The 144,179-nt window shown below is 45.6% G+C and overlaps 1 protein-coding gene across 1 annotated transcript; it reads left to right on the top strand.

Annotated features, from left to right (window-relative positions):
- The first annotated feature begins 76,051 nt into the window (after positions 1 to 76,051).
- Positions 76,052 to 129,820, top strand: LOC138300116 (fish-egg lectin-like). The gene is made up of 4 exons (XM_069239034.1): positions 76,052 to 76,205; positions 86,820 to 87,059; positions 119,950 to 120,289; positions 128,337 to 129,820. Exons 1-4 carry the CDS (start codon positions 76,154 to 76,156, stop codon positions 128,479 to 128,481), a joined length of 777 nt encoding a protein of 258 aa, XP_069095135.1. The 5' UTR covers positions 76,052 to 76,153; the 3' UTR covers positions 128,482 to 129,820.
- The last annotated feature ends 14,359 nt before the right edge of the window (positions 129,821 to 144,179 follow it).

Raw genomic sequence — 144,179 nt, 5'->3', positions numbered from 1 at the left:
TTTGCAACAAAAGCTAAGTTTGAACAAGTAAATCAGTACCTAGACAATTTCTTGCTTGTGGGAGGCGGACAAACAGATCACTGCAGCTGAGTCCTCCACCAATTTCATGAGTTTTCACTTGAGCTTGGGTACCGTTAGCACTAGAAAAAACTAGAGGTCCCAACAGTCGTTGAGAAGACCACCAACAGTCGGACCACCCAGAATGCCACAAACCTCTGGATGACTCGCAACCATCCTTGACCATGGACAGACCGCCGCCCTCATCTTCCTCAATATCTCCACCATTGTACATATCACTTCCGACCACACACTCATCACCAGACTACACAAAGCGGGAATTCAAGGACTCCGCTGGCAAACATCATCAGATCCATGGAGTCAACATCATCTGCTATGTTGATGACACCCTCTAATTTTTTCCTTCTCAGACAATGCCATCACCACCAAGCCAACTTCATGCATGACTAGCGTGGCCAATTGGATAAAACCAAACTGCCTCAAGCACAGCACCAATGAAACTGAAGTGCTGATCTTCAAGAATAAGAGATCACCATGGGAATCCACTTAGATGCCTGCAGATCTTGGACCCACCCCACACAACAACTCCAGGAACTCATCCTGGACAACAACCTCACCCTGAAGTCCCAGGTCAACACCATCACCTCATGCTTCCACATCCTCTGTATGTTACGTAAAATCTTCAAGTGGCTTCCACTGGACACCAGATGTACCATTGCACAGGCCCTAAACACAAGCAGATTAGACTACAGCAGTGCACTATAAACTGGCATCCCAACCCATCTCCTTTACAGACTTCAAACCCTCCAAAACGCCACTGCCAGACTTGTCCTTGACCTCCAGGCACTGAACTTACACCACACTACTCCTCAGAGAGCTCCACTGGCTCCCCATCCAGAAGGACTGCCATTTCAAACTTCTCACACACTCACAAAACGGGACCTGCATACTTCAATCACTGGCTTCGCTTCCATCAACCCACCAGACAACTTTGCTCTGCATCACACTCACTATCACAAACCCCTCATCCACAGAAGCAGCATAAGAGGTTGATCATTCCCCTACCAAGCTACCAAATCCTGAAACAACCTCCCCAACACATCAGGGCCTCCTCCTCACTTCTTGATTTCCACAAGAAGACTCAGCTATTCAATTCGACTTCTTGCGGGTCCATTGAGACTGCCTGTATTCAGATCCAGCCTCATCACATGCCTACACTCACCTACTCAGCACCTGGATACCCTCAGGGGTGATAAGCAGTGCTCTACCAAAACACCATATATTACATTACTGTAGGAGGCCGGCTCTATATGTAATGTGCAAAACCAGGCACACCGTGTAGGGGGTCCGGGCAACCACACATTGGTTTACAGAGGTAAAAACTAGACCACTTAATACTCTAATTTTCATGGTAGCTTGGTTGAGTAGTTAGGCTAATTTTGGAGAAGAGCAAAGCATTTGTTGGACTCACAGTATTGATAAATGAGACCACACACACAAAAGAATAACTCAAGACCAATTTACAAAAATAATTCAGATTTTTATAAAACGTTTAAGACTAAGATCATCAAAATCGGATAAGTACTTTTTAAGTTATGAATTTCTAAAGTTTAGCTAAAAGTAGTCTTTTGTGCGTATTTACGCACCCTGGGAATCAATGGAGAAATACTTTAAATATGCATATAAAATCAGGTAATGCATTTCCAAATATCTCCTTTTGTAGGGATGTTAAGGTAAGTGGTGGGCACTATGGACCATCTGGAGAGGTTTGGGTGGTTCCCGCTTTCGGTGGGAGCAGCTGCAGAAAGTCACTGGAGCTGGTGCCAGGCCACTGCAGAAGACCACTTGGAAAACCACTGCACAGGTGGACTTAAAAGTAAGTCTGTTGGGCCCCCTTAGAGTGTTGAGGTCAGAAGGCCTGGGGGACCCTTAGGGCACAGCTTGATCTTTGGAGCAGGTCACAGGGTGGCTGGGTGAGCCAGGAGCTGTAAGCAAAGGTGCCTCTGGAAGCAGGATGTAGGTTACTTTGAGGGTCATTTACAGGTCAGCAGGGGAACTCTTGAGGGAGCTTCGGGTGGTTTCTGAAGTCCCTCAGCTGGGGCTTGCTCCAGTTCCTTTTACAGGCCAGAATGGACTGTCTTTCTGGGTATCTGATGTTAGGTGACCACTACCTGCGGCAATGGTGTGGTTCGACCGCTAGAGGGAGCAGTGCCACCAAACTTGGCACAGTTGCAGGGGTTGTCCTCACAGTCTGTTGGGTGGAGTTTGGTTTGGCTGAGCCATCTGGTTCCTTGGTCAGCAGCTGGTCAGTGAAGTGGACTTCACTGGGTCTTTGTTGCAGGAAAGTGATGCCTTCACTCTGGAGGGAGATCTTTGCTGATTTTCAAAGTGTGGGGGTCCTCTGGCGGTTTGTAGAGTCCGTCCAATGTCCGAGCAACCCCTCAGCGGTGATTGTCGAGTCCTGTGTGCAGCAGACAGGGTTTGGCACCTTTCTCTTGGTCTTCTTGGAATCCGATTCTGTGGTCTAAGGGTGCCTACTAAATACTGTATTTAGTGGGCATTTAGTGGAGTACCTAGTAGTGACCAGTGGGTCATCTACCTTAGGGTGGCTACAACCACTAAGTGACCACTTCCTCTGGGCAGAGTTCACTTTCCCACATTTGATTGGCTATTTTCTTTCCATGCAAGATGGAGGAAAACGAAATGGAGGGGTCACCTTGCATGCAACACCTATGGGGTGGTGCAAGCTGGGGCTGACCACTCCTCCTGTCCTTTGTTTGTTTTGCTGCCGTTGCTCCCTCCAAAAGTGGGGGTTTGTAACAGGGGTGGCCATCTGCTGCTAACTGCAGGCTTGGGAGTCGAGTTTCAAGGGTGTATGCCCTTTGAAGCTTGTTAGCAGGACTGTGCATATTCCTGGGGGGAGGTGGGATAGCACCTCTGCCCAGGAAGGGATTTGTTCTTGGACCCAGGGAGCAGGACCTCCCACCCCAGGGTTCCAGAATCTTGTCTGGTGGTGGCAGGCTGGTTGTGACCTGCCAGCAACCATGCCAGGGTAGCACCTCTAAGATGACCCAGGGGGCATCTCTTAGGTGACCCCTGGGTACATGTTGTAATAAATCCAATACTGATGCCCATTTGGGTTTATCATTCTGATTTGTTTGTTATTAAAGTAGCCATCATGTAGCTGTGAAAATAGTACTGATCATTGTCCAGCACATGCATTTAAAATGGCTGCTCTGTTCACCTGCTATGTCCCAAGTTTGGCAAGGGCACAGTAGGTGCATATTGCTCATGTATCTATGCCCACACATACAAGAGAGTGCACTCTGCCTTAGGGTTAGAAGGCCTGCCATATGGATGACCTACCTCTATTGCATGCAGTGTGTAGTGGGCAGGACACGCAGGCTGTGTGCCATGTTGATTTTGCATTTTAGGAGTGCATTAGAACACTCAGCCTGCAATGGCAGTGCTGGGTGCATCTGGATGCTTGGCCCTAGAGAGTGGCACAATCTGTGCTGCTGCCATCAGGGGCCTACCCTTAGTACCCCATGCCCTGAGGTACCTAAGTACCGTTTATATAGTGGCAGCTAAAGGCGCTGCCAATTGTGCAAATGCATCACAACAGTTTTGGGAAAGTGCTCTGGCCCAGGGAACCTGATTAACAAGACCCTGGTCACTAACAACTTTGAGACCACATCAAATACCAGGCACAAAGTGGGGGCTAACTATGACAAAAGAGGCCCTTTCTCACAAATACAGAGGAACAAACTGAATCCACCCCCTTCTGTGTGTAATTAACACCCACCCTCGCAACCCACGTTATTCAGCGACTGACAATGGTGGCCATGTGATTCCAGTCCAGAAGAAACTGCATTTGCCCCCTGCAGAGAGGCTGCAAGTTTGCATTCTCTAGTAAAAGGTGTGTTCAGTCCTGTTGGACTTGGCCCTTGTGGCAGGTTCATCCCCTGACTTTTTGCCTCCTTCCTCCTATGTTTTAATACCTCTCGCTGTTGGCTCTAGGACTCTGAGCATGTTATCACTGCTGATCAGTGCTAAAGTGCAGGTGCTCTCCCATCTAAAGTTGGTAGAATTGGCTTATACCTTATTGGCATAATTAATTTACCTATAAGTCCCTTGTACAGTGGTATCTCTATATCCAGGGCCTGTAAATGAAATGCTACTAGTGGGCCTGCAGCGCTGCTTGCGCCACCCACTCAAGTAGCCTTTCAAACTTGTCTCAGGCCTGTTAGCGCAATGCCTGCGTGTGCGGTTTTCTGACATAGGGACCTGGCATAAAAATTTACTTGCCAGGCCCAGAACTCCCCTTTTACTACATGTAAGTTACCCCTAAGGTAGGCCATAGCTAGCCCTATGGGCAGGGAGCTATGTATGTAGAAGGCAGGGCATGTGCCAAGTAGCCTAACTTGGTGTCTCACTGCTGTGAGTGCTGCCTTCTCCTACGATTGCATTAGAAATGCCCTGCCTTATATGTAGGGGGTATTGTCTGATTTATGAGGGTAGCGTAGGCATGTTTGGTATGGTTGTAATAGTAGTGAGAAATGCTGCTTACTGATGTAAGTGGATTTTTTATTACTATTAGAGAAATGCCACTTCTAGAAAGTGAGCATTTCGCTGTGCTTATGATTGGTGTTCTGCAGCTTGACTCCAACCCACGTCTGGACAGAGTGACAGTTGGGCTTTTTGCATACTTTTCAGACAGCCTGTATACAGGGAGGGTGGAGGAGTAACAGAGGTGCATCTGCATGCTGAATAGTCTTCCTGGGCTGAGAGACGGGAGAGGTGGGCCACACCTGCATTTGTAAAGGCTGTGCCCTGGCATCACACATTAGGGTCGTTTACCCCCAACTGATGTTTGGAGCCTGTGCTGGAGGAAAAAGGGGACACTCTCAGAACCAGTTGTAACTGGTTGTAACCTCCTCTCCCCTTCCTTTGTAAACACACTGTAAAACAGAGTATAAGTACAGTGGAGTTTCCCCCACAATTTGGGAACTCTTGGAACTTACCTGGAATTGGACACAGACTGCTGGAGGGACTCCCCAGGAACTGAAATGGACCGCTGCTGCTGTGCTGACCTGTGACGTGCTTGGGCACTGTAAGGAACTGCCACCTGCCTGCATCCACTTTGTGCTGGCCTGCTGCTGGGCTCTGCTGACCTGTGCTGCATTATCATTTGTCCCCCAGGGGCAGGGTGCTGTAGCCCCTGACCCCTGCCACTGCCTGAAAGCAAGAAGTGCATCAGTTCTTGGATTTAGCGCCTGGAGGGCACCCTGCGCATTCGTAAAGAGTCAGCGCTTTGGAAAGTGCTTTATCTTTTGTCCCCCAGCGCTGGAGATCGCTTTTTGCCACCAAGAAACACCGTCGCGACCCGGGCTTATCGGAGTGTTCTAGCGCTCGTAAGAGCGTTATTGCCAAAATCACTGCAGCTGCCCGGGCGGGCTGTTTACATTAAGCGGAAGGGTGCGCTGCTTCCCTGTGCCCCCGGGACACCATAGTCTGAAGAAAATGAGCAAGCGCACTCCTAATGTGCCCCCGGGGTGAAGTGCGCTCTGAGGAGCACCCCCGGGGCACAGGCAGGCACCCATCCTGGTGCCTGTCCCCTGTTACAGCCCAGGCAGGCAGGAGGGGGGAAGGAAGCCTTATCGGAGGTTCCCCCGCCCCACCGGGCCCCACTTGTCGCATTGGGGGTATTGTTTGCCCCCCCTTTTTTTCATAGGGCCGGTTGAGGCCCATGGGAAGGCTCCCAACAACCACGGGCCCCTGAAGAGGCCCGACCCGGATATCTTCGTGAAGAGCGGGCGGGGTGGAAGCCTCATCAGAGGATCCCTGCGCCGCCAGGCCCCCATATTGTTCTTTTGGGGCATTACTGCCCCCCTCTTGTTGGACGGCCAGTGGAGGCCCGGGAGGCCCCCCAGAGATCGCAGGCCCCAGGAGGGGGCCATTATAAATCAGAGGGGTGATTGGCTCCTTCCTTTCATATAACTTGGTGTTGTGTTTCCTTTGTGGTGGGGATAGTGCGTCACGTATGTTGTGCTTCACAGATTGCCTCTGGGATAGGCCTGACTGCTCGTGCCAAGCAGGAGTTATCTTGGACGTGTAACTCCCTTTCCCTGACTAGAGTGGGTGGGTTCTGCCTGGCTTAGGTACATACTGTAGCCATCCAGAAAAACGATTTCTAACAAGTCCCCATAACTGTGATCCTTTGTCTTAATCAAGTGTGGGACATAGATTTATGTGTATGTGGAATGCATGGTTTCCTTAATGCCGATTCAATGATGGCATCCATTTTGGACCCAGTGTCTTAGTGTTACACAAAACTGTAGTGTGCTTTGTGCTAAGGTAGTGATACTTCCTTCATCCCACCATGAAACGTGGGTACCTGGTGGGTGGTAAAGAAACCCAGCCCACCTCTTTTGTTTCAATGTAGATTTCTCCTGCCTGGCAGAAACTTACCCTTCCACCCATTTCTCTGTAGCAGCCATTACGCAGGGCAATGGGAGCAGATACAGGTCTTAGTCTGACATAATGCCTTGACCAGTTCGAACTGGTCTGAGGGTGAACTGTGTGACAGAAGATGACCAAACAGAGATAAAAAGCACAGGGTGTTTGCTGTTTGATTCGAGGGGAGCCCAGAACCCTAAAAAATAAAAGATCATTTAGTTGACTCCCACAACCAGCCTTTGTCACCAAAGGGTAGTATGTAATAGAACTCTTCTGCATTCAGCATCGTCAGACAGTGCAAGACTTTTTCCCTCAGTGAAAATGAAACAGACACAGAAGTAGATCTGTGTAGTAGCCATTCTCCCTTCACACCAGGTCTAATTCTGGGAAGGCCCAATAAGTAGCCTTAATGATGTGGCCTAGGGACACGTGGATGACTTACATGCATAGTGCAGACGCACAGGTTCAATCCATCCCACAATATAGAGGCTGGCTCTGTTGAATGACAGAGGTTGCCCTGATCTCAGAGCTGTTTGAACCATATGCCTCATGAATAAAGAACTGGTCAAACCCAGCACAGATTAACCAGCTCCCAGTTGCCTTGAGTGGTGACCTTAGTCTCTATTGTGCACCCAACACAGGAAAATCTTGATGATGACTGGTACACAATTCCCAATCAGCAATCAGCTCGGCCTATAAGTAGTTTTCGGCACTCATACTACAGAGAGGTTCAGTATGAATTACTATCCTTTCCTTGACCTAGTCTTTTGACTACCTGATCTTGCTAATGTATGCTCTCTCTCAAGTGCCAAAATCTGCCTAATACTTACATAACAAAACAAACTAGAAACATAAATAATACAACAATGAGAGATTTATAATAATCTTGGGAACCTTATTAAACAAAAGCTGAGCATGAAAACACACATATTGTTCACGGTCAGTGATCAGAGTAAATAGTTAGATGAGAAATTACTTTTTTCTTAGAAGTTTCAAAAGCATGTAGCTTACTCTCAGGTCCCCAAAAGCCATGCCCCATTTAGCAAGTCACCCACAGTCAAATAAATGGCAGGTCTGTTTTCCATCAAATTGTTTACCTAGCCTACCCCTTGGCACTGTTTCAGGAACTATTTTCTTACTTTGGATGCTGCCAGAGGCATCAGCTCACGAACATTACAGGGATTCTGAAACAATCCTGTTATTACAGAACGAGCAATTGCAGTGACGAACAAATGTCTTCAAGTCGAGAATGTGTTTGTGGGAGGAGAGGAGATGGATGAGATGGTATACAAAGACATTATTTTTGCAAAAATGTGGTTCTATGGTGCATTTTAATCCAATGGTCTTAAACACAGATGTTGGACGCCCGCCTTTTGCTCTCTCTTAAAGCATGGTTGAATTGAATACTCTTAACTGGCATATTTAACTTGCCTATAAATCCCTAGTATATGGTACAAAAGGTACCCATGGCATGGAAGTTAAATGGCACTAGTGGACTGTAACACTTGTTATGCCATCTTCTAAAGTGCAATGCAAACACGGCGTCAGGCGTTCATCCACAGCCTGACTGTAGTACTGTAAAAACTGCTATTTTACCAGTCAAAATAAACCCTTTACACAGGTGAAAACCTCCTTTCTCGACAAGCTGGTAGGCCCTTAGAGAAACACTGGTAAGAGATATTAAATACCAATCTTAGGAATGGGGCCAGCTAGAAACATAATGAAACAACTATTTTTAATAAGCATTAAAATTCCAATTTAATGATGAAGTTAGATGGTTTTTAATACTTTTTGGTACAAAACTGCACCAAAGCAGTTTTGCACCAAAACGTTTAGCACCCTCTTGCACCATTTCTGAGCACCTGCTGGGCACCATATTCATGGATTGGTGGAAGCCGGAGCAAAGAGTAGGCTAGCGTTAAAAAACATTATGTTAGCCGGGTGAGGCTGGCAGTATGCAAGAAAGGGGTTTTGCACCAAAAAATGACGTAAGGCAGGTTAGAGTAAAAACAATTACTCTAACCAGCCTAGCGTCATTTTCTGATGCATAACCATCCATACCACATGACTCCTGTATCTTAAAAGACAGGAGTCATGCCCACCGCCCCAATGGCCAGCACAGGGAATCAGGGTCCCCCTGGGCATGGCCATTGCACCCAGTGCCATGTAGGGGGACCCACTAAAAAAATACTTACCTGTACTTACCTATACTTACCTAGGATGGAGTACCCCATCCTCCGCTGTGCCTCTGGTGTGGGTGGGGGTGTACCTGGGGCGTTCCACCATGGAACTAGGCCCACAGGTCCCCTAATGCCTGCCCTGACCCAGGCGTTAAATAATGCAAGCTTTGCACCATTATTTGACTCCTCCTCCTCCTGTGCTAAGGCCATAGAGTCATTTTTTGCACGGGAACGCCTACTTTGCATCTCATTGTCTACCGCCAAAGTATAAATATGGAGTTAGTTTTGCACCGAATTTGCGTAAAAATAAAATTACACAAATTTGGCGCAAAAACCCTTAGCTTTTTTTGTTTGAAGTTCCTTCAGGCTAATTTGCATTGGCCCACATGGGCAGGAGATCCTATAATTGATTCAAAGGACCAGCCTTTGTCACCACAGGTGTATAATTAATGGACCTCTTCTGGGTTCATCATATTTTTTAAGGCACTGCAAGACTGCCCATCAAGGAGAACGAGGCAGACACAGAGGTGGAAGATCTGTGTGGAAGCCATTCTCCCTCTACATTGGGGCTACTTCTGGGAAGGTCTGAAAAGTAGCCTTAATGATGTGGCCTACGAAGAGAAAGGCTATTTACTTGCCTAATGTGGACACAAAGGGTCCTTCCATCCCACAATGTAGAGGCTGGCTCTGTCGAATGACAGAGGTTGCCCTGATCCCAGAACTGTTGAACCATATCCCTAGCTCTCATGACTCAGGAGACAAAACTGAATAAAGCAATGGTCAAAGCCAAATATAAACTAACCAGCTCCCAGTTGCCTTCAATGGGTACCCCTAGTCTCTATCACAGGAACATTTTGATGATGACTAGTACATTTGGAGATACAGGCCCCTAAACAAAGGGCAACCTTGGAACTCTATAACTGGAGTTGGAACCCACCACTCTCAGTCAACAATCAGCTGGGTCTATAGCTGGTCTCCGGCTCTCATACTCTGGAGAGGTTCATTATGGATTACTGTCCTTTCTTTGCCCATTGTTCTGACTCTGCCTGATCTTGCTAATGTTTACCCTCTCTGGAGTGCCTAAATCTGCCCACTGCTTAAATACCAAAGCAAACAAGAAAGGCAAATACGATTATGAGTGCTTTTTCTAGTCAAATAAAAGTCAGTCATAATCATCTTAGGAACCTTTTTGAGCAAATGTTAAGCACAAACACGCACATTTTTCATGGTCACTGATCAGATTTAATGGTTAGCTGACAAATTACTTCTTTCTTAGAAGTTTAAAAATCGTGTAGCTTACTCTCAGGCATCCCCGTGCTATGCCACAGTTAAAAAGTCACCCAAAGACAAATGCAGGTCTGTTTTGCATCCAATTGTTAGTTAACGTGCCCCTTCACACTGTTGCAGTTTTCTGACTTGGGGACTGCCAAAGGGCATCAGCTCACCAACATACAGGGGTTCTAACAAAGTCCTGGTGTTACTGAACGAGCAATTACAGTAAACTAACAAAAATCTTCAAGTCGAGAATGTGCTTGTGGGAGAAAAGGAGATGGATGAAATGGTAGACAAAGACATTTTTTTCCAAAAATGTGGTTAAATGGTGGATTTCAATCCAATATTGTTGAACATAGGTGTAGGAAATGTGCCTTTTCTGCAGGGTGCACTTGGATTTTGGTTGTAATAAAGTGCCCGTGTCCCATCTTTTAGCATGGTTGAATTGCATAATCCTAATTGGCATATTTGACTTGCCTATACGTCCTTGATATATGGTAAAAAAAAGTGCATTGAAGTAAAATGCCACTAGTGAACTGTAGCACCTACAGGGCCTTCTACTACAGTGGCAGTGCAAACACTGCTTCAGGCTTACCCTCGTAGCCTGACTGTAGCACTGCAAAAACTGCAAAGCAACCTCTCAAAATAAACCCTATTTCCAGATGAAAAACACCCTTTTAAATCTTATTAGTGACTAGCATCCACAAGCTATTCTCACTGTAGAAAGACTGGCTGGCCCATAGAGAAACACTGGGAAGAAATATTAAATACCAATGAATCAATCAGTGCCTGTAAGGTGCAATTACTCACCCGTTAGGGTCTCAAGGCGCGTGGGGTAGGAGGGTGCGGGGGGAAGTTTAGAGTTTACCAGTGAGGTTTTTCTTCAAACATACCAATATTGTTTCTTAGGAATGTGGCCAACTAGAAACTTAATTGAATGGTGAAATTAGCTTGTTAATTAATATCAGAGAAAAATAACAGTTAGAAAGGTAGCTTTTCCTGCTTGAAGTTTTTGGAGGCTAATTTGCATTGGCTCTCCAGCTTCTCCCAGCCAGTGATTACCCTTGAATAGGTGTGAAATTCCCCCCCAGGAATACAGAGGCTCACCTCAATGGGCAGAGATGGCTCCTCTGAAATCCACAGAATATGCAGGGCGGCGACTGTTGGCATCCTTTTTTACTTTACCATGTTGAGCCACTCACGCTATCTCTCAAGCTCTGGCAGACCCCATCACTGAAGCAGTTCAAGAAGGACTTCAACACCTGGCTCTTCGACTGAGCAGCACGCCCACAAACAGCGTCTTGAGACGCTAGGTGTAGTTAGCCGTGCTTTACAAATCACTGATTGATTGACTGACACACAACACTTGTGGCACATTTGAAAGGCGCTGAACAGGATGCCAAGACAGTATTTTTGTATCCACTGTCTGGTTGATGGAGGACCCTACTTTTGTCCTACCATTTTGCCCTCTGGAAAATGCCCCAATATGATTAACCCTGTTAACTTTTATTCCATGGCTAGGAACCACCCCACTTCACTAGCTTGTTCCATGCATTAATGGGGTACCTCGAATCATTCATACAGACCACTTTCTCGATCTGTGGAAGATCAGAAGAGGGCTCGACTTGCTGTTTATGATCTTGAGAAGAGCCCTGAAGGATTAGACCTGCTCCCTCTTGCACCAGGAAAAAAAGTGGACTCCAAAGGTCAGTTGGCTGCGGTTTCTTTCTGACATCTTCCTGTACCGTTGGACACAGAGCCTTTGTAATATGATTGTACCACTGTGCATATTTCTGAACTGGAATCTTATTATCACAGACCCAAAAAGTCCATTCCACAAAACAGGGAGGTAATTGGGTCAGTGAGGAATCTGTAGTTAGAAAGAGCATCTACTATAGAGAGCATTGTCAAAAGTAAGTAACTAGTTCTTCTGATGGATACTTCTAACTGCAGATTCCTCACCAAGTGAATATAATAACCAATACCCCCCACACCCTGTGGAGGTGGGTCTGTAGAATGACTCAGGCCACAATATTCTGTTGGATAGAGTGGTTGAAATGCTCTTCCCACTCAGCCTGATTATCCAGGTAGTAGTGCTCTGTGAACAGACAGCAACATAGCGGTCTGGAAAATGTCCAAGACTAGCACACCCTGTGCCACTGCTGTGGGAGCAGTCTTTGGTCTGGGGGCCATTTGTTGGCCAGTTTGTAACAAGTTCTGATGCACAGGGCAATTAATTTGGAGATAGCTCATTACTGCACAGCTTTTCCCTTCTATGCATCAGAGAAGCTTATCGTCCATCCGATGTTCCCTGGCACAATTGATGTAAAAGCTCTGAGTTATTTCTGGGTCTATCCAATGTAGTCTTTTTTCAATCTTGGGAAGCTAAGGCGGGGTGATAGACTGCCCTACGTGGACAACTTTCTGCAGGAATGCAGCTTTAGTACACAGTACTAGTCTGGGTAGAAGATAATGTATGGTTCCTGGGAAGTTACTCATGCGACAATCTGACATTATCGCAATGAGGAACACAGTTTTCAAAATGAGCAGAAGTAGCAGATGTGCATTGGCTCAAATGCAGCACACATGAGGACAGTAAGAACCACACTAAAATCCCTTTTGGGCATCACAAGCTGTGTTTGTCGGAACATGTGGGTCAGCCCTTTGAAGAAACACATCACACCCATGGACGTCATTTTGAAGTCACCAGGAGTCACCAGGTGTCACTGCTGTGACCCCTGGCATGCCGCCTGCAACCCTGGCACTGCCTTTGCAACCCCTGGCTTCAAAGCTGACAAAACACAGGGGCAGCTTAACATTCATAATTTTCTGACCCTTTTTCCTTATACTCATAGTGAATAATATTTTGTTATTCACTATTAGTGTAATAAAAAATGGAGCATGCTTAACTGGAGCAGCTGAGGTAACTGAAAAGCAGTTTTAAATGTATGTTGTGTGGGGCTTGCACGTGAAAGCATGTTTATTTGACAGTGTGTGAGTATGCTTGAGCATGTGTATGAGTGGAAGTTAGCGAGAGTCAGGTAGTAAGTGAGATTGAAGCCCAGATTTACTATTCCTTGATGTAAGGCAACACTGCACTAAAGTTGCTGCACTGACCTTCATTAAAAGGAGAGAGAAAAAATGCACAATATCTACTATGAAATGGTGTTTTTTTTTTTCTCTCCGTGTGTGCTGACACACTTTGAGCAGCCGTGCACCAATGTACACACCCTTGTCACAACAGTCCAAAGGTGTATGTGTGTTGTCTGAAACTTGGTGGTCTCTTGGAGTACAAAATATTTGCTTTAAGTGTGCTGTACAATGCAGCACACATGCAAAGTTGGAAAATCAAATAGAAATTTGCACCAACATCTTACGCCTCCTTGAGGCAGGCATAACAAAGAAAAATGTTTAAATTCTGTCTACCAACGTTTGTAAATTGGGATTTGCGTCAAAACCCATGGAAGGTTGCATGGCAAACCCAGACACCACCCATGGAACTCCCCCTTAATGCAGAGAAATGCAAAGCAGTGCACAGCGCAACTTTGTGTTATTTTGGGATACTATTCAAAGTAGATCCTGAATTGCATTGGACAGGAAATCCCACCTTAACACTTTGTAGTGGGTTTGCATCATATTAGTAAACCTGGGCCTGAATGTCAGTAAGTATGACTGAGTGAGAATGAGGGAAAGTATGAGTGAATGCAAGTGAGTGAGAATGAATAAGAATGACTGTAGGGGATGTAAGAGTGAGTGTGTGAGAGGGAATGAGTGTGACTGAGTGAATGTGAGGCACGATGTGATGCTTGCAAGTTTGTCAATAGAACTTGCACACTGAAGGTAAATATTCTCTTAGAGACACACCCAGGGCATGATACTGATTCTGGCATGCATGCAGCAATTTATATCATGACAGACACCTGTGACAAAATGGTGGCACACTGGGGTTAACTTTTGGCATAAAGAGCACCAATGGTAAAATACTAGTATTGGCATACTAGAGGTAATTCATGGCATATAGGGCACCCGTGGAAAAATACTGGCATATTTGAGGAAACTATTGCCATGTGGACACATGTGGCAGAATGACAGTACTAACACAACGGGGGATACCCTTTGGCATAAAGTTGAATAACCTGGCATACAGGACGGTGGCAACCATGACTAAACGCTGGCCGTGACATACTGATGTAATATTGACACATGGTTAGCCATGTTATATGGGTTGCTTACATTGTAAAATTCTGGTATTGGAATATTTTAGGTCATTTTTCAATATACAGAGGTACCCATGGATTATGAAGGCACTCATGACAAAATGCTGGCCCTGGCACAATAGAGGTATTTTTTTGTCAAATGGGGGCACACATACAATAGTTTGAAAAAATGGGGGCATCTCTTGGAGACTGCCAGGTTTCATTGGCTTGGCACAGCATAAAATCATTTGAATAGTTAACTAGTGCCCTTTTAGCACCTACAGCATTTTAGCAAATGTATGTGCTTTAATATGCATTATGTCACATACTTCCTAGTAGATGTTTGGCTTACTATCTTTGTTTGCTCATTACAATTTAGGGCAAGTATTATGCCCAGAAACTTTGAAAGATGAAGTTGGCACCGTCATTTAGGTGGTATCTAAAATGTACATTTGTCTGTATTATGCTGTTATACTAATCATGCAGTTATTATGGAAATTCAGCGATGTCAACTGTTGTGATGTTACAGTCATGTCAGCTGCCTTCCTGGAAAAATCAGGCTCAAATTAAAGTCATATGATGACACTTCCTGTGATGTCATTAAGGTCAATGGGAATATAATGTTACTTCCACAACCCCTCCCATTTTGATGAATCAACACCTACGATCACTAATCATTTACTCATTACACAATGAGAACCCACTGTACGATGGAGCTCAGTTGTTGGCTCCGACTACTTTGCTTCTTGTAGAACCTACAAATCCTAGATATGCAGGCAACCAGACAAGTCTAGCAGACGTAATGGTATATTGCTTTTTTAAATCAGTCATTGTGACAAAAAGCTACAGATGGAAACGTTGCCACTGATGGCTTTTTAATATTTCTTTATTTCAATAGTGAGTTTCTTTAAGAAAACCTTTAGGGATCTACACATATGACCCCTTGCTGAATTTGAAACTATGTCTACTTTTCGGAAATCTATAGTTTTCCTGGATCACCCATGAGTGTCATACTTGTTTCCACCACAACCTGCAAATAGAGTGAAAGCACAGAAAATAGGGGAAATGGGCTACTTCTTAGATAAATGGCAAAACTGTGGTAAAAAATTTGTTTTGTTGATTCCGCTCTGCATGTTCTTGAAAGCTGGAAAGCTGGTGACTTTGGCACAACAAACCGTTTATTGGTGCCGTTTTTAGGAAAGAAACCAGACCCTTTTACCCAAAGCACTGTTTTCCTACCTTTCCCACAAAATTCTAAATGTAAATATATGTTACCTATTTTCTCAAACCCGTCCAGGGGAATCCACAAACCCTGGGTACCTTTAGAATCCCCAATTTGTTGGAACAAAAGGACGCAAATTTGAACAAAAAGTTATGTAGGCCGAAGGACAAGCAATACCAATAGCCAAAAAAGGGCTCAGCACTCGGGGGGAAGGCCCAGCAGTTAATGGGTTAACATGTGAGTTGTTGTTTTGGTGTTTACAAACTTCTCTCATTTTGCAGTCAGAGAAAGAAATGTACAATGAATTATGTGATAATCCTTTTGGTACAGTGAGTGTGAAAGGAAAGATTACAGGATGTCATTCTTTGTAACACAACAAAATGTAAACACCTGTAAATGAACTGTAGGCCTAAAGCAGTTAGCAACGCAAAATTGAAGCATAATTTGACTGCTATTCTGAAGTATGATGGATACAAAGATTTTGATAGGATTGAAACAAATCAAGACACTTGGGGCCACATGTCCGTAGCATTTTGCATGTCGCAAACAGCGAATCTGGCCATTTGCGACGCGCAAAATGCACTTTGGGGTGTTCAGACCCATTTTTGCGATTCGGTAAACTATTTACTGAATCGCAAAAAAGGGTTTGCGAGTCGCAATAAGGAAGGGGTGTTCTCTTCCTAATTGCGAGACGCAGTCCCATGTATGATTGTTTTGTGACCGCAAATGCGGTGAGAAAACAATCACAGTTAGCACCAGTTTGAAACTGGTGCTAACCTGTTCGCAAACCGGAAGGGGTCCCCATGGGACCCCTTCCCCTTTGTGAATGGCAACGAAAAAAAAAATTCAGAGCAGGCACTGAAGGCATGTGTAATTTAAAGTTGAGCAGAACAACAGCTGCTAAATATACATTATGCATTAAAACGAATAATTACTCTCTCCTAAGCCCTTGTTATAATTTTGGGGGTCTGGAATAGTCTGAATTGTCCCGCGTGTAGAAGTGTGATGGTTAGTAGTTGTGTAATTGGCAGTGCTAGCAGGGGCCTCCTGAGGTATACAGACACTATACAACCTACAGTAGGTCGGGAATAGTGCAGACTTGCCTCTGCATTGATGAGCAGTGATGCATCAGCTTTACAATCAAATGATTTTCTTCCTTCCACTTGGCTACCCGGAATGTTGCAAACTCATGACTCCTGGGCAGGCTCAGCCCACTGAAATATCTTCATGGAGGTCCTTCTAGTCAGTTGGGTATCATGCACTCTTTCTGGGACCCAAGTCACTCTTCTAGGCATGCAAGTCCTTCTCTCTCCAGGACACAGCAGTAAGGTGATACTGCAGGCTTTACCATAGTTAGGCTCAGACTGGGGAGTAGGTAGCAATATGAGACAGATGCTGCCCCCTGTGCTGTGCCTTATCTCTTAATTTGGTGTCCATTCATCCTCTGTGCTAGTATGGGAGAGATGAGCTAAGTACTGGCTGAGCGATACAGTACATATACTCCAGTGGTTGAAGTGGGCTGCCCATCCCAACCAGAGTTTCTGCAATATTCAAAAGCCTGTTAATTCCTGCAGTCCTCAAGCAACATCATACCTTTGTTGCTAGTCAGGTTTTGCAGGCTTCTCAGCCCTGAACTCTACCAGGTCATTTCTTACTGGCCAAGGTTACACAAGAGGCAAGTACAGTATGTCCTCCCATTGCCAAGATAAATAAGCCCAAAAAAGGAAATAAGAGATAGCCAAGTTTCTCCTAGGGCAGGGAAATCCTACACTAGATACAGGTGCACAGGTGTAAGAGAGAAGAACTGGAAATTGATGCCAGAGAGGGACATCACTAGCCCAACAATAAGGAGACCACCATTTTGTGTAGCTGACGCACATGTAGTCCAAATGGAGCCCACCATTCAGTAGCTTATCTGTAACAAACACATCTCACAAAAGCACAGCTTATATTTTATCCAGGTCCCAGACATGATTAAGACAAAACACTAAAGTTTCACGTTCATAAAATAGGGCTGTCATACTTGGGCCTTGGCTGAAGCGATTCCCATCCTTTTTTTTTTTTTTTTTTTTTTTTTTTGCTGTTGAATTGTTTTATTTAAGGAAAAGAAAGGCTTTCAAGCAGGTATTTTTTATTTTATGTTACAGAGCTAAGTGGCATCTTGGAACAGTACATTTAATATAAATAAGTAAATGATGGCCATACCAATGTGTAGGCATGTGTGGTAATTTTCTTGCCATTGATGTGCAGCATTGTCACAAAAAACTGCTTGTTATTAATGTACAACATTGCAAAAAAGCAACAGCAGTTACTAAAGGTGACAAACCTGAAACCTACTGGCTTTTCCAATGCTTATTCGATATGTTCTTTCTTTTTTTTTTTTTTTTTTTTTTTTTTTTTTGTCCTCATATTCATCCCCCGTGCTTTGGTTAAGTAAAAAAAGGCAATGACACAACAAACGACAACATGCCACCAAACCTCAGTAGATCATCCCCTCTAATCTACTGATTGTACTTTCTCGTACGGGAGTCATTGATCAAAAGTTATCACTTTCAATCGTAGCCAAAGCAGCACCTCCAGAGAACGAGGGGGAGATCTTAATCATTGGACTTTAAATTATTATTATTTTTTTTTTTTAAAGTATACGAAGTTTATATGACACAAAAAAAAATAATATGTTATTGATACACATTTTCCCAATATAACCAAAAATTATCTTTTCTAGACAAGGGGCCCCATTGTTCCAATGTACAGATTCGATTTACAGCTGTCTGCCAATCCAACACCCGAGGAGGCAGAGGATCAATCCATTTACGACAAATTTCTCGCCTAGCTAGAAGAATTAATATGAACAGCAAATGCTCTTGCTGAACTGACAGTTTCTGATAATTTGTATCCTGGTCCCACACCCCAAACACCACCAATGCTGGATTTACAACTAAGTTTACATTAAAAATTACTTTAAAAATACTCTCTATGTCCCCCCAATAATTCAACAACTTAGTGCAATGCCAAAACATATGAATATCATCCGCCTTATCATCCCCGCACCTTGGACAATTTTTCTGAGATTTCCCAATAGCTGTTGATTTGGCCGGAGTCCAGTAAACCCTATGGAGTGTGAACAAATGATTTTTCTTCAGCCCTGCAGGACTAGTAGTAAGCCACAGTATTGAACAAGACTTTTGCCACAGTGTTTTAACATCTAAAGTTGGGAAAGTTGCTCCCCACTTCGACAAGGGGAGGGAAGCGCTATCATCTGATGATTCTAACAGAGCGTGGTACCACAATGCAACCTCTTTGTTGATAGCTCCCTGATTTAGCTTCCCTTCCCATATACTCCTCCCTATTTCCCCAATTCGACGAGACTTTACCCAACTAGATATTTGAAGATACTTAAATCTAGAAACTGTCCTGCCAGTACCTTCCTGGAATGCGCCCCAGCTTAACACTTCGTCTCCTTCCATCAATTGGCCCCATCTTTCCACCCCACTTGTTCTCAAAGGAGTTGATAGTTTGTCTATGAGGCATTCCGGAGTGCCAGGCGAATCCCAAATGGGAGCTGAGCTACAAAAATAAGGTATCTCTAACGCCCTCCGAAAATGCATCCAAACTTTACATGCATGTCTGGGGAGTTTCAAGCGAACTTTCTTGAAGTAACTGGGGTGTCCAAATTTATATAAAAAGTGATCTGCTCCTTCTTCAAGGTGAGCCGTTAATGCTCCCCAGACTGAATCGTGCTCAGTCCTTTTATTCAATAAAACTCTAATATTTTTTAGGTGAAAAGCCAAATAGTACTTAAAAAGGTCTGGAGACGCAATACCTCCCCATTCCCTTTTTCTACTCAACTTCTTCCAAGCAATCCTAACTCCCTTGGAAGCCCATACAAATGAGGATAACTCCCCTTGTAGTTTTTTAAACCAACTCTTCTCAAACTCTAATGGGATAGTGTTGAACAAAAAAGTAAATTTTGGAAGGATACACATCTTCAAAATATTAGATCTCCCAATTATCGTAAGAGGAAGAGCAACCCACGCTTTTAACAGTTTTTTGGTTTCCCTATATACTATATCAAAGTTCAATTTAGCTACCTCGTTAAAAGCAGCTGTTAACCGAATACCCAAATATCTGATCTCTTGTTTAACTAAAGGGGAAGCATACATCAAATTCCAACACATTATTTCTGTCTTTTCTGCATTTATGCTGTACCCAGAAAGTCTTCCAAATTGTTCCATCAAAGCAGTGACCTTAGGTAGAGTAGAGCTAACATCACTCGTATATATCATCAAATCATCTGCGTATAAAGCCATTTTTTTTTCCCATCCCCCAGTTCTAAATGGGATAATCTCTTTAGAAGACCGGAGTAAAGTTGCCAAGGGTTCAATGTATAAATTAAAAAGCAAAGGAGATAGGGGGCATCCCTGTCTCGTACCTCGCCAAATCCTAAATTCTTGTGTTAAATGGCCATTTACCCGAATTCTCGCTAGAGGACATCTATACAGTTCTCCTATTGCCCTGATAAAAGGGATTCCCAAGCCCGCTTTTTCCAGAACCACCTTTAGAAACAACCAATTAACATGGTCAAAGGCCTTGGCCGCATCAAAAGACAAGATCGCCAGAGGCGCCTTCTCGTGAACCGCCAAATCAATTGCAGCAAATAACTCGTGAGTTATCTCGTGAAGCTGCCTCCCCTTCATAAAGCCCTTTTGGTCCGAATGGATTAGATTGCCAGCAACTCTCCCCAGTCTCTTGGCTAAAAGTCCTGAATAAAGTTTATAGTCTACGTTCAGCAAAGAGATGGGCCTATAGGAGGAACATGACGTGGAATCCTTACCCGGCTTTAGCAATAAGCAAATTGTCGCCTCTCTCCAGGAATTGGGAATTTGGGTCCCTTCTATCAACATAGAGTTGAATAACTCTAATAAAAAAGGGATAAGTTCCTCCCCCAAAGCCCTATATAATTCGTTAGGGAGACTATCTGGCCCCGCTGCCTTACCTTTTTTTAGTGCCTTTAGACCTTCCGCCAACTCAGCCTCATTTAACTTATCATTCAGTAGGAGCCTCTTCGACTCCTCTAAAACTGGAAGATCTACATTATCTAAGAATTCTCTTACCGGCTCTTCTAAGTTAACCGAACTTTCTGAATATATCTCCTGAAAGAAAGATACGAATGCCCCCTCAATCTCCTCTTGCTCCGTACAGACCTGATTCGCAGGCTCTAATTTGACTGATAAAATGTGCCTTTTGGAAAAGTCTGACTTAACCTTCCACGCTAACAGTTTACTGCAGCCTTCTCCATAATCAAAATGAGCAGATTGACTACTTTCCCATTTTAACCTGCAGCGGTTTTCCAAAAAAGCATCTAGATTAGACCGGACCTTTTCCTCTTGACAAGACAGCTCCATTACTAAATCCGTTTTCCCTTCTAACTGCGCATTATACCTTGCAACCTGCAAGGTTTTCAATGACAACTCCATGTTTCCCAACTTTTCCCTCTCTTCACGATACTTATAAGCTGCAAGGTTAACTAGCCTCCCTCTTATAAAAGCCTTGAACGCATCCCAAACACACCCCAAACTTGCTGTTCCTTGATTCAACTGAAAAAATTCTCTAGTATCTTTTTTTAACACTTCTACTAATGCGTCGTCTAAAAATAGAGCACGATTGATTGTGCTCCTAATTGTCCTGTTACTCACCCTAATATCTAAATGTAGTATTACTGCAGAATGGTCTGACAAGTGTGCTGTGTTGTGAGCTACCCTTCTTACCTCCGGGCATAAACTTTTATGAATTAAAAAAAAATCTATTCTAGATCTATGCCCATATTTTTTATTGTGGAATGTATATCTATCTCCTTCACCCCTTCTCCAGTGCCAGACATCTACCAAGCCTAAATCCTGCATTGCTTGCTTCACTACTGCCCTTGTTTTAGGTGAATTAACCGTACCCCTAGGGGTTGACTTATCCTGTACAGGGTCTAGCAGTATATTAAAATCCCCACCCAACACCACTGGGTACCTAGCTGAGAGTAGAATATTAAATAAGTCTTGAAATGGCGATGGGTCGTCAATATTCGGCCCGTAGTAACCCGACACTGTAATCCAATGACCACCTACACACAGCTCTACCACTACCCACCTCCCTCTAGGATCAGCATGTACTATTCCTACCCTGCACCTCATGGATTTCTTAATCAAAACTGCCACACCTTTTATTGTACTAGTTTGAGAAGAGCATACGCTAAACGCAACCCAATTCAGCTGTTTAAGCCAGGTCTCCCATTCAGTTTGGTGAAGATGGGTTTCCTGCAATATAATAATCTCCTCTTCAACCAAACGTAAGTACTCAAAGATCTTCCTCCTCCTACCAGACACCCTTAACCCATTCACATTCCATGAGATAAATCTCAACTTTTCAATACCCTGCATGCTCATTCATAGCGAGAAGGAAAACAAAGGGAGAACAGCAACCCCCCCGACCTATATTAGCAACATATGAGGACTTTCTTATTTTATCCCTTTCAACCCACCATACCCAAAACAAACCCAGACTCCCCGTGTCACCCACCCCTACACCCACCACCACCAACGTGCCCCCCAAACCCCATTCCCTCCCCAGAGGAACCCTCCCTTTTTCTACTGGGATAACCATCCTGTTATCCTATATTCAAACCCCACGCCGGACGGGGGCTTCCCACTAGATCTTATTGAGACGCCTTAATCTGCTCTATAAATATACTGACCTCCCCAGGATCTCTCATATTGTACATTTTATTCTTCCACATTATACGGAGAGCTGCCGGGAACCTTAGTTGGACCGTCGCCCCTAGCTCACGGAGCTCACGCATAAAACTTCCCAGCTCCCACTGCCTATCTAACGTTGCCTTAGACACATCAGATCTTATCCTAAGAGACCATTCCCCTTTGGGAAAAGCCCCAACCTTGAGAGCTTCGGACAAGATTCTTTCCTTAATAGAGTATGTGTTGAAATTTATCAAAATCCTCCTGGGGTTTTTCCTTCCTGGATTTTTCTTGAAAGGATCACGATGGACTCTCTGAATGTCATCCTCCAGATTGACCCCTACCATACTGGGGAGGACATCCCTAATCAGCGAAATCACATAGCTCTTAATATTTTCCCCTTCCAACCCCTCTGGAACTCCCAAGAGCCTTATATTGTTTCTCCTCATATTATTTTCCAACATTTCCAATCTGTCCTGCAACATCTTTTCTCCCCGTTTCAATTGTGAAATGTCCTTAGCTTGAGCTAACACTCGTTCCTCGTGGGCCTCCACCACAGCCTCTAGTTTCCCCAGCCGGTCTGATAGCAGGTTGATTTTACTTTCCAAGACCTCACAGGCTTCCCGAATCCTAGTTTGATTAGTTTCTGAAATTTCGAATTTCCCTCTAATTTCTTTGGTGAGAGAAATTAGCAGAGCCTGTACATCCAAGTCATGCGTTATTGATCCACTGGAAAAATTACCATCATCTTCCGGCAAGGGTAGTATCTTTAAAGGGCCCTCTCTCACTGTAGCTGGTTCCATATCTAACAATTCTTGTGCTGGGCCGACAACTGAACCACCTTCAACTAGCTTAGAAGCCTCTAGCTTGTCTAAGGCCGGTTTAACGTTTGCCATATCCTGTGGTGGGGGAATTGCGGTCTGGAAGTACCTTGTGATCAACGAATCACTCCTCCCCTGGATCTCAATTTGACTCTCTTCCCGGAGGGGTAAAGGATGATCCACTAATAGTGTTGTGTGGGGTGGCCCTTCACCATAGATTTTAGGATCTAAGTCCGTTATACCTGTTGTTATAGTTCCAGAAACCTGAGTCCGAAGATTAGCACTTGTACCACGGGTACCGGGCTTACTTTTCCTGGCCACAATCACATCGTTGACTTCTGCCCGGGCACCCCTGGGGCGTCGCTTGATTAATGACATGCACTGCGGGGTTCCAACACTCTCACACTCCTTTCTTGCCCCCGTCCCACTTAAGTTGGATCTGGTGTGGCTCCCCGGGGACTCCGGGAGGCTCCCACGGAGAGAGCAGCGGGAGGTATAAGATCTCCCACGTCGCACACCCTTTACCGCTTCTGCCCAAATACTGGAGTTTAGAGCCCGCTTCCAAGGCACCCTGCCACCCCTCTCCGTAGATAATGACCCCCCCTTCTTGTTCGCCGTTTTTCCTCCCTAGTTTTCCCGACAAAAGTCGGAAAAAGGAAAACACAGTAGAGAGGAGGAATGAAATTAACAAGGCACAATAACCAAAAGTATTCTTCTTGCCCCTTTTTTCTCTTTTTAACGCCTAGAAATCCAGGGGAAAAACAGCGCAAGAAGTGGAGGGCCAAGTACCCCCACCCGACAGGGAACCTATCTAAGGGATGTCCCACCTCCTTTCTCAAGACCCTTAAACCTGAGGAGCTCTCAATTGAAACAACAATTTACACTCTCAGTCCTTCCAGGAAACGGCAAAGCACCATGAATACAAAAGCGTTTTGAGTTTTGGCGTCCCTCTGAGTCTCACTACCCTTCTGTATAAAGCAACAAGTTTTGCACAGAATTTGTGATTATAAAATGACAAGCGCTGAAACGTAGCAATCCCTAGCGAATACGCAGCTGTAAAACTCAATATTTAGGCTTGGAGTTCCTCTAATACAAACTTCTAGTAGAAGGCTCTTGCATCTGGTTATTGTTGCAATAGGCAGCACTTTCACAGATATAAATGTTTTCTTTAAGCTCCCCAATACTCCTGGGAGGGCAGCAACGATAATGATAACAGTCTCTGCCTGCTGGAGACAAGCTATAGTCAAGCAAAAATCATAGGACTAGTCACCCAGGCACCCCCCCACTCCACCAGAAATACCCTGTCACCGTCTTTGCTGCTCCTTGCTCCGTTAGCGCAGCTCCAGGGGCTTCCCTCAAGAAACGCTGAAACAGGAGATCCAAAGCTCACGCTCCCGGGCTCCCAATCCGTTGCACGAAGGCGAGAGGAGAGAATCCTCACCCTCGCCTCCCTGTCGTTCAAGCCGTCGCCCGGGTGGGGGCCGGGGGCACAAACACACGCGGATCCGGCAGTGAAAGCTACCGCAGCTTTCCCGAGTCTCACGCGCCCAGACTCCCAAACCGGAGCGCGAAGGCGAGATGAGGAAACTCCTCACCCTCGCCCCTTTATCCTTCAGGCCGTCGCCCGGGGGGGGCCAGGGGGGACAAACAAACGTGGATCCGACGGGAAGAAACCTCTGCTGCTTTCCCGAGCAGAGACCGAGGGAAGGTCTGCTCACAATGCAAGACGCGCGGTTTCGGCGTCACATCCGTCCGACGGGAGTTCACGGCAGCTCGTTAGCTGACCGTCATGTTCCTCTCCATTTCAGTTCCTTTACTCCTGTTTTGTTGAAGCGATTCCCATCCTTGCTGTAAGGTACAATACAGGCACATAGTCCTCTTGTACCAGTGCCTCCTGTGGAAGTAGGGAAAGACATTTATTGGAGATCCAAAAAATGCCCTTCTTCAGTAGGTTTGTTGAGGCCTTGCTGTTGCCTGGTGATTTCTTTTATGGCTCTTTTCTTTCGTATTTACGGGTAAGTTGGTTTGGGCTATATGTACAAAAGGTTTTTGCATTCACAAACGGTCCGAGTTGTTATTTGTGAATGCAAAAGCCCCATTTGGAATTTAGGAAAGGTAATTTGGCTGCTCCAAATTGTGATTTCTTCTTTTTGAAAATCACTCATTTTGAGATTCCGAATCAGCAAATGCAAATAGGTTTTTTTCAAATTGCGAAATGTGTTCTGAATGTATGAAGCATTTCCTAATTGCGATTAGTTGCAAAATGCAGTTTTAGGAAATGCAATTGCCACCATTTTTAATCAGGTGCAACCTATGTATACTGTCCCAAAATGCATCGGACTATTTCACAATGGTAGCATTGTATGTTTGGGTGAGGAGGATGAGGATTTTGGCCGGTATACTGCGGGGGGAGAGAGGAGAGGATTTTTAGGGTTAGGGTAACCCTGTTCAATCAAAGTGGGAAGGAGATATTTGATTAAAAAAATCATGCTCAGTAGTCAGCTTATTTTAGAATTGGTTTCTAATTTACATCTACACCTTCAAACCTCCACAGGTAGAAGCAATGCTATTCCACCACATGTGCAGGTACTGTGTTGCCTAGATCTTTTAGCGTCTGAAAGTTACCGGAGAGAAATAGCAGTAGCAGGGCTAGTGTTCCAAAGAGCAGTGCACATTTTTTCCATAGTTTTCTTGGTGTTATGTTGTCCATAATCAATGTGTAAATTTATTTCCCTGCATCCCAACAGGACTTACTTCATGCAAACATATAGGGGGTAATTCTGACCTCGGCGGTAAAAGGCCCTTACCGCCGGTCAGAAGTCCGCCATTCTACCGCCCCGGCCGCGGTAAACCGCCACGGTCATTCTGACCCACAACGGCGAAACCGCCAAAATCCCGACATCCAAGGAAGGCCGCCTCATCAGCGGGCCGCGGAAAACTGGAGATGACCAAACCTCCACCGTCACGCCAACACAAACACGCCCATGCCATTCTGATCCACGAATCCACGCGGCGGTCTTTCAACCGCGGTATTCCATTGGCGGGACACACCGCTGCGGTCAAAATACACACACAGCTCCAAAACACAGCCACATTGGACAATTTGAAATACACACACCTGACACACATACAAACAACACTCCCACACATCCAACCAACTATAAAACACACACCCACATCACCCACAAACCCCTACGACCGAAGATCATAGACGAAGGAGAGAGAGACACATCACAGAATAGAGAGCTACATCACACAGAGGCACACTACACCATCACACACACCACATAGAAGCACAAAGCACCACACACCAACACACTCTTCACCGTATACACCACCCCACACTTCATCCACACCACCCCATGGCACCCCAAAGGCACCCACGCTTTTCGGACCAAGAACTCCGGGTCATGGTGGAGGAGATCATAAGAGTCGAACCCCAGCTCTTCGGCTCACAGGTGCAGCACACCACTATAGCCAGGAAGGCGGAGCTATGGCAGCGGATCGTGGACAGGGTAAACGCGGTGGGACAGCATCCCAGAAATCGAGAGGACATCCGCAAACGTTGGAACGACTTACGGGGAAAGGTGCGCTCGATGGTCTCGCGACACAACATCGCAGTGCAGAAGACTGGCGGGGGACCCCCACCCACTCCACCCGAATTCACAGCATGGGAGCAAGAGGTACTAAACATCCGGCATCCTGATGGCCTCGCTGGAGTACACGGAGGAATGGACTCTGGTAAGTACAATCTCAACTACTTCACCCCCCCCCAGCATGCCAACCCCCACCACCACCCTCACCCCCAACCCCCCATCACACATCCTCCCTGAGAATGTCTCCCCAGCACAACCCACCCAACCCCTGCATGCCACCACAAACTATGGACACCCATCACCTAAGCATGACCACTGCACATACCCCCCCCCAACACCCCCACAACACCTCCCCCAAGGGAATGACAGCACTGGGGGACAAGGGCACCCATAAATCGCACACAATAGCACACACAGAAACAATAACCATACTCTCTTACCCCATGCAGGACCCGAACGCCAACACACCGGCCAGGAGGGTCCAGAAGTGTCCACCCCCCCCGGAAGAGGCACCCAGTGATGACAGCAGCTCTGTCGACCTGGAACCTGACGACCAGCCCGGACCATCGGGGACCTCTGGACAGTCGGTTCCCCACACACAGGCCACAGCAGACCCAACCCCCTCTGGGAACAACAGCACAGCTCCCACCCAGCGGGCCCATGGCTCTGTCTCTAGGATAGGTCAATCAGCGGTGTGTCTGCCACTACAGGGCCCCCAGGCTAACCCACCACCCCAACAACAACAGGGACCTGGGGGCAGTGGTAGTGGGCACACCGTCCAGGGGACAGAGTCCGGGGGAAACAGGGCAACTCGGAGGGCTGCTGTGCGACAGGGGGGGAGGAGAGGCCCAGGGAACCGACTCTCCAAGAGGCCCTCACCACCATCATGGCAGCCTACCACCGCTCACAAGAGACGATGGCGACGGTACTGGCCAGGTTCCAGGAGATCCAGGCACAGCAGGAGGAACGCTACATGGGGTTCAACAATCATCTCACCAACATCTCTACCGCCATGGGGAGCATAGTCCAGGCCCTCCACCGGATAGAAGACACGTTGCGGGACCATGTGGCACCACACAGGGCCCCTGTCACTAGCCCGGACCAGGAACAGCCTACCACCTCCGCCGGCGCTAGTGGACAGGAGGCCCCACCACAAAGACAGGCCACCAGAACCCCACCTCCTGCTGAAGAACAACCACCCCGCAAGAGGAGCCTGAGATCCAAAAAAAAGACAGAGTAGGATGTCAAGACCCCCGCCAGCATGAGATACCCCCTGAAGTCATCCCACTGTCCCACATTGCCACCCTGTCCAACCTTGAACTGCCCCTGCTCCATCCTTCCACAGGCATATGGACAATGCACCTGTGAGACTGAGAACTGGACTCTGCCATGGACATTACTCCACCCCCACCCATCACCGTGTGAATATCATGTACCATCATCTAGCACCAAAAATAAATCACGCAATGCACTGAAATCATGCTGGAGTCAGGCTGTATTATTTACAAATGTAAAACACATTACTGATCAATTATGTTTGTAAACTTTGTGCTGAACACATACCGAGATCAATAAGCATTAGTCCATGGGCTAACCAAGCAGAAGTCACGCAGTGGGTCATACAGCACTGAAAAGGGAAGGGAGAATCAAACATCAGTTTCAAATAACTGGGGGGTCATAGACAAAGTTGAGAAGCACGAGGCATTCAGGAAAATTAAAATGGCGTGTGTGATTCTTACCTGTGTGCTACTGAAAATACTGTTGGATAACTCTGTCCCTGTTGTCTGGGTCGTCCTCTGAGTCTTCCTCCTCTTCACTCTCCACAGGCTCCACAGCTGCTTCAACACCACCATCTGGACCATCCTCCTGCAGGAAAGGCACCTGACGTCGCAATGCCAGATTGTGAAGCATACAGCAGGCCACGATGATCTGGCACACCTTCTTTGGTGAGTACATCAGGGATCCCCCTGTCATATGCAGACACCTAAACCTGGCCTTCAGAAACCCAAAGGTCCTTTCTATGATCCTCCTAGTTCGCCCATGGGCCTCATTGTACCGTTCCTCAGCCCTGGTCCGGGGATTCCTCACTGGGGTCAATAGCCAAGGCAGGTTGGGGTAACCAGAGTCACCTATTAGCCACACACGTTGTCTCTGTAGCTGTTCCATCACATAAGGGATGCTGCTATTACGCATCACATACGCGTCCTGCACTGAACCAGGGAACATTGCATTCACATGGGAGATGTACTGGTCAGCCAAACAGACCACCTGGACGTTCATAGAATGGTAACTCTTCCTGTTTCTGTACACCTGCTCATCGTCTTTTAGGGGGGACTAAGGCTACATGGGTCCCATCAATGGCACCAATTATGTTGGGAATATGTCCAAGGGCATAAAAATCACCCTTCACAGTGGGCAAATCAACCTCCTCAGGGAAAATAATGTAACTCCGCATGTGTTTCGTCAGGGCAGACAACACTCTAGACAAAACCTTAGAAAACATTGGCTGAGACATTCCAGATGACATGGCCACTGTTGTCTGGAATGAGCCACTTGCAAGAAAATGGAGGACTGACAGCACCTGCACCAGAGGGGGAATTCCTGTGGGTTGGCGGATGGGGGACATCAGGGCTGGCTCCAGCTGGGCACACAGTTCATGGATAGTGGCACGGTCAAGTCGGTATCGTAGTATGATGTGGCGTTCTTCCATTGTCGACAGGTCCACCAGCGGTCGGTACACGCGAGGATTCATCCTTCTCCTCGCAAATCCCAGCGGACGGTGCCTAGGAAGGACAACATGGAGCACAGAGTCAAGATAATCACTGGTACGTTCACCACTGCTTGCATGGCACACGGTTATCTAGGTATTGAAAGGCGTGTATGTGTGGCAATGCCAGGCCTAGGCCTGTGTGTCGCAGTAGAGATTATGCCATGTGGGCCCTTGAAATGGCGGCTGCCTGACCTGTGAAGTGGGACAATGGGATGTGAGGTCACTGCGCTGGCGGAGCACACCGTGGCGGTAGGCGGTCGAAGACCGCTATACGGAGCCGCATTGGATAACATTGAAGCCTATGGGTTTCAGGAGCCAATGACGATGTGCGCCGGCGGTCGCGGTACGCACCGCCGCGGTACGCACCGCCGCGGGCGTGACCGCCATTTTCTATCTGCTTAATCACTCGAGACCTGATCATCCACAGGAGAGGACCTATACTGCAAGTGCTGCTGTGAACTCGGTCTGGAAGTGACAATGGCTGCTGCGACTGGGGAAAGGGCCCCTGCCTTCACGTCTGAAGAGTTAGAGAAGCTCGTGGATGGGGTCCTCCCCCAGTATGCGTTACTCTACTGTCCTCCAGACCAACAGGTGAGTACACCGGGTGCACATGGAATGGGCGATGCCTGTGTGGAGTGGGGTGGATGTAAGTTGGTGGGGTGGGGGGCGAATGAGGAGTGCAACGCACGACAGATGAGAGCATGTGCTATATTGCAAGGTTGGGGAGGGGGGGCCAATCACATCTAACATGCAGTAAGTTGATGAATGTTTCCTTCCCACCCTGTACATGTCACATAGGTCAGCGCACATCAGAAAGTCGGGATTTGGCATGCCATCGCCAAGGAAGTCCGGGCCCTGGGGGTCCACGTCAGACGGGGCACCCACTGCCGCAAGAGGTGGGAGGACATCCGCCGCGGAACCAGGAAGACCGCCGAGTCACTGCTGGGGATGGCCTCCCAACCAGTCGTACCCTGACCCCCCTGATGTCCCGGATCCTGGCGGTGGCCTACCCTGATTTGGATGGGCGCTTGAGAGCATCACAGCAGACACAAGGGGGTGAGTATCAGCACATTCAGCTATCTTTCTGCGCAGTGGAGGCGTCTGGGTGGGGGAGGAGGGTTGGGGTGACATTAGGCCAGGGCGCTTTCTGTAGTGTAGTCCTCTCCCTTAGGCATGGCCCTGTGCTCCCGGCCCCCACCTCCGTAGGGTGACAAGTCCAGCTATTGATGGTCCAGCCTCACACATGTGCGCGTTTGTCGTCTCCTGACCTGTTGTCCGAGTCAGAAGTACTGAGTAGTGTGCCCCGAATGCGCGGCTTAGTGCATGCGGCTCCTGTGTCTGTCCTCTCCGCCAACGGTGTTGACATTGCATGCACTCAACCAGGTCTTCTCTTTCTCCCCCCACCCTTCTTCTTCATCTTCTTGTGCATGTGTGCATTAGCATCATCAGGCGGAGGAGATTTGGCATCGGAGCACGAGGGAGCTGCAAGCCACAAGGCCCCGGTGGGCACAGGAACAGACACCGAGGGCCCAAGTGAGCCGGAGGGCGAGGGGAGCACCACGACGGGGACCGCTGGTGAGAGCAGCGACAGCGACACGTCCTCGGATGGGAGCTCCCTAGCGGTGGCGACAACATCCGGGCCCCCCGCCTCTACAGGTACAGCCGCCACCCAGCGCACCAGCCCCGCCCTCCCAGCAGCCCCTCAGCCTACGCTCCGTGCCCGCTCACCCAGGAAGGCGGGCGTCTCCTTCACCCCAGGCACCTCAGCCCCTGCCCCTGTTACCCCTGCTGCCCTCAGTGAGGAGGTCATTGATCTCCTCAGGACACTCATTGTTGGGCAGACTACCCTTTTGAATGCCATCCAGGGGGTAGAAAGGGAGGTGCATCGGAGCAATGCCTACCTGGAGGGCATTCATTCGGGTCAGGCTGCCCATCAACGATCGTTCAATGCTCTGGCCTCAGCACTGACGGCAGCCATTGTCCCTGTTTCCAGCCTCCCTCTTCTGACTGCCTCCACCCTGTCTCTGTCTCCTGTTCCTCAGCCTATCCCATCCACACCATCTGACCAGCCTGCACACACCTCAACACCCAAGGGCAGCTCATCCAGACACAAGCACCACAGATCCCACAAACACTCACCCAAGCAACACACAGATGCAGACATCCCAACAGTCACTACCACCCCTGTGTCCCCCTCCTCCTCGTCTCCCTCCTCCCTCCCTGTGACGTCGACACTCACACCTGCATGCACACCAACATCAGCCAGTGCTTCCATCACCACCACACCCTCCTGTACAGTCCGCACGCGTGCAGTCACCACCCCCACTGCCATTTACACGTCCCCTGTGTCCTCTCCCACTGTGTCTGTCACCACCCCTTCCAAGACACACAAACGCAGGCAGACACCCACCCAACAGACATCCACCTCACAGCAGCCTACAGCACCTGCACCTTCACCCAATGACAGCACACCTGACTCTCCTACAACCACATCCTCTTCCTCAACTTCCATCTCCACTTCTCCTACCTTTTACCTTGGCCCTAAAAAAGTTTTCCTGGCTAATCTTGACCTCTTCCCCTCTGATGACCTACCCCCTCCATCTGCAAAGAGTCCCAAGAGCACCACAGCCACCACCAGCCCAACTTCGGGTGTCACTGTTGTGCATGGGTTCTGGAGCCCACCCTTTGCCAGCAGTGACACCTCCATCAGCAGCAAGGACACATCCAGCCCCCCCCCGGCAAGAGGACCAGGAAACACAAGGGCCGCCGTGCGAAGACTGACACGGCTGCCCCCAAGGAGCAGAGTTCGCCCACTTCACCAGCCACAACGTCTAGGGGAGGCAAGGGCCCGAGAGCCCCATCTAAGGAGCGTAAGGGCAGCAGGGCGGAGACGTCAGCCAGCAGGAGCGCGGAGCAGGTGGGCCCCACAGGCCACATCCCAGCTGTAAAGGAGGACACCAAAGGGCCAAGAACTCCGTCACCGAAGGGCCCAGGAACATCACGGCCGGAGGGCGTCTGAGCACGGAGTCCAGGCCAGGTCTGGCTCCCTTGAACCTACTGGATGTGCACCGCTGAACAGGGCCCGCCGTGAAGATAGGCACCGCTGAACAGGGCCCGCCGTGCAGAAGAGCACAGCTGAACAGGGCCCGCCGTGCACAGGAGCACCGCTGAACAGGGCCCGCTGTGAAGATAGGCACCGCTGAACAGGGCCCGCCGTGAAGATAGGCACCGCTGAACAGGGCCCGCCGTGCAGAAGAGCACTGCTGAACAGGGCCCGCCGTGCAGAGGAGCACCGCTGAACAGGGCCCGCCGTGAAGATAGGCACCGCTGAACAGGGCCCGCCGTGAAGATAGGCACCGCTGAACAGGGCCCGCCGTGCAGAGGAGCACCGCTGAACAGGGCCCGACGTGAAGATAGGCACCGCTGAACAGGGCCCGCCGTGAAGATAGGCACCGCTGAACAGGGCCCGCCGTGAAGATAGGCACCGCTGAACAGGGCCCGCCGTGCAGAAGAGCACCGCTGAACAGGGCCCGCCGTGCAGAGGAGCACCGCTGAACAGGGCCCGCCGTGAAGATAGGCACCGCTGAACAGGGCCCGCCGTGAAGATAGGCACCGCTGAACAGGGCCCGCCGTGCAGAAGAGCACCGCTGAACAGGGCCCGCCGTGCAGAAGAGCACCGCTGAACAGGGCCCGCCGTGCAGAGGAGCACCGCTGAACAGGGCCCGCCGTGAAGATAGGCACCGCTGAACAGGGCCCGCCGTGAAGATAGGCACCGCTGAACAGGGCCCGCCGTGCAGAAGAGCACCGCTGAACAGGGCCCGCCGTGCAGAAGAGCACCGCTGAACAGGGCCCGCCGTGCAGAGGAGCACCGCTGAACAGGGCCCGCCGTGAAGATAGGCACCGCTGAACAGGGCCCGCCGTGAAGATAGGCACCGCTGAACAGGGCCCGCCGTGCAGAAGAGCACCGCTGAACTGGGCCCCGCCGTGAAGATAGGCACCGCTGAACAGGGCCCGCCGTGCAGAAGAGCACCGCTGAACAGGGCCCGCCGTGCAGAAGAGCACCGCTGAACAGGGCCCGCCGTGCAGAGGGGCACCGCTGAACAGGGCCCGCCGTGAAGATAGGCACCGCTGAACAGGGCCCGCCGTGCAGAAGAGCACCGCTCCGCTGGGCCCTTCCTGTCAAGCACCGCTCCGCTGGGCCCCTTCCTCTCAAGCACCGCTCCGCTGGGCCCCTTCATCTCAAGCACCGCTCCGCTGGGCCCCGCCGTCTCAAGCACCGCTCCGCTGGGCCCCTTCATCTCAAGCACCGCTCCGCTGGGCCCCTTCATCTCAAGCACCGCTCCGCTGGGCCCCTTCATCTCAAGCACCGCTCCGCTGGGCCCCGCCGTCTCAAGCACCGCTCTGCTGGGCCCCGCCATCTCAAGCACCGCTCCGCTGGGCCCCGCCGTCTCAAGCACCGCTCCGCTGGGCCCCTTCATCTCAAGCACCGCTCCGCTGGGCCCCGCCGTCTCAAGCACCGCTCCGCTGGGCCCCGCCGTCTCAAGCACCGCTCCGCTGGGCCCCTTCATCTCAAGCACCGCTCCACTGGGCCCCGCCGTCTCAAGCACCGCTCCGCTGGGCCCCTTCATCTCAAGCACCGTTCCGCCGGGCCCCTTCATCTCAAGCACCGCTCCGCTGGGCCCCTTCATCTCAAGCACCGCTCCGCTGGGCCCCGCCGTCTCAAGCACCGCTCCGCTGGGCCCCTTCATCTCAAGCACCGCTCCGCTGGGCCCCTTCATCTCAAGCACCGCTCCGCTGGGCCCCTTCATCTCAAGCACCGCTCTGCTGGGCCCCGCCGTCTCAAGCACCGCTCCGCTGGGCCCCTTCATCTCAAGCACCGCTCCGCTGGGCCCTTCCGTCTCAAGCACCGCTCCGCTGGGCCCCTTCATCTCAAGCACCGCTCCGCTGGGCCCCGCCGTCTCAAGCACCGCTCCGCTGGGCCCCTTCATCTCAAGCACCGCTCCGCTGGGGCCTTCCTGTCAAGCACCGCTCCGCTGGGCCCCTTCATCTCAAGCACTGTTTATGGTTCACTGTGCCCACCATGCCTCCTCCTTGACCAGTGGAGACTGTTATCCACTTGAGAGACTGTGGCTTTGCACAACCCAGGATGGCACAGTGGGCAACCCACCCACTGTAGAGACTTGAGAGACTGTGGCTTTGCACTCCCCAGGATGGCACAGTGGGCAACCCACCCACTGTAGAGACTTGAGAGACTGTGGCTTTGCACTCCCCAGGATGGCACAGTGGGCAACCCACCCACTGTAGAGACTTGAGAGACTGTGGCTTTGCACTCCCCAGGATGGCACAGTGGGCAACCCACCCACTGTAGAGACTTGAGAGACTGTGGCTTTGCACTCCCCAGGATGGCACAGTGGGCAACCCACCCACTGTAGAGACTTGAGAGACTGTGGCTTTGCACTCCCCAGGATGGTACAGTGGGCAACCCACCCACTGTGGAGACTTGAGAGACTGTGGCTTTGCACTCCCCGGGATGGCACAGTGGGCATGCTGGCCCCTTCGTGGATCTTGCGTCGTGGACTCATGTGGCTGTGGTGCCCCCCCCCTTCCCTTCCCCCTGAGGGGCCTGTAGTATTTTCATCAGATGCCCCTGCAGTGTTCTCTCCAAAGGACTCAGGTCTCCTGTGTGGGCTTTGCCCTTGTGTCGCTACACTGTAGCCCACGGACTGTTCCATTTGACTTTGATGTAGCGGACTAATTGCCTCGGTTCTCCATGGCAGTGTGTATAGTATTATTTTGTTATGGATATTTTGCATAGTTGCCGATACATCTCAGAGTCTATTTTTTATATAAAATTTTGGTTCACAATTTAATTATGTCTTTGCATTTTTCGGGGGGGTTTGGGTGGTGTCACTGTGCATTGTTGCTCTGCATTGGTGTGTACATAGTTTGGGGGGGTGGGGGTCGCATATGTGTGTGCCCGTAACCTTTCCTCCTCCCCCCTCCCGTGTATCGTAGGTGCAGTACTCACCGTTGTCGTCTGCGCCGGAGTTCGTACTCGTGGTAGATGAGCAGGTAGACGAGTGCAGGTAGGATGTTTAATTCGGGTTCCATGCTGTCCTCCGTACTCGTGGAGTGTGTTTTGGTGAGCGTTTTCCCGTCCGTAGTCTGTTTCCGCCGTGTTTTTATCGGCGGGGCTCCCGCCCCGGAAAAGGTGGCGGATTGGTGAGTTGTAATACTGTGGGCGGTACATTGTCTGCCGCCTGCCTGTTGGCGGTGACCGCCGCGCTTTTTGTCTGTACCGCGGTGGCGGTCGGAGTGTTAATCTGGCGGGCTGTGTTGGCGGTTGCCGCCAGGGTCAGAATTCTATTTTTTGGACCGCCGGCCTGTTGGCGGGTTGGCCGCCGCTTTATCACCGACCGCCAGGGTTAGAATCACCCCCATAATCTTATGGTCTAGCGTAATTTCCCAATGTCATAGGATATGTTGATTGTACCCACATTGCTATCTGTCCACCATCTGCTAATTAATTCATTTCAAGAAACCACTAAAATAGTCGTATCCTCAATATAAAGGTTGTGTGTGATACATTCTATATCATAAGAGGCCTTGTAGCCTGATTTCTAGGCAGCACCCATGATTCATAAATGTTCTGCCACACTGGAATATACAATAGGCTGTCTCAAGGTGATTTTAGCAACAGTTCTTTACTTGGTACACCCATATAAATCTTTTTACAAACAGTTTAGCATGCAACCTAAAAAGCCACACTAATTTCTGTTTTGTAACATTTTAGGAGAGAGTACATATGCATTATACCTTGGATCTTGACACATCATTTAGATCCAAGCAAAAGAAGTAAGTGGAGGTACATCCATGCTCACAAAACTACACACACTGTCATAGGACATTTGGAATCTTAAAAGGAAGATCCAGGTGTCTGCACAAGAATTGCGGAGCCCTCCAGTACTGGCCCCAAATGTTACAAAATCATAGCTACATGTGCAATGTTGCAAAATCTTGCTGTTACGAGGGGTCTACACAATGTGGGGATAGAATTGGATTCTGATCCTGATGCTGGAATACTACAAATACAACATCAAGAGGATGCCTCTAGTGGTGCGAAGAGGAGAGCATGTGGTGTTGAGACCTAATAATTATTTTTAGGGTAAGTAAAAAGGGAATATTGGAAATTAAAATAATACCACGTTTGATGATGGTTTGAAATAAAAATTCTCCTTTTATTTGGGATCCATTCTCATTTTGTGTTAAAAGTTCAAATAATGTACATCATGAACAACTTGTTCCAGAATTGTTCAGTGCTTTATCATTAATCAACCATAATAAAAAGTGAAATGCATGTGAACAGACAACAAACAGGTTAGTGTTTTCTCCCCCCCTCCTTGCACTACTGTTCTCCGAAATGCTTGCCTGTGTAGTATCACATCAATACAAGATGTGGCGGCGTGTGCGCTTAAGCTTTGAGACATCAGGGAGAGAGAGGCTACTTAAGCTTGATGCCTCATCACTACTGTGAGAGAACAGGGCTGGTTGCAGAGGCCCCCTAACCTTCTGCCCCAATTTTCCACTTTTTGCTGGTGTTTTGCTGACTCTGATGGTGCCCTGGGTACTGCTCACCAGTCCCAGGGCCTGTGCTCTGTGTAAAATCAGTATGCAAATTAGGCTAATTATAATTGGCTAAGTCAACCTACCCGTAAGTCCCTAGTATATGGTAGGGCATGGAGGTTTAGGGACCCCAGCATAGGTAGTGCCCCCATAGCTGCACTGCTGAGGTGCCCAGTGTCATTTTAAAGGCAGGCCTGCCTTGCTGGCTGCTTTTAAATTAAAGTTACATGCAAATTCGACTTTGGAATTAAAAGTAGTTCCAAAGTCTTAAACTACCTTATTTTTACATATAAGTCACCCCTAAGGTGTGCCCTATGTGTCCCTAGGGCTGGGTACCATGTAACTATAAGCAGGGACTTTATAAAAATAGTTTTATAAGCCCTGGTGAGGTAAAACAGCCAAATTCGTTTTTACCTCATTTTAGTGAATGGCCTCCATGGGCTAGAATGGGGAGACTTTATTTTAATTTTTAAAGTCCCCTTAAGTAACAGATACCAGAAGTTTGGTATCAAATTAATTGTTATAATAAATCCCACAACTTCCAGTTGTGGGATTAATATAACTTGTTCAGGTAAAGAATTTTAAACTTTACCTGAAAAGTTGCCAACTTGCAGTGTTTTTGCTGATGTGCTCTGATTGGCCAGCCTCTGCAGCCTGGCCAGGCTGCCTTGATGAGGTGTGAAGTGGCCTGGCTCCACACAAAGAGATGTGCCTGGGGAGGAGATCTACCCTCAGCAGATGGTAAAGCAGGAAGGGGGAGGGCTGCCAAACTGGTCTTCAAAGGCAGAGAAGGACATCTGGAGCACCCAGCAACACCCTCACATTCTGCAAACCCAGACAATTAGGTGCCCCCTTGATTAGATTAGGAGAGGGCAGAAGAGAGGTGTGTTTAGGATTTTTAGCCACACCAGTGGGTAGGCTCAGCCAGATGTTACCTCCAAAAATCACTTTCAGCCATGATGGATTTTTGAGGAATGTTGCTCCCTGGGATTGATTTTTGCCACACTTTCCAGGAAGTGGTCATCACAAGGGGGAGGACTAGCCCCTGATTGGAGAACCAGGACCCCCCTGTTTTTCACCCACGAGCAAGAATAAAACTGGCAGACCTGCACCCACACCTCAGTTCCCTACCAGATCCCTATCAGATTCCAACAAGGAAGAGCTATAGGAGAAGAAGGACTGCCCTGCTGGACCCCTGACCTGCACCTGGACACTGCACTCTGGAGGCCTGCACCAGCTGCACACTTGGGCTTCACCACTAAAAGGTCTTTACCTGTCTTCTACTGCTTCAAGAAGGGACTCTCTGTTTGCTACAGGTACAAAGGAGCTGCCCAGAGTCCCCAGCATCAAGTCCTGCAAGCAGAGCCCAGCTCACCAGCGTCCAGTGGCCATTTGAGGATTCTGACCAGGTTGCATTCTGGGAGTTGTAGTCAAAACTCCCAAGGAGCAACTCAGAGCTTCTGGAACCTTGGATCAAGTTTTGGACACTTCAAGGACACAAAAAGGACCCCTGGAAGAAGATCCAGAAGTTTGGAGACGTTTGGAGCAACTCCATAAGCTGAAGAGGTGCATTGTGGGAGTTGTAGTCCCAGACCCCAAGAGGCACCACAGAGCCTCTGAACTCTTTGCTGGTGCTGTGGACCACTTTCCTGAATCAAACACTTGTGAAAGTAAGTGTGACAGTGTTACCTCGTGGGTGGCTGAACTCTGGACTTTGTTCCTTTCCAGTGTGACCTTTTTTAACCCTTTAAGGTCTACTTGCTTCTATGCGCTAGAAAGCATTAATTCTTTAAAAATGCATATCTCCGGTTGCCCTTATCCAATTTTATTCGTTTGGTGTAATTTCAAAAATAAAAATAGAATCTATTTTTATAAATTGATTTTGGATTTTTAAACTGTTTCCTGTGTTTTATTTAATTACTGTTTTGTGATATTTGAATGCTTTACGCTTTGTCTCCTAAGTTAAGCCTTGTCGCACATTGCCAAGCTACCAAGGGTTGAGCTGGGTTTAATTTACTGAGACCTGACTGGACCTATGTGGAGGTTAGTGGCCTATTGCTAGGTGTAGGTACCTACTTGCCCTTACCAATAGCCCATTTTCCAACAACTACCCCTAACCATACTTCTGCAGGCCTTGATATGAAACTGATTTGAATGTTTTCTAAAGCAACTATAACTTGCGCTAATCCACAGGCTACATCACTACAGCAGTGACCCATTGGAGTCTGAATGTTGACAGTATGTCTAAATTAACTGCTAGCAGACTGTGCCAGGTGATTGATGGATGAACTTAATGTATCAAACCTCACCATGTGCTGGTGATGCGTGTGCCTTTGTATTGAGTGGCCCTGTTGCATTGTTTTAACAAGTCAATCTGTTGAGTCAATGGGTCTTGCAAAGCAGTTATTCATGATGTTCTTACCATCCTCAACTGTTTTACTAAGACTCTCTTGCCCATCAAGCAAGTGTGAGATTGTCTGATTGATACAAGTAAGTTGCTGATTGACATGTTTACTATTTTGGGTCTGCACCCGCTGCAAAGAGAGCAAAGAGGCCTCTAATCCTTCAAACAATTGAGATGTCTCAGAAGCATTTTCCACATCAAGGAGACCAGCATTACAAGAAACTGTTGCATGACAACACCGTTACAAAGACCTGCAAAGCATCTGGCTGTCTCTTAAAGGCGTTGCAATGCTTTCTCTGGCTGGGGTGGTTCATCTCCTGTATCTGGGAAATCAGGGAGTGGTGAAGCTGAAGCTCATCTTCTGGTCACTACTTGCTCTTTCTGTGTGACAGGTATGTCTGAGGACTGCTCAACTTCATAAGGATTTTCATCAGTGCCGTATTGCTCTGTGTCAGGCTCTAGCTGTTGTAATACATCTGAGAAAAATATATAACTGCCCTTTAGTATAATGTTTGTTTGCATGAATATTAAACAATTGATATAATTCTTCTCTCATTATTGGTTATGTTTAGTGACAATTATTTGGGGTCCACAATATTTTACATGGGTTTCTCTACATATGATAAATTGATGTCACTATAACTCCCATAATGCATTTGAAAGTTGAAACAACCATTATAATGGAGTGTCTTTTCTGACAAACATTGTTGAAATGTCTGTGTTTGAAACAATATGATGATAATTTAATGTAATCCTACCTTCCCATGTCGATGGTAGATTGGAGGTATCTATGTTGGACACTCAACAACACTCTCTGGCTGAATTGTTGCCTCATTCGCGGTTTTCATGGGTATTTAACGTAGCTGCTGTGGTGGTCCTCTGCCTGTCCCACGTACCTCTGCCTATGACTTGCTACCTTGTTTTTTGTAAGTCATGCCATATTTTCCTGATTTCTGGAATGGAACATTGCATCACTCCAAGGGAATCGATTTTCCACCAGATGTAATTCCAGATTTTACTTTTTTGTGCTTCTGGCACAGTAAATAAGCTCTTCCCTGACAGCTCCTCATTGTGGGCAACACACTTCTTAGTGAGGACCTCAAGCTCCTTCTCTGAAATCTTAAGCTTGCACTTTCTAGCTGTAAGGTCAGTGTCTGCCTCATCCCTGGACATTTTAGGAATTGTTTGCAGCCAAATTCAAATTTATTACCAAAGTGCATAATTAATTAAAACCATTACACCAAGCGTAAAAGCAAAGCAATAAAAGTTACAATCCTTTTATAATGTTCATATTTAAATATGACATGATTATTCATTTCAGATTAAAAAATTAAAAATTAAACAAGCCTCACAAGGAGAAAGATACATTTATTAAACATTGGATGTATGCAAGAGTTCTTAGGTGACAATGGGTAACCTTAAATTGCATTTAAAACACGGTGGGTATGATTCTTGAGGTTTAAAGTGTGTCAAAAATGTCCATGGAGGATTTAAAGTGCCAGTGCATGACCTAGGGTTTTAACCCGATTGATGAAAAGGACAGCTCCAAGCCATCCTCCGCACCGGTCCTTGTGTGCTCAGGATGGCTCTGGGTGTGCCATTGTCACCACTAGGCACCAGGGAGAGGGGGAGTGGCCCTTTGGGCAAGTGCTTGTGTTGCAATCTGAAAATTATATATTACAGTCTTTCTGCCCCTCCTGGGGACAGTTGGGGGGCAATAACCCACATATGTCCCCCGGAGAAGCAATAAACCCACTAGACACCAGGGATTACTTTTTTTAGTTGTAGGGGTGGGCTGCCTAGCTTGGGCATGGTCATGCCCCCAGCCCTAAAAAATTGGAAAGCAGACTTTCTTTCTCCCCCCTCGGTGGCATATGGGGGCAATTACGCCATCTGCACCATGGGGGGAGGGGGCAGAAAGCCCACTAGATACCAGGGATTACCTTATTTCTTTAAATGTAGGGGTGGGGGCTGCTCTGCATAGGCATGCCCCTATGCCCCAACAAATGGGGAAACAGTCTTTCTGCCCGCCTCACTGCAGATGGGGTAATTACCCCTGATCTGCCCAGGGGGTAGGGGGGCAGAAAGTCCACTGTATGGCAGGTATGTATATTTTTAATAAAATAATGGGGTGGGTCTTTCCCAGCGAAATATGAGGTCCCACCCTCACCCCTACAAGCTCAACAGTCTTTCTGCTCACCTGCAGACTAAAGCATTTCATCCCAATGACGAGCAAGAGGCATTTGATGTATTTGGGTGTTCTTTTTTTAAAATGGGCCAGGAAAGTTTGGCTAACTCCCTGTATCATCCCACATGCAATGTTGAACGATTGCACTTTTTGGGCTTTGGTAGGCTGCCACCTGCAAAAGCCCTACCAGATCCAGACAGAAAACTATACATTAGGGGAGTCCATGGAGGTCTGCTTTGCATGCATCCCACACCATTTTCTTACCCACAATGCGCTGAAAACCTCAAACATTGGCTAAAAACACACATTTTCCTCACATTTCTGTGAGGAAAATGTCTGGAATCTGTGGGGAGCCACATATTTCCTACCACACAACATTCCCACAGGCCTCCTGATAAAAATGGTACTTCATTTGTGTGTGTGAGCCAAGAGACCTTGAGACAAAAGACTTTTATGTGCTACGTGGAGAGACCAGCAATAAGGGTATCTAGGGGAGTTAGGGCCATGCTCTCTCACCACACATGGAAACCTACCAACCACAGACATTTTTTAACAGTATACAACCAGGGGATTCTAGGGTGGTGTGTCCTGTGTGAATCCCATGAGGTTTTCGTAACCACAATGCCATGAAAACAAACCTCAAATCTTACCTAAAATTATGCAATTTCCCTACATTTTTGTGATGGAAACTTCCAGAATCCTCAGGAATTCACAAAATTCCTACTACCCACCATGTCCTAACTTATGCCGATAGAAATGCTGTGCCACTTGTGTGGCTGCAGTCATTAGGCCCAGGCACACAAGTGGGTCAGCGTTATTTACGGCACAAGTGGGGAAATGCTGCGTGGTTGGAATTTTGTGAATTCCCGAAGTTTCCATCAGAGAAATGTAAGGAAAATGTGTGATTGCAGGCAAAGTTTGAGGTGTGCGGTGTATTGTGGGTAAAAAAAAACCTTCAGGGGATACATGGAGGTAACCCTGCCTTAGATTCCCCTAGGTGTCTGGTTTAAAAAAAATGACACGTTTGTTAGGTTTCCTTAGGTGCCAGCTGAGCTAGGGCCCAAAATCCAAAGCTACCCACTTTGTATAAAACTGGTCAGTTTTGAATGGAATAATGTGATGTATTCATGTTGCATTTTGGACTGTTTCATGCTGTAGGCACTTGGCCAACCCACACAAATGAGGTACCGTTTTATCGGAAGACTTAAAGGAATGCTGAATGGGAGGGAGTTTGTGGCTCCCCATAGATTCCAGAACTTTCCATCAGAGACATTTGAGGATAATGTGCTTTTTTAGTCAACGTTTGAGGTTTGCAAGGGATTCTGGGTAAAAGAACCTGGTGAGAGCCATACAAGTCACCCCTCCCAGGATTCCCCTACGTGTCTAGTTTTAAAAATGTACAGGTTTGCCAAGTTTCCATGTGTACCGGCTGAGCTAGGCCCAAAATCCACAGCTACCCATTCTTCAAAATATGGGTCAGTTTTGAGTGGAAAAATGTGATGTATCCATGTTGAGTTTAGGCCCATTCCCTCTTGCAGGCAATAGGCCTACCCACAAGAGTGAGGTACCATTTTTATCAGAAGATATGTTGGAGCATAAAATAGTAGGATATTTATTATCACCATTGGATTTCACTGGATTTGTGCCTTCCAAAAGAAATCTAGTGTGTATGAAAGAAGACATTTTGAAAAATAATCTCTAAATCATTGTGGTACGGGTACCCACAAATTTAGAGATGTACAGATGACTACTTCTCCTAAACTAGATTGGAGGTATCTATGTTGGACACTCAACAACACTCTCGGGCTGAATTGTTGCCTCATTCGTGGTTTTCATGGGTATTTAACGTAGCTGCTGTGGTGGTCCTCTGCCTGTCCCACGTACCTCTGCCTATGACTTGCTACCTTGTTTTTTGTAAGTCATGCCATATTTTCCTGATTTCTGGAATGGAACATTGCATCACTCCAAGGGAATCGATTTTCCACCAGATGTAATTCCAGATTTTTCTTTTTTGTGCTTCTGGCACAGTAAATAAGCTCTTCCCTGACAGCTCCTCATTGTGGGCAACACACTTCTTAGTGAGGACCTCAAGCTCCTTCTCTGAAATCTTAAGCTTGCACTTTCTAGCTGTAAGGTCAGTGTCTGCCTCATCCCTGGACATTTTAGGAATTGTTTGCAGCCAAATTCAAATTTATTACCAAAGTGCATAATTAATTAAAACCATTACACCAAGCGTAAAAGCAAAGCAATAAAAGTTACAATCCTTTTATAATGTTCATATTTAAATATGACATGATTATTCATTTCAGATTAAAAAATTAAAAATTAAACAAGCCTCACAAGGAGAAAGATACATTTATTAAACATTGGATGTAAGCAAGAGTTCTTAGGTGACAATGGGTAACCTTAAATTGCATTTAAAACACGTTGGGTATGATTCTTGAGGTTTAAAGTGTGTCAAAAATGTCCATGGAGGATTTAAAGTGCCAGTGCATGACCTAGGGTTTTAACCCGATTGATGCAAAGGACAGCTCCAAGCCATCCTCCGCACCGGTCCTTGTGTGCTCAGGATGGCTCTGGGTGTGCCATTGTCACCACTAGGCACCAGGGAGAGGGGGAGTGGCCCTTTGGGCAAGTGCTTGTGTTCCAATCTGAAAATTATATATTACAGTCTTTCTGCCCCTCCTGGGGACAGTTGGGGGGCAATAACCCACATATGCCCCCCGGAGAAGCAATAAACCCACTAGACACCAGGGATTACTTTTTTTAGTTGTAGGGGTGGGGCTGCCTAGCTTGGGCATGGTCATGCCCCCAGCCCTAAAAAATTGGAAAGCAGACTTTCTTTCTCCCCCCTCGGTGGCATATGGGGGCAATTACACCATCTGCACCATGGGGGGAGGGGGCAGAAAGCCCACTAGATACCAGGGATTACCTTATTTCTTTAAATGTAGGGGTGGGGGCTGCTCTGCATAGGCATGCCCCTATGCCCCAACAAATGGGGAAACAGTCTTTCTGCCCGCCTCACTGCAGATGGGGTAATTACCCCTGATCTGCCCAGGGGGTAGGGGGGCAGAAAGTCCACTGTATGGCAGGTATGTATATTTTTAATAAAATAATGGGGTGGGTCTTTCCCAGCGAAATATGAGGTCCCACCCTCACCCCTACAAGCTCAACAGTCTTTCTGCTCACCTGCAGACTAAAGCATTTCATCCCAATGGCGAGCAAGAGGCATTTGATGTATTTGGGTGTTCTTTTTTTAAAATGGGCCAGGAAGGTTTGGCTAACTCCCTGTATCATCCCACATGAAATGTTGAACGATTGCACTTTTTGGGCTTTGGTAGGCTGCCACCTGCAAAAGCCCTACCAGATCCAGACAGAAAACTATACATCAGGGGAGTCCATGGAGGTCTGCTTTGCATGCATCCCACGCCATTTTCTTACCCACAATGCGCTGAAAACCTCAAACATTGGCTAAAAACACACATTTTCCTCACATTTCTGTGAGGAAAATGTCTGGAATCTGTGGGGAGCCACATATTTCCTACCACACAACATTCCCACAGGCCTCCTGATAAAAATGGTACTTCATTTGTGTGTGTGAGCCAAGAGACCTTGAGACAAAAGACTTTTATGTGCTACGTGGAGAGACCAGCAATAAGGGTATCTAGGGGAGTTAGGGCCATGCTCTCTCACCACACATGGAAACCTACCAACCACAGACATTTTTTAACAGTAGACAACCAGGGGATTCTAGGGTGGTGTGTCCTGTGTGAATCCCATGAGGTTTTCGTAACCACAATGCCATGAAAACAAACCTCAAATCTTACCTAAAATTATGCAATTTCCCTACATTTTTGTGATGGAAACTTCCAGAATCCTCAGGAATTCACAAAATTCCTACTACCCACCATGTCCTAACTTATGCCGATAGAAATGCTGTGCCACTTGTGTGGCTGCAGTCATTAGGCCCAGGCACACAAGTGGGTCAGCGTTATTTACGGCACAAGTGGGGAAATGCTGCGTGGTTGGAATTTTGTGAATTCCCGAAGTTTCCATCAGAGAAATGTAAGGAAAATGTGTGATTGCAGGCAAAGTTTGAGGTGTGCGGTGTATTGTGGGTAAAAAAAAACCTTCAGGGGATACATGGAGGTAACCCTGCCTTAGATTCCCCTAGGTGTCTGGTTTAAAAAAAATGACACGTTTGTTAGGTTTCCTTAGGTGCCAGCTGAGCTAGGGCCCAAAATCCAAAGCTACCCACTTTGTATAAAACTGGTCAGTTTTGAATGGAATAATGTGATGTATTCATGTTGCATTTTGGACTGTTTCATGCTGTAGGCACTTGGCCAACCCACACAAATGAGGTACCGTTTTATCGGAAGACTTAAAGGAATGCTGAATGGGAGGGAGTTTGTGGCTCCCCATAGATTCCAGAACTTTCCATCAGAGACATTTGAGGATAATGTGCTTTTTTAGTCAACGTTTGAGGTTTGCAAGGGATTCTGGGTAAAAGAACCTGGTGAGAGCCATACAAGTCACCCCTCCCAGGATTCCCCTACGTGTCTAGTTTTAAAAATGTACAGGTTTGCCAAGTTTCCATGTGTACCGGCTGAGCTAGGCCCAAAATCCACAGCTACCCATTCTTCAAAATATGGGTCAGTTTTGAGTGGAAAAATGTGATGTATCCATGTTGAGTTTAGGCCCATTCCCTCTTGCAGGCAATAGGCCTACCCACAAGAGTGAGGTACCATTTTTATCAGAAGATATGTTGGAGCATAAAATAGTAGGATATTTATTATCACCATTGGATTTCACTGGATTTGTGCCTTCCAAAAGAAATCTAGTGTGTATGAAAGAAGACATTTTGAAAAATAATCTCTAAATCATTGTGGTACGGGTACCCACAAATTTAGAGATGTACAGATGACTACTTCTCCTAAACTAGATTGGAGGTATCTATGTTGGACACTCAACAACACTCTCGGGCTGAATTGTTGCCTCATTCGTGGTTTTCATGGGTATTTAACGTAGCTGCTGTGGTGGTCCTCTGCCTGTCCCACGTACCTCTGCCTATGACTTGCTACCTTGTTTTTTGTAAGTCATGCCATATTTTCCTGATTTCTGGAATGGAACATTGCATCACTCCAAGGGAATCGATTTTCCACCAGATGTAATTCCAGATTTTTCTTTTTTGTGCTTCTGGCACAGTAAATAAGCTCTTCCCTGACAGCTCCTCATTGTGGGCAACACACTTCTTAGTGAGGACCTCAAGCTCCTTCTCTGAAATCTTAAGCTTGCACTTTCTAGCTGTAAGGTCAGTGTCTGCCTCATCCCTGGACATTTTAGGAATTGTTTGCAGCCAAATTCAAATTTATTACCAAAGTGCATAATTAATTAAAACCATTACACCAAGCGTAAAAGCAAAGCAATAAAAGTTACAATCCTTTTATAATGTTCATATTTAAATATGACATGATTATTCATTTCAGATTAAAAAATTAAAAATTAAACAAGCCTCACAAGGAGAAAGATACATTTATTAAACATTGGATGTAAGCAAGAGTTCTTAGGTGACAATGGGTAACCTTAAATTGCATTTAAAACACGTTGGGTATGATTCTTGAGGTTTAAAGTGTGTCAAAAATGTCCATGGAGGATTTAAAGTGCCAGTGCATGACCTAGGGTTTTAACCCGATTGATGCAAAGGACAGCTCCAAGCCATCCTCCGCACCGGTCCTTGTGTGCTCAGGATGGCTCTGGGTGTGCCATTGTCACCACTAGGCACCAGGGAGAGGGGGAGTGGCCCTTTGGGCAAGTGCTTGTGTTCCAATCTGAAAATTATATATTACAGTCTTTCTGCCCCTCCTGGGGACAGTTGGGGGGCAATAACCCACATATGCCCCCCGGAGAAGCAATAAACCCACTAGACACCAGGGATTACTTTTTTTAGTTGTAGGGGTGGGGCTGCCTAGCTTGGGCATGGTCATGCCCCCAGCCCTAAAAAATTGGAAAGCAGACTTTCTTTCTCCCCCCTCGGTGGCATATGGGGGCAATTACACCATCTGCACCATGGGGGGAGGGGGCAGAAAGCCCACTAGATACCAGGGATTACCTTATTTCTTTAAATGTAGGGGTGGGGGCTGCTCTGCATAGGCATGCCCCTATGCCCCAACAAATGGGGAAACAGTCTTTCTGCCCGCCTCACTGCAGATGGGGTAATTACCCCTGATCTGCCCAGGGGGTAGGGGGGCAGAAAGTCCACTGTATGGCAGGTATGTATATTTTTAATAAAATAATGGGGTGGGTCTTTCCCAGCGAAATATGAGGTCCCACCCTCACCCCTACAAGCTCAACAGTCTTTCTGCTCACCTGCAGACTAAAGCATTTCATCCCAATGGCGAGCAAGAGGCATTTGATGTATTTGGGTGTTCTTTTTTTAAAATGGGCCAGGAAGGTTTGGCTAACTCCCTGTATCATCCCACATGCAATGTTGAACGATTGCACTTTTTGGGCTTTGGTAGGCTGCCACCTGCAAAAGCCCTACCAGATCCAGACAGAAAACTATACATCAGGGGAGTCCATGGAGGTCTGCTTTGCATGCATCCCACGCCATTTTCTTACCCACAATGCGCTGAAAACCTCAAACATTGGCTAAAAACACACATTTTCCTCACATTTCTGTGAGGAAAATGTCTGGAATCTGTGGGGAGCCACATATTTCCTACCACACAACATTCCCACAGGCCTCCTGATAAAAATGGTACTTCATTTGTGTGTGTGAGCCAAGAGACCTTGAGACAAAAGACTTTTATGTGCTACGTGGAGAGACCAGCAATAAGGGTATCTAGGGGAGTTAGGGCCATGCTCTCTCACCACACATGGAAACCTACCAACCACAGACATTTTTTAACAGTAGACAACCAAGGGATTCTAGGGTGGTGTGTCCTGTGTGAATCCCATGAGGTTTTCGTAACCACAATGCCATGAAAACAAACCTCAAATCTTACCTAAAATTATGCAATTTCCCTACATTTTTGTGATGGAAACTTCCAGAATCCTCAGGAATTCACAAAATTCCTACTACCCACCATGTCCTAACTTATGCCGATAGAAATGCTGTGCCACTTGTGTGGCTGCAGTCATTAGGCCCAGGCACACAAGTGGGTCAGCGTTATTTACGGCACAAGTGGGGAAATGCTGCGTGGTTGGAATTTTGTGAATTCCCGAAGTTTCCATCAGAGAAATGTAAGGAAAATGTGTGATTGCAGGCAAAGTTTGAGGTGTGCAGGGTATTGTGGGTAAAAAAAAACCTTCAGGGGATACATGGAGGTAACCCTGCCTTACATTCCCCTAGGTGTCTGGTTTAAAAAAAATGACAGGTTTGTTAGGTTTCCCTAGGTGCCAGCTGAGCTAGGGCCCAAAATCCAAAGCTACCCACTTTGTATAAAACTGGTCAGTTTTGAATGGAATAATGTGATGTATTCATGTTGCATTTTGGACTGTTTCATGCTGTAGGCACTTGGCCAACCCACACAAATGAGGTACCGTTTTATCGGAAGACTTAAAGGAATGCTGAATGGGAGGGAGTTTGTGGCTCCCCATAGATTCCAGAACTTTCCATCAGAGACATTTGAGGATAATGTGCTTTTTTAGTCGAAGTTTGAGGTTTGCAAGGGATTCTGGGTAAAAGAACCTGGTGAGAGCCATACAAGTCACCCCTCCCAGGATTCCCCTACGTGTCTAGTTTTAAAAATGTACAGGTTTGCCAAGTTTCCATGTGTACCGGCTGAGCTAGGCCCAAAATCCACAGCTACCCATTCTTCAAAATATGGGTCAGTTTTGAGTGGAAAAATGTGATGTATCCATGTTGAGTTTAGGCCCATTCCCTCTTGCAGGCAATAGGCCTACCCACAAGAGAGAGGTACCATTTTTATCAGAAGATATGTTGGAGCATAAAATAGTAGGATATTTATTATCACCATTGGATTTCACTGGATTTGTGCCTTCCAAAAGAAATCTAGTGTGTATGAAAGAAGACATTTTGAAAAATAATCTCTAAATCATTGTGGTACGGGTACCCACAAATTTAGAGATGTACAGATGACTACTTCTCCTAAACTAGATTGGAGGTATCTATGTTGGACACTCAACAACACTCTCGGGCTGAATTGTTGCCTCATTCGTGGTTTTCATGGGTATTTAACGTAGCTGCTGTGGTGGTCCTCTGCCTGTCCCACGTACCTCTGCCTATGACTTGCTACCTTGTTTTTTGTAAGTCATGCCATATTTTCCTGATTTCTGGAATGGAACATTGCATCACTCCCAGGGAATCGATTTTCCACCAGATGTAATTCCAGATTTTTCTTTTTTGTGCTTCTGGCACAGTAAATAAGCTCTTCCCTGACAGCTCCTCATTGTGGGCAACACACTTCTTAGTGAGGACCTCAAGCTCCTTCTCTGAAATCTTAAGCTTGCACTTTCTAGCTGTAAGGTCAGTGTCTGCCTCATCCCTGGACATTTTAGGAATTGTTTGCAGCCAAATTCAAATTTATTACCAAAGTGCATAATTAATTAAAACCATTACACCAAGCGTAAAAGCAAAGCAATAAAAGTTACAATCCTTTTATAATGTTCATATTTAAATATGACATGATTATTCATTTCAGATTAAAAAATTAAAAATTAAACAAGCCTCACAAGGAGAAAGATACATTTATTAAACATTGGATGTATGCAAGAGTTCTTAGGTGACAATGGGTAACCTTAAATTGCATTTAAAACACGTTGGGTATGATTCTTGAGGTTTAAAGTGTGTCAAAAATGTCCATGGAGGATTTAAAGTGCCAGTGCATGACCTAGGGTTTTAACCCGATTGATGCAAAGGACAGTTCCAAGCCATCCTCCGCACCGGTCCTTGTGTGCTCAGGATGGCTCTGGGTGTGCCATTGTCACCACTAGGCACCAGGGAGAGGGGGAGTGGCCCTTTGGGCAAGTGCTTGTGTTCCAATCTGAAAATTATATATTACAGTCTTTCTGCCCCTCCTGGGGACAGTTGGGGGGCAATAACCCACATATGCCCCCCGGAGAAGCAATAAACCCACTAGACACCAGGGATTACTTTTTTTAGTTGTAGGGGTGGGGCTGCCTAGCTTGGGCATGGTCATGCCCCCAGCCCTAAAAAATTGGAAAGCAGACTTTCTTTCTCCCCCCTCGGTGGCATATGGGGGCAATTACGCCATCTGCACCATGGGGGGAGGGGGCAGAAAGCCCACTAGATACCAGGGATTACCTTATTTCTTTAAATGTAGGGGTGGGGGCTGCTCTGCATAGGCATGCCCCTATGCCCCAACAAATGGGGAAACAGTCTTTCTGCCCGCCTCACTGCAGATGGGGTAATTACCCCGGATCTGCCAGGGGGTAGGGGGGCAGAAAGTCCACTGTATGGCAGGTATGTATATTTTTAATAAAATAATGGGGTGGGTCTTTCCCAGCGAAATATGAGGTCCCACCCTCACCCCTACAAGCTCAACAGTCTTTCTGCTCACCTGCAGACTAAAGCATTTCATCCCAATGGCGAGCAAGAGGCATTTGATGTATTTGGGTGTTCTTTTTTTTAAATGGGCCAGGAAGGTTTGGCTAACTCCCTGTATCATCCCACATGCAATGTTGAACGATTGCACTTTTTGGGCTTTGGTAGGCTGCCACCTGCAAAAGCCCTACCAGATCCAGACAGAAAACTATACATCAGGGGAGTCCATGGAGGTCTGCTTTGCATGCATCCCACGTCATTTTCTTACCCACAATGCGCTGAAAACCTCAAACATTGGCTAAAAACACACATTTTCCTCACATTTCTGTGAGGAAAATGTCTGGAATCTGTGGGGAGCCACATATTTCGTACCACACAACATTCCCACAGGCCTCCTGATAAAAATGGTACTTCATTTGTGTGTGTGAGCCAAGAGACCTTGAGACAAAAGACTTTTATGTGCTACGTGGAGAGACCAGCAATAAGGGTATCTAGGGGAGTTAGGGCCATGCTCTCTCACCACACATGGAAACCTACCAACCACAGACATTTTTTAACAGTAGACAACCAGGGGATTCTAGGGTGGTGTGTCCTGTGTGAATCCCATGAGGTTTTCGTAACCACAATGCCATGAAAACAAACCTCAAATCTTACCTAAAATTATGCAATTTCCCTACATTTTTGTGATGGAAACTTCCAGAATCCTCAGGAATTCACAAAATTCCTACTACCCACCATGTCCTAACTTATGCCGATAGAAATGCTGTGCCACTTGTGTGGCTGCAGTCATTAGGCCCAGGCACACAAGTGGGTCAGCGTTATTTACGGCACAAGTGGGGAAATGCTGCGTGGTTGGAATTTTGTGAATTCCCGAAGTTTCCATCAGAGAAATGTAAGGAAAATGTGTGATTGCAGGCAAAGTTTGAGGTGTGCAGGGTATTGTGGGTAAAAAAAAACCTTCAGGGGATACATGGAGGTAACCCTGCCTTACATTCCCCTAGGTGTCTGGTTTAAAAAAAATGACAGGTTTGTTAGGTTTCCCTAGGTGCCAGCTGAGCAAGGGCCCAAAATCCAAAGCTACCCACTTTGTATAAAACTGGTCAGTTTTGAATGGAATAATGTGATGTATTCATGTTGCATTTTGGACTGTTTCATGCTGTAGGCACTTGGCCAACCCACACAAATGAGGTACCGTTTTATCGGAAGACTTAAAGGAATGCTGAATGGGAGGGAGTTTGTGGCTCCCCATAGATTCCAGAACTTTCCATCAGAGACATTTGAGGATAATGTGCTTTTTTAGTCAAAGTTTGAGGTTTGCAAGGGATTCTGGGTAAAAGAACCTGGTGAGAGCCATACAAGTCACCCCTCCCAGGATTCCCCTACGTGTCTAGTTTTAAAAATGTACAGGTTTGCCAAGTTTCCATGTGTACCGGCTGAGCTAGGCCCAAAATCCACAGCTACCCATTCTTCAAAATATGGGTCAGTTTTGAGTGGAAAAATGTGATGTATCCATGTTGAGTTTAGGCCCATTCCCTCTTGCAGGCAATAGGCCTACCCACAAGAGTGAGGTTCCATTTTTATCAGAAGATATGTTGGAGCATAAAATAGTAGGATATTTATTATCACCATTGGATTTCACTGGATTTGTGCCTTCCAAAAGAAATCTAGTGTGTATGAAAGAAGACATTTTGAAAAATAATCTCTAAATCATTGTGGTACGGGTACCCACAAATTTTGAGATGTACAGATGACTACTTCTCCTAAACTCCATAGATTGTGCACATTTCAGAAATACATTGGTTTCCTTGATAGCCATTTCTCACTCTACATATTTCACCATATGAATTGTTTTATACCCAGTACACAATGAAAAACCATTGTACGGGCCACTTCAGTTGTTGGCTTTGGGTACCTGGGGTTCTTGGAAAACCTACAAACCCTATATATCACTGCAACCAAAAGGGTCTGGCAGATTTAATCGTATATTGCTTTTGTAAATCGGCCATTGTGACCAAAAGTTACAGATGAAAACTTTGTCCCAAATGGCTGTTTTTTCCTCCTTATTTTCAGTATTTCTTTATTTCAACAGTTTCTGTTAGAAAAGCTTAAGGAATCTTCACATATTGTCCCTTGCTGAATTCAGAATTCTGTCTACGTTTCAGAAATCTATAGTTTTTCTGGATCATCCATGGACTTTATACTTGTTTGTACCGCAAACTGGAAGTAGGTAGAGTGGACAAAAAAATAGGAAAAATATGCGACCTCATAGAAAAATGCCAAATTGTAGTAAAAAAGTGGTTTTTTTATTAAGCTCTGCATGTTCCTGAAAGCTGGGAAGACAGTGACTTTAGCACAGCAAACCGTTTGTTGGTGCCACTTTTATGAAAAAAACACAGACACTTTTATCCAGAGAACTGTTTTCCTATTTTTAAAAAAAACTCCAAATGTAGCTACATATTGGCTATTTTCTCAGTCCTTTCAGGGATATTCACAAATCCTCTGTATCATTAGAATCCCCGAGCTGTTGGAAAAAAGACGCAAATTTGGCATGGACAGCTTGTGGATAAAAAGTTATGGCGGCCTAAGCAAGAACTACTCTAAATAGCCTAAAAAAGGCTTAGCACTGAGGGGAGGCCTAACAGCAAAAAGGGTAAGGGGCTTTGCCAGTGTTATATATGTGGCCTCTGTTTCTGCTTCTCCCCAGTGGATTTTGCTCTGCAGGTCAAGATTTTCCAGGAACTTTACCGCCCTGATGTTAAGCTGTATAATTTTGGGGTTCAGTGCTGCAATGATGGCTTGCCTGCATGTTTAAGCAGCTACCTGGGTAAAAAGCCCCTGCAACTTCCTTCTGTGGATTATTAGCAGTGGCAGGCAGGGACAAAGAATGCGTTAAGGTTTCTTTTTCCTTGACAGAGTCTGCAGTTTATCTTGGCTGGCTTTAGCTAGTGGCGTAATTGATCCAGGGTTGGCTGAATGCCTAAGCGAAGGTGCCTGAATTTGAATTTGTAGTAGTTGAAAATCTCTGGTCAAAGTGTGCTTGCAGCTGTAAAGTGTCATAAGAGTTAATACTTTGCCATACATGTGCGCGCTTCGCCAGGTTCTCTATGTCTTCTTGCAGTGAAATGAGCCCGGTGGATCTAGTTACGATTGGATTAAACTTGAGTGTTGAAATCCAAGTACTTCATGGATTGGAAGCTTGGAGCAGCAAAGTGTCACAGAAATTGTGTGTAAAAGTTGATTTTGAGTTTTTCTGGTTTATTTCAGGCCAGATGTTTGCTGCTAGTTTGTTGCCTCCAGCCAATCTCATCTGTGACACATTTTTAGGAAAGAGTTTGCATTAAATGCTTCCCACAAGGGTCCACAGATGTACTGTGGCAACAGCGCTCACTTACTCCCTCTTACAGAGCAGTAAGAGGGGATGCATTTAACACTTCCTCATAGTGATGTCATTATTCTGTTCCCAAAAAGCGACTTTTCCTATTTGCAATTTCCTAATACTGATTTGCAAATTTTGTGACTCCCTATTAGGAAATCGCAAAATAGCGAATGCGACTCTTACCAAATCGCTATTTATGGAAGGTGTACTTTCATCCATTTCCATTAGCAACTTCTAATAGAAATTCCAATTCAATCCCTATCTGCAAATCGCTAAGGGAAACGTACGTACATGTTGCCCTTTCTCTCTTCACCCTTAGGTTGAAATATTTGCTGGTGTTATTCTGTCTCATATACTCGTAAAAAGGGTCTTAAGCAGGATGGCAGCGATATAGCTTTGCTTGAGAGTCGTATGAGCAACCAAAACGATGCTTTTTAGTTTCAAGGTTTACATAAAACAAGGCCGTACTACACATAAATTATTAGCGTGAATAGCATCAAAAATGTAAGTAAGGTAAGGTGTGTAAGTGTACATTTTTCTTGTGGTCTACTTTTCTGCTGTTTAGTTTCATAACTTATATGTTTTATGCATCTCGGCCAGTATGTATCAGCATTATGGCAGAGTAGCCTTTGGTCCTGGGTTGTGGTCTCGATGTACATCTCCTGTTTTTGTTGCCGAGCCCTTCCTGCACAGCGAACTAGGTATCACATGAGCATTGCTACTGTTTTATAGGATAAGTGCACTTTCCTCCATTTATGACATGTGAAATGGTAGTTTCCTTGCTCGGTGCATGGTCCATTCTCAGAAGTACAGGAGAGGGCTGTAATATGCTCCGGAAATGCAAACAGAACTGAAACACGCAAGCCGACTGTGAAAGACTGAAATATTAGGAAACACATTCTATCAGTCACATACAATAAGGCAACCAATAGATGTCACACTGCCACGGTACATTAACTTAGTGAAGTCATGTTCTATGTAGAACTGGGATAAGCGTGTGCACCGTGCATTCAAGTTCTCTGCATGGCTTTGGAAATGTGCTGTGCCCTACTCTTCCATGTTTACGGGACTGTCCTACATTTTACCTCGAGTGAGCCTGACAATCATGCCAACCCCGTGGGGGTGCATCATGGCACTTCTGGTTTTATTTGCAGTCAGGGTAACAACCTGAATGTAACACCTTTCTGCATGCTATTGACTACCACCCTGTCAACCCACCTTATGCAATGATTGACAATGGTGGCAGAGTGATTCTAGTCCAGAGGAAGCTGCATGTGCCCCCTGCGGAGAAACTGCCAGCCGGCGCTCTAGTAAAAGGTCTGTTCTGTCCCCATAAGTGTGATCCTTTGCCTTAATCAAGTTTGAGTCACGGATGCAAAAAATAATTTGAGTATATATGTGGAATATATGGTTTCCAGATTGACTGGTGACCAGCTTTGGACCCAGTTTGTGTGTGATGCACAAAATGGTGATTTCCTTTATGCCAAGGTAGTGATGTTCATTTCAAAGTCTACATGTGCACACTTCCAAGCACCTCCTCTCTGACACCTGTGTAACTGGTGGATGGTGGAGAATACCAGCCAACCCCCTTTGTTCCAATGTAGGTTTCTCCTGCCTGGGTGAAACTTGCCCTTCCACCCGTTTCTCTATAGAGGTCATTACGCAGGGCAGTGGGAGCAGATACAGGTCTCAGTCTGACATAATGCCTTGACCAGTTAGGAATGGTCTGAGGGTGGGCTGTGTGGCAGAAAATTAGCCCAGAACCCTCAAAGGCAGGAGTTCCTTTAGTTGACTCCAAGGACCAACCTTTGTCACCACAGGGGTAAAAGTAATGGACCTCTTCTTGGTTCATTATCATGTTTAAGACGCTGCAAGACCGCCCATCAATGAAAACAAGGTAGACACAGAAGTGGAAGATCTGTGCGGCAGCCATTATGCCTCCACTCTCGGGATAGTCCTGGGAAGGTCTGAGAAGTAGTCTTAATGATGTGGCTTAGGGAGAGATGGATGATTTAATTGCCCAATGCAGACACAGAGGGTCCTTCCATCCCACAATGTAGAGGCTGACTCTGCTGAATGACAGAGGTTGCCCTGAGCGTTAAGCATGAAAACACACACATTTTTCATAGTCAGTGATCAGATTCAATAGTTAGATGACAAATTACTTCTTTCTTAGAAGTTTCAAAATCATGCAGCTTACTCTCAGGCATCCCAAAGTTTTGCCACGTTTAACAAGTCACCCAAAGTTAAATGCAGGTCTGCTTTGTGTCCAATCGCTTGGCTAATCTTCCCCTTTGCACTGTTGCAGAAAAAAAAATCTGACTTGGGGTGCTGCCAAGGGGCATCAGCTCATGGACATTATAGGGGTTCTAAAAAAGTCCTGGTGTTACTGAAGGAGAAAGTACAGTAAACTAACAAAAATCTTCAAGTCGAAAATGTGCTTGTGGGAGGAAAGGAGATAGATGAGATGGTAGACAAATAATTTTTTTGCACTAATGTGGTTAGATGGTCCGTTTTAATCCAATATTCTTAAACATATGTGTAAGAAATCTGCCTTTTCTGGTTGGTGTTCTTTAAGCATTGTTGAATTGCATAATACTAATTGGCATATTTGACTTGCCTAGCCTTCCCTAGTATATGGTACAAAAGTTACCCAGGGCATGGAAGTTAAATGCCACTAGTGGACTGTAGCACCTATAGTGCCACCTACTACAGTGGCAGTACGAACACTGCTTCAGGCCTACCATTGTAGCCTGACTGTAGCACTTCAAAAACTACAAAGCAACCTGCCAAAATAAACTCTATTTACAGGTGAAAACCACCTTTTTAAATATTATTAGTGACTAACATCCAAACGCTATTTTCACTGTAGAAAGGCTGGCTGGCCCATAGAGAAACACTGGGAAGAGATATTGAATACCAATACTGTATCTTAGGAATGAGGCCACCTAGAAACATAATTCAATAACTGTTATAAATGGGGTCTCTAGCTGGCAGTCGGTTTGCACCCTGTCCAATGAGGGACCGTCACTCTAGTCAGGGAAAGGGTGATACCCAGCTCAGATAACTCCTGCTCACCCCCTTGGTAGCTTGACATGAGCAGTCAGGCTTATTTCAGAAGCAATTGCACCTAACACTCAGTAATAAAGTGAGAACACTACAAAAGGACATCACACCAGCTTTAGAAAAATAGCCAATATTTATCTTTATAAAACAAGACCTAAACAAGAAATATCCAACATTCAGTTTTAAAAATATGAATTTTGCAAGAATTACTTAAAAATAAATTCCATGAAGTCGATAGCTCCGACTGAGGCTATAACGGCATCGTGAACAACAAATCCAACAGTTCAGGCCGACCATGGGGTCGTGGGTAAGCAACGGTGTCGGGAAGGCCCGCAAACACTACCTTGGAAATCCAGAGCATCGTGATTCTCGCAATAAGATCGGGAGTGCAGCGTTGCGGGCTTTGGCAAGCGTCAACAGGCGTTCCATTTCGGAGGTCGGTACAGTGGTCATCGGACCCTTGAGCAGATCGAACTCTGGGCTGATGACGAAGTCATGAGTGCTGGTGTTGATGGCGTTGGGACTGCTGGGCAAAGCTGGACAATGAGACATGCAATGTCTACAGGTCACGGTGCAGACAGTGGCTCGGTGACGTCATCCTGCGGCATAGGTGAGACCAGGGCTGCATGTAAAGTGGGGCGGGGCGGCGTGCAGTGTCTCCAGGTCAAGATGCAGGTAGGGGGGTTGTCGTTGCTGAAGCGCTGTCGTCTGTAGGCCCATGGCAACGGTACGATGTGGGGTAGGCTCCGTGCGGTGCCCACAGGTCACGGTGTGGACAGGGGCATCTGTTGATGTCACTGTAGTCGTTGGTGCTGGTGTCGGTGGGTGGGGGCTGCGGTGCAGGACAAGATGGTGCTTCATGTACCTCAGTAGCGGTGTCCACAGGCCACGGTGCAGCCAGCGGCGCTGGTGTCAGAGTAGAGAGTCGTCGTCGGTCAGGATACCAAAGCTGTGGTGTGAGCAAGGTTATGCGGTGTGCAGGGCCCAGTGGTCACAGTGCAAGCAGCAGCTTGATGATGGCATCAGGTGGCAGCATCAATGAGCCCAGGGTTGCAGTGCAAAGCAGGGCAGTGCGAGATGCTGCGTCGCCAGGTCACGGTGCAGGCAGCGGCATAGTTGACAGCGCCGTGGTGGTTTTAATTTTGTTGCAGCACAAAACACACAGTTCCCAGTACTGTAGGCAGATTAATCTGAAGTCTATGGTGTCCCTGAGACTTCCAACAGGAGGTAAGCTCTACTCCAAGCTCTTGGAGAAACTTCACAAGCAGGGTACTCAGCAAAGTCCAGACTTTGTCCTCTTTAAGGCAGAAGCACCAACTGTAGGCCAACCCAGCAAAGCAAAGGGGCAGTACTCCTCCTCCAGCTCCTCAGCTCTTCTCTGGGGTTTGGGGTCTACTACTTATACTCATTCCTGCCTTTGAAGAAGGCCAAATTCAAAGGAAAGTCTCTGTTGTTCACAAGATCCTGCCTTGCCCAGGCCTGGCTCTAGATGCTCTCCAGGGGGTCGGAAACGGCATCGTGTGAGGACAGGCACAGCCCTTTCAGGTGCAGGTGTCAGCTCCTCCCTCCCCACTCTATCCCAGGAGACTCATCAGGATATGCAGGACACACCTCTGCTCTCTTTGTGTTAGTGTCATGAGGAAATTAATAAACAGCCCAACTGTCAGCCTGACCCGGACGTGGAATCCACAGGCAGGCAGAGGCACAGAATGGTTAAGCAAGAAAATACCCACTTTCTAAAAGTGGCATTTTTAAACAGACAATCTAAAAAACAACCCTACCAAAAGATGTATTTTTAAATTGTAAATTCAGAGACCCCAAACTCCAAATGCCTATCCGCTCCAAAGGTAAACCGCACTTAAAAGATATTTAAAGGCAGTCCCCATGTGTAGGAAAGTGCCACTGTTAGCATGGTTACCCCCCGCCTTTTGCCTAGTGATGATGCCAACTCTGATTGAAAGTGTGCTGGGATCCTGCTACCAAGGCCCCAGCACCAGAGCTCTTTCCTAAAAACGGTATCTTTGTTTCCACAATTGGGACAACCCTGGCACACAGTTAAGTCCCTTGTAAAAGGTACCAAGGGCCATGTGGCCAGGGAAGGTCTCTAAGGGCTGCAGCATGTTCTATGCCACCATAGGGGACCCCTCATCCAGCACATGTACATGGCCTTGCAGCCTGTGTGTACTGGTGGGGAGAAAAAGACAAAGTCGACATGGCACCCCTCTCAGGGTGCCATGCCCCCAAACCACTGCCTGTGCCATAGGTAAGTCACCCCTCTAGCAGGCCTTACAGCCCTAAGACAGGGTGCACAATACCACAGGTGAGGGCATAGCTGCATGAGCAATATGCCCCTACAGTGTCTAAGTCCATTCTTAGACATTGTAAGTGTAGTGTAGGCATATTGAGTATATGGTCTGGGAGTTTGTCATTACGAACTCCACAGTTCCATAAGGGCTCCGCTGAATAACGGGAAGTTTGGTATCAAACTTCTCAGCACAATAAAACCATACTGATGCCAGTGTGGGATTTATTGAAAAATGCACAAAGAGGGCATCTTAGAGATGCCCCCTGTATGTTAGCCAAACTGCCAGTGTAGGACTGACCGGTCTGTGCCAGCCTACCACTTTCAGACAAGTTTCTGACCACATGGGGTGAGTGCCTTTGTGCACTCTGTGGTCAGAAACAAAGCCTGTCCTGGGTGGAGGTACTTCACACCTCCCCCCACAAGAATTGTAACACCTGGCGGTGAGCCTCAAAGGCTCAAGCCTCGGATTATAGTGCCCAAAGCGTACTCCGGCTAGTGGAGCTGCCCGCCCCCCGGACAAAGTCCCACTTTTGGCAGCAAGTTCGGACAGAAAATTAGGAAAAACCAGGAGAAGTGACCACCCTTGCCAGGACCACCCGAAGGTGTCCAGAGCTGAGGTGACCCCCTCCCTGCAGAATCCTCCATCTTGGTTTGGATGGCAGGGACCAATAGGATTAGGTTTGTCCCCCCCTCCCTAAAGGCAAACCAGCGAGCCCCTTCCACTAGCCAGTCAACTGAACAGCCCACCACAAGTGCTGCAGCTAGTGGACAGGAGGCCCTACCACAGGACCCACAGGCCACCAGTACCCGTCTGCCTGCAGAAGGTGAACCACCCCGCAAACATTCCCTGTGACCCAGACAGATGCCAAAGACACTAGCCAAAACCACTGGCAGGAAATGAGGCCCTCCTGAATGTCCCGCTTGTGTCCCACCCTGTCACCTTGTCCACTTTGAACTGCCTTTGCTCCCCTTCCTATGGCACCTTGGACACTGGGCCTTGGCTACAAACAGACTCGACCAATACCTGGACTTACCTCTACCATCACCCCATTCCATTGCACTATTCTGTCTATAACTTTCACTACAATAAACACCCTTGAACACATCTTGAGTGATAGTGCTCAATATAATGCTTTATGTGGTGTAAATGTGCAATTATGGTAGCAGTTACATGACCTGTAGATGTCTGTAGTCATCACATCAGTACATAATTGTCATAACACCAACATCCTCAAAATGAGAAGGCACAGGTGACAGTCATTTGAAATGCAAAGGAAGTGAATGCCATCCTGCTACAGCCGCATTGAAAAGGAATGGTCAGTTCCACTCTCTCACCTGTGTGTCATTGGAAGTACTGACATCTAACTGATGTTCCGTTGGCCACATCCTCTACCTCCTCATCCTCACTGTCCTCGGGTTCCACTGCTGCAACAGGGGCATTTCTAATCTCCTTCTCCTGCAGATAAGGCACATGTCATCTGATGGCCAGGTTGTGCAACATGCAGCATGCTACAACTATCTGGCATACCTTCTCAGGGAGGTAGCGCAGGGATCCACCTGCCAGATCGAGGCATCTGAACCTGGCCTTCAGGAGGCTGAAGGTACGTTCTATGATCCGCCTGATTCGCCCATGTGCATCATTATACCAATTCTCAGCTCCTGTCCTGGCATTCCTCACAGGGGTCAGGAGCCACAATAGGTTTGGGTAGCCAGAGTCACATGCAAGTATTGAGGGACAAACATTAGCCTTACACAATGGTATGGGGGATAACTCCTGAAGGCATACACTGACATACATTGGGTGGGGACTATGGCTCACCTATTAGCCACCCCCTGTGCTTCTGTAGTTGTGCCATCACATATGTGATGCTGCTATTCCTCAGGACGAAGGCGTCATGCACCAACCCAGGATACTTGGCAGTGACATGGGAGAGGTACTCGTTAGCCAGGCACACCGTTTTCACATTGAGTGAGTGGAAACTCTTTCGATTTCAACACCTGTTCATTGTGCCAGGACGGGGGGACAAATCCAATATGTGTTCCATCAATTGCCCCAATAATATTTGGTATATGTCCCATTGCATAGAATCCTGCCTCCACAATTGCCAAATCTTTAACTTGGGTGAAAGCGATGTAGCTGCACATGTTTGACCAAGGCACACAAAACCCTTGCCAGCACCATTGAGAACATTGGCTGTGTCATTCCTGCTGCCAAGCCCACTGTCACTTGGAAAGAACCAATTGTCAGGAAATGGAGCACTGATAGAACTTGCAACAAGAGGGGGGATCACAGTGGGATTAAGGGTAGCTGATATCAGATCAGGCTCCAATTCTGCACACAGCTCTGTGATTGTGGCCCTGTCCAGTCTATAGGTGAGTACTATGTGCCTGTCCTCCAGTGTAGCCAAGTCCACAAGGGGTCTGTACACGGGGTCTTGTCTCCTCCTCCTATTCCTCAGCAGTGGTAGGTATCTAAGGGACACAAGAGTGAGCAGGGAGTCACAAATTGAACAATGGAACCACCACCTCAGTGTACATAGAGCATTTATGTGATGGGACAATGTGAATTGGAATGTATGTGCAATTTACAGCAATAACACAGTTTCTAATTTCTGAATGTTGTTTACCAACATAAAATGGCGGCCGCCTGTCCTGTAAGTATGGACAGATGGACAGGTGGAAGTGAGGTAACTCCGCTAGCATTGTGCGTCATGGCGGAAGGCGGTCCTGCACTGCTGTGCTATTCCTCACTGGCTAAAATGGGGCTCTATGGAGTACAGTGGCCAATGGGGATCACTGGTGGCGGTGACGGTGTACACCGCCGTGGCTGTGACCGGCATTTTCTGTCTAAAACCTCACTTGATTCCTGACTTTCAACAGGACAACACCTCCATTGGGTGTGCTGCTGTGACCTGTGTCTGGATCCTGCCATGGCCCGTGAGACAGGGGAAGGGCCCCTGCCTTCACTTCGGAGGAGCTAGAGCGCTTGGTGGATGGGGTCCTACCCCTGTATGGACAGCTGTTTTGGCCTCCAGACCAACAGGTGAGTACACCATGGGCACGATGCATGTGACAATGTTGTAAGGAGATGTGTGTGCTGGCAGCGTGTCATTTGGGTGGTGGGTATGTCTGGTAGTAGTGTACATGGTGGGCGCTGGGTGATATGTGTGCCAATGGAGATGGAAATTGTGGTCCACATGTGAGACAGGCTGGATTAATGGTGTCCTCCTGTCTGTATTACTTCTGCAGGTCAGCGCCCATCAGAAGAAGGGATTGTGGTGTGCCATCGCCAAGGATGTGTGGACCCTGGGGGTCTATACCAGGCAGATTACCCACTGTAGGAAAAGGTGGGAGGACCTGAGACGCCGGGCCTGGAAGACCACGGAGGCCCAGCTGGGCATGGCCTCCCAACGAGGGCGGTGTGCCTGTCGGAACCTGACCCCCCTGATGGCCCACATACTGGCAGTGACCTACCGAGAGCTGGATGGGTGCTTGAGGGCAGCACAGCAGCCACAAGGGGGTGAGTACAGTGAGCGTGACAACAATTATTGTTGGGTGGCATGGGATCCTGATGGTGGGTTTCAGTTAGTGGGTGCCCCTTGATGCAAGCTCAGCCATTGCTGCGTGATCCAGCTCAAAGTAAATGGGTGTATAGCAAAATCTACTAACCTAGATAGGTTGCATTCCATGTCAGACAGGGCTTAGTGGGTCCCAGGAGGGGTGCCGTTGGCGGTGGTTGGCTCTCATCTTGCTGTGACATCTAGCCAATGGAATGCCAGTGTGATGCACAGTGCACAGTGCACAATCATGATCCCTGTGTGTGATGGTAATGTGTATGCCAACTGTGGTGTTGGTGCTGTAATTGACCCAGTGCTACCCTTTTCTGTTCCCCCCCCCCCTTTTTCCTTCTGTCATTCTGTCCATGTGTGTATTAGCATAATCTGGTGGAGGAGCAGGGGCACCAGCTACTGAGAGAGTTGCATCCTACAGGACCCAATAGGCAGAGTCAGCCGAGGGGACCAGTGGGACAGAGGGCGAGGGGAGCAGCACGGCGGAGACAGGAGGTGACAACACTCACTCTGATTCCTCCTCTGATAGAAGCTCCCTGGTGGTGGTGGACACCTCTGGAACCACCCCAACTACAGGTACAGCCATCAACCCCCTGTACCCGCACCGCCCTCCCAGTAGCCCCCCACCAAGTTGCCAGTGCCCACTCATCCAGGAGGGTGGGCATCTGCTTTGCCCCAGGCACCTCAGGCCCTGCCCCAGTGAGCCCTGCTGCCCTCAGTGAGGAGGCTATTTACCTCCTGAGATCCATTTCTGTAGGGCACTCTACCATTGTGAATGCCATCCAGGGGCTGGCACCCCAGATGCAGCAATGCAGTGCATACCTGGAGGTCATCCACGGTGGGTTGGCAGCCCTACAGAGATTGTTTTAGGCTCTGGTCTCCTCTCTGGTGGCAGCCAGTGTACCTGTTTCTACCGTCCACCCTACAGCTACTACTTCCCAGTCTCCTTAAAGCCAACCCGTCCCAGGCACAGATACAGACAAACATGCACACAAAACATCACAGAAGAGTAGCACAGTCAAACACAGGCAGCACACTTCAGGTCAAAAGCACTCACACAAGGGACACAAACGCACGCACTCAGACACCCAACAGGCATCCACCTCACACACGCACACTGTCCATGCAACTGCACCCAAGTCCAGCAGATGTACACTTCCGAAAACCACTCCCTCAACCTCCACTTCCATCCGTCCTTCCACCTCCCACCGCAACGCTCCTAAGAAGCTTTTCCTTGCACGTCTTGACCTCCTCCCTGCCCCTCCACCCCACCAGTATGACAAGGGTTCCAACGACCCAGTACAGAACCTCAGCCAAACAATCTGCCACTGCTCCCATCAAATCATCAGCTACTGGCACAAAGGGGTCCCAGAGTGTGCCGCCTGCCACTCCTACTGAGAGCACACCTCCTGCTCAGAAAGGGAGGACTAGGGTGGTGAAAAGCAAGGGACAGGAGACGGAGACAGTGGAGGCAACTCCTAGTCCTGGAGGCAAGCACACAAGTGACATCTCAAAGGCCAAGGGGACCCGTCACAAGAGGGGACACATGGATCCCTTTCCACCACCAAAGATTGCCAAAAATCCTCCTCACCAGCAAAGAAAGGGAAGGTTCCCATTCAACCACCAATGAAAGAGAAGGTTCCCACTCAACCACCAATGAAATGCAAGAGGCCCACTCCGCCAGCAGAGGACATGAGCCCTCACCTCCACCACAGACACAGCAGCCCTCACCCCCAGCTGAGACACAGGAACCCTCACCTCCAACACAGGTACAGCAGCCCTCACCTCCAGCTGAGGCACAGCTGTCCCCACCTCCAGCTAAGGCACAGGAGCCCTCACCTCCAGCACAGATACAGCAGCCCTCACCTCCAGCTGAGGCACAGGAGCCCTCACCTCCTACACGGGCATCGCAGCCCTCCCTCCAGCTGAGGCACAGGAGCCCAAACCTCCAGGTGAGGCACAGGAGCCCTCACCTGCAGCACAGGGACATCAGCCCTCACCTCCAGCTGAGGCACAGGAGCCCTTACCTCCAGCACAGGAACAGCAGCCCTCACCTCCAGCTGAGGCACAGCAGCCCTCACCTCCAGCTGAGGCACAGCTGCCCCACCTCCAGCTAAGGCACAGGAGCCCTCACCTCTAGCATAGGCACAGCAGCCCTAACCTCTGGCTGAGGCACAGGAGCCCTCACCTCCAGCACAGGCACAGCAGCCCTCACCTCCAGCTGAGGCACAGAAGCCCTCACCTCCAGCACAGGCACAGCAGCCCTCACCTCCAGCTGAGGCACAGAAGCCCTCACCTCCAGCACAGGCACAGCAGCCCTCACCTCCAGCACAGGCACAGCAGCACTCACGTCCAGCAGAAGGCATTTGGGCCACCCACAAGGGACTGTTGTAAAAGGAGCCCCCTCCAGAACCAGTGGGCAAGTTCCCCACTTCAGAGACAGTGGCCTTGCACTCACCACCAAGGACAGATGGGCATGGAGCCCCCTCCAGAACCAGTGGGCAAGTTCCCCACTTCAGAGACTGTGGCCTTGCACTCCCCACCAAGGACAGATGGGCATGGAGGCCCCTCCAGAACCAGTGGGCATGTTCCCCACTTCATAGACTGTGGCCTTGCACTCCCCACCAAAGACAGATGGGCATGGAACCTCCACTTCAGCTGAGGTACCCCTATACTTCCCCCTTACTCCCCTGAGGTGCCTGCCTATTTCCAATATGATGCCCTTGAACAGTGGATTCAGAAGTGTGTCAGGAGTCAAGTTAGGCCTTTGACTGTGCCATGTGGCCATGTGGCCCTTTTGTACTTTGTACTGGCCATTGGCCTATTCTGGACATAGTCACCTGCATGTATATTTGAATGGACAATATGGTGGTGGTTGGCATCAAATTACAGTGTTTGATGATAATCATTGTGGTCCTTGCTTCATTTTAACGTGTCCTGTGACATTGGTTTAACTCTGCAGCTGGTTTTGTGTATGGTGTGTGTGTGAATGGTGTGTGTCGTTCGTGTGTGTGTCACTCTCCTTTTCCTCCCTCCCTCCCTTGTGTGCTAGATGGCTGTACTCTGCATCATCGTCTTAGTCGGTGTTGGTGTTCCAGGAGGGCCATAGTGTAGATTAGCATCAGGAAGACTTGAAGTTCCGGTTCCATGGCGGCAGCAGAGAGTTCTGTGTACTTGTTGGTGAGCCTTTCGTTTTCTGTGTTCTTTTTCCGCCAGGCTTTTGATGTCGTTGGTACCGCCCCAGAAATCCTGGCGGTTTGCTGTGTCATAATGTGGTGGGAGGCACCTTGTCTTCAGCCTGGCTGTTGGTGGCTACTGCTGTGGTCAGTGGTGTTAACGGCCTGGCGGTTGGCGTGGCACGTTGGCTGTCTATCGGAGGGATCACCTGCCATGGTCATAATTTGGCAGTAATTACTGCCAGCCTGTTGGTGGTACTACCGCCACTTTAACAGTCACCGCCAATGTCATGATGACCACAAAGATCTCATTTTGATATAGTATATACAGAGCCATCTTCCTACACCATGCGAACCTATGAGAGTGATAGGCAGCCCTCACCTCCAGCTGAGGCACAGGAGCCCTCACCTCCAGCACAGGCACAGCAGCGGTCACCTCCAGCAGAGGGCATGTAGGCCACCCACCAGGGATTGTTGTGCAAGGAGCCCCCTCCAGAACCAGTGAGCAAGTTCCCCACTTCAGAGACAGTGGTCTGGCACTCCCCACCAAAGACAGATGTGCATGGAGCCCCCTCCAGAACCAGAGGGCAAGTTTCCCACCTCAGAGACTGTGGCCTTGCACTCCCCACCAACAGTGAACACCACATTTGGCAGTATTTCACTATCAGGACATGTAAAACACACCAGTATATGTCCTACCTCTTAAATGCAATGAACCTTGCCTACCTTAGGGGTTACTTACATGTAGTAAAAGGTAAGATTTGGGCCTGGCAACATGGAATTGGCAGTTTAAAACTACACAAAGACACTGCAGTGGCAGGACTGAGACAGGTTGGTGGCACAATCAGTGCTGCAGGCCTACTAGTAGCATTTGATTTACAGGCCCTGGGCATATATAGTGCACTTTACTGGGGACTTACTAGTAATCAAATATACGAATCTTGTAAAAACCAATAACCAATTCAATTTGCATAGGGAGAACTTGCGCTGTAGCACTGAACTGCAGTGGTAAAGTGCGCAGAGACAATAAACCAGCAAAACAGATCTGAAAACAATAGGAGGAACAAAGCAAAACGTTTGGCGACAAACCTGCAAAAAGAGCAATTTCGAAAAAAAAAACCTTTTTAAATATATATTACAATTACAATTCAATGGTGAAATCAGATTGTTAATAAATGTTCAGTCAAAATAACATTTAGCAAGTTGCCTTTTCCTGCCTGATGTTCCTGGAAGTTCCTGGAAGCTAATGTGCATTGGCTCACCAGCTTCTCCCAGACAGTGACTCCCTTGAATAGGTGTGATATGCCCCCTTCCCCCTGAGCAAATATGCTTACCTGAATGGGCAGAGATAACTCCTCTGAAATTCACAGAATATGCAGGGTGTTGACTGTTGGCATCCTTTTTTACTTTACAGGGTCAAATCCTGCTTGTCAGGTCTGTTGAGCAACATTCAACACTTGGAACACATTTGAAAGGCGGAGAACAGGGTGCCAAGACTGTACTTTTGTATCCACTGTTTGGTTGATGGAGGACCCTGCTTTTGTCCTACCATTCTCCTGTCTGGAAAATGCCCCCAAGAGTATATGGTTAACCCTGTTAGCTTTTTACTCCATTGGTTAGGGCATGGCTAGAAACCATCACACTTCACTAGCTGGTTCCATGCATAATTGTTGCACCTCCAGTCACTCATACACAACACTTTCTCGATCTGTGGAAGATCAGAAGAGGGCTGGACCTGCAGTTTGTGACATAAATAGGGGCCTTGAAGGATTAGACCTGCTCCCTCTTGCACCAGGAAAAAAGTGCACTCCAAAGGTCAGTTGGCTGACCTCCTCTGTGCCTAGAAGTAGACAACAATATGTGGTTTCTTTCTGACAAATGCCTGTACCAGTGGACACAAAGTCTTTGTAATCAGATTGTACCAGTGTGCATATTTCTGAAATGGAATCTTATTATCACAAACCCAAAAAGTAAATTCCACAAAACAGGGAGGTAATTAGGTCAGTGAGAAATCTGTGGTTAGACAGAGTTTCTACCAGGAAGAGCACTGCCGAAGGTAAGTAACTAGTTCTTCGGATGGATGCTTCTAACTGCAGATTCCACGCCTTGTGAATAGATAAGAAAGCAGAAACCAATGCCCCCTCACACCCTGTGGTGGTGGGTCTGTAGAATGACTCAGGCCATAACATTCTGTAGGATAGAATGGGTGAAATTCCCTTCCCGGCCAACCTAATTATCCAGTTAGCAGTTCTCTGTGAACTGACACCCACGGAGCGACCCGGCTAATGCCCAAGACTAGCAGTTTATGCGCCACCGCTCTAGTAAGTCTTTGCTCTGGGGGCTGTTTCTTGGCCAATACATACCAAGTTTGAATGCACGAAACAATCCATCTAGAGATTATTCATTTATGCACAGCTCTTTCCTTCAGTACCCCACAGACACCTACAAAAAAATAATCATCTACCCGATGTTCCCTGGCACAATTGATGCAAAAGCTCTCTTTGGGTCTAGTCCATGTCTCACCTACGTGGACTTTCTTCCATCTTGGTTGAATTAGGTGGGATGATAGACTGGCCTATGTGGAAACACAAGCCAACATTCGTTAGGAATGCAGCTTTTGCACATGGAACTAGTTTCTCTGGGTAGAAGTTGCTGCATGGTTTCTGTATAGATATCGCTGTGAATTTACTTATGTGACAAGCTGACGTTATCGCTATGAAGAACGCAGTCTGCAGCTGTGCACTGGCTCAAATGCAGTGCACATGAGGAAGGTAAGAACCAGATTGAGGTCACACTTGGGCATCAAAATCTGTGTTTGAAGGAAAATATGGGTCAGCCCTTTGAGTGAACACATCACAATAGGTAGGTTATCCAAAGAGATCAGGCAAATGTAACGACTGAAAAAGTCAACAGAAATTTTCAACGGTTGCCCCAGCAAGGCTTTCCTGGGGTACAGTAAGCAAAAAAGCCTGTAAAGGTTTGATATATTTGGGAGGAACACCATGAAACAAACCCATTTGACAGTCCCAAATAGATTGTTTTAGTCGAAGAATGCCTGGCTGCCCATATGCCTGTCTACTTCGTAAGGGACATCAAAAGCCTTCAACTCTCACCACTCAATCTTCAAACATGGAGGTGTAAGTTGTGCTGGCCCCTGTAATGTGTGAGTTGTTCAGGACCCTGTCCTGCTGCTGTGGCAGAAGATCCTCCCTAGGAGGTAGCTGGATTAGAGAACAATAGATCTTGGCCATAAGTTCTGGATACCGCACTCAATTGGCCAAATGTGGTGCCAATAGGAAGGCTTGAGCCTAATCATTCCTGATCTTCTTAAGAAGTTTAGGTAGGAGAGTTAGAAGCAGGAAGGCGTACAGGAATCCCAAACTCCAATCCAAGTGAAAAGAGTGAGAACAACCTTAGGAACACCAATGTAGAAAAGCTTGGACACTATACATTCTGTGCGGTGGCAGGAAGATTGAGTCAGGGTTCTCCCCATTGCTGGAAGACACCCTGTGACAACTCTGTTTGCAGCTACCATTCATGACCTGTTAGACAACATCATCTAATTTTTGTCTGCCCTGGCATTTAAAGATCCTGCCAGGTGTTCAAAAACCAGGGAGATACCCTGACTATTCATCCAGTTCCAAATGCACAGGGGCCTCTTGGGACAAGACCCATGACCCTATCCACCCTGTTTGTGACATTATCACCTGGCTGTAGTGTTTTTGTGAGAACCTGTACCCATCTCCCTTGATGGAAGTGAGGAATGCTTTCCCTGCCAGAATCGCTGGCATCCCCAGCAAGTTGATTTGTAGGTGTGTTTCCGCAGGAGACCAGAATCCTCTGATCTCATATATCCCAGGTGACTTCCCCAAACTAGCAACAATGCATCTTTCATGAGCATTTGGTCTGGGTTGGGGTAGGGAGAGTGATCTGCCACTGTCCAATTGAGGCCCAGCAGCCAGCACTGCAGGTATTTTGCAGTCCCCTCCGACAACTGGATGGATTCTGAAAGAATCCCCTGATGCTGAGTTCACTGAGACTTCAGATCTAGTTCCCATATGTGTCACTTGGCATGATGCCAGAAGACAAAAGGCCAAGAAGCCTCAGAGTCACTCTCACTGAGACCCAGGTCAAAGGTTGAAACATTGGAGTCGTAGCCCAAATGTCCTGGATTTTTTGAGTCAGCAAGACGGCTTGCTAGAGCATCATGTCTAGGCTGTCTCCAATGAGGGACAGTCTCTGTGAAGGAATCATGTTTGACTTTGGCACATTGATGAAAAATCCCAGCAATGTCAACAGGATGGCTTTTGTCTGGAGGTGACCCACATTTGTCTAAGGCCAGCTCTCCTTCAACAGCCAGTCATTGACATATAGGAAGACTGGAATTTCCATTGTATGTAGGTGGGTAGCAACTACCACCATCACTTTAATGAACACCTGTGGTGCCCAGGAGCAATGAAAAATGAAAGTGTTAGTGTCTGACCTGAAATCACAGGTAATGACTCTGAGGCTTTAGGGCAGAGATATAGAAATAAATATCCAGCAGATCCAACACCACCATCCGGTCTCATGGATCCACTGCAGATAGAACTTGGGCTAGGGTGAGAATTTTGCGCTTGTTGTTCTTGAGGAAAACTTCAGAGGGTGAATGTTGAGAATAGGATAGAGTCCTCCATCCTTCAGGACCAAGAAGTGATGGGAATAACAATCAGACACAACCTCTCATGCTGGAACCCTCTCTTGAACATTTTCCAAGAGAACCTGAAATTTCTATCACTGAACGGATGGGTAGTCTTCTGACGGGTATTGCAGTGTATGAGTCATATTTGGAGGAGTGGAGAGGAAGGGGAGGGTGTATTTATTTTGTACGGGTTGGAGCATTCATCTATTTGGAAGTAAAAGCTGAAGTGAACTCCTACCAGGAAATCGTGTGGCGCAAAAGGCAACAAATGCAACTTTAAGGCAACTGCAAAGGGTGAGGGCAGGGGTTTGGATAGTTTGTTGCCCCTGAGGGCCTGGACACTGGCAGCCAGATCTCCGGCCTTTGCCTCAAATTATTTGGGACACCTGTTGTTGCTAGGAAAGTATGAAGCACTCTGTGTTGGGGTTTAAATTGTTGTGAAAGTTAACATACAAGTGGTGCAAGCCCAAGAGAGTGAGCTGTTGCTTTTCACTCCTTGAAGAGTTCCAGGGCATAGTCCACTTGTCTCCGAAGATGCATATACCATCAAATAGCATATCCATCAGGGATTGTTGGCGGTCACTAGAAAATTCTGTCAAACTGATCCAAATATGGTGCTGAAGCACCACACTTGTTCCGACTGCCACACCCAAGAAATCAGTAGTGTCCAGGCCCGGGTGAATTACTTACTTCCCAGCATCATGTCCACCCTGAATGACACACTGGAGGTTGGCCCTGAGATCTTCTGGGATTTCTGCCAACATCTCCACACCATGTCCCACAGCGCATGCAAGCATTTCTCAGGATGCCCGAGTTCAGTGAACGAAGGACGAGGCTAGTGGAGGAGAACATGTGTTTCACCAATGTTTTCATGAATTTTGCCAGTATCCAGTGGGGTGATCAGAAATGCTTTTGTGTTCAGCCTGCTCATAGATGCTCGAACTACCAGGCTTTCTGGTGTTGGGAGTCGGAGGAGAGAGGCAGGATCTTCTGTAGCAGGTCTGTGTCACCTCACCTCAGGCAAGAGTCTGGTTTTAACTAGTGCTGAGCAGTTTGTCAGTCAAAGCTTCATTAAATGGCATGAGAGACTCCTGTGTTGTCTGTCCTGGCTGTAGGACCCCTGTAAGGACATTGGTTTTGAACTCAGAAGTGGGAAATTAAGTCAAAGACCTCTGCTGCCCGCCTAATAACATTTACAAAGAATGCAGACTCTTCAGTGGCTGTAGCTGGAGTAAGGGATTGAAGGCCGGTGTCAGATGAGGTATTGAGCCCGCTGGCAATTTTAGGACCAGGAAGAGGTTTTCGTCATCATAAACATGACTCTCATCACCATTGGGCTCAGGCAGGTCATACTGGGGAAAAAGAGTTTCTGAAGTCATTTCCAAGTCTGAAAGGATTATCGACTCTGGTTTTTGAGGCCATGTGATGACATATGGCATTCTGGCATCTGTTTTCGTGCCCTAACCTGACTGGAGGACCACATGGACCTTTAGGGGCCCTAGGTGCTCTGATAGAGTTCAGGAAAGCCCCAATATGGCATCCCTGAATTTCTTGATCTGTTTCGGCATTGCAGATGGACCCAGAAATGGGGGTTGCATTGTAACGAGGACTGGAACCGGTTACGAACACAGAGACTGAGTTTGCTGCCTAAAGGTACTTGGGGCACTGCACAACTTAATTTGGTAGAAGTGATGGGACGAAGAGGAGCTGTGCTTGGGCTTCCTATGCTTCTAACTTACCTAATGGCTTACAGCATGAAGAGGATTGGGCGTGAGATTGGCCTTGGGAATGAGAATGCATCAGTGTCATAAAATTTGAACTGGATTGGGCCTTCCTAACTTTTCATTGGTGTTGTGCACATATAATTTGACTTTGAGATCCTGGGCGGCCTTTTGATTCATCTTCGTTCACTTATCACACATTATTGAATCTTTTTAGTATTGTGTCCCTTGTACACTAGAAAAATGCGTGAGAAACAAGTCTTTCAGGAATAATGAATTTGAGGAAACTAGCTCCAAATCCAGAAGGAACAGAAAGGAAGGAACTGATGTTAGCATGTGAAGGAGGTCGGCTATGTAGGGGCCCCTACGTAACATCCGAGGCAGACAGATCTGACACTGAGCAGCACAATGCCACATAATGATGTGTGAGGAAATTGCCAAAGACGATTCTCCAGATTCAGTCTGGCTCCTGGAGCTGTTCAGATGGTGAGAAATCTGTGGTTTAAAATATCCTTCAGAAGGTTTATTTTGATAAAACAAAGTTTACAGAAGTCAGGCTACAAAGTGTAGGCTTAACGTCATGTTTACCTTGCACTGCAGTGGATAATGCAATACGTGCTGCAGTCCACTGGTGGCACTTAACTTACACTCCCTGAGTGCACTTTCCGCACCATATACCAGGGACTTATAGATAAGTTAAATGTGTCATTAAGGACTTAGCCAATTCAACCATGTTTAAAGGAAAGCACAGACAATTCACCACTGCTTAGCGGGGATACAGTGCACAGAGTTATAAATCAAGCAAAAACATAGGGTCTGACAAAATGCAAAAATTATCTGCTGTGACCCCACAGAAAAGGTGGATTTCCTACACAGGCCGCCCACAAGCAATTGCTAGGGCAGACTAATCAATCTCTTGGTGGATTTCCCTGCTCGGGCAAGAGAACGTGGAAGCTTCACTGCTTTTGCAGTAGCAACTGTCTGTTCAATGCACCTCTAAACCTACACTCCCCTGTCACCATATTCCTTAGACACTAACACTGTCCATGAGGACACCTCCTCTTTATCTGCAGACCTCACTTTTGAGGCACCTACCCTAGCTAGCTCACAGATGAATCGTAGTAGGAGGACAGTACCCCATGACCAACAAGGTTATGTCTCCCAATCTGCCCCAAGGTCAAACTTCTGTCCTCGACTCAGGGCACACTCTGCCCAAAAGGCTAACAACAAAGAGAAGCCACTAACAGCAGCATCAAGAACCAGGTCCCTTGCCTTCACCTGCCAGGTGGAGGCTCCAACCTAAGGCCTTGGGTAGGCCTCACTTCCCGCTGTGTTGTTTGCATGAGTCCCCCACTTTCTCCTGAGGTCTATTTGACCTCTTAGGTTTCCCCGAATAGGAGGGCTACAACTTGAGGTTGCAGATACCCTCCCGCCACTCTTATTTCCAGCATCTTAGAGGCAACACCCTAAAACTGTCTCCTTAGCTCAAAGTCTTTACCCAGAGACTGAACATGTGGCTGGTAGTCGAGGTTTTCCTGGGCAAACACACAGCCGCCCTCAAGGGTTACACACAGCGGCAATGTCATGTATGGGTCTGCCTGCACGCCTCCTGTCCCCTGTCTCTGAGATAGCGCAGGCAGCACCTTCAGGTCAGAAGTGGCCTTACAGAGACTGTTTTGGGGTGCTCTCCTCTCAGAGCAGGTATCCCCTGCCCCTCTGGTCCTCCCACTGTGGATGGCATCCACCTCTTACTCTTCATTTGGCCCTCCATTTAGGGACAGTACCGCTAGGAATCACTGATTTTGGGAACCCCTGGCAGACAGCCCTCCCTGCGCCTTTCCTGCCAGTAGATCATTGCCAAGGAAGGGTCATCTGGGGACTTACAATGATCCCCCTATGGGCAAATACCCCTGCATAGGCTAAGAATGCTATGGCCATACAAGGGACATACTCCTGCCCTTGTGCTGAGTTACTCTAAAGACCTGTACTGGCAGATATTGTTCTGGGGAAACCAACCTTGCTACTTCTATGGTCTGGCTGGCACAGACATCGCGCAGATCCGTATAGGTGCTGAAAAGGCAGCTTTACTCCACATCCCGTGGCTGGTTTATTTCTGTGAGGCATAGAAAGCTATTTATTGATGAAATACATTTAAAGTAAAAAACAATTTTCATCTTCTCTGTAGACTTGGAATACTCGTGACCTGGCAATGGCATGGACAAGGTATAGGCAAGGTTCAGTTTAGTGCTCCTGTAATGAGAGAGTAGACCCGAACACTCCCACTTTATCTTTCCTGATAATATGGGAAAATGCGAAAATCAAAGCTCTCATTCTTCGAGCGAGGATTGAAGTGAATCAATCCTTCGAGGGTGTGCTGCCTTTAAATGTGATTTAGGCTTAATCATTCATTTAGAAGTACTGCATCATCCTCTAGGTGACAGCTTGGCTGAGTCCTTCCCTTGGGGATGCTGTACCTTTCTCTAGATGAGGGATGGGATTAATCTCACCTTTGAGGATGTTGTAGCCTCCTCCAGGTGAGGGCTAGAGCTAATTCCTCATGCAGGGGCTCTTGTATCCTCCTACATGTGATGGGAGGATTATATCCTCCCTTTGGGGAGTCAAACGCTGTAGGAGAGGGATGACTGAATCTTTTAGCTTGGTCATCTATACCCTTCACTAGGTTAGGACTGGGAGAGATCTTTGCTTTGGGAGACGTGATATGTCCTGCAGCCCCCTCGGCACTAGACTCCTCCCTGCAGTTGCCCCTGGTGTAGTAGGGACGAGTGGAGTTGCCGATTTGTGACATTTAAAGGGAGGAGGAGAGCACCCCCTCAGCACCAATACCCCCTCTGAAATCTTGCACGGGTGGCCGAATTCGCCCCTGACAGGTGCAGTCCGAGTGTGGGGTATTATTGATTACTGGCTCTTTCCTCGAGTGTTACTGTTGACGTCTTCAACAGCAAGCGGCTCACGGAGGGGTATTTACAGGGATCTTTTCTGTTCTTTCTGGAGCTAATGGCCTGGAACAAAGCGGCTTTTTCGAAAACCACATTTCACCCCCGCCCTAAACGGAGCAGGCCGCTCTTGCTTGGATGCATTAATCCCAGGCAAACAGGATCACATTTCAAACACCTTCCTTAATCTTCCCTCTCTCCCTCCTGCGTTGAGTATTTAAGTCCGCGCGCCGGCGTTACTCTTACTAGTGGACTCTGCAGTGAGGGAAGAACTCAAAGAAAACTCGAAGATGAGCATCTCCGGTGTCCTCTTGTTTCTGCCCCTGTTGGGACTCTGTTCAGGTATGATGGACACCGGTTTTATGTATACCTTTATTTGTTGTCTTATACAGTGCCAACTCCAACCGATCGGGTTTCAGAGCGCTGAACTGTGCGAAAGAACAAGGCATACACGTTGATCAATTTTGATTGCAATGCGCTGGCATAACACAGATTTTAAAATTGTGCCAAAGAGGTCTTAATAGTTGTAAAGGTAAGTAAAATTGCAGAGCACACCATATAAACAGAAGGTTGGTGAGAGATTCAGGTCATCCTCGCAGAAAGCACGACAACAGCACAACGGCCTTAAAGTAGAAAAGAGACTAGAAAACGCTCTCAAAAACAGAAAAGTCATGTTCATGCGGCACAGTGTGGAAAAGAGTGGCATTGTGAGAATAGTGAGCCTTGAGCCTCGGAATGACGTGTGGGGGGTGGGTTCCTCAGGGACGATACATATTATTGAATAAGGAGGCATTAAACCGAGAGCACAGTGAGGGGGAAGGCGTACAGGTGTACTGCGCCGCAGAGACAGCAGAATCTAACTGGGAGCAGGCATAGACCAGACAGCGAGAACAATAAACACAAGGCAGGTATAAGCAGGGGTCTGCTATAAAGTACAGCGCCTCCTACCGCAGAGTCTGAGGAAGGGTCGGACTGTGCAACGGGAGCAAGAAACACAATGACTTACAACGAGACCCTCACTCACCATCAATTGATGGTGCACACAAGAAACATAGGGAGTTGACTCTAAGGCTTAGATAATGTAATACAGTTTTAGAGTGCCAGCCAGAGTCTAATGTGAAAGGGACCCCGCATTTCTTCATGATTCACCCGAATATTACAGCATCTTCCACACGAGTGGCCTCTGATCTTTTGTAAACCCGTAGGAATGTTTTCTAATCTAGCTAGAAAGTGTTCTGTAGTATTTACATCTGTTACTATTAGGCATTGTACACGAAACAGTGCATGTTTTGGTTTTGTGTACATTTTGAACATGAGTGTAGATGCTTCCCATACTTTGTTCCTATTTCGCATCTTTTTTCACTGCCTGCTATGTGACCATCCTGCAAAAGGTATCCTCGGTTTCCCTCTCCTCTCAGTTCTCCTGAGGGCCACCTTCCCCAGATCCGCCTGTGTGCCTAAGCTCTTCTAAAGTTTGTCTCACTGACATTGTGCTAGTTTCTGTCTTAAGCCACTCTGGTGACTATCTCGCTAAGAGCAGCTCATCTACCTCGCTGAGGGAACCTTTTCTGTCTTTATCTAGCAAGTCCAACATATACATTTCTCCCAAGCACTTCTATGTTTGCCTTTGTGTCTTTTTCAACTAAGCACTTCATTGGCCTATTTATCTCTTGGCACTTCTGTATCCCCCCCCCTCCTAGAATGTCCACCAACCCATATCTCCCTCATTTGTATCTTCCCTTAGCTAATGTTGTGTCCCCTCAAAGCACTATTGGGTGTGGCTCTGTCTTATACCCCCTCCATGTGTCCATTCCCCAAGCCTTCTTGCCTTTTTGTCTTTTCTCAGCACTTCCATCCCTCGCCATCCCAATAGACTCTTGCGTTGCTCGCTATCACATTCCTGTATACCGGCCTCCTTAGCTCCAAGAAGGTGCATCTCCTCATAGCCTTCCCATGTACACACCCAGCTTGTAATCTCTGCCAGATCCTCCAATGTGTGTTGCCCCTGACAAGTTATGAGTATGTAACCCCTTAACCTCCTGTGTGTGTTTTCCAGACCTCAAGCCTCACTCACCATGAGGAAGCCTTACACATGTAGGGGGGTCTGGTAGCGCACTCACACACACAACAAGCATTGGCAAAGCCAATAGGTTGTGCCTGTGCAAATTCTACTGACTTTGTCAATGTTTTTTTTTTACATATTGCAGAGCAGTTAAAGTTAAAAGAAAAAAGAAAAAAGCGCAATGACAGACAATCGTGAACTCCCCAGACAGCTTTCGTAGAGGGGGAGACAACAGCTTTTACCGTGCGAGCTAGAGATATAGCTTCCCTTCATTAAATAATTAAATAGCGATAATGCAAAATTTTGAGGCAGACCAGCTTGGGAACATAAATTTGGCGGTCGTTATATGTATTTTCCGTTCTCAAAATCCGTGATTCTGAACATTTCTTCCTGTAAACCCGCGTAACTATTGTTTGCAATCATCTGTTTTTGTAGGTGTTATGTAGAGCGCCAAGGTGTTCCTTTTCTGCCCCTTACACAGTTATTCTCTGTTGTTCCATGCCGGTGTTAGCTCAAGTAATTATATGAACTTATATGGAATGTAAAACAAAAACCAGCATGCTTTAGATTTAGTACTTTATAAAGGTAGAATGTTAGTGGCTTAGTTAATAAGGTGTACATATATATAAAAAGTGCTCCTCTTCAGGACAATGCCCTCAACCCTTTCCCCGTCCCAACCAAGCCATAGGTGACTATACACTTTTTCAGGTGCACTCGGAAAGTGGCTTTTGTTTCTATTAATACCTCAATGCAAATGTTTGTAAAAGAAGGTGCATTCAACGACGTTTCGTCCAAAATGCACTCTGTAACCAAAAGTTAATTCAGAGTTATTTAAGCACATTAAACACGTTCATGGATATTTTGGTAAGATGTGAAATTGAAACTCTACTACTGCACAGAGCAAAAGTACAAACTCTCTGTGGCACTGAGGGATCTCGTTAAAATTAATATGTGTCCTCTAAGAGGGCGTGGTTAGGCAATCTTAATAGCACACTTACTTGTTTTTGATGGAGTATGCATGAATCATAAGGAGATAAACCAGGAATACACTATTCACATGACTACACTGACAGCACTTCACAATATATTTGTATAAATTAATTGACAGGAACGTGATCTTTGTCACAAGAGTTGCACAATACATAACACAGATGGTACAACATATCCAGGCGACCATAGAATACATAAACTGGGGGGGAGCACAGGAGGGACGTTTTTAAGGGTTCTACACAAAACACAATGAAAATGAATGTCAAACCACGAGGCTGGAGGTACCTCGAAAACACGTGAAAGAGCACGTAGGATTGGAAAAAGTTACCCGGAGTGAACTCACTATGATACAGAGAGACGCAGTTGCTCCTTGAAAATGTACAGACAACCGGCGCCCCTCATGCGGAAGCCACAATTCAAGCAAAGTACGGACGGAGACAGATCACACAGTGCCACGAAGCGGTTTAGTTAATAGCGAATGCTGTAAACCATTTCTCACTCACAAACCAAGTGCTGTAACTTCTATTTACTGTGTTTTCATAAGAAAACACACTTCTTACGAAGAGTAATGGAAAATGTTTTATAACCAAGAAACTATATACATGAAATCATTACTAAGCTTACCACATGACATCATACCACCAAGTTTATGATTCTACAAACAAATATTTACTGTTAGTTGAGTTTGATCGAGTTAAATGAACAAGGCCTACAACTCTCAGAATGCATAAGAATGTTAAAGGAAATAGATGTCTTGCTATATAATTGAACCAAAACAAAAAACCCAAACCAATTGATGGCATATGAATGAATTGTAAGGGGAGAAATCAACAAATACACTATTTACATGAATACGCTGGCAGCACTTCATAGTATATCTGTAGTCACAAGCTGCTGCTGCCCAATGAAAAGCAAGAAAAGGGGAGTGATCAGGGAAGCCTACTAATGGTAAGCAATGGGAAGGCTGTGGGCGGGCTGCAAGCCCATTTTTACAATTTGTTTTCAAATACAAAAGATTTCGCCACAGCGCAAACTCTGTGCAAGTGAAACCTAAAAATGACTCTGACACCTGTTGAGGACTATAGCCAGTACTCCAAATGTGGCTTTGATCAGACCCAAGTTCATGCAGAGCAACTTCTGACAGATGAAGTGGATGCAGGAATCTCTCCTCATGGTTGGGTGTGAGGGATCCTGCAACAGCTGCTACGCTTTACATCACAGCAAGCATACTAGCACATTTATGCTCCAAAATTTGGTGATATGAGAATTTCCAACTGGAAACCTGTACATATTATACATTCAGTGCAATGTTCTTTTGAATCAACTGAGTGAGGTTTTGTGTTATTTTATTCATTTTAAATTGATTTTGAATAACCTCTGTGAAACTTTCAATGGATACAGCCACTCACCCCCTGCCCAATACTGAAGAAAGGCTCTACAATACCAGGTGGGCACTGTGGCATGGACAGAATTGAAGATCTTTTGGAGGAAGTACAGGAGCTACTAAACCCTCCCACTGCACTTGACCAAACAGGCTCTCCGTAGACATCCCCTTGCCCTGCAAAGAAGAGAAGATCAAAGAGGAAGGTCCTGATATGTTTACTAGGGAGCAGCTTCCTGTCTCCACCCCTTGTTTACTTTCAACAAAGATCTAGCAGAACCTATATACTTTTGACAAGGGTCCGAGGAATTATTCTTTGGTTTTGGTCAACCCTGAAGTCCAATGTGAAAAAGGTTTTTCATTCTTTGTACCCCAGGTGATGGTGAGATTGGCGGGGAGGAGAAGGTAACAAATGGATATTTAATTCAGCCCAGTGCTTCTTTAAATGTTCACAAATTAGGGGACATTATAACCGGGCTGAGGGAAGAGGTCCAGGCCCTAAAGTAGGTTATAAAAGCCCTGAAAGGAAAAATAAATGAGATCATATTGTTGAAGAGTTCTACCCAGATTGGGCACATTGATGGGGATCGTGGGATGGATATACTCCCAAGATCTGACCTCCCTCCTCCAGTACAGATGCAAAGGCCCTTAGGATCCCACATGCCTCTTCCATCACCGAGCCCTGTGGCCCAGTTAACCTCTTTGTCCTCAAATACTGGGAGACTGAGGGAGATACCACATATGCCAACGCCCCATCAAGAAGGGAGGGGGACGGGTTGTATGGATGTGAATAGATATGACCCAAGTTGTGTCACTTGAAGGGGCAGAGATATACATAGTAGGGTACTAAATAGTGAATGCAGTGTCCTTGGGAGATTCCCCCACCATCATCCACTGAGAGGGCCAATGCTCAAGACTAGCCAGACATTCAGGTTACCCTCTGTAGGACTATGGCTCTGTATATACTGTACCAAAATATGGTATGGTGTGTATATAGTTCAGGAGTTCCCAATAGGCTTAACAGGGGCTAAAGAAGATAATACTAATGCTCTTTTTTGTAGTAGTGTGGTCAAGCAGTTACACCTCTAAGAGGGAAGCGCAACGCATTTGTTGCACAGACACAGTCAAGCAATGAGGAACACACTCAATGACTAACTCCAGCCCAGTTGTTTTTATATAGCCAAACTATATTTTGTTACTTTACTATGAGAACCACCAGATCTTTGTCACAAGTAAGTACAATTGTAAGTAGGTATCAAGCATTTGTATCAAATGTACTTTGTTTGGATTTTGTAGGTAAAGCAGCTTACAAGTAACACTTGTCAGTTTCAAAAGTTGATACAGTGCAATTTTTCATAGGGGTCAATAGAGTCCTATGGGGGAAAAGTGTTAGTACAGAAAACAGTTAAGTACACAACTTACGATTCCAGTCTTAAGGGGTTAGGATGTCAACAGGTCAAAGCTCAAGTTGACCCCCAAAGTGTATCACCGGCAACATGGGGCCAGCCGTGAGCAGAGGTCAAAGTTGGTGTAGGGTTTGGAATGGAATCCTATGAGGGCTGGGGGGACTTAGTAGAAAAGAGATTGCAGATAAATACCCATGGTTTTGGGACATAGGCATGGGGGGGTTGAGGTCAGCACTGGCGGGGGGGGGGTGGCAAAAGTCAGCACCAAACACACACTCTCAGCGGCACAGGGGCAGCCGGGTGCAGGATGCAAATAATGCTTTTCAACAAGGGAACCCCGGGGGCAAGAAAGCTGCTTGCTGGATCCATTGGATCTGTTCTGATTCCCCAAGGCCAGGGGGCTGCAGATGCAGGAGTACCTTTAGGAGTCAGGAATCTTTGTCAGATCCAGTCATGGTCAGGGGTGCCTCCAGATTCAGGCTACAGGCATCGTCCTGGTAGCCAGGAGAGGTCAACCCAGGATGGACTTGAGGTTAGAATCATCTGCGGACCTTCTCTGGACCGGTGGGCTACCTGACTTGAGCCATGGGCATCAGGTGCAGAGTGGAGAGGGCTTGCGGATCCAGGGTGGTTCTAGAGTCCCATTGTGACTTCTTTTTGGACAGGCCGCTGTCCTCAGGAATTCTAAGTCCTCTGCTGGGCAGGTAGTCCTCTGGGGGTTTGTAGAGGTCGCTGGTCCTGCAGGATGTGCTGCCTCAGGCTTCTTTGAAGCTGCAGACAGGCCGGTAGGGCTGGGGACAAGTCAGTTGTCGTCTGGAGTCTTCACTGGTGGGATCAGCTTAGCAGTCCCTCTTCTTGCTTCTTTCTTCTGGGGTCGCCAGGAATCTGGTGAGTGCGGTTCAGGGCAGCCCCTAAATACAAATTTAGGGTGTTACACGGGCCAGAGGGCAGTAGCCAATGGCTACTGTTCCTGAGGGTGTCTACAACCTTCCAGTGCCCACTCCCTTTGGGGAGGGGGTAGATCCCTACCCCTACTGGTCCCTACCCTCCAAAACAAGAAGGAAGGGATCACTTCTGCTCTGGACACCTTAGTGGTGGTCCTAGCTGCAGTGGTCACTCCCCCCGGTTTTACCTAATTTTCCTGCCAAACCTGCCACCAAAAGTGGGACTTGGTCCGTGGGGGCACACAGCTCCACTAGCTGGAATGCCCTAGGGCACTGTAACAGGAGGCCTGAGCCTTTGAGGCTCACTGGCAAGTGTTACAGTTCCTGCAGGGGGACGTTGTGTAAAGCACCTCCACCCAGAGCAGGCTTTGTTTCTGACCCCAGACAGCACAAAGCTCTTACCCCATGGGGTCAGAAACTTGTTTGTTCGTGGCAGGCTGGCAAAGACTGGTCAACCCTGCACTAAAGAGTTGGGTAAAATACAGGGGGCATCATTTGTGTGCAGTTTACAATAATCCCAACATTGGCATCAGTGTGGGTTTTTTGTGCTGATACCAAACTTCCCAGAATTCAGTGAAGCCATCATGGAGCTGTGAAGTTCGTAATGACAGACTCCCAACCCATGTACTCAATATGGCCACACTGCACTTACAATGTCTAAGAATGGACTTAGACACTGTAGGTGCATATTGCTCATGCAGCTCTGCCCTCACCTGTGGAATAGTGCACCCTGTCTTAGGGCTGTAAGACTTGCTAGAGGGGTGACTTATCTACGCCACTGACAGTGGCTTGTGGGCATGGCACCCTGGAAGGATGCCATGTTGACTTTATCTTTTTCTCCTCAGCAGCCCACACAAGCTGCAATGGTATTGTGCATGTTTTTGGTAAGGGGTCTCTTAGGGTGGTACAATACATGCTGCAGCACTTAGTGACCATCCCTGGCCACAGAGCCCTTGGTACTATTGGCACCTTTTACAAGGGACATAGTTCTGTGTCAAGGGTGTGTCAATTGTGGAAACAAGGTACGGTTTTGGGAAGGAACACTGGCGCTGGGGCCTGGTTAGCAGGGTCCCAGCGCACTCTCAGTCAAGTCAGGCACTTTCCCACACCCTCTTTTAACCAGGGCCAGATCTTTCTAACCAAAGTCCCCAAAGTCACTTATGGGTCTAGGGAAGGTCAGGATTCCCTAACTAACAAAGTTATCGACTGGCTCCAGAATGTAAAGAAGTGCTATTCGATCATTAGGAGTGATATTATTAGAACTGAGGGCTTTGCGACCAATAGCGAACCCTGTGATCTGATTAAAGTGGTTCTGAAGGACCAAGCTTTGATGGAGGGTCTTTTGCCCATGGATGCACACAGAATTGATATTTCTAACACCCAAATTCAGATTAAATATAGTGACAAATTAGATTTCCATTATGCCCCAAGGCTGGTAGGCATGAACATACATTGGTGCAGTAGGCTGGATGAAACCGATTGTTTGGTCACTTTCTCTAACTGGGAGAAGACGAAAGATTACCCACTCAGTGAGAAAGAAGCTGTTTGATGAAACTGTGCTCATGGAAAGAGTGAGGCCCTCAACAGTCAGTGATCTCTGTAATGCAACAGGATTGATATGATTGGCTCTCTGGAGGTTAGTGCGAGGCCTAGCTCCCAGTTGACTACATGCAGACTAAAAAGACTCTATATATTGGATAGGGTACCTGTTCTATGTGACCAGGAAATATCTTTAGATCGTGCCAATAACTTAATTACAATTTTGTCTTGGAACGTGACTGGGATTAGGCCAAAGTTGGGGTACACATATTGAGGAGAGTTTAGAGATGAATATGGCATCTGCCTCTTTCAGGAGACCTGGAGCACAAGGCTGGCCATCAGGAATGAGTATACCTCATTTTGCATTAATGCAACCCAGCCACCCAGAGGAAGACTTTTGGATATGGATAAGGACATAATTGCAATGCTAAATAAGGGTTCTAACAGTTAAATCTCTGGATGTGTTGGCCATAAGGATGGATTTCTATGGTGTTTACTCCGTGGTGTTATTCACTGTAAATAACTGTGTTGATGACTGGAATGCGGAAACAAAAACAATACACATACAGAAGGACTTCCTTACACACTACAATGGCAAAGGGGAGATTTTATTAGCTGGTGACCACAATTCCACTTTTGAGTCAATTGTTTCAAAAGAACTGAATATATTAGCTGAACAGGATGCAAGATGGAAAATTCCTCCTCTAGATGTTCCCACAGTGAAATTGTCTCAGAGGGCAGCACAACTGTTTGTAGTAACAGTAAAGTTTGATCTCAGAGCTGCAAATGGGAGACTTTTATCTCATACTGAGATCAGACATACTTTTAATAGGTCACGTCATACTAGCCCGATCAATTATTTTCCAATCAGCTTAAAGGGTTGGCCATTTGTGCATGACATGGCAGTCATCGATTGGACCGACATCGGTCATAATGCCCTTAGTCTGTCGATACTTGGTACTCTGGCAAACGCCCCCCAAGCCCATAGTGGTGCACAAGTCGGGGATGTTGTGCATTGTAGTAATGGGAATGTCATCAGGTGGGGATGGGTTAATAAACACCTAAAGGGCCTGGAGATGATGGTTAATATAGTCAAGGAGCAACTAGGGATACTAGAAAGTCTTTCTCCGGAGTCAAGAGGCCCTGCCTTGGAAAGGGCCCAGCTCTAGGACATAGCTGTTTGCTCTGACTTGGTGGGGGCTTTGACAGCTCCCGCCAAGCCCGAGCAAACACTTTGCTTTCTGCAAGTGACAGCTGTCAAGCAGGTCACACTTACAGAAAGTGGAGTTTTCCACTGTTTCCCTGCTTGCAAATATGGGTGCTGGGAAACAGATGAAAACATTGCTCCTGCAAGTAGGGAGCTGCTATTTAAAGCAGCTCCCTACTTGTGGAAGCAGTGCTGGCTCCCGCAGGATGTGGGAGCCATCTAAGACTGTGGAGGCCTTGAGGCTTCCCCAGCAGTCCTGTCACGCTCTCTCTCTCTTCTATCTCATAATGGGATGAAAGAGAGAGAAAGATTGTTTTTGCAATGGTCTCTCCGTGCAATGACTTCAAACCGTCAAACTAGCAAGATGTGTGTCGCAGATAGTATCCTTACATTTTAATGGACAGCAGGCCAGAGTCACTTCTGGCCTAAGTCTAAAGCTCTTGGACTGTCAGTAGGTTGAAGGTTCAAATCCTAATATATCATGACAATGTTTCTGTTATTTTTCTACTGTTTTGACGGTTAAACATTCCCAGTAATGAAACACTGAAGTCTTTTTCCACTCAAAATATGGTGGTTGAATGTCATAGCTAAGTCTAGACATTGCACAGTAAGGAGTCACCTCTGACCTAGTGGGTAAGGTCTCAGATATGCACATTGAAGTTTAAGAGTTCCAACCTAGGTGAGTCTCTGGTCATTTTCTGCTTCAGTTTCTTTTCAACTATAAATATTTGAATTACAAACTGAAAGGTGATATTGCTCTTTTTAATTGACAAAAATATTTTCCTTTTCAATTTGTCCAGAAATATCTCATTCTAAGTATATCAATCATTAAAGCCTAAAAAACTCTACCTCTCTGTCTCTCTGTCTCTCTGTCTCTCTGTCTCTCTGTCTCTCTCTCTCTCTCAATTTCTCTCTGTGAAATCTTTCTCTAAATCACTCTCTTTATTAATCTCTCACTTTCTCTCTATGTCTCTGGGTTGGGTGGTGATAGGGGGTTTGCCACATTTGGGCAAAGGCTGTGCGCGGCAGTGGTTGGATTAATGTATAGTAATGAAAATTACTTTACATTAAACAAAACATAGAAATTCACTGAACAAACCAAACGTTACACGGATGTTATAGTTAGGAAATAGAATTAAAAAGAACATAACAATTCACTTAAAGACCAACGTTTACAGGGACATTATAGTTAGTCTTACAATTTAAGTATACAAAACCATAGAAATTCACTTGTTATAGTTAGAGAACCGGTAGTGGCTGACTTCAAATGGTCATCCTTGAAACTTTCATGAACATTAAAGTCAATCAAAGATCTTCCACAAACGAGTAACAAGGGTGAATTAATAAATGGCATGCAGAAATCTTCCAATAAAATCAGCACCATTGACCTTGTGTAAAACCTTTGTCTCTTGCACTCTCACCTCTAGGTCAAACTGTTCAGCTGAACTGTGATCAGGTGCCTGGGGCACTCAAGCAGATCGATGCTGGCAACGGACAGGTGGTCGGAGTGAATGCAAACGAGAACATTTATACCCTGTACAGTGGCCGCTGGACGCAGATCCCCGGTTCTCTCTCACACATCTCAGTGGGCCCTGGTGGACTCTGGGGCGTGAACAGAAACAACAACATCTACAAACTTGTGGGCGCAGACTGGGTCCAGACTGACGGTAGGTATAAGTCAAGCTTACTGCTAGTGAATGAATAAATAAATTAACTTGAGTGGCTGCCTCACATATCCCTATAACCTGCAAAGCCTCAACCCACTTCCTTATATGAAGGGAAGCAGACCAGTCCAAAAAGGTAAAGTCCTTTTATGCAAAAAAAGGTAATGTCCCAAAGTTGTATACAAACAGCTTCACAAATTATATTATTGAAGGCAGTGCGAACTGACCAGAAATTAGAGAAAATAGCCAGCACAGTGTGTAGTTCCTGATACAAGTCCCTTGTCTGAGCAACAATACATTTTAATTCTAGTCTATATCCCTTGCTGTATTCTCTGTTACAGAAGAAGTCACAAACCAATGGTTTTAACACCAAAGACACAAGTATGCTAGTAATTATGAAGTAATGCAGACCATTTCTGACAACAGGCAGTAGCTCTAGGGGTCGCATTAAAATTTTTGGGGAAAATCCCAATGCTGATTCTGGACATTAAAGAGCTTGTTCACACAGGATGTTGTAGGAAAAGTAAGTGATCCGTACCATAAAATGGTACAAGCAGCACAGTGGTATGCCTCCAGTTGTGCCATTATGATCCTGAGGATCAGGCAGAGGTGAGCAATCCAGCTAGAAATTACCTTCTTGTGTACTGCCAACTTCATGCCTGCAACTGATAAACCGCACTTAGGTAGCATTGGCCGAGTGCCTTTTATGAATACATCTCAGAACTTTATGGAACATCTATCCTGCCTATTACATTTTCTGTCCTTAGTCAGGGTTAGTTAGTGCACTAAAGATGTTCCTGCTCTGTGGCCTTGTTGGCACAAGTCCTCTTTTTCTTTAGTCCCGCTGTCTGCAATAACACCCCTTCTCGAAATGGAGATATGGAGTCCTACCTGCCCTTTCTATGGGCGAGCGCAAAGCGCTGCATCCATTCTGTAATCTCTTTTTGGGCTTCAAACCACGCCCATGTCACGTCAGTCTCTTACATTGGTTCGTGGGCTTGCCTTTTCAAATCCGCTTGCTTTCATTTGTGAAAGGCATGCATACGTCATGCCGTTTCTGGTGTTTAGCCCACCTACACAGCACCGGTAAACTACTAAAAACATACGAGGCTTTCAGCCTGGGGTCCGGACTATTTATCTGTTTATTTTCCACGCGATCGCGCTGCATTTTACACAGCGCTGCGTTTTTTTTCTCTTTACAGCGCTAATAGCTCTAACTCGAGCAAATGCAAGACCCGTTGCATTGAAAATGCTTGTTACTTTCTCTCGTTGATATCCCTACAGTAGTGACGTGTCGTGCACCTAAGAGGTGGGTTATATCTTGTGCTTCGTCTTCCCAGGAGGACTTTTGTAGAGTACTTGCAAAAGTCTCCTCTGCCCACCCCTGCTCACTGTAAGCAAATAATCTTTTATTTGCATGATTAATTAAAACCATTGCAATAAAGTAAAAATTAGAAAGAAAGAATTCTGTTAAGACAAATTAATCCGCCATAAATGAACATTATGTCAAAAGTCAATCTTGATCATACTAAAAACGTACCAGCAACATCAATAAAAAGGTTATCAAAATAAAATCTACTTTTAGCAGCTTCATTATTGAAATGAAAGTGCCACAGGATCATAATGACCGCTGTGGAGCACAAGGCGGGAGCAAAGCCCACATTGAACAGTTAGCAGGGCGAAGAACAAAGCCAGCAGCGTCTAATACATTACACAGCTAACAAGTGAAAGCAGTCTAGAATAGCGCCAGTTGTATTAATGTAAGTGCTTTATAAGTTACAGTAACCTATGCAATTTAGCAGAGGGGCAGTGAACTGTTGGATTGTAATTTCTGTTCGGTAATGCTCAAGAATCGTACAAGGCGGCAGCCCAGCTGGGTGTCTCCACCAGCAAAACATGCTTTCACTGCCGCCATGTTCTTTTTCCCGGTGAATTAAAGAGGGGCCTCGAGTAGTCTGTGTTCCTCTCTGAGTTCTCCACATATACATATCAAGTGCAGCACATCCTCTTTCGCTGCCCCGGAGTCGGCAGCTGATAAATGCCTGAGTGTGTTTCCGTGAAGGAAGATGAGGCAAAGCAGGAAGGATGCCGAGCTGGTGCTGGATATATTTGTCTTTAAGTTTCATAGTGAATCCGGCTCCTAGTTGGGATTATGGAGCAGCATTAAGGTAGCTCTGCAAAGTGAACCATCCATGTGCCCTTCCTGCCAATACTGCTTTGTCTTCTACTACAGAGACCCTTTTGACGGCTTTATTGACGAGCTTTTTAAAGCTGCTATATGTCCCCTAGGTATCGCAGAGATCCCAAAGGCCCAGGACCACCACTGACTCTTGTAGGTATCCGTTTGCTGCACCTGTGTCTCTGCCCAATGGTTCATCCCATAAGTGAGCATTTAAAGACCCAGACCCGGCACTCTTGATTTTATACCAACTTTGACGTAAGAGCCCCTGAGTGCAAACTGTTGTGACTGCATGCCAAATTCTAGTCTTATTTGCGCTGGTGGGATATAATTTGGTAGATTGAAAATCCTCTGCAGAGCTTTAGTTATTCTGCCATTCAATGTGCTAGCGTCCCTCCCCCTCATGCATTTGCTCCCGTGGGTGATAGCTGGGATGAGTTTTGTCTGTATCACCCGAAAGAGCGGGTAAGCCTTGGTCCTGAAATTATTTTCTTAAGATTTTTCAGTGCCCCCGTTATAGCCAGTCCTCTTCTTTTTTAGTGTCTCTTTATGAGCGTGAATGTTCCTTTCTTGTCTATTATGACCCCCCAAGTATTTGTATTCATTAAATATTTCTAGCTTTTGCCCTGCCGGATGCCAGTAATGCTTTCGGTTGGCCTTTCTTTGATTTAACTGCAGGGCTTTTGATTTACCCAAGTTTATCTTCAGCCCGTTTTTTTACAGAATAGTTCTGGGTAGGTTCGAGCAAGAGCTGAAGGCCAACCGGAGTTCGACTAATTAGCACAAGGTCATCAGCATGTAATACGTTTGAAAGGCCGAACCTACCCATCCTAGGAGCGTGAGAGTTGCAATGGTCCAGGTCATTTCATAAATCTGACAAGTCTGCTCACTGTAGTCAAACTGCAGTTGCCTCAGAGGGATTGGTCAGCCCCTCCCACTGCCACACAGAGACCGCTGGGCTTAGCAGACACCAGGAAATGCACCAAATAGCTGCAATGTGTAATTTCACAGCTTGATGCACTCAGCCTGTCAATTTCTTAAAGTGCCTATTCTAGGAGCCGCCTCTACCCATGGATGAAAGTTCACCTGCCTTCCTGACTGACCGCTGACTGCTTCGACTCATGTGCATGTGTTCGTATATTATAAAGGCTACTTGTGTGATTTGTGGATTTCTCACCACAATGAAAACACTATCACTCTCTCAATGCCGGTGTTTGACCTACGGTGATTGCTGTTTTCTTTTGTGTCATTTTAGAGGAGAGTGCCCCCCCATACATCTTCTCCCCTTCCCAAGCTGTTGACAGGCATTTCACCACCTACAACTGTAATGCTATTTAATTATGCGCTGCAGTGAAAACGGCGAAATGTCCATTTGCAGAAAGAACGCTGCACCTACTAGTGCCTGGGTAGAGGAGCAGACACTGGAGAACATTTGGAAAGTGACATGAAAATAGTAGTTCACACACCTTTAGGGTAACTGAATGACAATGATGTTTCATAAACCTTCAGGGAAAATCAGAACGTGTGTATACTGACATCATGCACTGTCTCTAAGGTAGTGGATTGCTCTGCTGTGTAATTGAGAGTGACAAATAACCTGATTCAATTGTAGCAACCTGAGCACTAGTCCAGGCACCCTGAGATGCCCCCTGGCCACGAGCCATGGTGAATAGCTGCAGCCTGTATGAACGCCAGTGGTCACCCTGAGAGCCTGGCAAATCGAGAAGGGCTATGCAGTATCCGAGCAACAGCCCAGGCAGGTTGGTGTATTTAAATCATAGTAATAGAATGACCCTGGACTAATTGAGACGCCATTTTCATCCATTAGCCGCTCTCTGACATTTTTAAGCAGCAATCCAATCCGATAAATATTGGTAATGTCGTAGCATACAATGCAGACTCTGGGATCAATTCCGATGCTATTTTTGTTTTTAGCCTTGTATTGTATTTAAAGGTGGCTAGATTTCTCCTTGCAGGATTTATGTTTGTCTGCTGTGTATATCGTTTTCCATTCCAGGTAAACAATTTGATTATCACCACTCACTTGATTTGCTGCTGCAGAGAGGGTTTGGTCCTGGGTACTGTGGCATGTTTTTAAGGGTTAAAATGTACCATCAGGCCCAGTATCAGGATGCTTGTAAAACCTTATGTCTTTTTAGTCAATAGGTTTGAAAATTCCTAGCAGATCCTCCTACGACGAGTCAGGCTCACTTGCTACTCTTCCCCACTTGCATGAAATTTACTCTAAGGATGCTTTTGCATCCCACTTCGACCCTGAAGCCAGGCCATGGTTGCCTGCTACTGAATAAGGCAGGGTAAGGCAGACTAAGGCAGACTGTCTACGTACCACATGCACTCATGGGTCTAGAGAATTGACATGTAAAAATAATAATCAGATGATTCCAGTTGCCATCTTGGAACAAACAATTGGTGTCTAATAATGGTTCTGGTCTCAAAAAACTGGTAGACTTTTATTTCTTTTTTCTGCTAGACACGAGGTTGATTGTCTAAAAAACCCATAGGTCACAACTTGTGTTGACTTTGCTGTATCGCAATCATACCACAGGGCCACAGGTGTTGCGACGGAGTTGGATGTCACGGATGTCAGTGATACAGCACTCAGGACTCACACTGTGGTGGGATTTCAGAGATGCCGTGGCATAATCGGGCCTGCGGCGTGAGTTGCAATCGTTGCACTGAGCGGGGACCACGGCCTTGGTGCAGGCAGCAGCACAGAGTCGGACAATGCACTGGTTCTGAAGTCGCTCTGGAGTTGAGGCATTTAGTTTCTTCTGTGTCACACTAGAACTCATTCCCAGGGGTCCGGGAACTGGATTTGGCGCCACTGGGCGAGTCATGACTCTCAGGAAGAGAGCCCAGGTGCTGGCAGATGAAGCCTTTGATGTCTCTGAGACTTCCAACAGAAGGCAAGCTCAGCCCAAGACCTTGGAGAACCTTTTTGAAGCAGGATTTAGGAAGCACAGACCAGTCCTTTCACTCCCAGGCCAGAAGCAGCAAGCAGCAGGCCAGCACAGCAAAGCAACAGGCTGAGTGACAGTCCCTCCTATGGCTTCTAGGTCTTCTTCCTGGCAGAATGCCCTCAGTCCAGAAGTGTTCTTTAGTTATGGTCTCAGCGGTCAAATACTTTGTACTCAGTTCTGCCTTTGAAGTAGGCAAACTTCAAAGGAAAGTCTTGGAAGTGCACAAGACCCTGCCTTTCCTGCCCTGATCCTAGAGACTCTCCAGGGGGTTGGCGATTGCTTTGTGTAAGGACAGGCACAGCCCTATTCAGGCCTACTAGTACCATTTGATTTACAGACCCCGGTCACACATAGTGCACATTACTAGGGACTTACTGGTAAATCAAATATGCCAATTATGGGTAAACCAATCACCAGTACTATTTAGACAGAACACACTTGCACTTTAGCACTGGTCAGCAGTGGTAAAGTGCACAAAGTCCTAAAGTCAGCAAAAACAAAATGAAGCACAGGTCCAAAACAGGAGGTCAAAAGCAAAAGGCTTGGGGATAAACCGCAAAAAGTGCCAGTTCCAACAAGGATTAAATGCATCTTTGAAAGACATCTGTCCTTCACCATATGTGGAATAACATTTTGTTGAGTAGAGCTTTTACTTAGAATCTGTTCAGCTAAAAAGTGGGGTTTTGTCAGTCAGAATGTGCATATATTCCACTGTTTGTATCTCACATGACATCTATGTTGCATCACTTAATCAAGGGACACAGGGCTTTGTGTACTTTGTAGATATTCAAGTGTGTGCCTGTGTTTAGTGCTTTGTCTCCCTTACACTCTTAAGTGGCTGGACTTTCCTATAGTTTACTTGCCATATTATCCAGAAATAAGATAGAGATTTCTGTATACCTCTAGATAATGTCACAATTAAAGCAGTGGTGCCGGATCAATTTTCAAAGTGGGGTTGTTGCATCAGTGTCACACTATAAAGGTGTGACACTGATAACATGTAGAACGAATTGTAACATGAAGAACGAATATAGCACATAAATCAGGCCCATTTGGCATGAGAGTGGTAAGGGTGTGCTGTGTAGATGGTGTTGCATTTGGGAGCACACTGTTGCAAATATATTACTAAAACATGGACTGATAGCACACTGTCATTAAGAGACATCACACTGTCCATTAAATGGTCACTAAATTTGCACAGACATACAGGGGGTCATTCCAACCCTGGCGGTCAATGACCGCCGGGTTGGAGGACCGCGGGAGCACCGCCGACAGGCCGGCGGTGCTCCCAAGGGCATTCCGACCGCGGCGGTAAAGCCGCGGTCGGACCGGCAACACTGGCGGTCTCCCGCCAGTGTACCGCCGCCCTTTGGAATCCTCCAAGGCGGCGCAGCTAGCTGCGCCGCCGAGGGGATTCCGACCCCCCCTACCGCCATCCAGTTCCCGGCGGTCCGCCCGCCGGGAACCGGATGGCGGTAGGGGGGGTCGCGGGGCCCCTGGGGGCCCCTGCAGTGCCCATGCCACTGGCATGGGCACTGCAGGGGCCCCCATAAGAGGGCCCCTACAAGTATTTCACTGTCTGCTTGGCAGACAGTGAAATACGCGACGGGTGCAACAGCACCCGTCGCACCTTCCCACTCCGCCGGCTCGATTACGAGCCGGCATCCTCGTGGGAAGGGAGTTTTTCCCTGGGCTGGCGGGCGGTCTTTTGGCGACCGCCCGCCAGCCCAGGGATAAACTTAGAATACCCTCCGCGGTCTTTCGACCGCGGAGCGGTATTTCGGAGGGGGGAACTCTGGCGGGCGGCCTCCGCCACCCGTCAGGGTCAGAATGACCCCCACAGTGTTATTGATAAAACTATATTGCACCCAAACAATGTGTGGAAACTGAGTTTCAGCAAACATTTATCATTTGCGCATCATTAGGTGTCTTGATTTGATCCATTGATAATCTTTGTTTACATCATACTTTAGAATGACAAAAAACGTGCTTTATTTGTGCTTTCCTAACTGCTGATATATTATGAAATATTTATACAGTTCATTTACAGATATTGAAATGTTGTTCTATATTAGAAAAAAATGACACTCTACAATGTTTCCTTTCACACTCCCTATACAATATTTTCACACAATTTACTTCACAAAATTCTCTCATGTTGCAGTCAGGGAAAGTAAACACTAATCTCTATGTTGAAAGAAAAAGCAGCAGTTTGTCAGAGACATAACCTGACATTTGACCTCTGTCTTTTAAGCACACCAACTGTGAGGAGATAAAAACTCACCAATTCAATTTCTGAGTTCCAGCGTGGTTATTTTTTGGGTGCTGCAGCTCCTCTGCACTCCTACGTCCAGCACCTTTGAGTTAAATAGACACTGCATAGATTTGTGAGATCTGTCAAAGCTTTTGCTTAGAAACTCTACAGTTTCAGGATGGATGTTGCTCAGTGAAAAATGCATACCTTCAGGTTTTACTTGCCCTTGATTCCAGAGTGAACTATCCCCTAACAAAAGGATCGGGAAGGGGATACTGCAAGAGGATGTTTATGGAAACTTATCAGACCAAGGCCCAGATTTATACTCTTTTATCGCCGCATTTGCATCTTTTTTTGACGCAAAAGTGGCGCAAACTTACAAACTTACAAAATATAATTGCATTTTGTAAGTTTGCGCTGCTTTTGCATCAAAAAGTGACGCAAATGCAGCGCTAAAGAAGTATAAATATGTGCCTAAATGTTTTATAGGCCAGGTTGCATTACAGTGCAGTGTTTGTACATCGGAGAGGTTACCAGGCCAGGTTGCATTACAGTGCGGTGTTTGTACATCGGAGAGGTTACCTGGGCAGGTATCTGTCAAATATTACATGTATCAGTCAGGCACAGCATAGACTGTCTGGTTGCAAGTGTTTACAGAAATCCAGCCTCAGTAATAATCATGAGGCAGGATTTGTTCCGTGAATCCTTGCAGCTACAAATGAAGACGGAGACAGGGGTATTCAATGCAGAGGTTACTTCTGTATTCTTAAAATGCCTTTAGGGAAAGTCTTGAATGAAAAAGAAGGGCCACTTTAGGAAAGGCACATCAGAGGGAGCCTGAAGAGGTCCATAGGATTGACATATGCAGCTGTTATTTGTACAGTGGACATCTTCCAATGTGTGTATGTTTACCAACTGATACATGTAGGCAGTTCCCTATGATCATACCGTAGCCTTATCTGGGGGTAAACTGCCTTCAATGGAGCAAACATGAAATACTTGTAAATACTTAGCTCGGCAAACATTTCATGACTCCTGTGTAATGGTGGCAAAATCTATGAAAATATTTTTGTCCAGCTGATGCTTCTGATTTTTGTCCAGCCAATACCCGTGGGTCCAACACATTTCACTGAGATAACCCTTTTGATAACCTCATGTATATGAAATTACTCCAAGTACAACTCCAGATAACGTCTTACATTGAGTCCAACATTATGAACCTATGTTTAAAATCTTTACATGACCAAGTCTATCAGTGAGCACCACAAGATGTACAAGAACGTCATAAGATTTCGCAAAAACACTTCCAGCAAACACAGACATGGATGTTCTTGAGTTAAAATAATCCATAACTTACCCTTGTCTCTCCATCCACTTATGCTGTGAGCCTTTGACCTTCCTTGCAACATATTTTCTTAAATATTTTACTTCCACTGTAAACAGTAAAATCCTGAAAATATCCAAACATATCTTTGTTTCTCTCAAATGTTGTTGGATTCATATCCGATGCTCTACATTTTACAAGTCCCAATATTCTCACTGTGGTTAATCAGACATAACATTTTTAGACGAGTCAAAAGTTGCCAAAGATACTTTGCCAACTAAAATGTTACACATTTGCTTCCCTTCCTGTTTTCCGCCCACTACGGTGTGCACTAAATCATAACCATTACAAAAATTCCTGATTACAACTTTATAAAAGCCATCTTTTAACTCATCAACATAATCTATAAATGTGTTTTAAATCCCTCCACTTGACCTCGACAAAGACCTTTTTAAAAAACTGGTCATGCATTCTGCACCAGTTTACTAACTGACAAACAGGGCACCCTTTTGATGTTGGCTGAATGTGAAACAAGCATTGGCAATGCTACTAGCGGTTGCATGACAGAACCACGCATGGCATTACCACGCATGTCTTTCCAATGGAGTCAATACAACACATGCATCTTTGCCACGCATGCCTTTAACTAGACAACTTTTACCATGCATGCCTTTACAATTAAAAGTTTGTTGTAAAGGCATGGATAGTAAAAGGCATCCACATGGTAAAAATTTAAGAGGTAAGTATAATCCATATATATATATATATATATATATATATATATATATATATATATATATATATATATATATATATATATATATATATATATATGTATATAAACATATATAGATATATATACATATATATAAGTATAAGTATAATCCATATATATATATATATATATATATATATATATATATATATATATATATATATATAAATATATATATACATATATATATATATATATATGGATTATACTTACCTCTTAAATTTTTACCATGCGTAAGCCTTTTACCAAATTTTAATTGTAAAGGCATGCATGGTAAAAGTTGTCTTGTTAAAGGCGTGCGTGGCAAAGATGCATGTGTTGTATTGACTCCATTGTAAAGACATGAGTGGTAATGCCATGCGTGGTTCTGCATGGTAAAAGTTGTCTTGTTAAAGGCATGCGTGGCAAAGATGCATGTGTTGTATTGACTCCATAGTAAAGACATGCGTGGTTCTGTCATGCAATCGCTAGTAGCATTGCCAATGCTTTTGTAATGCCATCGCCACTTGAAAGTTTTAGTTAGGACATAGTTTCTATAGAAAAAGCAGTTTTTTGCTAGCCTATAACTTTGGCGCCGCTTGACGAATCTTAACAAAATGTTCCAAAACAAATTGACAGCCATGTGAGCTGCTGTCTGGAAAGTTTTGGGCAGATCCATCAAGCGGGGGCCGAGATAAAGGGGGTGAAATTTAGACCAGTTCAATGTTAATTACTGTAGGAAAAACTGAACAGCGATAGCACAAAAACCACTGGATGGAATTACACATTTGGCAGAAATGTAGCTCTTGGTCCAGAAAGAGCCCTTTTTAGGATGAACGTGCAAGCTCTCTGGCCTGTTGTACTCTATCTCCAGGCTTTTAACTACGCTCACCACTATCACTCATTCATGGAGTTGCCTTTCAAAAATTCTTCCTTGTGGCGGTTTTATTACCACCTTGGCCATCAACCCAGACACATGAATAATTGCACTTTTGCTGATATGTTTGACTGAGAGAAAACCTCTTTTTCCAATTTGTGTCTCTCTTACACGCTCATGCTCATGGAGGCGATGGCGCTTTGAATCTGCTCGCTTGTGTCAACTGTTATACTGTTCATTTTCAATTTATAGCTAGAGAAGTCCAGTTAGGAATTTACAATGCTAATAACTCTAACTCAAGCACACGCGAGACCCATTGCATTGCAAATGCTTGTTTGCTATTTGGTGTAAATCCATTCAGTAGTTTTTGAGAAATTTAAGGAAATCCACATTTGTACATTTAGGGACGCAGAGGATTCATGACCACCTCCCGATTTCGTGCTGAGATCTGATTGGCTGGCAACACTCAAAAAGGAAGTGTTGGCAGCCATCTTGGGACTTGACTGAAGCCGAGTCCCAGATAGAAAGAATAAAAAATACAAAAGGGGGAAGGGTAGGAACACCCTGACCCCTGAGCTCTGGTGCTGGGGTTCCAAAGGGACCCTCACATGGGTAAAAAGCATTTTTTACATTTTTTTGCCATGAAATAATGCTGGGGTGCGATCCTGCAGTAAAAATAAAGAAATAAAATGTGTGGGCTCTTGTGTTTTAACATAAGCCCCTGGGTGGGTCAGGTCCCACTTTGTGGGGGGGACTGCCTGGCCCTCCCATAGCTCAGGGGACCACCACCTCCGTGGAGAAAAATATGAAATTTGTGCAGGTGGCTGCGCAGCCTCCCCGTGCCCTGGGCACCACCATCACCTGGGGCAAAATGCATTTATAATGTGAGGGTCATCCCCTCTACAGCCCTGGGGACCAACACCTCCCCAGGGTGGTATATTAAAATATGTGAGATGGCCGCACAGCCCACCCCTACACCACGGGGACCACTCCTCCCTCAGGCAGTTAACCATTATGGGTCGAGCTATATTAGAAATAATTATTGGAGGTCTGTTTCAGACCTCCTGTAGCCCCAGGACCACTACATCCCCGGGGCTATACTTGTTGAGGGGGGGTGTTAACTCTTCCATCAAATCAGGGGGACAGCTATGGGTACCTGCTTCGCCCCCGCTATGCAAATTTGCATATGGACTGGTGGGAGGAGCAGGTAATCTGGAGTGAGTTCCACTCTGAATGGGAGGATTACATTATTCACTGGAGTAGATACATTGATGATCTTTTTTATAATATGGAAAGATACACAAGAAAGTGCAGAAAAGTTTGTTAGTAAGATCTCTTAGAACACCCTCAATTTGAAATTCATAAGTATAATCCATCCAACTGAGGTCCAATTCCTTTATTTAACAGTGTATGTAAGAGATAATAAATTGCACACAAAACTGTATAGAAAACCTACTTCAAGTAACACACTTTTACATGCTAGTAGTTTTCAACCCAAAAAATTGATTTATAGCATTCTGCATGGAGAAACACTTAGAGTGAGATGTCACTGCGGTGAGAAGGTAGAGGAAGGGCATGCCTTTCAAGAGCTACCCATGACGTTTTTGTAAAGGGGTTACCCTGATAATTGTATTGATGAAGCAGTTCACAAGGTGAAAGTAAAACCATGAGATACCATTTTGTTCGGTCACAAAAAGAATAAATGGATTAAATTTGATTCCAGTAATAGATTTAGGAACAATCATAGTAAGCAAGTAGGGGCAATATGCTCCATTTTGAATAAACATTGGCACTTAATTAAGAACAACCCAGTGATAGGCAATTTGGTTCCAGTTAGATTGGGTATAACTTTCAAGAGTGCAAGTTCTATGAGAGACTCTTTAATTAAAAGTAGCCCTGAGATTGCTAGAAAGGAAAAACAAAGGGATCAGTCAACATCCAGGTTTTATGAAATGTGGAAAGTGTAAGGCTTGTATCTATGAAAGGAACAGCTCTGCACTCATATACAGAAAATACAAAATGAAGGTAGTATATCATTTCTAAGACCAATTATGTAATATATGTGCTACAATGCTCATGTATTCTAATGTACATAGGCAGTACTATAAGGTCTGTGCAAAAGAGAATACTCCAACATGTATGTGCCATCAGGAATAACGATCAGATGTACCCAGTAGCCTGACACTTTGAGACATGTCACCATGGGAACTTTGAGGGACTGGTATATTATGTGATTGATTCCTTGTCTGTCAGCACAAGCGGAGGTGACAGGGAAAGGGCCCTTAGAAGAATGGAATCAAGGTACATAGTAGAACTTAATACGAAGAGCCCCTCTGGTTGACTAGTGAAGAATATCTTCACACACATTTATAGTGAGAAGCTTGCATGCACACAAGACCTCATGAGGGATAGTTTCAATAAAGTGCTCTTATTATTAGTAACTGTATTGTTTTATTTTTTTATATTAAGATAGCTTATAGTTTCACTAGTTAGGTAATTTTGTCTTTAGTGTAGGTGTTATGTTTAGGTGCACAAGCTGGGAAGTAGTTAAAAGTGATTCAGAGAATACATTAATTTTGTGATAGGAATGTACTTGTGTATATAAATATATGCTTAGCTCCTTCCGCACTATTAGGTATATGTAATGTGGTCATCTACTGTAATTTTGTTACCATAGGAAGAGTACATACAGGATATTTAGCCCACTTGGGCGTGACTGTCAACTACATGTATATTTAACCTCTTAGCGTTGTTATAATTTCTTGTTATATCAAATAACACATTTTTAGCATGAAGATGAAAGAAATTTAAGTCACAGGAATCCAGTTAAATGTAAAGCAGATGATAAAGTTGATTTCAAGTAAGCGCTAAGGAAGAGAGACAACATGTTCCTTATGGTAGCAATAACAATGGTTTTAATGTAATGATTTAAGTAATACAGGATAAACCATAAAGATCACAGAGGATTAATGATTAATGCAATATAAATATAAGTACTGTCACATCTGTTTTCTTTTGTAAATAGTAGATATTTATCGGCACAGTCACTTTAAGCCTTTTCACAGTTTCATTGTGTAAATCACAGGTTATGTGTATGTGTTAAAGGGTGACAAGATCTATCCCTTTTTGTCAGGGATCAAGGTTGCGGCGGCGACCAAAACCCGTTTGACAGTAGGGACTGAAAAAAGACTTTTCTGAGCATGAAGAAAGGCGTTGGAACATTTGTGTACAAAAAACAAAGGATTTGGGACAATATTACGAAGTGCGCTGACTTAGTTTGCACTCAGGAATATATATATATATATATATATATATATATATATATATATATATATATATATATATATATATATATATAACACTTAATACACAGATATATATATATATATATATATATATATATATATATATATATATAAAACACGTAATAATTACCTGTAAACCTTAACTACACATAAGCCTTTACCATTCATGCCTTTACATAAATAAATCACTTAATACTTACCTGTAAATTTTTCACCATGCATATGTCTTTACCATTCATGCCTTTGCAATGAAATCTTTGTAAAGGCATGCGTGGTAAATAGATTGATGGTAATAATAATGTGTGGTTTTTAACATGTTGTAATGGCTGTTTCCCCCACTTGCTCTGGCTTATCATTGAAAGTGCATCTTCAGTCACTGATGAATTTAGGCACTTAAGCCATCACACAGATAGCATGTCATCCACTCATCCACCCACTTGCCTACTCCTCTGTACTTTTCTGAACTCGTTTTCGATGAACTTAGAGCTTTGTGCACTATATCACTGCCAACCAGTGCTAAAGTGTGTGTGCTCACATCTTAAAAAGGGTAACATTGTTTTCTCCCCATTTGGCTTTTTTAATTTACTTGTAAGTCCCTAGTAAAGTGGTACTTCATGTGCCTATGGCCTGAAAAATTATATGCTACTAGAGGGCCTGCAGCACTGATTGTGCCACCCACTTAAGTAGCCATTCAAACATCTCAGGCCTGCTTTTGGACCCTGTGCATGCTGTTTTGAACTACCATATCAACCTGGCAAAATAAACCTTTTGCCAGGCCCAAACCATCCTTTTTATACATACGTCACATGGGGTTTCTTGTTGGCTAGGGTATGCACCTAAGCCAGGCAGAGGACACCAGTTTAGTTAGGGGACGTAAGTTACATACCAAAGATAAACTGTGCTCACCAACTCGTAGCTTGGCACAGAGCAGGCAGGCAGGCTTATCATCAGAGTGCACAATACAGCAACACAATGGATACACCACAAAAGAGACTACATACAGAATTATATCAAAATATATAACTTTATTATCTTGTACATAAAATCAGACCAAAACAACATGAACCATACATTTTGTGCACACTGTGCAGTTACTGAGATGGTACCCTTTATCCTTAAACAAGGGAAATATCAAAATGACATATATCATCAAATTATTGCATGTAATGCCAGTAAATTAGAAAAAAAAGCACATAATAACCAATTATCACCATAAGCACATAGGTCACAGCGCACTTGCGCTCCTACTAAACGTTATATGGTTATCAGGTTTCCCAATGTAGGCACAGAAGTGTCTGTGCACCTACTACTTGTAATATGGTAATCCACAGTTTTCTTAATGAAGCAAGTTGTTAGTGGTGATTCGATGTCTCGCCTGGGGGCCTATTTCGAGGTTCTGCACTGTGCTGCCCACAACAGACTAAGTGCCCCCCAAGCATTAATTTTCTCAAGTTAAGGCCAGAATCTTGCCCCCTAATTGTTGGCGAACCTGGAGCCCTCCGTGGCCACTGGGTGGCATCTTCTGGGAAGAAAGCAGCCCACCTGTGGAGGTAGTGCGGGACGGCTATATGGCGTTAATAATGGGCCCCAGCCCTTTCACACTCCACTCGCAGTACCTGAGAGGAACACCCACGGGGGGGACTCTAGACAAGTTGTAGCACAGCTCCAGGCCTCTCTGTTGGACCCTGCTGCATCAGGTGTTCTCGGCAGGGGCTTCTGATGGGAGGATCGGAGCTGGGAGCCCTCTTGCGGCAGGAAAGCGTAGGCGGTGTTGACGTCACCACCACACCCCCAGCCTGGCGTTGAGTTTCCTCTGGATACATATCCTCATTGCACAGACTGATCATTGGGGGTGGCGGTGTGAAGAAATGCACTGAGTCCCCTGGCTGCAGGGCTCTCCCTGGGCAGAGCATCACGCTCTCACAGAGAGGAGCAATTACACAAGTAGAACAGCGTGATGAGCTGCAACATAGCACCGTGCTCGGTCCCCAGCAGCACCAGCTAGCAATCTGGAATGCTCCCTCAAAGTGGAGCACTGGCATTCGAAAGATGGTGCGATGAGCTGCAAATGAGCACCGTGCTGAAACCCCAGCAGCCCCAGCTGGCAATGAGGCAGATTCCTAGGTCTTGGATGTTCCTAAGACCTCAGGGAGAACAAGGAGCAAGCCAACAAGCCCTTGGAGAACATTGGGGAAAAATGTGAGGCGCAGGAAGGCAGGCCAGCACAAGTCTAAATGCACGGTGGCAGTCTCTCCAGCAGCCTAAAAAGCTGCAGGCCAGCACAACAAAGCAAGTGGTTCAAATAGTGTTTCCGCCTGGCAGTACAGCAGTTCTCTGGCAATGTGATACATACCATACAGAGCCAGCAGTGCCTGGGTACAAGACCCACGGAGTGTCTAAAATCATGGGGTCACAGCCTCAGTACTTTATAGTAAAAAATGTCTTTAATGAAGGGGTGAGTTCAAAGGAGCCTTCATAAGTGCACAACAATTCCTTTCAGTCCAGCCCTGGCTCCAGACGACCAGTAAGTGGTAAATCAGCCCTTTGTGTGAGGACAGGCCACAACCTATTGACATGTGTTAGCCATCACTCCCTCCCAGCCCAGGAAGACTATTAGTATGCAGATGAGTGGAGATGTATCCCATGTCACACCCAGCCCTTCCTCTGTTGTGCCTGTCTAGAAAATATGTAAGTGTAGGTGTCACCCAGCCCTAGACGTGTAGTGAACACAGGCTATAAGCACAAGAGGTATAAGCACCGAGAAATGCCCACTTTCTAAAATGCAAAAAGAACAGATGATGGACAGAATGGAGAGCAAATCAAACATTCACCCCCAGTCACAAAGATCTGGGTTTAATCCATCGTTTTTTTGCTCACCACACCACCCCAGTTTGGACACAGCCATATGCAAATCGGTCTTGACCCTGTTCCTCATGAGAACAGTCCAGCCCGAACTGCCAAGCCAGGTCCTCCCTGGACCAGAAACAAGCATCCTAGGACCAGTTTCAGGGTATCACCCTTCATCAGCTAGGCTAGCTTGAATCCAGTGGTGCAGTGAGCACGGGACCCACGTCTGGGCATACCCTTCCCACTTGGGGCAACAAATGCAAAAAGAACAGATGATGGATGGAATGCAGAGCAAATCAGACATTCACCCCCACTCCCAAAGATCTGGGTTTAATCCATAGTTTTTTTGCTTACCACACCAACCCAGTTTGGACCCAGCCATATGCAAAAATCAGTCTTGACCCTGTTCCTCATGGGAACAGTCCAGCCCGAACTGCCAAGCCAGGTCCTCCCTGGACCAGAAACAAGCATCCTTGGACCAGTTTCAGGGTATCACCCTTCATCAGCTGGGCTAGATTGAATCCAGTGGTGCAGTGAGCACGTGACCCATGTCTGGGCATACCCTTCCCACTTGGGGCAACAAATGCAAAAAGAACAGATGATGGACGGAATGCAGAGCAAATCAAACATTCACCCCCACTCCCAAAGATCTGGGTTTAATCCAGTCTTTTTTTGCTCACCACACCACCTCAGTTTCGACCCAGCCATATGCAAGTCAGTCTTGACCCTGTTCCTCATGGGAACAGTCCAGCCCCGAACTGCCAAGCCAGGTCCTCCCTGGACCAGAAACAAGCATCCTAGGACCAGTTTCAGGGTGTCACCCTTCATCAGCTAGGCTAGCTTGAATCCAGTGGTGCAGTGAGCACGGGACCCACGTCTGGGCATACCCTACCCACTTGGGGCAACAAATGCAAAAAGAACAGATGATGGACGGAATGCAGAGCAAATCAAACATTCACCCCCACTCACAAAGATCTGGGTTTAATCCATCGTTTTTTTGCTCACCACACCACCTCAGTTACAACCCAGCCATATACAAATCAGTCTTGACCCTGTTCCTCATGGGAACAGTCCAGCCCGAACTGCCAAGCCAGGTCCTCCCTGGACCAGAAACAAGCATCCTAGGACCAGTTTCAGGGTATCACCCTTCATCAGCTAGGCTAGCTTGAATCCAGTGGTGCAGTGAGCACGGGACCCACGTCTGGGCATACCCTTCCCACTTGGGGCAACAAATGCAAAAAGAACAGATGATGGATGGAATGCAGAGCAAATCAGACATTCACCCCCACTCCCAAAGATCTGGGTTTAATCCATAGTTTTTTTGCTTACCACACCAACCCAGTTTGGACCCAGCCATATGCAAAAATCAGTCTTGACCCTGTTCCTCATGGGAACAGTCCAGCCCGAACTGCCAAGCCAGGTCCTCCCTGGACCAGAAACAAGCATCCTTGGACCAGTTTCAGGGTATCACCCTTCATCAGCTGGGCTAGATTGAATCCAGTGGTGCAGTGAGCACGTGACCCATGTCTGGGCATACCCTTCCCACTTGGGGCAACAAATGCAAAAAGAACAGATGATGGACGGAATGCAGAGCAAATCAAACATTCACCCCCACTCCCAAAGATCTGGGTTTAATCCAGTCTTTTTTTGCTCACCACACCACCTCAGTTTCGACCCAGCCATATGCAAGTCAGTCTTGACCCTGTTCCTCATGGGAACAGTCCAGCCCCGAACTGCCAAGCCAGGTCCTCCCTGGACCAGAAACAAGCATCCTAGGACCAGTTTCAGGGTGTCACCCTTCATCAGCTAGGCTAGCTTGAATCCAGTGGTGCAGTGAGCACGGGACCCACGTCTGGGCATACCCTACCCACTTGGGGCAACAAATGCAAAAAGAACAGATGATGGACGGAATGCAGAGCAAATCAAACATTCACCCCCACTCACAAAGATCTGGGTTTAATCCATCGTTTTTTTGCTCACCACACCACCTCAGTTACAACCCAGCCATATACAAATCAGTCTTGACCCTGTTCCTCATGGGAACAGTCCAGCCCGAACTGCCAAGCCAGGTCCTCCCTGGACCAGAAACAAGCATCCTAGGACCAGTTTCAGGGTATCACCCTTCATCAGCTAGGCTAGCTTGAATCCAGTGGTGCAGTGAGCACGTGACCCATGTCTGGGCATACCCTTCCCACTTGGGGCAACAAATGCAAAAAGAACAGATGATGGACGGAATGCAGAGCAAATCAAACATTCACCCCCACTCCCAAAGATCTGGGTTTAATCCAGTCTTTTTTTGCTCACCACACCACCTCAGTTTCGACCCAGCCATATGCAAGTCAGTCTTGACCCTGTTCCTCATGGGAACAGTCCAGCCCCGAACTGCCAAGCCAGGTCCTCCCTGGACCAGAAACAAGCATCCTAGGACCAGTTTCAGGGTGTCACCCTTCATCAGCTAGGCTAGCTTGAATCCAGTGGTGCAGTGAGCACGGGACCCACGTCTGGGCATACCCTACCCACTTGGGGCAACAAATGCAAAAAGAACAGATGATGGACGGAATGCAGAGCAAATCAAACATTCACCCCCACTCACAAAGATCTGGGTTTAATCCATCGTTTTTTTGCTCACCACACCACCTCAGTTACAACCCAGCCATATACAAATCAGTCTTGACCCTGTTCCTCATGGGAACAGTCCAGCCCGAACTGCCAAGCCAGGTCCTCCCTGGACCAGAAACAAGCATCCTAGGACCAGTTTCAGGGTATCACCCTTCATCAGCTAGGCTAGCTTGAATCCAGTGGTGCAGTGAGCACGGGACCCACGTCTGGGCATACCCTTCCCACTTGGGGCAACAAATGCAAAAAGAACAGATGATGGATGGAATGCAGAGCAAATCAGACATTCACCCCCACTCCCAAAGATCTGGGTTTAATCCATAGTTTTTTTGCTTACCACACCAACCCAGTTTGGACCCAGCCATATGCAAAAATCAGTCTTGACCCTGTTCCTCATGGGAACAGTCCAGCCCGAACTGCCAAGCCAGGTCCTCCCTGGACCAGAAACAAGCATCCTTGGACCAGTTTCAGGGTATCACCCTTCATCAGCTGGGCTAGATTGAATCCAGTGGTGCAGTGAGCACGTGACCCATGTCTGGGCATACCCTTCCCACTTGGGGCAACAAATGCAAAAAGAACAGATGATGGACGGAATGCAGAGCAAATCAAACATTCACCCCCACTCCCAAAGATCTGGGTTTAATCCAGTCTTTTTTTGCTCACCACACCACCTCAGTTTCGACCCAGCCATATGCAAGTCAGTCTTGACCCTGTTCCTCATGGGAACAGTCCAGCCCCGAACTGCCAAGCCAGGTCCTCCCTGGACCAGAAACAAGCATCCTAGGACCAGTTTCAGGGTGTCACCCTTCATCAGCTAGGCTAGCTTGAATCCAGTGGTGCAGTGAGCACGGGACCCACGTCTGGGCATACCCTACCCACTTGGGGCAACAAATGCAAAAAGAACAGATGATGGACGGAATGCAGAGCAAATCAAACATTCACCCCCACTCACAAAGATCTGGGTTTAATCCATCGTTTTTTTGCTCACCACACCACCTCAGTTACAACCCAGCCATATACAAATCAGTCTTGACCCTGTTCCTCATGGGAACAGTCCAGCCCGAACTGCCAAGCCAGGTCCTCCCTGGACCAGAAACAAGCATCCTAGGACCAGTTTCAGGGTATCACCCTTCATCAGCTAGGCTAGCTTGAATCCAGTGGTGCAGTGAGCACGGGACCCACGTCTGGGCATACCCTTCGCACTTGGGGCAACAAATGCAAAAAGAACAGATGATGGACGGAATGCAGAGCAAATCAAACATTCACCCCCAGTCACAAAGATCTGGGTTTAATCCATTGTTTATTTGCTCACCACACCACCCCAGTTTGCATTTCTAAAAAAGTAATGTAAAATCCAATTACACCAGTAAGTAGGATTTGTCACTACTATTCTAAACATACCAAACATGACAAAGCTACTGTTTCTGATCAGGAATTACCACTTAAAGGGAATAAGAGAATTCCCAATGCTAACCTATGAGAGGAGCAGGCCTCATAGTAATGAAAAATGACTTTAGGAGGTTGTCATAACCAGGACATGTAAAACATAAAAGTACATGGCCTGCCTTTTACTTACATAGCACCCTGCCCTAAGGACTACTTAAGGCCTACCGTAGGGGTGACATGTGTATGAAAAGGGGAGTCTAAGGCTTGGCAAGTAGTTTTAAATGCCAAGTTAAAGTGTCAGTAAACTGCACACACATGTACTGCAGTAGCAGGCCTGAGACAGGTTTGAAAGGCTACTCCTGTGGGTGTTACCATCAGTGCTGCAGGACCACTAATAGCATTTAACATACAGGCCCTGAGTATGTGGTATACCACTTTACAAGGGGCTTACAAGTAAATCAAATACAGTGTAATACCAATCCACCCTTAAATACATTTAGCATGTTTTTTTCACAAATTAGACCTACTGCCTATGTTGTACCTTTTGGTAATACACAGATCAGACCTATGTCAACTGACATTAAGGCCAATATTTATACTTTGTTAGTGCTGCATTTGAGTCATTTTGTGACGCAAAAGTGGAGTGAACTTACAAAATATAATTGTATTTTGTAAGTTTGCTCTGCTTTGGCATCAAAAACTGCCACAAATGCAGCACTAAAACAGTATAAATATGGGCCTAAGTTTCCCTTTGAACCCATCAAGCTTAGTGCCTTTGTCATTAGCTTGTCACTATAACCATCTTAGGTCTGTTCATTGAGCACATGTTTTTCCACAAGAATACAATCAAGCATGCAGTCATAAAATTACAAATGCACACAATTACATTTGCCAAAACAATACACAAACGCTCACACAAGTGTCTAACAAATACTCTCACACTGCAAGTCTACCCCAAGGATTTGTAAAAGGGTGTAAACAATATCAAAATCTGTGCCTACTCTAGTAAATTGTGAGATTGAATGTAAGAAAATATCTGTTTTCAGGCTTTAACACTGTATAATACCAATCCACCTTTACATGCCTATTACTTTTAACACCTTCGCTTGGGAGCCAAGGACATAACCATTACATCCTGCACCAGGCCCATGGGTAGCGCTCCCCCCATGAGCCTTCCACCTATCCCCCCATGGAAGGGATGGAAGGGGAATCTCTTCCCCTTCCACCCCCGGCCTCCCCACCACCCCTAGTGACACCTGATGATGTCAGTGCGCAATTGCGTGCTGATCTCATCAGAGGCTGCCCCCATCGTGAGAAATGCTAAGCATTTCTCTTCCAATTGGGGGTGGGGACGGCAGAGAGGCATCAAAGGAAAGGAAAGGCCTTTCCTTTTCTTTGATGTCTTTCTGAGCTTTTCTGCAGCCCGATCGTAAAGCGAATTCCCTTTGTTTGCCTACTTTTCAGAAATCTTTAGCTGCCTGGTATCCAGCATTGGTTTCACATCCATTTCTGTCACAAACTGCTAGAAGTCAGAAAGCACAAAAAAAAGTAAAAATGGGGTACGTTCCAGAAAAATGCCACATGAATAATATTGATGTGTTTTATGTGTTTTTACTGGTGTTGAGGTTTATCTGCTGTTGCAAAGTAATACAATCGAGGATAAAGTTGACAGCTCTTTTATCAGTGCAGCACAGCATTTGCTTTCAGCAAGGCAGCTAAAAGAGAAATGAATAAACATTCGACATTCTAATAGGGAACCATGGCGACAGTTCCTCAGTTAAACATAAACAATAGCTAATTGGATGTAAGCTCATTACATCACACCTTTCCCCTTAAAATACAGGACAGAAAATAACTTTGACAAGTAATATCGTAACAGATATCGATGAAATCTCCATATTTGTTGGGAGAATGTTCCTACTCCTGTTCTTTGCCTCTAGGCCACTGAAGCACACACATGCTCACTACAGCCATTACCCTGCTTACTTGCCACTTCACCCTCATTTTGCTGTCCCAAAACTTCATTTCCACCAACACGCTGTTGTGTCCTTCAACTCCAGTGTCCACTCTACTGTTCTCATCACCAGAAGCATTCACAACTCCCCCCTTTGATACAATTTTGTCAACCTTTTGAAAAAATCTGTCATTTTCATCACCTCTCTGCACACAATCCATCTGATCAAAATTTGACATATTTTTGCATTTAGTAACCCTTCTAACATTCCACACTTTAGAATCTTGTGTAACAACGCTATTAGTAAACACCTTAATGACCTTCATCGCCTTGCCATACTTGGGTTCATTTTGTGGAGTATACCAGCTTTGTGAATCCTCACCCAATCTTCCACAACAGACATGGGTTATTTAACATTCCATTTGACACCATACCACTCTTTAGTCTCCCTCTGTTTCTGTCACACTCCTGCTCATACTATCCCATTGTACTCTCATCTGCTATTACCACGTCTTTTCCAGAACCGCCATGGGAACAACTTGGAAATAGGATCTCTTCCTTTAAGTAACTAGAATAGACTAACGTCTGCAAGATGATGAGGTGTAATATGGGACATTCACAATTTTCCCTTAACACATTCCTCCATTGACAATCACTCTTATGTGCCTCAACCACATAATCCTTTAAAACACAGTTGATTTTCTCTACTAATCCATTTCTGAAAGGTTCATATAATGTGGTAGTGACATACTATATTGCACACTGTTTGAGAAAACTCTCCACTTCTCTCAACTTTAGTTTCACTATCCATAATTAAAACATTAGGACATCCTTCTCTAACTAAAGCCTCCTTAAACTCAATTACTACTTGAGTGGTGATTTAACAAATTTTACTTCTGGCCACTTGGAGTGATGATCTATCATCACTAACGCAAACCTAGCTTCTTGAGGTAAAGAAGAAAATGGATCAGAAATGTCAAAGGATATTTTTCTCCACAGGAATGTTGGCTATGCAACAGGTTTCAAAGGTGAAAGGGTAACCTTCAAGATTTTCTCACCATTAACACATTGATCACACTCTTACTTCCCTGTCTGCCATCATGGTCTGATAAGCCTCTTCATAGTAGATATGGCACTATTCTCCCCACAAGCCAGAAAGAAAATCACTTTTTGCATATCAAATGGAGGAACACGCTTCTTGACTTCTTTGACTAATTATCCACCTTCCACGTTCATTTCTCGTGAAACCTTCCAAAATGGTAATAACTCTGGAGATACTTTCCATTACACAATTCCTTACCTGTTGCCATTACATATCCCTTGTTTCACTCCCTGCCCACTTCTTCTCTGTAATGGCATCACAATTTCCCTGCAACTACATCTTTTATGGTAGCAATCATATCTGTTTTACTCACACATACATTCATATCCTCCTACCGGCTGGGTAGTCTTGATAGGCAATCAGTCATTACGCTGCACTTTCCAGAAACAAATTCAGCTTTAAAACAATACACTTGTAGCCTTGTAGTTAATCTGGCAATGCGTGCTGTGGCGTTCCACACCCCCACTATGTTCACCAGTGGTATGTGATCTGTCCTTGATGTGAATCGACTTCCCCACACATAGTTTCCGAAATGTTCAAGAGCCCACATGCAAGCCCACAACTCTTTTCCAATCATGCATACCTCCTTTCAGGTCCTGGATGCTAAAGCTACATTTCACTCTTCTTTACCACGTCTCTGTGATAACACACAATCAACTACAAATATGGTAGTTTCCACAGTAATGATACATTCTTTGTTTAAATGAAAGGCTTCAACTGAGGTGCTTTCACAATATCTTTCTTAACTTACTGAAATGCATGTTGCTGTTTTTCAAACCAACAAATTCCACATTTTTCCTTGTCAATTCCCTTGAATGTTTTGTTTTGGTGGCAAAATTCCTAATGAATTTGCTATAATACTCACACAACCTTGTGAATGAGAGGACTTGCTTGCTATTTTCCTGTGCAGGAGCACTGACGATAGTATCTACAATAGATTTCTTGGGCACAACTTGGTTACCAGGCAAAGAATGTCCTAAATAATCCATGGAATTGCGGAACAATTTGCATTGGATCTCTTTAGAGTCAGACCATGTTTTTCAAGCCCTCCACATACTCCATTAATATGTTCTATATATTCTTGTTCATACTTTGGAAACATCAAAATATAATCTTGGAAAAACTTCACAAAGTTGTCAACATCCTTGAAAACATAAAATGTAGCCCTTTGGAACACAGACCTCCATTACCGCTACCTCCTTCCTGGAGGGCTGGAAACACACTGAAGTGAGGCCCCTCCTGAAAAAAAAAATCACAGACACAGCCAAACTGAAGAACTACTGGCCCATCTCTCTGCTCCCCTGCCCGACAAAAGTCCTCAAGAAAGTGATCAACTAGCAACTCACCCAACACCTAGAAGACCAAAGCCTCCTGGACCGATCCCAATCTGGATTTTGAGTTACCTATAGCACTGAGATAGCCCTGAATGCAGCCACAGATGACATCTGAGCCCTGCCTGACCATGAGGAAACAGCTGCCCTCATCCTTCTGGACCTGTCTGCCGCGTTTGGCACCGTCTCCCACCACATCCTAATCAACAGACTCCACCACATTGGGATTCAAGGAATTACTCTCAATGGGTCGCCTTGTACCTCACCAGCAGAACCCAAAGGATTAGTCTACCACCGTTCACCTCAGAGCCCAAGAAGATCATCTGTGGAGTCCCCCAAGGACAATCCCTCAGCCTGACCCTTCCAACACCTACATGACCCCTCGTGGCTGTCACCGTCAGATCACATCAACTCAACATCATCTTTCACACCGATGAAACATAGTTCATCCTCTCACTGTCTGAAGATCCCTCCACCACAAGACCTAACTTCCACAGCGCCTGCCCTTCCACCAGCGACCAGACACATCTGATCAGGTTTCCTCTCCCTTGCAGACACCACACGGATCCATGGAGCCAACAGAAGAGGACGCTCCTTTTCGCACCTGGCAGCCAAGGCTTGGAACAACCTCCCCCTGGACTTCAGGACCGCACCATCACTCGAGCAATTCAGAAGAGAACTAAAGACCTGGATCTTTGAATTATCTTTCCTCCATGCAGCAGCATACAGCTCCAGCCTCTCAAGACCCTCATGAGTGATTTGCCATGCTCTCTGAACATTTTTGCTTGGCTAATTGATTGATTAATCAATCAAACATTGATGTAACATGCGATGTAAGGAATGCAGTTAAACTTTTCAAGTCTTCCGTAAGTTCAATCTGGTGATAGCCAGATCTGAAATCTAATGTGGAAAATGTTTTAGCACCTTCAAGCATACAAGCCACTTCAATGATATTAGGTAAGGGGTGGCAATCTACTACAATATTAGCATTCAGTGCTCTCAAATCCACATACAATCTTAGTTTGTGATCCAAATTCTTCCTCCCATCTTGACCATTGAATGGCAGTGTCTCCCTCATTCTGTAAAAATGTCATAGGAGGCTTAAACTGCATGATGTAGTATATTTCACTACACAAAGAAATAGAGGAAGAAAATACCGTCAGAATCCAGGCACCCAGATACATATAAGCTAAAGAAAATGAGCTGGAACGGCTACAGCCCAAAAACAATTGTAAAATGATGTCCAATAGACTTATTCCCCAGTACAGCCAATCTGTTTTAAAAAAAAAAACAAGATGCTGGAAATCTTGTCCAAGGACCATCATTTTTGCAATAGAACTGTAGTTTATTCCTCTGCCGTCCGACATCCAATAGAGTAGGTCATAGTTTCCACCAATCAGAGTGCACGATACACTCAAACCAGTCCTTCCGTGCTCTTGAACAGTCATCCCATGAAAATGCACATCTGCTGACGCCACATAGGAAGTGGTATGCTCGAGCCGGTCTCTGTGCTCACAATCATGCTGCAGGTGACACGCTTGTAAATGTTCTTCTTGCCAATTAAACAGTGTGCTTGAGCCGGTAACTCTTTGCTCTCAAGTGATTCCAAAACAGCTTAAGGTGGCATTTGATCTACTGTTATCCCCAAAAGGTTCCATGGAGGTATACACATGCAACCATAGTCATATGTTGAAATCGAAGATGAGTCCATATAAAGGAATGGTATTGTTATTGTTCTTGTGTCTCTGTGATGACAGACACACCTCTACGAATCTTTGCCAATTTTTGCAAGGTAATAAAATCCAGGATAAAGTTGACAGCTCTTTATCAGTGCAGCACAGCATCTGCTTTTACCCAAGCAATCAAAAGAGAAATTAATCTAAATATCATGCTTTCTAATAAGGAACCGTGGAGACAGTTTCTCAGTTAAACATAAACAACACACAAACTATATTAGCTAATTGAATACAAGCTCATTACAACATCTGCCATTCGCTATACCTTCCAGAGATTCTGATGAGGTATGTTTCTCGGTTCTTAGCCACTCCCTTTTCACTGAAAGACTAGAAGATGACTGCAACATCAACAGTGTAAATAGAAAGTCTGTCTTCTTTAAGTCTGTGGAAATGTCATATGTAAATAGATTGAAGATAAATGGGCCAAGAAATGATCGTCCCTGAGGAACTCCAGGAAGAATAGGACATACTGTTTAACACTCCTCTCATATCATCACATGAAAGGTGTGTTCTGCCAGGTAGCTAGTCAGCAGGTTTACCAGGTAGCTTGGAAACGTGAGCTTAATGAAGTTGTACATCGGTCCTGAGTGCCATACTCTGTCAAATGCTTTGGCTACATCCCAAAACACGACTGCAGTTGATCTCTTGACGTTAAATCCATGACTTATAATGTCCAGCCCTCTGAGACGATGATGATTTCTTGAATGCTCTTCTCTTTTAGAGAAGGTTTTTTGTAGATGCAAAGTTGCAGAGACCGGCAAGAATAAACCTTTTGAAGAGCTTTGATAGGCCATATATTAGACTTATTGCACAGTAGTTTGCAGGGTCTTTTAATGATTTCCCAGGCTTTGGAAATATGATAACTCGTGCTTCTTTTGAAGCTTTAGGGAAGCACGGATGATGGATACATGTGTTAAAGATCTGAGCAAGATGATCCACTGTCTATCAGACAGCATCTAGATTGCCTAGTTAATTATTCCATCTCTTTCTGGTGCCTCGTGGTTTTTCAGTTTCTTTATAAAATGAAGCACTTAATCTTCTCAATGTTCACAGCTATTTGGTTTGAATCAGTTTTGTTTCTGCTGGTAGCTCTGGTGTAAGCTCATGGCGCCATTCCATCAGCAAAGATAAACACTCCAGAGCACTGATCGACATTTTGTAGCATCTCATGTAAATGACTGATTCCTTCCTTGTGTAGTGATTAGTCAGCCAGGCACCATCCTTTTCTACACAATGCTTACTGCTCCAATAAGCTTTGCATGGATATCTTTGCACCTTTAAATAACCTACTTGTTCTTCAGGCCACTATAAATGATGTGGTGTTAGGGCCAGGACTGCCAACTTAGAACTAAGAAAACAGCTAGGTTCAAGACCAAACTTTGGTTCAACATTCTGTGATCCTGGGCACATCACTTAATCTATCTGTCTCTTATAAATGAGTGTGATCTTGTGTAATGCAACTGGTGCTCACATAAAGTGCTCAAGTGCCATCGGGCATAATTTGGGCATTATATATATAAAAAGCAGAAGCACATGTACAAGAAAGTGGAGCATGGAGGTTGCACAGAAGCATACTGTGCTTGAGAGCTTTGAATGTTCTGGATCCAGTCTGGCAACTGGGATAACTCTACAAGTGAGGAATTTACAGGGCGCTGGAGTATCCACCAGAAATATCATTACCAATGGTAAGTAACTTTTTCTTCTGATGGATACTTCTACATGCAGATTTCTTACCTGTAGAATAGATTAAAAAGCCATAACTTACTTTAGGATGAGAGATGATGAATGGTTATACAAGGCAATCCTGTAAAACAGGTTTAGTGAAGTGACAATCCGTGTGCACTTCCTAATCTAGGCATTAGTATTTGGAGAAGGTGTGTAGATGTCCACATAGCTGTCTTGCATATCTCTGCAATTGGCCCTCTTCTTGCAATAGTTTAAGTGGTGGGTTCAGCCCTGGTGGAATGGTCGCTGATCCCTTCTGGAGGTTTCTATATGGCTAAAGGATAGCAGGTACTAATGTAGAGGACGATCCACTGGGAAAGGGTCATTTTCTGCATTGCTTTGCCTTTCTTGCCACAAAGTATTCCATAAAGAACTAACCATTCAGTCATGTGTCTTTGGTGTGGACTGGGTAGAAGCTTACCGCCCTCCTAGGATCCAACTTCCTCCTCTTTAGTGAGCTGGAACAGGGCATACAAGGGGTGGATGATGGACTGATTCAGATGGAAATGAGTCACCACTTTTATCAGGAAAGCAGGCCTGGTTCGCAACACCAACCTGTCTAGATATAAGAAGGTGAATGGTCGACGGAAACTAAGGTCTTCTAGTGCCCTCACATGTCTGGCCAATATAATATCCACTAAACACACTGTTTTCAGAGTCAACATCCTTAAGGGAAAACTATGCAGGGGCTCACATGGAGTCCCCATGAGAAATTACTAAATTAAGGTTCCATTAAGGCACAACAATGTGGGTTGGAGGATGCAGATTTATCATACCATTTAAAAAACATATCACAGTTGGAGACATGAACAACTAAGAGTTATCTGGAAGTCAGAGGAACGCTGACACCACAGCCGAATACCTCTTGACAGTGTCTGCTGCACAACCCAGCTAAGCAAGCTAAAGTGCAGACTGCAAGACCTGGGACAGTTTAGCCTGTAAGGGTCCACGTTGTTGTCCACGCACCAAGCACCACTTATTACATCTTCCCGAATAAGCAGACTTGGTCGTGGGGTGACACGCTGAAAATATGACATCCATCACCTCCGGTGGCAGCTGAGAGGGGTTCAGATGTCCACACTCAATCTCCAGGCATGGAGGTGGAGGCCTGCAGTTTGAATGGCAGCTTGAATGGAAGACAAATGGGAGAAGTGCAGATGGTCTGCATAAACACCCTCCTTGGCCAATCTGGGCAATGAGAATGACTTGGACCCGGTCTTGGCGAATCTTCAGAAGAAGGAATCAGGGACATGGGGGGATATGTAATACAGCTGAAAGTTATACTTCAACTGCAACACCTCCTCCAAGACTCCTCTCAATGGATACTGGAGAGCACAGTACTTTGGGCATTGAGTATTTCCCAAGAAACTAAACAAGTCCACCTGAGCAGTGCCCTACTGGTCAAAGATGTTCTGGGCAATGCAATCGAAGACTATATAGGGGACCTGGAGCGAGGATCAGACTGACTATGAATGCACCTGCCGTCTTTGACGCTAACTAAAAAAACTTTGGCCTGACACTCTTTGATTCACAGAGTCGTGAGTCACAAGAGACAATTTGAGTGGGGATATCTGTCCCTCACAGTCCCTGCACTGCTTACAACCCAAGTGCTTGGGTGCCAACATTGTACTGTAATTTGGTTTTCTTTAAAAAGAAAACTTTCAGCTTTGAAGAATGGGCTCCTGATCTGCATTGAAGGCGCGGAATAAAGGGAACTGATGTTTTAGGCTGGGGTGAGCACTACAAGGATTTGGTGAGGTCGTCTGCTCTCATTTCTGGTGTTAACATAAAGCCATCATCACCTGTCGGTAACATGGTAGCTCTGAAGTTTCCAGAAACCATCTGGTACCCAGGACAATTCTACAGGGGAAGAATCTGCAGGTAGAAGTATCCATCAGAAATTATATATGTGTGTCTGAATCGATGTGTATGTATGTATACTAACAAAGGTTTACAAAAACACTAATTCCCACTCAAAACCACAGTTGAAAACATTATGGTAAAAAAACAACATAAAAACTACTGAAATTGGCCCCTTGTGTCTTACTGTGCAAATCATAACGTCTTCACTCCTGTCAAAGATGACATCCTAAATGTCATCATCTGCGGCAATCACTGTTGACATCACTTACCAAAGTGTGTCAGGGCTGGAGCACACCCATCACCTGTACACTCAGTCACTGCCCTTCAGCGGTGAGCGACAGGAGCTGTGTCATGGCCTAGCCAACCCACAGAGCAGCCAACCACAGCTGCATGTGGGCCGAGCAGTGGAAGTGACCATAGGGCTTGGCATATGGCTAGGCTTTGTGGCCAGCCCAGTGTGTGCAAATCTGGGAGAGTGGGACAAAATTAGCGAGAATTCAAAACATTTTGGTTAGCAACCTTGGGCGTTTGACAGATCTGCATCAACTTTGCAGAAAATACGTTCTTTCAGCTTAGTATTATATCAAGTATTGTGCAGGTCTCCCAAGGGGCTAAACTAAAGGGTCGTGGGTCAGAAAAGTAATAATAGTTTTCAATTTAAGTAAGACATGATTTTGCTACAGGCAAAACTACTGAATAGAATGAAACCAACTTTGGCATGGAGTTAAGACGTTACAGGGCAAATGCCCTGTCTGTGTTTTTATGTAAATCATTCCTGTAGTTTTAGAAATATTCGTTTTACAGAACGTTACTGGGTTTGGTTTGACAGGGTACTTTTACCAATATATTGATAGCTAATTTCCAAATTATTTCCGGACCCCGATGCAGAGAGAAAAATCTAAAAAACAAAACAAAACAAATCTGATTGGACAAGGGAGCTTTTCTTCTGCTGCACATGTGCTAGAAAAAGATCGGCGGACAGTCATGGATCTTGTGTCGAAGTTACAAAATTTGAATAGAATTAAAGGGTTCACAGAGAACATTATTTAGCTCCAGAAATTACATGGAGATGCCAGAGAGTCAGATGCTGCCTTTAAAAATTGCATTTTTTTTATCATGATATCAGCAGATCTGATTGATTCACTAGAAAAAATGTTGAAAGGAAGAGACTCCAGAAAGAGTGCATCGGGGCAAAGACACTTCAAGAAAATGAAGAGCCTACATAAAAAAAAAACAGAGTGGGTTCCAAAGGTCCATAGGTGGCACTGTCGAATCCAGAGAACCATGACTGTCTCGACCATTCCATATTTGCAGATCCAATAAAAGAGCCACTAATTAAAAATATTGTAGGTCCAGAGTGAAACTGAACACCACCAAAGGACCACTCAGTGCACCCAGTGACAAAATCTTACAGCCAAATGATAGAATCTATTTATATTAATCCCCAAAATTTCACTGAAAAAACTTTGTTAAGTAGAATGTATGGTAATGTAATTAGAAGACAAATAGCATTGGTTAAAAAAGTAGAAATTTATCTTAACAAAAGATCGGCAATTGAAGAGACAGTATGGTTATGACTCAAATCTTAAAACACGAAAATGCACCAGGAAGGGAACCATTTACTTCTCCTCTTCTCCCACCCAACTTACTGCACATGACCTTACATATGACAGATAATGCTGGGCATGGCTGAACTCCATGCCAACTCATTCCAGGAGTGTGGAGTACATGGCCAGGCCAGAGGGCATGCACTGCATGCAAAATGGGCTAGAACACTCATTATGAAATGCCGAGCATTTGGGTTGGGGGGTGCAGAAACAGTTACAAGGGCTCTGTGTAGCAAATCTACACACATACGGGCCAACAGGGAGCAAAGCACACTTCTTCAGAGAGGAAAATGTCATCAAAGGATGGAGGGCGAAGGTAAGTCAGCCAGTCCATTCTTTCTCTGGCGGAGAGGTATGCCACTGCAACAGTGGACAAGTCTAACATTGTCTATCACTCATCTCAAAACCATTCCGATGAATACAGCCAGGGCCTGATTTAACAAAAGAGGTGCTGCTCCCAGTTCCGGTCCACTTTTCTTGCGTCCTTAAGCGCCCCCTTAACGCCACAATGTGTGCACCGTATCTACGATAAGGCGCATCATGGCGGTAGTTAGGGAACTAGCGTCAGAATTGTTTATGCTAGTTCTGAGCTTTGCATGATTAGCATAAAAAATGTTGACGCTAATCCTGCAAAGCCCATTGAGGCCCATTGTAAACAATGGTGTTCATCCTTTTAACGCCTGCTCTGAGCAGGCTTTAAAAGTGCTGAAATAAGATGACACAAAGAAATCCCTTTGATTTCTTTGCGCCATTTTTTCGCCCCCCCTCATGGGGTAACACCACCTTTGCATACATTATGCCTGGGACAGGCATAATGTAGCGCAAAGGGTTACAAAGTAGAGCAATGCATGCATTGCACTACTTTGTAAATTTGGTGTGGTGATTTTGGCCTCGCAGGGCCACATTAGCGTAAGAAAAAATGCTGCTAATGTTTCACAAGGGGGCGCTAGGGGCTCTTACATCTGCCCCATAATGTTTAGTGGGGGGGGGGAGTTTTTCTGTCTATTATTTTCAGTTGACCTCACATCTTTTGTTCTTCATTTTATTTCCAGGGCTTCTAAAGCAGATTGATGCCGGTGGAGCCCAGTTTATCTCTGGTGCTAACATGAATGATGACATTTTTTGCTTGCCTGATCAGGCAACAGTGTCAGTTAAGGATGGGTCGGCCCTTCCCTGGAACAATATTGCAGGGAAGCTGAAGTACTACAGCTGTAACACTAATAACTGCTGGGGAGTGAACTCGGCTGATGACATCTTTTACCGATTTTCCGTAACGCCAAGTTCCTGCAGCGGCTCCAGGTGGCAGCAAGTGGAAGGCAAGCTCGCCATGATTGAAGTGGGCAGCGACGGCTCTGTGTTTGGAGTCAACAGTGTGGGGGATGCATATCGCAGGTATAACAGGAAACATTTATTATGGTCTCTTATTGTGATGATTGTTCGCCTCGAAAAGCTCTCACTTCGAGTGTTTATTCTCTTGAACCTGTGTCTTTGAAACTAGAAGCTGAAATGTCAGTGCAGTACTGCGGGGCTCACTGCATCCATACCCGAGCCTCACTTCAGTGTTGACTCTGCAGTGCAATGCTGGGTTCAGTCCTTGTGCAGACACTGCAAGAAGGTTTGCACATGCTGGTCATTTACTTCAGAATTAGAGCTTGAATTGTCAGTGCTGATCTGGATACAACACTCTCTCGATTCTTTGGAGTAAATGGGCAGTACAGTAGTGCAGCGGTACAAACAACGTCACAGAAAGATGACATCACATCTCCTGAGACGTGCATTGCTACCACACCCCACTATGTCACTTACCAGGGTCCCTGCGGGTGCTCTGCAGGGATGCAGTGTAACCAGCATCCTGTCCCAGTCGCACACACCTTTCTACAAATTGTTAAACCCTCACAAATGATTGTAACAAGAGAAGTGTGGTCAATAAATAAATTAAGTTAGAAGCACAAATATAATGAGCCCATAGGATCCTTGGCCGTTCCTGTTCAGTTCCATCAATATGTGCCTCTCAATGTAAAAGCTGCTTGCTAAAAGGCAGTACCTGGCCTTCCACTCTTTATCTAACTGAGACAGCATTCCTCTCTGACTCACATATTAAGTATCAATTTGTAAAATACATTTCTGTGAGCGGTACCACAGAGGCAGGCTCGACAGCCAAGGTTGCATACCACATACGAGAAATGGAAACAGAATTGAATCTGCTGTCCATTCTGATGGACCTACCCGCGTGTTTTTATTTCCTATTATTATTATTATTATTTTACATTGTTGGGTCCTTTTGCATCCAGCTTTTTATTTTTGAATAAGGAGGAGCCTCTCCTTTTCTTCACTGCTATCTGTTTTTCCTTTTGGTGAATATTTGCATGGTGCCCTGTAATCTGTTTTTCCTTTGGTATAAATTTGCATGGTGCACTGCTATCTGTTTTTCCTTTTGGTATATATTTGCATGGTGCACTGCTATCTGTTTTTCCTTTGGTGTATATTTGCATGGTGGACTGTTACCTGTTTTTCCTTTTGGTGTATATTTGCATGGTGCCCTGTAATCTGTTTTTCCTTTGGTATATATTTGCATGGTGCCCTGTAATCTGTTTTTCCTTTGGTATATATTTGCATGGTGCACTGCTATCTGTTTTTCCTTTTGGTGTATAACTGCATGGTGCACTGCTATCTGTTTTTCCTTTGGTGTATATTTGCATGGTGGACTGTAACCTGTTTTTCCTTTTGGTGTACATTTGCATGGTGCCCTGTAATCGGTTTTTCCTTTGGTATATATTTGCATGGTGCACTGCTATCTGTTTTTCCTTTTGGTGTATATTTGCATGGTGCACTGCAATCTGTTTTTCCTTTGGTATATATTTGCATGGTGCACTGCTATCTGTTTTTCCTTTTGGTGTATATTTGCATGGTGCACCGCTATCTGTTTTTCCTTTTAGTGTATATTTGCATGGTGCACTGCAATCTGTTTTTCCGTTCGGTGTATATTTGCATGGTGCACTGCTATCTGTTTTTCCTTTTGGTGTATATTTGCATGGTGCACTGCTATCTGCTTTTCCTTTTGGTGTATATTTGCATGGTGCACTGCTATCTGTTTTTCCTTTTGGTGTATATTTGCATGGTGCACTGTAATCTGTTTTTCCTTTGGTATATATTTGCATGGTGTTGTGAGGCCAGGAAATAACCTACTGGTGGTGAAACGTCAGCAGGATCCAAGAGCGGCAGTTCAGTTAGACGTTATTTTTCCTTTTCTTCTTGGCTGCGTCTCCACAATTTCTGACTTGTCTGCCAGATACCAATAAAGAGAAAAACCTGTGGACGCTTGATGAAAGCTAGAGGCAGAGAACAGTACTTCACATAAATGTCGATTTGCCAAAACGCCATGGTTAGTGGAACGGACGTCATACACCCTTTGTCTCGTGATGGCATCACAGGGTTGACTCCTTCTCCAGTCCTTTACCCTCAACAGCCTCCTATTTGAGGTGTTAGAGGAAAAAGAAAGTGTGGTAACTGCAGAAATAAAGGGACCCTAGGACCCTGTTTACTTTTGTTCCTGCTGGTGCATTCATGGCCCCCTCTAGAGGCCAGGGGAAGCAACTGCAGTGCCAGGTCTACCATAAGGCAGAAACCAGATGCCACCACTAGACTTTCAGCATTTACCTCCACGATTCTTCCAACCTTCCATAATTTCTTCTGTGCAAATGTGTTTAATGGTATTGTTGTATCTCTCTACTAGCTATTCCACCTCTGGTGGAATGCTGAGGTCTTAATTTGGCTTTGTGGCGAAAGTGGCACAGACAGCAAACACCTGTTTTACGGTAAAGGCAGTGCACTGCTTGGCACATCAATCATGCATGTTTTATAACAAAGGGAGGTCACTGCTTCTTGGAAAATGTACCCCCTTTATAAAAATGTTATCAGAACAATATATAATCCAACTATGGTAAGTTTTTATTGTGGTTTTGTTTGAAAATTGGATTGCGTGATCTGCTGGCATATGAAATATATAATGCTGGGTAACCAGCCTTTTAACGCTTTAAAGCTGAAATCACCACCAGCAAGGAGGAATGACTTAATGTAATTGCGCACATAGAAGTATTTGTGTTGCTCTCAGTCCTTAAATTCTTCAGCCCATATTTGTTCCTCAGTCTGATGACAACTTGCTGCCCCATCCGTGTATTATCAGTCAAACATCTCAGCATTTTCTCCAAGTATTGTAAAGTCAATGTTTTTGGTGGGTGAAAAGATTCCATTAAACTCAAAGGAAGAGAATATTTTTGGGGCAATTTGAAGAAGACGGGTGACCATTTCTATGAGAAAGGAAACCCAAAGCAGGTGGCATCCTACACATGAGGGTGAAATGAAATGTCTGTTTAAGCACCTGATAATATCTTACTGTTGCGTATTCCTCAGTCCCCCGACAGTCTGTACCTTAGTATTTGCATGTTTCTTTCTGTACACTTTGTTCCTGTGAGTCCCATAAAATGCTCACTGTGCTTGAAGCCCTTTCTGCATTCTTTTCAAAACAATGAAAGTCTGCTCTGCCCTGTCTATTCCTTGTCCCCCTGAAATTCTGTTGTTCACTACGCATTCCTTAATGCATTGGCAGTCAGGTCCCCTCTCTCTGCTCTTTTAAGTTCCATGAGCATGTGTGGTCACCTGTGATTTTCTTAGTCTTCGATAGTCGGATGTCCATCTCTGCTAGCATGCCACTCTGCTGCTGATTCTGTTGTTTGCAGTCACAAGTCTGTTACACAGCTTTCTTCGTTCCCATGACCGTTTTCATTCCCATGTCCCTGACGCCCCAAAATCTGCTGCCTCCGTTAGTCCCTACATCCCATTAAAGTCTGCTGCCCCCTCTTTGTTCTTCAGTCCCATGGAAGCCTGCTGCCTCTGTTAGGCCCTTTGCCTCATTAGTCTGCTTCCCCATCTTTGTTCGTTAGTCCCATGGAAGTCTTCTGCCTTTGTCAGTTCTCCATCCCATTAAAGTCTGCTGCCCATTCTTTGTTCTTCAGGCCCATGAACGTCTGCTGCCTCAGTTAGTTCCTCTGTTCCATGAAAGTATGTTGTTCTTTCTTTGTTCTTCAGGCCCATGAAAGTCTGCTACCCCATGTATTCTCAAGTCTCATCAGACTCTAGTGTTTGGTCTGCTCTCATTAACATGAAACACAGTCCAGTCAGAACATGCAGCATCCTCAGCCTTTCACAACCCTTCTTTTCATCTCTTCCATCCTCTTCCTCAGGGAGACCATCCCCCTCTGTATTGGTCCACTGTGCTTCAAATCTGCTACCCTGACTAGCCCTTCCTCTAAAGCAGGGGTCTCCAACCTTTTTTTGTAGTGAGAGCTACATCTGATCAGTGAAAACCCTTAGGAACTACTAAAGACTAAACAACTCGTGCACTGTTACCATACATCCCCATGCCCAGCTTGATTGACTTTATGCCTAATGTCCAAAGAACCAGATACTCTAATTTGAACAAAATACTTTGACTTGTGCACTATGACAGGCCCGACATGTGGGTGAGTGCGAGTGTGGTCTTTGGGGGATGTCTGAACATGTGTGAATATTAATAGTAAATATTTGTATGGGTGACAGAGCCTGTGCCATGTGTACTTTCATCCAGAACATACATTTCCCTATATGTTGCACTGGTGCATGTATAACACAAACAAGGAATCTTTTTTTTTTAAATGAGAGACATTTAAAATGCAGATAAATGTTCTCCAAAAATATTCATAGCATGGAACATTTTTCTGCACTTTAAATTTCTTTCATTTTAAAAAAAAGATTGTAGTTATACTTATAGCACAGTGTCTTCTGGTCACTGGGACAAAGAGGCATCTTGTTTGTAAAACTTTGAAATGGAAGAAAACTAAAATGAAGACTTAACCTAATCACTAAGGTAACTTTTTATTACATTTTCTCCATTTTAAAAGCATTCAGAAACATAATTTTGTTCACAACTTTAATATTGAGTTGACAAGGAATTTTATTTAAGAATTAAATACCTCAGTGCCTCAGTTGTTCACCTCTGTGCCCCAGTCCCAGCTTGGGTCATAAATCTGAATGAGCACTGCTCATTATCAGGGCCTGCTATCTACAGCCTGATGATAATAATATAAAATAAACACAACCTTCTCTTAACTTTAAAAGAAATGTATGACCATTTGCTTATTTAAAAATGAACTCAAGGCTGTGAGCTGCTCAAAGTATCTGGGAGCTACTGGTAGCTCGCGGTTGACTGGTTGGAGATACTGGATCTATATTCTTAAGTAATAGTCATAATAGTAATCACTCATTAATAGATTAATAAAATGTAAACTCGTTGAGCACTTTGTGGCCTTGTCAGGGATATGTAACACTATGTAGACGCAACATTGCAATACACATAATGTTGTCGTTTTCATGCTAGAACCAAAAGACTCAGCATTCGCTTTGACAACCAACCTGGTCAGTGTCCCAAAAAGGGCTGGAGAGTGTGCCTGCCTGGGAGAGAAGTACAGTAACATAAATCTTACACCAAATGCAATGTTTATGAGTTTAGGTAGAATTTCATGTGTGGTGTTTAAGGAATCGTAATTTCAAATGTCATGCGTGGTGTCTAGATAATGGTAATTTAAAATCCTTTTTAATGATAAAGTCAGATCTTAAGTCACAGTTCTGAAAATGGCACATTAAGAAAGTTGGCATTTTCTTGTCCTAAACATTTTGGGCCTAATATATACTTTTTTAGCATTGCATTTGCGTCTTTTTTTGACGCAAAAGTGGCGCAAACTTACAAAATTCAATTATATTTTGTAAGTTTGCACCGCTTTTGCATCAAAAAATGATGCAAATATGGGGCTAAAAAAGTATAAATCAGGCGCGTGGTGCCTCCAGCCTGTTTCCTAGGTCCCATGATTAAGTATAGTTGGTAGTTGGTCTTTGTGTATTCCTCCCACACAGTCACACAATAGTACTGGGTGTAGGCAGAATGGACCATACAGGAGATGACTGGGGCAGGGGTGGACTTGTCCACAGCCCACTTGCACTTTAAAGACACTGCCCCAGCTCACACACAAGGAACTTCCAACTAGCCCATTGTTACTGCAGACAGACGGGGACCAGGGCAGAGAGGCAGGAAATTCCAGACAGCTCTGTAGGGGAAGAACCTCAGACGTTTCTGACACTTCAAAGCTGCCATTGGGTACAAAATAAGGATCATGTACACAAAACGTATGAGGGGGAGCCAAAGAACAGACCCACAGGACCTGTGCAACCTGTGAGAGGACCACTCTTTTCCGTGATCCAGTAAAAATAACACATGATTGTGATAACCGTGTATTGGGGACCTATCTCAGGGGCTCCACCTTACAGAATAGGTGGTCTCACACACATTATAGTGTCATGCTTCATCATTTGGTCACCTTTCCCCACCCGGGTAGGACAATACCACTTGGGCGGACTTAACCTTGTGGTTAAATGAACCCAGAGGGAGTGCTGGAATAATGTTTTTCTGGAAAATACAGGGATCCAGTTGTACGAATAAAATTACCTAGCAGATCACAAATGTGGATCACACCTTTACTAATGGTTTGCTGGTAAAAAAATAAAAAAATAGGGACAATATTGAATATAATGACTCTTAATGTCGTTCTGATCCTAACGGCCAACATGTTTCTGCCCACACATCTAGCCTTTACTGGTCTGGGGTATTCTTCAGGGCCTGGGATCCCTCCTAATTGTAGTGTGAAGAGAAAGCCTCTCCTAAATGAATGGTGAAAGGCTCATATATAATACACTCAGGGCCTACCTGAGTGTCTACTCAAATCTGGTAGTCCTAAGTAAAAAAAAACAGGAGGAAGAAAAATTAAAACTTGGCATGCACAAAGGCTATAAATACGTGAACACATCTATCACATAACCATAGCAAACCACTGCGAACAAAGTGCCAAAACGCATGTCAATAGTGGTATCACAACCATGCAATTATTCATTGTTGTGGACGCAGTGCCTAAGAATATTATTTATTATATCCACTGCATCTGTTAAGAAAAAAGGACTTTTATTCTCTCTTACCTTAAACTTTAAGGGCAGCTGGCCCCTGGTCTGGGCGAGGGGATGAAGCCCCTTATTGTCACACACTGTGAAAGAAATCAAAGGGAATCAGAGGGAAAGAAAAACAAATGCCGTAGAGTGGTATTACACGTGTCGCAGTTTCCCGACCTCGTCCCATCGAAGCAGTGGGAAATGCGCTCCGGCAGGAGGAAATCTGGAACAATGCAAAATACCTGATCTCTCCTTAAATTATTAGTAGGGGTATCCTTTGATACATTTGAATAAATCAACACGCACACTGGACGTCTGTCTAGGTTACTGGAGAGTCCCCAATCAAACTTTGGTTTGTTAATTACTGGAAACGCAGTAGATCTAGAGTGTGATTGATTAAATAAACTGAGCCTCTGCAGCTGGAAAAGGAATCATGAAGCCCTCGCTCTTCCGGGAACTTCACTTCCACGTTCCTGTTTTTCACAAGTCTCTTATTGTGTAAAACAACACAGACTTACTTCATCAAAGGGAGCGATCTCTAATTGCACCTATTGGTCTTTATTTTGTCACCAAGATTATGAGGCTATATCTAGTTACTTTTTATAATTCCATTAATCTATCGAACAATTCGATACTAAAACTAATATTGGTACTCCAATGGAAAATGGAACATAGGACTGCTGCTGGCCCCAAGGTTCAAGCAGATTATTGAGCCACATTCAATCTTACTTCTGTTCCATGGCTTCCTTTCTATTATCCGTGAACCATTTCTCTCCATTGGCTCTTTGTTCTTCCAATTTTCTCTTTGAGTTGTGTTGTAACGGGCAACTCCAAAGATGGCTGTTCAAAACGACATTTACATTGCACCTTTCAATGGCATCTACAAGGAATCCTCCAACTTAAACATCAGGAAGGAAATGGGAGGGACTGACATGGTGGGGTCCTTGGCACACATGGAAAGAGAGGGTGAATTATTTTGGGCATAAAGAAAGAGAGTAGGCACAAACCACACAGGTGTAATTCTTTAAATTCAAGAATATGTTTTATGAATTCATAGAAAATAGTTTGTGATTCAGGCATAGGGCGAACTGTCAGCACCTTGGCTCGCATGGCAGTGTGGGGCGAGTAAGTTTTAATGTGCGATACCCGGCCTGACCATGCATAGCTGACAGCAGCTTCCGTACGCTGCATTTTAAGGGCACTGAAGCCCAAGTGCCTTTACATGTTTAAGCCCTTACTGTGCACCATACAAATGCTATTTGATTGGTCACTTCTCTTTACTGTAGTAAAGTGGGCAGTAACAATCTTCTACGATAAGTACAATAATACTTTCTCTTGCAGCTTTCAATGTTTTGAAATCAGAATTTGTAGGTGAAAATCTGAACTAAAATTCCTCCCAACTTTATTGTAGAAATGGGATAACCTCAAGCAACCCGATTGGAACATCTTGGAGCCAGCTGCAGTACAAATCCCATAAGTTTAGTCACCTGTCATACGACCTGGGCCTGCTTTGGATCCTCACCAAGGACCAGATGATCCTCAGATGCAAACTGTAAAGCACAGGAGCGCTCACCAGCTCAACCACAGCAGATCTGTTTCAGGCACAGACTGGATTACTGTCCTTCTCCGGATCATTTCAATAATTAAGCATCCTCTACTATTGTGCAGTCACTCTCTTTACTGTGTCACTGTTTGCTGTTACTAGGCCTCTCCCTATTTCTTTGACTCTATTCTACTATCAAATGCTGTTTTTCACACAGAAGCTCACTTTTTACCCCTCACCTCTATACAACTATGTTTCTTTAACTTCGATTCACCAAAACGCCAGAGATGGAGAATGTGACATCACAAACTACTTGACCACTGATCATATCACAGGATTGTACCCTTCTCCCTTACTTACTCCCACAATAACTTCCTATTTACTGCTGAGAGACTAGTGGAAAGGCAAGCAGTGGAAATACAGAAAGTAAATAGGGCTCATCAGAGTCCCTTTTACCTTATTTTCCTGTCACTGCCTCAACAATCAGTTTAGACCAGAGGTTGCAAATGCTGTGTCAGGAGTACCAAAAGGAAAGCTAGCAGTAACACAAGTTACCTGGTGTCCCCTAGTAGGTGTCAATGCCCATTCCCAACTTCTCATGTTCCTGTCTCTGTCTTTGACTTTCTCGCTCTTCTCCACTGTTTCTTCTGTCACACATTCTTTACCTTTCACATCTTGTCCTCTGCCATCTTAAGGTCTGACAACCCTATTTAATGTTTCATAGATGTAAAAATATCCACCAACAGAGGCTCCTCTGACTCCACCAAGGTTTTAGTCAACTTAAATAGCAAATCTAGGGTCAGTAGTACACCACCAAGTTTGGTGGCGAAACACTGCCAGGGGAAGTTAGCCAGGTGTCCATGAACCCGTACGGTCCCCACCTAGGCTTGTTAGGAAGAACAGACAAGTGAGTAATTAACCCATACTTTGAGGGTCAATTTCAGTGCCAGCATTTGGTGGTGGACATTCAGCCTTCAGCAACAGTCAATGGTCAATTATCTGCCAGATGTTCTCTCTATGAAGTGGATTCTCCCATGGCAAATGGAGGCACTTTGGTGAAGAAATGTTTGTTGCTAAGGCTGAAAACTAAAAATGTGGTGACATTCCACTATTGGTTTGGCAGAGGAGGGCAAATCAATTGTAGCAGCCAACAGAAAATCAATAGACTTTGAATCAGCCCTTCTTTGTCTTTCACCCAGCTCACTTTCTATTCCCCTCTTATTCAGTCTCTCCCACTCTAGCAAAAGTTCTCCTTCTCTTTTTCATTACACCCATCGACCTCTATGTTCGCCATGCGATGTATCTGAACAGTTTTAGTTAATTTAATCAATTAAAATCTTCATGTAAGCATATGTCGAATGTTTTTGTCTTTTTTTAAATAATTTTTTTTTAGTTTTCTCCAGAACGTACATCAAAGACAAACACATTTCCCATCCCAATGAGTATGCAATCTGCAACCTTGCATCTATCAATGCTCTCCCTGTGTCTTTCCCACCCCTCTGCAGTTCTTACATACATAATAATAATTAACAGTTGGCCAAAAAGGATCACATTTCCTTGTCCAAATTCCACAGTGAGCACCTGCAGGGTTCATTCAGAATTCCTCTAAATTGGACCCAGTCTCCTCATCTCCTCAAAGATTTGTGTGGGCAACCCATTCCCATATATATTTGGCCTTCCATACTCATGAAGGGATCCATTTACTTTTCCAACTTTGAGCAATATTCCTGTTTGCAACCAGGAGAGCAATCCACAAAACGTCCACCCTATATCTGCTACTATCTAGATCCACCTCTATGAGTAAAAAGGTCAGCCCTCAGTCCCATGGGATCCAGCATGCAAAGATGTCACTAATTATTGAAAGAACCTACTCCTAGAAAGGGACCAGGACCATACTATCCCACACCTTATGTAGCAGGTCCCCTCCCTCCTCTAAGCAACACTGGCAGCGTGAAAAGGCCACCAACTCCTAGTTCTCCGTAACTGTATCTCATGAAGTATGTGCAGTGAACACAGTGCGAATAAGTTGGAATTGTTCCGCCACCACAGCATCTCTTGATGAGGCAAAGGTCTCTCTCCAGTCATAGTCTGTGAGAGGCTCCATGTCAGCCTTCCACATTAATCCCATAACTGGGGGAAAGAATCAAGAGTTTTAATCACTAGTGACATAATAATTTGAGAGATTATATGATCTCAGAGATCATCCACCAGTATTTTAGCCTTAAGTGGATTGAAGTCTGGCAGCCTGAAAGGCGTCAGGGTGTGACACAACTGGAGGTACCTAAAATTGAATTATGGTAGAGGTCAAACCACCTGCAACATGATAAAGGACTTCAAGGTCACTCCCTTCATCACACCCCCTAGCTTGGTTATCATATCCCATTGTCGGAATCCCTTGAGTTGAGTCAGCTGGGGCAATTGGAGTGTCATTACTGAAAATCTCTCCCATCACCCAAACAACTTAATCGCATCATGCCAAGCCTTTCTTACCACCACATGGTCAGGTGAAGAGTAAACGTAGTGGTCCCTCCATCGATGAGGTGTAATATTTGCACATTCTGCTCCACCCACTGATTGGAAGCGAACATTGGGTCAGTTATCCTCTATTTGGTAAGAATCACTGATGGGGTGCTTTTTAGTAAGAATCGTATCCGCTGTTGCTATGCACCCGTCAAATGTGGATTTGTAGCATTTGCTGATGGCAATTCTGGCTACTCCTTCCTACCACAAGAAGCTCCCCTGGACTCTGTTGATTTTAATGAATAAACTCCTAGTAAGAATAATTCTATAGCTCATAGAGCACTTTGGATACCATCATAAAAATCACTGAGTGGCCTAGGAGACACAGGGGAAGAGCCAGAACATAACAATCTGCAGTCTGTCAAGTAGAGGTTGAATATTGTACTGCCATGCTTTTCGGGGATCTTGTGTGACATATAGGCACGCAGGTAGTGAAATCCCTCCTTTGCCAGCTGGGTGTTCAAGGCCCATGTTATCTTTGAGGGTTGGTCACTGAGGAGTAACAGTGGGGACTTAGGCCCATATTTATACTTTTTGACGCAAAACTGCCAAACGCAGTTTTGTGTCAAAAAGTATAGCGCCGGCTTGCCTTATTCCAGAGCACCAAATCTATGGAATACCACAAGCCGGCACAAAGGGTGGGCTAGCGTAAAAAAATAATGACGTTAGCCGGGGGGGGTGGCGGTATGGGAGAAGGGGAGTTTGCACCAAAAAAATGACGTTAGACTGGTTAGAGACCAAAAAGATACCATTCATACCACATGACTCCTGCCTTAGAAAAGACAGGAGTCATGCCCACCACCCCATTGGCCAGCACAGGGGACCAGTGTCCCCTGGGCATGACCACTGCACCTTGGCACTTTAATTTAAAATAAAAATTACTTACCTATACTTACCCTATTTACCTGGTGTCCCTCTGGTGTGGGTCGGGGTTTTCCTGGGGCTTGAGGAGGGCACCTGTGTGATCAACCATGGAAATGGGTCCACAGGTCCCCTAATGCCTGGTCTGACTCAGACGTTAAAAAAAGAGGCAAATTCTGAGCAAAAGGAGTATAAATATGCCCCTCAATCTCATTTAGATACAGGCTGGAAAAAGGCGTTAAACGTGCTGAAGATGTACATCAGGCAAGGACTGGACCATTGCAGGTCCCTCAAACACAAGAACATTATATGCTGACAATGTGATTTTGTCCTCAACACCTAGCACCCACTCAAATACTTTAATCTGGACATGGACCCTGTTCCATCCTGCCAGGGACTCTATCGCTAGCATGACGAGAAGTGGACAAAGCCGATGCCTCCGTCTGGTGCTCTGCCACTCTCAGAAAATCCCAAACGTAGCCCTCCCAATCCTAACCTGTTTTATTAAATCTGTGTACTTAAGCCACATGTAGTGGCGAAACCGTGAGCCAAAGTTGAGCCTCTCTGGTAGGAGGAAGAGGTAGTCCCATCCCACGACTCATAAGCTTTCCAACAATCTGCCAGAGAGAACATCAATGGGCCCTGAAGGTTGTCCACCAATACTAGTGTGTTTGAGACCCTCCTAAAGAGTCTGGTTGCCGATTTCAGCATAAAGTTTCATTGGTCACTTGCCAGCAATTAGTGAATGGCTGATGTCAGGTGGCTCATCAGTGCCTTAGCAAGAACTTTCACCTCAACATTTAACAGAGAAATCAGACAATAGAACAAGCACCACTCTACTGGCCATCCATGTTTGTGTATGATCATGATCGCAGCTAAACAGAGGTCAGTGGGCAAAACTCCCTTCCCCGCCGCCTCCATCAGGATAGAAGTCATAGTTGGAAACAGTTTAAATATCAACAATTTAAAGAATCCCACTGGGAGCCCGTCTGGCACCTGGCCTTCCTGACATTGAGCCGAGTTCCTCCAAGAGCTCTTCTGCAATAATAAGGCCCTCCAGAAATTCTCTCCCCAATGGATCCAGACCTCTAACAGGGAGGTCTCCGATAAAGCTCTCCAGTCCCTCATCACTCAGCTGGGCCTCAGTAGAGTATAATTTGCCATACTAAGATGAAAATGCTTGAGCAATCGCCGTAACTCCCCTAAAAGCTTACCCATTATCCGTCTCGATGGGGGCTATAGTGTCTCGGCTTACATTATTAGACCATAACCAGTGCAGCCTTCTGCTCGCTTTATAGCTCCATGTGTAGTGCTGAATCGCTGTATCCTAGCTCTGCCCATTTGTATCTGTCCGAGGGCTCTGGTATGTACCAGGTTCTGAAAGGTTGCTGGTGAGTGCGAGGCCAGATGTTGGGACTTCAACTCTATCACCGGACCTCAAAGTCCAATATCATTTGCTATTGTCTTCTCTTAACCCCCATCTGGTAGCTAATAATGTAGCAATGTAGGGTGGCCTTTGAGGCTTTCCAGAGTGTCCCCGGGAACACCACAGAGCCTATGTTTAGCCGGAAAAAGGAATTTATTGACTCTAGAAAGTAGCGTTTATGGGCCGGGCTCACCAGTAGCCAAGAGTCCAAAAACCTTTCTCAGAAGCCATGGTCCGTGAGAGGATCATGCCAAGAATGTCCAAATCATTTTGAGAAAAGTCACAGTCAGGAGCAGTGGATATATACGCAAAGTTCTGAAAGCAGCACTCTGTGGAGAAGACCTGATATGATCACTTATGCCTTCATATCTACCAAGTGGGTCATGCCACTCTTGGTGAGCCTTGAGAGTGAAGCCACTATGAAGGATAATGGCCACCCCTTTGGGATCAGCTGGCGAACCCAACATGGTAGACCTGCGGGAAGCTCATTCTCATCAAGAAGGGACATTTGTTGCCCGAAAAGTGGGTTTCTTGTAGGAAAGGTATGCCTAGGTTCCAGAGTTTTGCCACTTTCAGAATTGCCCCCCACTTAATGCATTCAACTATACCATTTAGATTCCAGGAAAAGACCCACACCATCCCCACATCAACTTAAAGATTTATAGCCATCCCGTGGGATTCAAGGCAAGGATGCAAGACAGATTAGTGAACCAGGGAGACTGGGACTACTGTCTGACATGAATAAATAAAAAGCATCAGCATGTACGATTCTCAATCCCCCACTTTACCCCCAGCGAGGGCACAAGCCACCAATTCTGTTGTCCTCTGGACTGGATTATGAGGTCCAAGAATAAACAGGGAGACCCAGTTCCAGTGACAGAGGATACAGGAAGGAGGCAAAAGCAGCGGGCCACATTCACCACTGCATCTTCACTGCTGTCCCTCAGCTCCAGGCACCCAATGCAAAGTATGTGACCTCCGGCGCTTCAGCCTCCAGCTAGCCCCAGTCCGTGCCTCCCGAGGTATCGGCTCATTATGGCTCTCAGGACTACTTGTTCTGAGTGAAGTGTTTAGTGGGCTGCTGGGCCCAGAGCACATTCACATCACACTCTCTGACAGAGGGTCTGGGAGCTCCACCCCAGCCATCGATGGCACCCGCACACTAGACTTCCACCAGTCACGCCTTATGACTGTCGTGCCAGGTGTCTGTACTTTCACACTCCACGCTCCACCACAAGCACCAGGCACTGGCGATTCCTTCTTTATGGCAGAGGACTGTTGCCCCGCCTCCTGCAAGTGCGCAGGAAACATAAATAAAGTGGTCAGCATTATTTTCCTTTATTTATGACCTTAAAGGCATGCACCTCTGGTTCAGCCCGAGTGCTAGGGTGGGGCCATTCTTGCTGATTGGCAACAGGGATCACAATTCGCCTAAAGCTTAAGTGCGCATGTCGGATTGGCTGCTGACTTGTAAAGGCCAGCTCGACATGCGCACTTTAGACTGCACCGATCTGAGCTGTTTTAAATAGCAGGGTGGATTGCAAAAACAGACGACCAGTCTCAAAAGGAGAAGTGGGTTAGCCCGCTCCCACCAATCCTGGTGCTGCTCTCATGCTGATTACTATTATAAACAGCATGAGAGCAGCTGCAGGATTGGTTGTTGTAAGGAAAGTTAACCACCTCTACTGACTGGATCAGGCTCCAGCTATTGGCACCTCTATGAACACTGACTGGCGCAGCATAGCAGCTGAAGAGAAGAGCAAACAGCAGAGGTGCTGAAAAGTGCTTGAACTGTGCACATTAGCCACGCACACTCTGTTGGCAGGCTTCAGAATACAGGCCAGCTTGAGCTTCTCTCACCAGGTAGTGTGCAACCTGAGGCGCCTAAAACCTACTCATATTACTAAAGGGTTTATATGTTTATGCGTTCTTGTTTGTTTCCGTGACTGCCAAGCCTGCTCTAATCGCAAGATTGCCCTAACAACGATCATTTTATTATGGAACTAATCACATGTGTTTACTATGGAGCAAGCACAGGCACAGAGTAAAACGTGCACGGAAAACACAGACTCGGACAAGAGCTCGCATCCTATGAAATATTACATTGCAAAGAAGAGAAACCCATATAGCGGTTTCCACTTGTGTTCTGTTCCCTCCCCCACCAATGTTGCCTCGTGTCTTCAGTCTTTATATTAATAGCGTCTGACATGTAGACACGCTTTGCCCTTCATAAACATGATTCCTAAAATGCTTTAAGTTGAGAGCTGCTATTATTCTCTCTGGTGCCATTAGTCGTGAGGCACGTGCTCTTCATTGTTTGTACACAATCCAGAACATCTTGCAGGTGTGCTGGTTTCCGTGGAATTGCTCGCTTTATTACGTGGACCTTTTCATTAAAAGAGCTCCGTAGCTGTGGGCATCTTGTCCCAACAAAGGGTTTTTGTCACAGGACTCCGCGGTGCTGTGCAAATGCCCAGGGCTGAGAAACATGGCTTGTGCGCGCGTTATGAGTGACCTGATTCACCCAGAATATTTAAATGCATTATTTGCCCCAACAGTATTTTAATATGCATTGTTTTAAACCATCCTTTGCTAATGTCCTGGAACATGGATTGACAATTAGTTTATGCGTCGCCACATTCACAACCCCACACTTGTACGCACACATGACACACAGGCAGCACGCACACAGAATCAAGCACACATAGATGAGAAAGGGCGCCTACAGGACCAGACACCCACGCACAGGAACAGTTACACAGTGGCTGACCTCTGTCCACCACCTCAATAGCGCCTGATAAGCAGAAAGAAAATTGACCAGCCTATTTTGTGCACGGATTCCAATGTCCACCAACCATGAGAAACTCAGAGCTCTTGTTCCCCCTTATGGGTGATCCTTGGCAGGAAAGCCCTGCCACAGGACAACGTTTGTCTCTGCAATGGTTGGAGCCAACATAATATTGCTACAAAAACAGAATGTACAGGTGCTCAGGAAATGTTCTGATGGATCTGGGTGTAGGACGTTATTTCCAGGTAGCGATTTGTACCTAGGTGGGTCACAGCTATGACAAAACAGGTGAACTGCCATATGTAATGATGTGCGCAGGGTCTCTGGCTTGACAGCACTATAGAGGTATATATTGGTTTCCCATCCTCAACCTAGGCCCATCTACTTAACCGCCTGAATTAGTATTGTCCTTATTTTCAGAAGTTTGGCAGTTCAGTTAAACTTGATTTCCTTTTTATTGCATAAAATTGACATATTTAATTCAAACCCATAACAACGTAACCTTAACATACAAGCAACTGCAAAATACATTTTGCTTGAAATGCATATTTAGGTATACCTGATACTGCATGAAAACAATATATTAAACTGTAATCCTTATGCATAATTAGATCATAGCACTGGCCGCACATGGAGTTGTGTGCCATCCATCTAAGGAGCTATATAAATAAAACAGCATTCAGCTTATTCAGATCAGTTACTATCCTTTTTCCACGCCCTGAGAATGCCACAAATAAAAGAGGCAGAAAGACAGTGCAGAAAAGTAGCCAGAAATCAGGCTCCCACATTACAACTACATCTCAGAGTGGGAAACGAGTGGCAACCGTGACGATCCTGAAGGTAGATAGTTACCAAAGGAACTACTCTATCACTTCGAAATGCTCCCAAGCTCCTGAACGAGGGTGACGCACATCCTCTCTGAGGTTCACAACCCTAAGTAACACTTTTTCTCCCAGCCTCTTTTGTTATGAAAAAGGCGCCGGGACTCCTCCGTTTATTGCAAAGTGGTATTTTATTGACCACATACCAAAAGGAACTCAACGCGTTTCAGCTACTACAGCGTAGCCTTGGTCATGATAGCAAGTGCCATCTTTGGGTTGCTTTTAAACGCCACTTGTTGCTACAAACAATAAACATAGAGAAAATACGTACACCTACATATGTACATAGAGATTGTAATTTGTACTTAAAATAATGACCAAGGTTATCAACAATAATAATCAATGCAGTGACTTTTCCATGGGACGGGTTGCTTCTTAAATCTACTTGTCCTGTAAAAAAATCTACTTTTCCCTTTGGTGACATGTAGTGTAATGTCAAATTATGGCAGCAATCTCATTATGTAAGGTGCAGCTTTGTGACTTTGTTTAAGAATGGAGTCCCTAATTAGGCCTGGCATTAACAAAGACATTTTGTTTATATTAAACTTCTATTTCTATCTATATCTATGCTGGCTTTACTGAGAGTGATCGCAATCTGCTCTTCCACACAGGGCATATTGGCACACAAAGTTGTTTTGTTCAGTGCCAGGAACTACTATGGCAATCACTGGCGTAACTAAACCGGAAGCCCCGCATCCCCACCCAGACTCACTCAGGGTAGGTGATGTTCTGAGAAGGCCTCCTGGAGGGGGGCTGCGGGGCCTTTGTTATGCCACTGGTTGGCAGTGTGTATTTTGAGACCAAACACTTTTTGTTTCTTTTTGCCAGTGTTTGTTACAACGGTGAGGGCCTGGCAGCTCCCACAACAATAAAGTGTGCCAAAAGCCATGTCAAAACAAGACACGCATTGACGAAACCAAAATACTCACAAAAAACTTTGGGTCGGTTGGCTTTGCCAATGCTTGTTTATTTTCATGTTTGCCGTAATCTTGTTGAAAATGATTACACTGATTGTCCATTAAGAATATTTTTTGCAAATTCTAGCATGCATCAACACATTTTGCTAAATGACGCGGCAAAAAAATAGCACCTTAAATTTCATAGTAACGAAACATTTAGGGCCAGATGTAGCAAAGACTTTGCGAGTCGCAAACAGCGGAAATCGTCGTTTGCGAGTCGCAAATGCGTCTTTGCTATGTAGAAATGCATTTTGCGAGTCGGAACCGACTCACAAAATGCATTTCCGAGTCGCAAATAGGAAGGAGTGTTCCCTTCCTATTTGCGAGTTGCAATGGTATGCAATTCCATTTGCGACCGACTCGCAGTTACCATCCACTTGAAGTGGATGGTAACCCACTCGCAAACGGGAAGGGGTCCACATGGGACCCCTTCCCCTTTGTGACTGGACCAAAAAATAATTTTTCAGAGCAGGCAGTGGTCCAATGGACCACTGCCTGCTCTGAAAAATACCGAAACAAAAGGTTTCGGTTTATTTTTCAAAGTGCAGCTCGTTTTCCTTGAAGGAAAACGGGTTGCACTTTGAAAAAAAAAAACTTCTTTATTTAAAAGCAGTCACGGACATGGAGGTCTGCTGTTCCCAGCAGGCCTCCATCCCCATGAGTGCCCTGAGTCGCTATGGGGTCGCAAATTGCGACCCACCTCATTAACATTAATGAGGTGGGTCTTTGCAACCCCATAGCGACTCGCAGAAGGTGTCTGAGACACCTTTCTGCATCCCAAATTGCGACTTGCAATTTGCGAGTCGCAGGGACTCGCAAATTGCAAGTCGCAATTTGGGACTTTCCTTCAGCTGGCCCTTATTTTCCTACTTGCATTTTTTCTGAACATTTTATTTTGAAAGCAAAGATTCATCACTTTTGCTTACAAGCTTCTGCAAACATCTGCATCTAATCAGAGAGCATTCTGGGAGCATTATACTTAGCCTCATATTGTTAAACTTTTCAAAAGTGTGTGCACTTTTTTTTTGTTGCTGGAACCACTGTCAGTAGTGCAGTGTGACCTTAAAATGTTTATTTACAGCGCGTTAATGAACCATAAATACATGTTCGAACAGCATTAACACACGAACACACATATTACCTCATCTGCAGACAATTCCCTTCTCTGTAAACCGGCAGCCAAAGTGTTTGTGCTAGAGAGGGTTGGGCCTACTTGTCCCAAGGACTAAATAAACAGGAAAACTTGTTGCCCTTGACCCCAAACACTATGTCCTGGGCATTGGGCAATAGGAATTCCACATCCCTGCCATATATTCATGGCAATAGTAGTCTTAAAGATAAAGTGCTCAATGAATACCAATATCACATATTGTTAATTCATAAATAAATGACGCCTTAGTGGGCAATATGAGTTAATCAAAATCAAAAAAATACATTAGAATCTACTTTTCACATTGTACGCAGAAAGACAACAAACATTAATAAAAAAAAGAAAAGAATAAGGCCCCCATTATGTCCCTGGCAGTCACCAGACCGCCAGGGTTACGGTCTGACCACTGCCAAAGACATTACGACTGTGGCGGAGCCGCCACGGTCAGACCTCCGACACCAACAGGTTGCCGCCGTCGGACAGCCTGGCGGTCTCTGCGCAGTAATCCACTGCAAGCAGCGCTGCCCTGGGGATTACGAGTCCCTATTCCGCCGGCCTTTCCATGGCCATAGCCCTGTGCAGTGCAGGGGCCCCCATGGACAGCCCCGTCGTGCTTCCCACTGCCTGAATTAAGGGCAGTGGAAAGCGCGATGGGTGCTGCTGCACCCGCCTCACTGTCACATTGGTGCCGGCTCCATTCGGAACTGGCGTCAATGTTAAGGCCCTGTTCACCACAGGGGCGGCTAGCGGAAACGTTGTTTCTGCCCGCCGGCCCTGCAGTGAACTCTTTATAGGGCTGCGGTGTTCAGGCTGCACAAACTGCCTGATGGCGGAACCGCCTGCCAAACTCATAATGAGGGCCTAAATGTTCATGATCATAATATATGCTGCAGTTGATCCACATTAGTTGCCTTGCTTATTATCATGCTGTCACCTGCACAGTTTATTCATAATACATAGTCCTCTAAGGTCTCTGTACAACTGAAAACAAAAATTACCACACATCATATCACAAATCCAAAACCAAAAGGATAATTAAGGAAAATTAGGAAAATTAAATTCCTGTAACATATCATAGTCAGAAGCGGTCATGCATTTCCCCATCCGTATTCAGACCCTGCGGTTCCTGTGTGTCACATTTGAGGATGTATCTGCTCTTCAGTATCCTCAATGCTTTCTCCACGTCTCCTACCTGCTTATTATAAGGTACACTATCTATGACACTGTAGATGGGAAGTTTACAGTTTTTTTGGTGCATCTGCCTGAAGTACCACATGACATTATATGTGGTATCTTGATTGTCAGTAGATCCTTCTTGCACCATTGGGGGAAACATTTTTTTTACCCCGCAGTCAGAACAACGATCTGTCTTTACAATCGAGTCACTACCACAACTGTGAGGTTATCATGCATTACTTTACCATGCAATTTGTTACAAGGACTTACTTTGGGGGGGGGTACTGTTGCACTGGTGTTGGATTTTTAAGTCCAAAACCTTCCTTACTGTTGCGTAGACTGGAGCTGGAATAGTGATTTATACTATTCTAAAATCCAACGCCGCCCCCAATTCATTACTTTGCCTTGTGTGGTAAAGTAATCCATGGCAATGTCGCAGTCGTAGTAGTGACTCTGATGTAAAGGCATGCGGGGTAAATGTAAGTGGGGTTCCGTCATACAAATGAACCAATGTCACCATCCATCACGTGATGACTACTGCTGTCCTCTTCTTCTAAATAAAGAACAGTGCCAATCATGTAAGTGAGCAGACAATGTTCCCAGAGGTTTTCCCTCACTGGACTGAGCCAAGGACATTTCAACTGTCCCAGGCTATCGCTTTAAAACGTATCAATTAGCCTGTTCGAATAATCTGTGAGAATGCCTACAAACCCAATATATTACTACCATGAGAGAAACTCTGAAGGTATTCTGCAGTAAAATGCATCTTCCTACTCATTCCCTATTGGTTCATATCCTGGGAACCTAGTACCCATGTAAAGTGAGTGAACATCTTTGTTAGGAGTCCTATTAAAGGAGGTGTAGATTTATATATACAGGAGACCCTTTCCCCCACCTTTATGAAGCAAATCTATGCTGAATTTTACTTAAAGCTGTAATCAGTTCTCTGTACTTAATATGGTTATGCTTGCTATGTAGATTGCCTAATGATTCTTTATATAGAGCTTTGAAATGATGACCCTTGTCTGTCATTCTTACAAGAATGTATGTCACCTGATACTGAGCTTGGTCTCATAAATGTGGTCGGGAAGCACTAAAGTCTGTATCAGGACTACACCGCTCCCAGTCCATGCCATTGGCATTCACAATGAGTAAATCTTAGTATAAGTTTGCACGCTGACAGTTCTGGTAGAAAAGGAGATGGTTTAGGGAGCAGTAGACAAAGAAAGAGAAGGTTAAGGCAAAGCAAAAGTTAGCATTGTCAAAGGAAGGAGAGGAAGGAAATACTGAGGAAATGGCAAAGGAGTTTCTTTTTGAGAACTATAGGGAGGAGCCTACATACATGTTCTACAGTCTCCGTCAGATCTTTTCCACTTTACGAACACTCTTCCAAAGCTTAGAAATTCCAATAAATGGTACACTCAGATGGAGCAGATTGTGACAATTTCTAAAGTTTTGTGCAAAGACTAGATGTGCTAGTTGAGGTAGCAGTCCCAAAGGATCCGTGGGCAGAGTGTAAAAGGGCAGTTGATTGGCCTACAAAGGAACCGCCTTGGGTGGCAGGGACAAATGCCACTTCACTCATTGAAAAAAACAAGTGTAATGAAGTCATGAACACCTGAAGACAAAGGTTCCCAAAAAGGATATGAATTGGCCCAAGATTTTCCAAACCCTTCAGGAGCCAAAGGAATCAGTGCATGCTTATTTCAAAAGGTTGCTACAGGTATATAGAACATAGAGAAATGAATTACCCATTAGGAGAAAACATGTGAGTATTTCTCACATCCTTTGTGTATAGGTTAAGGCCAGAGATCACCAATCAGATCACACAAGGCGTCCTTTGTTGTCAAAAAAAGCCTGTTGACGAAATCTTCAGATATGCAAACTATTGCAGTGGTATGTTAGAGGTAAAGCGAAAAGGGCTGAAAGCAAAGTTTATGATAGCCCAAACACAGCAGAGTGGAAGACTCAAAGGGCTTAAAGTTCCATTTCAGGGCCCCAAGTTATGCAAGGAATCTCCTTGAACTACAATGGGAGTGTCCCAGGATTAGGGAGAGGTCAAGGAAATAAGACAGGGACAAACATAGGTGCTGTAAAGAAGGTTACACAGCCTCACATTTGCAATGGGTAGGACATTGGAAGGGGAACGCTATTACAATCCAGACCGAATTGAGACGGATATCAAGGGGATAGGTTCGGCAGGTCAGGGAGAGCTTCCTTCGATATCTAAATCCCCTATGGCTGGCCCAAAGGTTCCAAAATCAGGAGTTCTGCCAATCTCCTTTAACCCGATGCAGATGCACTATCCTCAGGGAAACCCCAGTGTACCCCTAAATTCAATATATTACAAGGAAACCCAGTTCCTACGATGTTTGAGACCTCCATGTATCTCAATCAGGGTCAATGATAATGGCTGAGGGAGGCCAGTTCTGGAAGTGGACCAGAGTAGATGACACCTGGATGGAGAGGTCAACGGACACCCTGTATCTTTCCTAATAGACACAGGAGCCACTCGCTCAACAATTAGAACAGTTGAGGCTTCTGACCTATACCTCTTGGGAAAAGAAGTTCAAGTTGAAGGCATTACGAACCAGCAGTGCACCAATCCAATTACAGCCCCTGTACGGGTAAAAAAAGGAGACACCAGCAATCAGCATCAGTTTATAATTTGTAACTCCAGTCCTGTAAACTTGTCAGGACAAGATATTCTTTGCATACTCAACTGCATCATCTATTGCACATAGGATGGGGTCAGAAATGAAACACAGGCAGATGACGCTGAGTTTAAGGCAGGAGGGAATCAGTCCCGGAACCTGTTATCGGGTTGTATCCGGTCATTACCACAGAGGATTTGCCATGGGATCTGAGGGAGACAGTCAAGGAGGAAGTCTGCAATTTTACAAGAAGAGAAATTGGGTTGAAATCGGGTTGATTAAAGATGCCAAACCCCTTAGGATCTCCCTCTGACCTTATGCTGTTTTCCCACAGACTCAACCTTGTGAAATTATTTTAGAGGTTATAGCAGGAATCACCCCCATCCTTGAGAGCATGATAAAACAAGGCTTTCTGAACGAACTTATCAGGAGACCATGGACCTGCATAATCATGGCCTTACAAAAAGCAAACAAAAAGTGTAGGATTATAAAAAAGACCTCCGAAGAGTTAACCAGATTGTTGCTCCATGCTATCTTGTGGTACTGAGCCCAGCAGTGATTCTGTTCCAAATTCCCCCAGAAGCTGAGTGGTTCATGGTCATTGACCTTTGTCAAGCATTCTTCTTGGTCCAGTTACATAAAGGAAGCCAGGTCCTTTCACATTCCGGTTCCAAGCAAAGACCCTGGTGTGGTGTCATGCCCCACGAGGGTATACTGATAGCCCATCCTATTTTATTCAGAGTTTTACAAAGAACTTAGAGTCTCAGCAGTTACCATGCAGTTCAACATTAATTTGATACATTGATGATCTGCCGGTCGCTTTTATGACCAAGGGAGCCTGCAAACAAGACAAAATTGCCTTAATCAACTATTTGCCTGAAAATGGTCATATGGTCTCACATGAAAATTTACATTTTTTATTGTCAGTAAGAAGTCATGTATTTGGGACATCAGATAGAGAAGGGAGCGAGGAGCGTGTCCCCCAAGGACTTAGAGACAGTCCTCAAGATGAAGTTCCCAACCACCCAGAGACAGGTAAGGATGTTTCTGGGCATGGTGGCTACTGCCAACAGAGGATCCCAAACTTTTCTTTGTGGCAAAGCCTTGGATAAGGCGGATGCACACTGATGGCAGTAATCCGGTAACAAGGGATAACAAAAGCATGGAAGCCTTCCAGGAGCTCAAAAATCTGCTTTGTAGCACACCTGCTCTCGGAATGCCAGACTATATGAAAGATTTTGTGCTCTTTTGCAACAAAAAGATGGGTGTGCCTTGTCTCTACTGACACAAGCCCAA

The sequence above is a fragment of the Pleurodeles waltl genome, chromosome 6 (genome assembly GCF_031143425.1).
Source record: "Pleurodeles waltl isolate 20211129_DDA chromosome 6, aPleWal1.hap1.20221129, whole genome shotgun sequence".
Taxonomy (NCBI): domain Eukaryota; kingdom Metazoa; phylum Chordata; class Amphibia; order Caudata; family Salamandridae; genus Pleurodeles; species Pleurodeles waltl.
Note: the sequence above shows the minus strand (reverse complement) of the source record. Positions and strands in the feature narration are given on the sequence as shown.

Bases quoted from the DNA above. Each gene is read 5' to 3' on its own strand.
- LOC138300116 (XM_069239034.1), top strand. From the start codon at position 76,154: ATGAGCATCTCCGGTGTCCTCTTGTTTCTGCCCCTGTTGGGACTCTGT. The intron at 76,206-86,819 runs GTATGATGGACA...TCTCACCTCTAG, and splicing joins CCTGTTGGGACTCTGTTCAG to GTCAAACTGTTCAGCTGAAC. The intron at 87,060-119,949 runs GTAGGTATAAGT...TTTTATTTCCAG, and splicing joins AGACTGGGTCCAGACTGACG to GGCTTCTAAAGCAGATTGAT.